The 132,794-nt window shown below is 26.2% G+C and overlaps 10 protein-coding genes across 18 annotated transcripts; 5 read left to right on the top strand and 5 right to left on the bottom strand.

The window, feature by feature from the left end:
* Positions 1-17,515: 17,515 nt before the first annotated feature.
* Positions 17,516-21,971, bottom strand: LOC112601992 (uncharacterized protein C19orf47). The gene is made up of 9 exons (XM_025349901.1): positions 21,770-21,971; positions 21,588-21,686; positions 21,138-21,334; positions 20,972-21,068; positions 20,563-20,891; positions 20,335-20,500; positions 18,997-19,083; positions 18,512-18,564; positions 17,516-17,678 (listed from the first exon to the last, which is right to left on the bottom strand). Exons 2-9 carry the CDS (start codon positions 21,604-21,606, stop codon positions 17,613-17,615), a joined length of 1,014 nt encoding a protein of 337 aa, XP_025205686.1. The 5' UTR covers positions 21,607-21,686; positions 21,770-21,971; the 3' UTR covers positions 17,516-17,612.
* A 1,041-nt stretch (positions 21,972-23,012) lies between these two features.
* LOC112601991 (CREB/ATF bZIP transcription factor-like) lies at positions 23,013-25,086 on the top strand. Of its 2 annotated transcripts, XM_025349900.1 has the most exons (5): positions 23,020-23,264; positions 23,352-23,745; positions 23,854-23,957; positions 24,669-24,780; positions 24,948-25,086. In XM_025349900.1, exons 2-4 carry the CDS (start codon positions 23,379-23,381, stop codon positions 24,723-24,725), a joined length of 528 nt encoding a protein of 175 aa, XP_025205685.1. In that variant the 5' UTR covers positions 23,020-23,264; positions 23,352-23,378; the 3' UTR covers positions 24,726-24,780; positions 24,948-25,086. The 2 variants fall into 2 exon arrangements, with proteins under 2 accessions (XP_025205684.1, XP_025205685.1); XM_025349899.1 differs by having other exon boundaries at positions 23,013-23,264; positions 23,352-23,957.
* Positions 25,087-25,856: 770 nt separating this feature from the next.
* LOC112601990 (actin-related protein 8) lies at positions 25,857-29,251 on the bottom strand. Its single transcript, XM_025349898.1, has 11 exons — positions 29,014-29,251; positions 28,758-28,934; positions 28,463-28,675; positions 28,214-28,387; positions 27,547-27,657; positions 27,317-27,455; positions 26,877-27,085; positions 26,664-26,810; positions 26,415-26,592; positions 26,220-26,348; positions 25,857-26,164 (listed from the first exon to the last, which is right to left on the bottom strand). Exons 1-11 carry the CDS (start codon positions 29,041-29,043, stop codon positions 25,992-25,994), a joined length of 1,680 nt encoding a protein of 559 aa, XP_025205683.1. The 5' UTR covers positions 29,044-29,251; the 3' UTR covers positions 25,857-25,991.
* Positions 29,252-29,377: 126 nt separating this feature from the next.
* LOC112601972 (solute carrier family 52, riboflavin transporter, member 3-A) lies at positions 29,378-44,904 on the top strand. Of its 5 annotated transcripts, none has more exons than XM_025349874.1 (4): positions 29,378-29,635; positions 42,156-42,236; positions 42,516-43,542; positions 44,629-44,904. In XM_025349874.1, exons 1-4 carry the CDS (start codon positions 29,613-29,615, stop codon positions 44,821-44,823), a joined length of 1,326 nt encoding a protein of 441 aa, XP_025205659.1. In that variant the 5' UTR covers positions 29,378-29,612; the 3' UTR covers positions 44,824-44,904. The 5 variants fall into 5 exon arrangements, with proteins under 5 accessions (XP_025205659.1, XP_025205660.1, XP_025205658.1 ...); XM_025349875.1 differs by lacking the exon at positions 29,378-29,635 and adding an exon at positions 33,007-33,408; XM_025349873.1 differs by lacking the exon at positions 29,378-29,635 and adding an exon at positions 37,808-38,022.
* LOC112601973 lies at positions 44,874-47,067 on the bottom strand. Its single transcript, XM_025349878.1, has 4 exons — positions 46,858-47,067; positions 46,426-46,644; positions 45,169-45,297; positions 44,874-45,098 (listed from the first exon to the last, which is right to left on the bottom strand). The coding sequence occupies exons 2-4, from the start codon at positions 46,609-46,611 to the stop codon at positions 44,964-44,966; spliced, it is 450 nt and encodes a 149-aa protein (XP_025205663.1). The 5' UTR covers positions 46,612-46,644; positions 46,858-47,067; the 3' UTR covers positions 44,874-44,963.
* Positions 47,068-48,754: 1,687 nt separating this feature from the next.
* On the top strand, positions 48,755-56,738 carry LOC112602033 (early endosome antigen 1-like). Its single transcript, XM_025349950.1, is given in 16 exon segments — positions 48,755-48,929; positions 49,226-49,452; positions 49,740-49,957; positions 50,028-50,187; positions 50,682-50,926; positions 51,068-51,311; positions 51,378-51,512; positions 51,514-51,561; positions 51,659-51,904; positions 51,982-52,047; positions 52,049-52,157; positions 53,961-54,169; positions 54,528-54,743; positions 54,920-55,108; positions 55,777-55,935; positions 56,505-56,738. Coding segments are annotated over 16 exon segments (2,880 nt in total).
* A 21,440-nt stretch (positions 56,739-78,178) lies between these two features.
* On the top strand, positions 78,179-96,649 carry LOC112601978 (protocadherin-like wing polarity protein stan). Of its 3 annotated transcripts, XM_025349886.1 has the most exons (41): positions 78,179-79,036; positions 79,524-79,611; positions 79,681-79,975; positions 80,049-80,332; positions 80,836-81,064; positions 81,458-81,774; positions 82,976-83,142; positions 83,214-83,721; positions 83,915-84,041; positions 84,547-84,735; positions 84,801-85,079; positions 85,144-85,338; positions 85,403-85,574; positions 86,079-86,507; positions 86,575-86,915; positions 86,999-87,173; positions 87,238-87,812; positions 87,878-87,984; positions 88,047-88,217; positions 88,296-88,450; positions 88,541-88,707; positions 88,766-89,035; positions 89,117-89,285; positions 89,371-89,496; positions 89,566-89,711; positions 89,825-90,008; positions 90,088-90,287; positions 90,397-90,606; positions 90,679-90,865; positions 91,132-91,271; positions 91,344-91,701; positions 91,767-91,917; positions 92,424-92,565; positions 92,660-92,875; positions 92,964-93,331; positions 93,395-93,793; positions 93,878-94,233; positions 94,531-94,764; positions 94,854-95,124; positions 95,476-95,485; positions 96,456-96,649. In XM_025349886.1, the coding sequence occupies exons 1-41, from the start codon at positions 78,664-78,666 to the stop codon at positions 96,468-96,470; spliced, it is 9,495 nt and encodes a 3,164-aa protein (XP_025205671.1). In that variant the 5' UTR covers positions 78,179-78,663; the 3' UTR covers positions 96,471-96,649. The 3 variants fall into 3 exon arrangements, with proteins under 3 accessions (XP_025205671.1, XP_025205672.1, XP_025205670.1); XM_025349887.1 differs by lacking the exon at positions 95,476-95,485 and having other exon boundaries at positions 93,881-94,233; XM_025349885.1 differs by lacking the exon at positions 95,476-95,485.
* A 9,888-nt stretch (positions 96,650-106,537) lies between these two features.
* Positions 106,538-116,532, top strand: LOC112602029 (cystathionine gamma-lyase). 2 transcript variants are annotated; one of them, XM_025349944.1, is made up of 7 exons: positions 106,538-106,658; positions 110,997-111,166; positions 111,629-111,916; positions 114,155-114,289; positions 114,720-114,855; positions 115,845-116,172; positions 116,318-116,468. In XM_025349944.1, the coding sequence occupies exons 2-7, from the start codon at positions 111,002-111,004 to the stop codon at positions 116,466-116,468; spliced, it is 1,203 nt and encodes a 400-aa protein (XP_025205729.1). In that variant the 5' UTR covers positions 106,538-106,658; positions 110,997-111,001. The 2 variants fall into 2 exon arrangements, with proteins under 2 accessions (XP_025205729.1, XP_025205730.1); XM_025349945.1 differs by lacking the exon at positions 106,538-106,658 and having other exon boundaries at positions 111,002-111,166; positions 116,318-116,532.
* A 49-nt stretch (positions 116,533-116,581) lies between these two features.
* On the bottom strand, positions 116,582-125,176 carry LOC112602027 (putative cystathionine gamma-lyase 2). Its single transcript, XM_025349943.1, has 6 exons — positions 124,666-125,176; positions 122,267-122,554; positions 120,233-120,367; positions 119,661-119,796; positions 118,865-119,192; positions 116,582-116,777 (listed from the first exon to the last, which is right to left on the bottom strand). The coding sequence occupies exons 1-6, from the start codon at positions 124,828-124,830 to the stop codon at positions 116,618-116,620; spliced, it is 1,212 nt and encodes a 403-aa protein (XP_025205728.1). The 5' UTR covers positions 124,831-125,176; the 3' UTR covers positions 116,582-116,617.
* A 926-nt stretch (positions 125,177-126,102) lies between these two features.
* Positions 126,103-131,618, bottom strand: LOC112602026 (V-type proton ATPase subunit H). The gene is made up of 10 exons (XM_025349942.1): positions 131,419-131,618; positions 131,241-131,322; positions 130,977-131,160; positions 130,646-130,864; positions 129,698-129,903; positions 129,546-129,630; positions 129,156-129,334; positions 128,851-129,078; positions 128,646-128,759; positions 126,103-126,344 (listed from the first exon to the last, which is right to left on the bottom strand). Exons 1-10 carry the CDS (start codon positions 131,474-131,476, stop codon positions 126,266-126,268), a joined length of 1,434 nt encoding a protein of 477 aa, XP_025205727.1. The 5' UTR covers positions 131,477-131,618; the 3' UTR covers positions 126,103-126,265.
* Between the last annotated feature and the right edge of the window lie 1,176 nt (positions 131,619-132,794).

Here is a 132,794-nt window from a genome sequence, read left to right as displayed (position 1 = left end):
TGCAATAAATAATCATTTTACAAAAAATATCGATAGTTATATGGCTATTCAAACTCTTAAAGGTTATTAGAGATAATTTTTTTTTTTTTTAATTTCAAACTTAAACGCATGATTAAGTACGACTGTACCATGTACGAGAATGATATAAAAGATGGTGGTCATCTTGAAAAAAAACATTTTTTTTTAGTGTTAATTGGCATTTTGTATACTTAATTTTAATATATTAATTCATTTTTAATTTCAAAATTCACCCATTTTTAGTATCTCGATTTATACATGAGCATATTAATATGACTAAAAGCTAATTAAAAATTAAGCTATTATTAAAAGTTCTGGTATGCACGCCTGAAGGCTGAAATTAAAGTTTGCAGTATTCAACTTATATTTTAACTATTTAAATCATTTAAATACAAAACATATTATTTTCATTTCAAGAAAATGGTCCATTAACAATGATTTAACTATACAACGCCTATTGTAGCATATATTAAATAATACCTCCAAAAGCAGTTTAAAATAAATAAGTACTTGACCACTTAGGTATTTACTTGACAATCACATATTCGTAAACTATAATAGCGTAATAAGTAGTCCTACCTTCTACATAATATTTTATGTTTATTACTTTTTTTATATTTTTATTTCTATAGCTAGCTGCTAGCTTATCACCGTTTATTTAAATATTTGTATTACGATGTGATATACATACATAACACATTAACACACATATACTTTGATTTATGACTCATAGAAATATAAAATCCTCAGTGATTTTCTTATATATTTCTATACGACTATACCGATGTAATATATATTTTATAATATGATAGTAATAATGACTAAAACCAATATAATAACATTAAATATGTTTTTTTCCATACTATTATTATTATTCATGTTACGTAAACATCAGATATATAATAGGTAGTATTATAAAAATTATAGTTTATTTTTCCTGTAGGTATTAAGTAAATATAGATTTGATGTAACGATGGCATCCAACTTGTCGATGTTTTTGTTTTGAAATGTGTCATACAATATACAGATGTCATGTAATCACACATTTTATGATTGAGGTAAGAACTAAGAAGCAAGAATTCAACTTTGTTTCTATTTAGTTGAGTTGGTTTCATATTTTTCAAAGGTGGTGTTTTGTTTTAATATATATATTATCTGATAGATAAAAGAATAGACCATTCTTTAATTAATGCTACTAGGTATAATATTTATATTTTAGTGAGAGTGAAAAATACTGAAAAAAAAAGATCATAATATATTCACATTTATTTATTTATTTCAATTCTTTACAATTTTCAAATGTATAGTATACATTTAATTTTAAATTTTGTAGAAAAGATTATTGTTAAATTTAAATAATTGGTTTTCTCTAAAAGTAAAATTATTATTCCTTATTTGAATATGATTAAGTATAACGTATAAAGTCTCTACTATAAATATATAATAAATTATATGCATTTTATATTGACGTATTGTTATAACAAACATGCCAGTAGTTTCTGCATTTCTATTAATCCAAGTTTACCAGTTGTTGTATAGCTACTATGAATAATGTGTTTTCTGTATACACAATATTATATGCATTGCTCCATTAATTCTCATAATGCAGTTTCTATTAATATAACATTTAAAATAAATAATTTATCATTGGTTTCAAATTACATAATATAAGTAAAATTCTTAAAATTAATGATATGTTAAATTGCTGAAATATCAGAGATCAATATGAAATTAACCCAATTTTATTAATTTGTGATCACTGATTAGAAATAAAATAAAAATTTTTATGCACTTATATTTTTTAGACAATTTATGGCAATTCTCCGTAAATATTTTGTTTTTAATTTAATTAGAAAGCGAAATAGATGTTAGAAAGTATACATTCAAAATTTTTTTTAGATAATTTTAAAACGAAATTGATATAGTTAATAGCAATATTATAAAGTTTACTAATTATTAATTAAAATTTTCGTGAACTTAGTAAATAGGTATGCTGGTATGCATGTAAAATAAGTATATAATATTTACCTTGATTATTTTTAAATTATTTATATTTGATTTGTGTGAGTCAAGATTCTTGATAATTCAACTTAAATTGCGAATCCCCAGCAATTTTTCTTTCGAATTATCAATTCTTTTATTTATTATTCAATAATATGATTTATACATCTTTAATCATCATTTTTTTAATTTTTGTTCCCTGAATTTTCAATTATATTTATATATATGTGTGTGTGTTTGTATCACTTGACTTATTTTTTTAAAAAATGTTTCTGGATGTCATTTACGTGCGTTTCAAAAATGTCGGACTGCAATTTATAAAGTATATTACTGTGACCATTTTTAAATGTTCATACATTTCTTACATACCCTGAAAAAGACATATCAACAACCTATAGTTATAGTATCACTACATTTTTAAAATTTTGTTTTCAATATTTCATTCAGTTCATGATACCCAGATACCATAACAGTAAAATAAATGTATAAATAACTTATAAAAATACAAACACTACAAAGTAAAAACTGTACTTATGTTAACTATATTTAATATAGAATTAACTACGAAAATATAACTGATTTGTTTAATTTTATAAATAATGTATACAATTGGGTAACTAGTTTAGAGCTTAAAAAACATTTTAAAAGCTGATACGTGATATCGGTATACTTGTTGTTAGCTAATTTATAAGTTAAAAGTTATTTAATTAAACAAAAATACAACTAATCTTATGGTATAAATCTTATAATAAATAATAAAATTTAATAATATCTATTATATTGTAGTAGAAAATTCCTAAACTCTTTTAAAATTATAAGGAAAACCTAAAAAAAAAAAAATTATGGGTTCATTTAGATACGTCATTAGTTATTTATTATAGGAAAATTTACGTAAAATTAATTTTTGACAACATTTGTATGTTCTTTTTTTGTAGTTTAAAAATGAGTAATACCTATTAAGACGTGAACTATTATAATTTTCTAGACATGATATAGTTTTAAAATATTTTTGTTCTTTTTATGCTACGAGTATTGAAAGAAATCTGAATTTTTTATATATTATGGTAAGTAACAATATTTTTCGTAAAAAAGCTTTAAAATAATATATAGTACCTTATAAGTTGTATTTTTAACAATCAAGAAAATTTTGTATGTTGTGAGTAGGTACTCGTGGATAAAGTAAAAATATTTATAGAAAAAAAAGTTCAAGTATTAGTAACATTTGTCAAAATCATGAAAGTTTGCAAATTGTTTGTAATTTAAATTGCATAGAAATTTTAATTTCTATTGTTAAAGCTTGAAAATTTAATACGATGTTCTTCATAAGTTGGTCCTGGAATATCCTGTTTAAACATCAGAAATATTTAAGCATGATTTTCTTTTATAATTATACATTAATAAATTTAAAATTACAATTTTGACAACATTTATTTTTTTTAAACAAAAAATATACATTCTTAGTGATTTTAGTTATTAAATTGTAATTGAGAAAATATTAATCGTACTAATTTCGTAAAGACTAAACACTTTTCATCATTACATAAATTATTATTTTTACACAATAAAATTCACACCATTTCATGAAAATACGTCTGTAAAGATTTTAAAATGTAAAAAATTATCAATGATACAGTATTACAGACTACAGTTATATTATAAAGATAAATAATATAATAAATATAATATATTTGATATAGTAAGTACAATATACCATACCAATAAGAGAAAAATAAATTACTAATACTACTAACAGTAATACAAATAAGTTATAAAATAATAAGTGATAGGTACCTATAACTAATAACCCATTAGAAATTGACATGCCGTCTCCGCTCAAAATCGTTTTTCGTATTTAATGATTTATCATTAAATCCATATGTGATAGAACATAACAATTTTAATAAAGATAATTATTTATTTTTATTAAAATATTCAACATTTTAACTTTTATGTGTTGCATAAAAAAAACAATTATTTTTCCCTTTTTACCATTAAAAAAAAAAAATATGTTAAGATATATTTAATCTTTAAAAATATTTTATAGTGGTTCATAACTTATATATATATAAAAAAATTAATATTAAGAAAATAAGAATGTTGGCAACCAACAGTAAGTGTACATAGTATTTATTACTTAATATACCTAGTCATATATGACTATAATACGTATAGTGTTTATTTATTGTACCTTGTATAATATGTTTCATTACTATTGTGTGACCTTACTATATTATACTGAATTGCCGGAAATTTCCTCTTTCTCAACATTATAAAACTTTTAATTGATTTATAAAACTGTCATAAAATCAATAATGAAATTATATAAATTATAGAGTTTATCTATATTGCAATTTACTTTTACCCTTTAAAACTAATTTTGCAAAAAAAAAAAAAAAAATCCCTTTTGCAATAAAAACAACATAGCTTATGGAATCTGTCCAGAATTTAAGGAAAAAAGCTTTTAATAATTTCTTTAAATATTTGATGCATAATTTAGTTAAAATGTTAAATTTAAAGAATTTGAGTAAATTATAAGTAACTATAGAAGTTGCAATCAAAAGTTTTTATCACTAATTTTACATTAAAACCAAAAACTATAAATTATAGCAAGCTATAATTTTTTAATATATTAAACATTATCATTTATACATTATTTCAGTGGAATCAATAATAAAATAATTAAATCAGTTTAGCAATAGATAATTAATAACAAAAATATATTAATGAAGGTAACTATATTTTAATTAAATTTTATTTATTTCTACTCAAAAAATCTAATTTTATGAAATATAAATACATGTGTTACAGTTAATGTATTTAAAAACATCTTTATTAATATTCGTAGGCACGTTATGTTTGTTTAAAGATGTTGTATAACGTGTAACCTAAACGTATTTTAATATACATATTTAAACATAAAACTTTATTACAAGATACAAGAATATTATATTTATATAATTTATTTTCAATGACATATTAATAAATAACTTGAAGTATACAGATGCCAAAATTTAAAACTATTTATAATAAATATAATTTAAACATAAACTATAAAAAACTAAGAAAAATATAATATGACAATCAAGCTAATGGTGTTATTTCATATTTTCAATATGACAATAAATGTACTATTTTTTTTTTACCACCTGGTCATTTATATAATAAAATCAAAATATTAAAATTATACACAACGATACAAATATATTAATTTTTTCGCTCCAAAATAATACCATAGAATAATAAAAAATACACCCCGTGGTTAACACCTTTATTTTATTTATTCGTATCAAATCAGAGTTATTTGTTTAGAAATGTCTGTAGATACTACGTATTGGTTTATTTAGTTTCTCACATTAATAAATCACTTGAATCCGTTCAATATAATAATATGCAAAATACATAATAAATTATTAAAATACATATAACAAAAGACAATATAGCCTATAGGTAATAAATCAATTATCATGTATTTAACAGTACTTACTTAGTAGTACTATGTCAATACATTTTATACATATATACCTGCTGGCTATTGTCTAATATCGATATTAATTTAAAATTGATAATATCGTGTTCATATTAATTATATTTGATCTATAACTATTACAATTATTCATAAAAAAGAACAGACAAGTTAAGTTATAATTATCTAGTGGTGTTGAAGTGTTAAATCAACATATTATTATTATATATATATATAAATACACCTTCTAATATATTATTATATTTATATATATATATTATAGCTCAACAGTGAAACAATTCAAATAAATAATTAAATGCATTTTATAAGAGTCTTTGAAACTCCAAGTTTTTTAAAAGGATGTCATTTAAGTAAAACCAAACCAAATTGATAGAAAGTTATATTGTCAACCGTTGCTTATACAAATTAAAATATTTCCCAGTAATATTTTTTATAAAAATAATTAATCATATCTATCGTGTATAAATTGAAATGGCTCCCTCATTTAATATCATTTTAATAATAAAATAAAACAATACTAATAAAATATAAAATTCAAATAATTATTATCTGACAATAAGTAGATGCTTGGTGTGTATATTATGAATCTCTTAATCAAATTTAAGTCCGGTTTCCACTATAGTACTATATCGTGTCGTGTAGAATTGAATGACTTGAATCTTGAATGTATTCAATTTGTAAGTAATATATTAGTGTGTTACTGGTTTTGTTACCTAGTACATATTATTAAATATATATATTTATTTAAAATTTTTAAATGCAATTTATTTATGCATACATTTTAATGTGTACAATTTTTAGAATTAGTTTTTTTTTTTTTTTTTTAATATGACTTTATTTTTAAAATATTACAATCTATACAGGTGCATAATAAAAATTAGTTTTAAAAAAAATAATATTAGTTTAACATGTCTTAAATTTGTGTATTATGATCATATATCGTTTGTGCATTCTTATTGTTCATTTTGTCCTATTTCAGTAAGATAGCTGTGTATCATTTGATTTTTTAAGTTAGGCATCGTTTTACCTAACGTTAAATTACTATACATTATTTAAGCATTAGTTCATTTAACAATAAAATTAGAAGAAATTAAGAGTACCCAGAAACACAAGTTATTTACTAATTTAAGACTAAACATTTGGCGCTCGTAATATTCATTTTTCAAAATTATTTAGGTATTTATATTTAAAAATATAAATGTAAATTACGACAAGATTAAAAAACTAAACTGTGGACTTGGCTCATAAGTAGAAAATTGGCAACTACGATTAATCCATAGATTATATTATCACAATGTATATATTATATTAAATTATAATAATTATGAGTATTATTAAAAATTTAATTGAACAAGTCAATTAATTAAAAATGTATTTTTAATTTTATAAAAATGTATTATTATTATTATTATTATCTTGCTTTTTGTATTTTGTGCACTATAACAATTTTTAAATTTTTAAATTCAATCAGAATTTTGTTTTATAAGTTCATTGATCTTTTATTTTAATATGTGATTTACAAATTATACAATGACCAATGGTTTAAAATATAAAAATAATATAGCCGTACAGTTCTCTGTGAACAATAATATTTATTTAATCCATTAATTGCATTTATTTTATTAATTGTAAGAACAGTGGATCTCCCTACAAATTAGCATACAAGGCAATAACTATGATAGACAATAATGAGTTAAAGTATCCATAGTTATGTCTTACCCATTTTATTTTATCATGATAGCATTATTGGCATTCTTGGTTAAACTTATAAATTTATAGATTATTGAGGAATTATTTACATATTTGTAAAAATATGTAATTATTAATGAATGTTAAACTTTATTTTTAAAAATAAAATACCAAATTTATCAGATTTTATATATTGTATTCATACTATTCAATACACAACTATATTACATAGTTTCAATAGGTGTATAATAGCCATTAGAACACACATTTTGGAACCTTGGAGGGTTACCTATACTAATTTCAAGTTTTTATATAATATATATCTTTATTTGATAACGGTTTTTATAAGAGCCTATTGAAGCACTTCCAGTACTTCTAATTTATCATTGTTCAGAAAGTCTTATAAAACTTCAATTTACCAATGATATTTTCTATGATTTTGAAACCGAGAAAGTATTATCAAAATTAGTTGAGTAACAAATAATTTTCCTACAACTGTAACGTTTATATTTGTTATGGTTATTATTTTTTGTGTGGCAAAACAAAATATGATACTATGTATGAAAACCCACGTCTCACACTACAATATTTTTTAAACATACACCTACATATATGGACAACTGTAATAGGTACTTGGTATATGTAATAATGCAATAATATGAATGAACTAGTTTCTACACCACTACTTCCTTTCACTTTTAATTTAGAGTAGTGTTATAATCTTGAAGAAGTTATGAATGATCGCCTGTCCTGAGTGCACGTTTTATAGGATTGTTGATTATACTTTATTTCAATTTTGCAAATAATAATAATAATAATAATATAATGAAAATTGCCGTTAGAACATTGTCGTTATTTCTCATTGTCGTGATACTTAAGTTAACTGAATCTACTATGTACATGAAACATGGTCAATATTTGGAACCAGGTATTTTTTAAATATTATTATTAGACAAATAATAGGTTATTAAAATTACTTAATTTTCTTTCTTAGTTCTTACATCATTTTACTAAATTAAAATGTGAAAATTTCTTTTTGTTATGTTTTAATAATGTATTTTCAACAATAGAATAGGTATAGATGAAAGATAACATTAGTTTACCTATATGACTATTGACTATTGACTATTGACTATGTATTTAATTATTTATTCATTAATTAAATAAATAGTAAACTATTGCTAATATTTCCATGAACAATTAGTAAATTAAAACTACAATTTTATTAATTTTGTCTGATAATTTTAATTGTATAATTACTACAGTTTTGGAGCCAATATCATCAACAGTTGAATCTATTCCCATATACAAACTATCTCGTGGATTTGAGACTGGTTCGGTCAAAGAATACATCGATAAAACTACATTGTTGACAGGTAATTGATATAGTTTATAGAATTAAATTAAGTCTATTTTTATAACGCGTGTTGATTATTATGGTTTTTAATATTTAGCAAAAAATATCAATAAGCTAAAAGAAGATGAACCACAGAATGAAGAAAATGCTAAAATCAAATCTCTGATCAATTAATTAAAATTTATTTATACATATTATTATAAATTGTTGTTGATTTTTTTATTCAATTTTAATGTATACTAATGAATACTGTTCTATATGATATCTTTAAATAATTTCGTATTATTTTAATTAGTTGTTACAACAATGTAATTTAAATATAATAAATCACTACTTAAATACCTACTAATTTTTGTTTTTAGCAAACTTAACGAAACAATCATAAAATAAATATCAAGGAAAAAAAATGTATAGTACTTACTCATATATTATAATTTGTCTTATATCTATATATATACATACTTACTAAATCAATAACTTATCTATTTATTTTCTTGCAAAGATATTCAATGATGATTCAACAATTTTCGTTTCCAAGTATACTTTTTAGTTTTTACTCGACAGGTTATAACAGCCAAAAGTTGTTCAGTTACCTACTGGGTACTGACTACTCGAATATCAAAATTAAAATTTTTTTCATTACAATTACAAGAAAATAAAAAGAGATTAAGCTTGGTATAGGTAACTATATAAGTTAATAACAAATAAATATGCCTAATATAATATATTTTATGAATGAAAAAATCAATAATGATGTATCCAAACTTGTTTGATTATAGCGTCCACCTTAACATAAAAACAGAATATATGTAGGTACACGATATCTATTTTAAAGATTTCAAAATGCAACGTTTTAATAGTAAGTTTATTCACTATAAATTTAATTTTAAAAAAAAAAACAAAATATAATTATCGTTACATCAAAAAAATAACTTGCCAAATTATTGGGTACTCCATGTTATATAGATACATTATCATATAGCTGGACATTGGTAAACGATACCAAGTCTCAGTAAAGTTTAAATAAATAATAAGTAGGATACCTACCTACTAAAATGCAAAAAGCATTTAAATGGTTAAAAGAAGATATTCGTATATGTATGTAATATTATTCGAAAAAAAAATATTTACAACCAAATTTTATAAGTTATAACACGCCAATGTCTGTAGAATTTGGCATCATACGATGTTATTTATATTATTATATACTTATATACATATATAGGGCTATTCGTTATTTGAAATAATTAGTCCAATGCCTTACACTGACTGGCCTCCCGAGTCACCGGACCTTACGACTTGCACGATATGAATAAAATTCTTTTTGGATATATGTCAAAGATACAGCATGTATAAAACACTATACTGTCACCAACCATAATATAAAAAAGCTAAATAACCGAGTCAATTACTACGGATACGCTGGAGCAAGTGCGAGATCATTTATTTTACTATACACAGGTTCATACATATGTATTATCAGTGACGTATTTAGGATATTTTCAAGGAGGGGGATATACGTTGGCAAACTTATTTCTCTGAATGGTTTTTTTTTTTTTTGGGGGGGGGGGGGGGGGTGTTCACTTACCATCACCATTATTTCTCAAAAATATTAAGAGTGGATATTATCGGTAAGTAGGTAAAGTGAATATACACATATATTTATAGTGGTTTTCCTAAAACAAAAAATAGTGATAAATTAAACCTATGATATAATATAATATCCCTATAGCTTATAGGTATTAAACCTTTCAGGCTCAGAATTAAACATTGTGAAACAGTGGATTACAATAATATATGAATTAGAGATTAATTTGAAAATAATAAATATTACCTCATTGACGCGAATTTTTTTATTTGAAAAATAAGTAAATAATTTGTTCTTTTGTTTTGAAGATTTATTATTCATAATCATTTTTTTTTAAATCAATGAAGAAAACCAAAACATACACTACTGTCTAACTCGTCTGAGTATTGTGGCTACAGTGGTCATTGATCAATAATTATTGAGTAGTGAATTCTGACACATTTACACATAAACATATTTCCAGCATTGAAAATAAAGTAATGCAATAATAAATGATTAAAATAACTAGTAATTTTTGGATTATTATCTGTATCTGTTACCTACTAGAATTTGGAACTTTAATCAAAAATGTATGTTTATATTTGTATTAATTATAGTTTAAATATAACATGAACATAGAATTATGTACTATGTATCGTATGGGTTACTGAATATTGAATAATGTTTATTATTTACAGTAATCCTACGATGTACAAAACAATTAAAATAGCAACCGAACGTAATTATTAGAAGCGTGGTTATTGCCAGATGAATTTTATTGTTGACAATAATGACAATATTTTCCGATACGAAACGTTTTATTTTTCAATCATATTTACCGAGAATAGAACTGACCACCGTTCATCTATATTCACGTTACCGCAATCGGCCCAAGGCGGTCGAGCGGAGTGTCGGATATGTAGGGTTGTGGGCGCGCTAAGACCGTGACCGGCTGGTGGTGTCGGCGCTACTGCGGCCGACTACCAGAGCGACCCGTGCGATGACATGCACTTGGATGGCGGCGGCGAACAATGACGGAGATTCGATCGAATGCTAGTGCACTTGCAATAGAGTGCTACGGTTGCAACGTGAGGCGGCCGGCCGTTGGAGCTCGGCCGAAGAGATTTTACCGATTCCGGGGCGAAAACTCAGTGAACCACCGCAATGGTTCGAGTCCTATGTAGGTACCTACGTCGTTTTCGCCCGGGAGCCCCGCCGGTCGAATTCGAACTGCCGGCCGCCAATGCGTCCAAAAACGCTGCGACCGGTTGCAAGACGTGCTTACGATCGAACGCGGCGACAATGTGCTACACGGTTTCACGGACATCCGTTCCTCCATCGCTTACCTACCCGAATCTGCACCACTGCTATCATAGCCGGTTGGACGGTCTCGATAAAAAAAAGTCGTCCTGCACCGCAACCGATGTTCGCCACAACACCCCCGCCTGAAAGACGCGACCGCGAAAAACGTGATATAAATATACATACCGCCTTCACGATCGTGCGCTTTCAGTCTCCTTCCCTTTTAATCCCTATTTTGGTCGCGCGGTGACGTACAACCACAACATATGGCCCTGACGACCCTTCGGAGGGCCGACAAGAACCGGCGTCTTTTTTTGTTGCGGTTGTGTAGACAGCACCGTTACGTCGGTTCTCACGAAAATAACGGACATCTCCAGCTTATTCTCTTCGATCGTGGATTCAAGTACCATCGTTGTTTCGACACCTGCAGAGTCACCGCAGTCAATATCTGCCATTGGAGTTTCGACCGGTGCGCTGCAATCGATTCGTTCACAGTCGATGACCTCCATTGTCGACGACTGTGTAGAAGGTTATTTGTAAATTTCATGTTTGAAATTTTCACGAAATGTTTATATTATCATTTTAAATTCATGGTATAATTTTTAAAATATTTTGACTCTTTTTAAGCTATTTATAAATTAAATGCATGAGATAAATACTAATAAAAAAATATTCACTAGGTCGAAAAATTCATTAAAATTTAATCCAAGATCCCACATAAGTTTTTCTTAAATCTATATAAAAATATTAAAAACATTTAAGCACAATTCAAAATTGCAAAAACTTTTAAACTATTTTATTGTTAAATTATTAAAAATTCATAAAAAATTTATAAAATACCGTATTAAATAAAAATCAATTGGGGGAGGTTGTACAACACCCAAAACCCCCCGAGGACACACCAAATCTATCCATAATTATACTTTACTCTCCCTCTTTATTTTTCGAAATGTGTTACCTACTATGACGTGGAATTTTGTTATACCTAATATTATACTGTTATATAATGTCTCAGTAGCGTATTTTCAATAAAGCTTACTTTGAAACAAGAAATAGAGAGATAAAATTAATAATACAGGCATTATTATTTAATAATTGAAAAAAAAATGTCACAATTTTAGTAAAATTAATTTTTAGTTTAATTAGGTACATCTATTAGAATATCATTATAATAATTTGTCAAATAAAATAATTAATTATAATGCCATCTTTTAATTTACATTTTTCTTCATTTCAAATTTTAAATTTAAAAAGGTCTAATAGCTCTACTATTATAATATTTTTATAATTTTTGTGGATTGTGGACAATATTTTTATAATTTGTTTATCGAAAACTCCGTACACACATATTAGTTAGATATTTTCTTATAATTTGTAAATAATACTTTAATTAAAAACTTCTACGATACGTTGATACATAGATACGTGTTTTTTTTTGTTCTGTGGGTGGGTTGAACCTGAAACCTCCCCCCCCCCGTAAATATGCCACTGTATAGTTGATACTAGAATTTAAATTTTATATTATTTTATTATATGTACATATTAATTATTAGATACCGTTCTAAACATAAAAATACATAATAAATTACCAATTATCATTACATAAAAGTCATCTTTAATAATGTAGGATATGTATATTATCGTTCCAGTTATGCAACTTCCATATTAAGAGGATACAATATCCTCGCATGTCAGCCCACCATTTTTTTTTCAGCTCTCTTTGACACTCTGACCTACGCGTAACATTATATATTTTTATTCTGTAGAATATCATCCTTGTATTAACTTAACTTTAGTTTAGAGTGAATTGATCTATTATCCAGCATAAAATTAAGAACAATATATATTCTGTATTCTTACGCGTTGGCTTATTTGTAATATTTTAATCAATGGTTCAATTTTTTTAAATTAAAAAATACTATAAATGTCAATTGTGTACACTGTACATCAAATTTACTAACAAATAAACAATATATAAATTTACGATAAGTTAAGTCAATAATTCATCGACGATAAGATAATATTTCGGCATATAAATTATCTATTCTGTGATATTAAATGCACACATTGTACTGCTATCGTTAAATTTATATTCGACTGCAACCATGACAATAAATACCTACATACAATAATATTGCGTTTTATATTCAAAATACATTGATTAAGAAAAAAAATCGATTTTTTTTAGAAAACATTAAAATATGTTTAACATGCGAAATATAAATTTTCAATATTCAATTTTTAAACTTACCCGCGTACCTAAAGTTCATATTTCTGCTTGGTCTGCTAAAAATTGAAAGCATATAGAACAATATGCAACTCCTACAACTTCTGAGCCCTAGTGATGAATTTAAAAATCGTTCTTGTGTCATATTATGCTAATCTTTAGCTAATTTTTTTTTCGTTGCGTTTATTCGTTTATTCGTAAAATGAATAAACTAGTATATTAGTGCCTACATCATTTATTAAGTTATTTTGGAGATGCTAATAAAAGATTTGAAGGCGTTAAGTCTCCTAGCCATCAACGCCTAGTTACATTTACGAGTATGTTAAATTTTTTTAACTTTAAGATTAATAGTAGGGCTACTATAATATACTAAAACTATTGGTATACAAGGTTATAGCTCTGCTAAACGAAAAGTTGCCAAGTTGGGCGTGGGTCAAAGAGAAAAAACAAATATTGAACTGACATCCTCTTAAGCAGCTATAGCAGCTTTTAACACTAATCAAACAAGCCATTCAATCATTTGGCTGACATTTTACATCGACTTTATAACTGTTTATCCAACGAGCGAAAATTTACGAGAGTACTGCCCTCGGCATTGCGTGATGTAACTTTACTTACATAAGTAATAAAAATAATAATACGAATTTCCGTGCATCCATCCAAACAGTAGGTATATATTATTACGTGGAATAGATATACCTACTGGGTGATATTTTTAACGTAAGATAGGTACTTACTTTAAAAACTTTAGATGTATTTGGAAATATTTTTTTTACATAACTTTTAGTCGCTAAAAAACTATATTTCATCATAATTTTTATTTTTATTTTTTTTTTTTTTTTTTTTTAAGACGACATTATGCATTTTATATTCCTTATTTTTCCGAAATAAAATAATTTTTGAAGTACTTTCAATAAAAATTGAATTTGGATGAGTAGTACACAAGTATTTGAACCTTTGATAAGCGAAGTTGAGCGAAAGAATATCCTGAGAAATTTATATTTAACACTACACTTTAAATAGTCTGCACTTATAAGTTATAGCTAATAAACTAAATTTTCGACATTTTATACATAGATTTACATAGATCATAGATCATAGATCAAAATAAAATCTAAATAATATTTTACTACGGATTAGGAAATTAAAAATGTAGGTATATACGTCTTATTGTCAATTAAAAGAGTAAAAACTTGAAAAATTATAACAATAAAAAATATAATTTTTTTTGTAACAACTTAAAATTATGCAAAAGAAATATTTTTAAAAATGTTAGAGCTCTTTGAAATAATAAGTATATTACATTAAATAGATCACTCCATATAATAATGATGACAGCCTGCGGTGAATTTCAGTTACCGCCTATTAGGGTGTATCTTGCTAATGTAATGAAAACTGCACCTAGAACATGTAAAGGGGAGTTTGACACTTCAGTTCCAAACTTGAAATTATATTTATGGCTGAATTCCATCTGATAATATGACTAATAGAGTCTGATAAAATAAATAGGTAGTTGCGATATTAGATTTTTCTATTATGTATTGTCTTATTTACGTAATTTATTACCAGCAATATGAAATTTTAAAATAAGTCGGCGTAAAATAATATTCTGAATTCTGATACTATTATATAAAAAATATAAGCCACTAGTATAATGATTATAGTCGATCGACTACGGTACACAATATTAGACAATAATAATAACGGGTGGGTCGGTAAAATTCAATAAATTGCAATAAAATACATGTTGTGTATCTATATAGATTAGTTATTAATAATTATATACATTTTTGATACTTTAACAAAAATTGTTTAACGTTTTGTGTACTAACAGTTCTAAATTTGTAAAATGGAAAAGAAAATATTTTTATTTTTTGTAGGTACCTACTCAATTACCCACGTTATTTTTTAGCCTAAATTAAGTTTACCATTTGGATTCATGGGATTCAACTGTAATACATCCATTATATAAAGAGACGTATAATTATACATCAGAATTTGTGTAGAAATATTTATCTACGGATATCATTGATTACTTGTTCTAATGTTAATGTTCTATGGAATGTTTTTTTTTTATGATTGACAGAAGTGACACGGTTCAGAAGAGTGGGAGATAATAAATTTAATGAGTAATGCCAATAACTTTTTAAAATAATATGAGCAATTTTGAAAAATACCGAGTTTTTAATTTTTACCTTCTAAAGTATCAAATAGATCCAATCTAATATAAACCCTATGTTAACTTTCAAAATATGATCCATCTATCATTTCCTTTTCCCAGTAGACCGAAAAAAATGCATCATTAATCATGTAGGTATTTACTATTTACCTACAATCTATTTAATTCAAGTCTATCTAGCATTAATTTTGTAAAGACTCTAAATTCTATAGGTACCTATAGGCTATAGCACATCACGAAACGATGACGAACGAATAACAAGAGAGTGTGAGAGCGAGAGAGAAAATTAAAAAAAAAAATAATATTAGAATAGTTGGTGTTCAGAATATTTTACTAACTATTAACGGCCAATCTATATCTTGTTGGGCTAAACTCGTGTTGAAGGTTTACGATTATCGTGAACTCGACCCTCGTTTATTTTGACACATAACACTCATCTGCTATAACGAAATTACATTTATTTATTGAAACACCGACAGACGGTCATTATGTTGAACTAAAATAAACATTTTTAATGGGTTTTATTTATTTATATACGTGCCAAGTTTTTGGATTTCAACTGATTATTCTAACGGATTGATAAAAACTCACATAGACATTTACATAAAATTTTTAGATGAATAAAAATAAATGCATAGGTTTACAAATCTATAACATTAATATCTAATAACAAAAGATTTTCACCATAAGTAGTATTTTAACTAATTGCCAGTGAAGTTTTAAAATAAAAAAATATTAACAGTAAGAATTAGCTCTTGTTGAAAGACATTTCTTCAATATCTTGTCTTAATTACAAATGATATAGAGTATTAAATATATTAATGAATAAATTAAATAAAAATATTTTAAATTAACTGGCTTTCATGTATTCTAATGAAATATTTAGCAACAAACAAGAAAATTTAAATCTTTAATTTGAGTTAGTCAGTCTTTGGAAAATTATAAAGAATCTGAAACACGATAAGATTGAACAGTCAAATAAACATTAACTAAACAAAACATAACTAAATAATGTAAATACCAACATTTAAAAAAATGTTCCTGTTATAACAATAAATATTTTCAGAAACAATTAAATTGATTTAAAATTAAATATTACCTACTTTGTTCAACCAGTTACGTATAATCATTAATATTATTAAGTCATCATTAAAACAATTCAATTAATTTAAATCCTTTGTTTTTAGAAGAAAAAAAAATATTTTTATAATTGTATACCAATTATTTTTAAAATGATAAAACTTATGTTATACAAGAAAAACAATAATAAATAATAAAAATAAAATACATTGAAAAATTATATTTCAAATTAATACATTTATTTGTTACTTGATGTCAGAACATGCCTAAATTGTCTAAACATAAAATTCACAATAATGTTAAACAAATTGTAATCAGAAACATAAATTACACATGCTAGCTCTTCAAATCATTATACAAAAAAATAAATAGAGTTGTTTTCATATTATAAGTAGTGATTACAATAATCCAGTGGTTTGATTACATTATTCAGACATTCAAGACACTTTTAAAAATACTTAATGAAACAAGCTAATTTATTGGAAAAATAAAAAAAATATAATATAATATACCTAGTTATTGTATGTGCTTATTTTATTCAATAGAAATAATAATAATTAATACACATCATAAGTCATTATAATATTAAAAATAAAAAAATCCAATATCAGACATTTAAAAAAATTTGTATTTGTTAATATTGATGACAGAAAAAAAATTATATGCATAACACTTTTTAATTTGAAAGATTAATCTTCAATCTATGTATCACTCTAAATCTGAGCTTCTAAAATGTGAATGGTTTAACAGACTCAACTTTTTAACATTTAGTACCTGAAAAATATTAGTAATATCAAATTTAGTTTTAATTAAAAATTAAGTAGTAATTAATTTAGTATAAAGTAATTTTTCAAATGATATTTATAGATACTCTTTTTTTTTTTATTAATGCTCGAAATAAATGTTGAGTCAGAATGTTTCTATTAAATTGTATTTAAAAATTATAGTATTGAAACTTTAAATGATAAGTAAGAAGATAAAAAATACGAAAATAAGTATTTAACTTTATTTAACTACAACAGTAAATACTGTATTCACAAAAAGTTAACCATAAGTAAAATAAATTATATATCCTATGGAAATGTGTATGAATTTTAAAAAAATATTCTTTTATTTTCAAAAAAATTAACTTTATACTTCTATACTTGTGATAACATGAATAAAATAAATACATTTTATCAAAACATGAATAGAAACTATAATTCACATATAATAAAAATTATAAGATAAAATTTATGTTGAAAAACTAACAATGTGATTGAAGGGCTTAGTAAAAAATGGTTAATGATACATTAGAACTAAAATCTTGTTAAAAAAACAGACAGAGGACTATGAAAATTGTACATGAAGAATAATTAAGAAAACAAAAATAAAAACATATGAATAGAGTGAGGAAAATATTTTTAGTTAAAACTGAAAAATATACATTTTATCATTATTTTTAAAAATAATAGTTTAAACATAATATCTGATTTGTAAAATCTATTTATTTCCAATAAATTAAATGTTTAATACATTTCAATAAATTTACATCTTAAATAAATGTATTAATCTTAAAGTTAAAATAATGATAAATTTATAAAATTTAATAGACATTATTAATTTACCTTTGGATTAACATAAATTGGTCTTCCACCTGAGTTAGCATTTCTTATAAGAGCTAGAAAATAAAATAATAACAATTATTTATGGATTATTTTTAAAGATACTTAATATAATTACATTAAACATGTCTTATGAATGAATCTTTAATGGCTAAATATTTTGACCCAAAGGTTTATGGAGGAATTATATTTAAAATTATTTGGTCATTTATAATGAATAAATATATTCTATTACAATCATATTTTTGGTATAAAATTCACATGTTATTTTTGTAATAGAAAAAAATTGGTTTCACGATTGTATTATTAGTTAATAATTTCTATTAATACTTTAACTTATATCATAAATATTTAAAATAGTATCGTTAAAAATTTACAAGTTGATGTGTAAAATCAATGGGTCACTAAAACACATTTTCTACATTTATTTCTCAATTTTGAATAAGGCTACTAACGAGTTACATTGATAAAAATAAGTGAACTCTTACCGCTTTTGGAAACAAGACCTGGGCTTTTTTTTTCACGGTCACAAGAAGCGCCAATACGCTCAAACACAGACTTTGAAGAATTAAGACCTAAAAATCAAAAAAATTTTATTATTTTAGTGAATTAGTATGAAATTTTAAACTTAAAAATAATCATAAACATTAATTTCTATTTTTATTAGTATTTTCAGTAGTTCAAAATAATAGCCCAATAAATATTTTTTCTATTCACATTACTATTCAAATTTACACAGCATAAAATGCAATGGTTAATATTATTTAAAAAACTCTCAACTTAAATTTTAGTAACATAATTATACAAATTTTAATATTATTGACTGAATTCTAAAAAAAAAAAAGAATATAATTATACGTTGTGAAGGTTATTGAATAACGATCTATTTAAATTTGAAATCAATGATAAAATTATGTATACAAAAAAATACACTAATCCTGTATTTCTAAAAATATTTTAAAATAAATTTATTGTTTATTAGTAATACATTAGATTAAACTATTTTTTTTGCTCAGTGCTTTTATACGAGTAATACAGGTTGAAAGACAAACAACTTTTTTTTTAAACCATTAATTATAAAACTATTACATTTATTCCTACTCAGAAACTTAAATTAAAAATAAACTTTTAATCAGTATTAATTAAGTTTTAATATTTTAAATTTAATTTAATTATGAATATTAATGAGAAATTATACAAAAAATTGATTAAATGTTTAGAAGAAAAAACAAAAATACTATAAATAATACTTAAAAATTTCAAAGAAAATTATAACACGTTGTTTGGAAAAATTAATACTTCTAAATTTTCTTTTATAGTCCACCATTCTTAAAAATATAATGATTTTAAATTTTTAAGTAATAATTAATGATAGCTCTAATGCGTAATACATAGCATAGATAGTTCTCTAAACAAATAACAAGACAATAAAATTAACAAAACTGAATATGTTATATCCATAGACCTTATACTCTGAGTATAAGGTCTATGGTTATATCTAAAGGCTCATGATTCATGATTGTAAATAGTAATTTGACAAATGTATACATACAAAAAAAAGTATTGAAATGTATGTTTTTAATAAAAGTGTATATTAATAATTTAACGATAAATTTATAACTATATAAATTAACTTATTATGTAAATTTATAACTATATAAATTAACTTATTATGTAAATTTCTAAAAAATAGTGGTTAATGGTCCAAAATAATTTGTAACAAATATTTAAACATAAACCTTTATACTGCTCTAGCTATGAAAAATTAAACATATAATTTTTTGTAGTTATTTCTTTACAAAAATATTTCAATATATAATTCATACTTGTTTCTTCCAGTTTTATTCTTTTTGTGAAAGCACTAGATTCTTCTGTTGGAATGCTAGGTCCATAATATGCATCACTAATTGCTCCTTTAATAGTACGTTTAAATGTTGCATTAGCAGTGGGTTCACTGGCTTGCTTAATTCCAAGACGTTTAAACACTGAAGACTAATGAAACAAATTAAATTATAATTTAATTTGAAATATAATTTCATAAATAAATTGATTACTTTTCTTGAGTCAGTGGATAAATTCACATTATCAAAGTTTGGAGTTGTACTGCTTACATCACCTACACCCAAACGGTCAAAAACTGAGCTCTTAGTTTTCAATTCAGATGGTCGAGGGGATTCATCATCACTCTCTATAACTGGTTTAGTTTTAATTGTAGTTTTAGGCTTAGGAACTACTTTTCTAGTGACAACTTTAGTTGAATTGTTTGATAGTTGTGAAGGAATCTTTTTCTTCACTATTTTTAATAATGCTTCTTCGTCTTCTTCACTTTCACTTGAGACTTTGATCTTCTTTGTAACTAACTTTTTTACTTTATTGGTAACTAAATAAATAATGAATAAAAAAATAAATAAGACTTAGAAGTTTTTCAAGTATTTTGTTTAACTTTAATTTATACTTGCCTATTTTTTTTTTTTTGAGATGAAATTTCATTGGGTTCATTCTGAATTTTTTTAGTTATTAAACTTTCTGCTATATTAGTATTACAACTATCATAAAAGCCCTTCAAACATATATTCAAAATTAAATATTTCTTCACAAAATAAATAACAATCAAAAAAATAACAATTACCTCTCTATATACATCTTTAGCATGTTTAAGAATTGCAATTATGTCACCAATAACCGTTATACCCATTTCCTTAAGAATATCTTTGTCTAGATCCATTAACATATTAGACTGAATTCTATTTTCATAAAAAATACTGGCATAATTAGATGATGCAAATGAAGGAATACCAGCATCTGTGAAAAACTTAATCCACCAATCTAAAAAATGATAATTACAATTTTAAAAAAGGTATAAATTTAATCTGAATTGCATATCAATTAATTTTTGATTGAATTATATTGAACCTAGAATTATTATAAAGAGAAATTTTTATTTGGAAAAATGGTTTCACTAAAGGTATTCTAACTTGTTAGACAGAAATGACACAATATGTGATGTCAATATCTTTTTAGTTTATTAACCTTTAAACATTAAAAAAAAGCATAGCCACCAATCGCACCGAGAACTCACCTTTGCTAAAAGTAGACATAACTTGGTTTTTAAATTGATTATCAGTTATCAATATTGGAGAGCGAATGTTATAGAACTATTAAAATTCAAATTGTACACCTATAACAAGACATTAGTTACACATTGATACTTAAAACTCAGAGTAGAAAAATTAATCTTTATTTAATTATATCGCTATTTACCATATACAATGCTCTTAAGTATTAGTGCCTTAAGACCAAACGAGTAGACAATACTGCAGTAGCCACAATAAGGCTACAACAGGAAGGACACAGGGCAATCGTAAGCATGTATAGTACACGATATTATAGTAAACTGCAGACAGCACACAAATATATGAACACTACAATATATATCTGTGAAACAGCAGTCAGCACCACAGCAGCCTAATGATTACGTACTTACGTCTGTTTATAATCACCATACAGTGCTAACACATGACAACACAAAATAACTGTGATTGGCGGCTAAACATCAATTAATTTATTCAAATTTCAAATAATAAATTAAAAGTTATAGTACAATAATATTACTATTATTACTTGAGTTATCACCGTTTAATAAAAATATAATATATAGAATATAGATAGATAAGTAATGACTAATGGTACAGGTAATATATAACATTTGGTAGATATACTGTGGTATTATTACATTACATTTAGTTGAACGTCTCAAACTCATCGCTTATAACGAGAATAATTTGAAAATAACTGACACATGTAAGGTACAAACACTATTATTTATTTTTTATTGTTACTTCTCATTACATTAATTTAAAATATATTTATTCGATTTGTGTCGTGAAATGTAATTATTAATTACTTATAATAAAGTCACTATGGTCCTCGATTAAGTTTAATCTGTGATATAAATATTGTACTTTTGTCACTTATCAGACTTAAAGAAAATTATTCTATGCTATGGATTTTTTTACTGTGTTATTCAATTGTTTTAACATTTAGAATATGGAAGTTGAAAATAGAGTAAATCTTAAACTTAGTATAAGGTCTCTGAAATAGTTAAAATTAAAAATATATATAAAATTGGTTACACTGTATATAGTAACTAACAGATATTATAATATACTCTAGCTGTATTAACCGCAAAGTTAGTATTATCATTTATCTATTTTATTCTGTGGTATAAGGTCTATGGGTATTACCGTGTAATTTCATAATAAAGTCTCAAAAATAAATAAATTAAATAGTGTAGTATGTATATAATCATACTAATTGATAAATCAATAAATCATTGTTAAAATTAGAAATATTCATATTTTTTATTATATTATATATTTATATATTATTCAGTATTCTTCAAATTACTATTATCTCAAATATATTTAGCCATGACTAAATAGTCTTTTATCTTTAGTGATATATTTCCAACCTCCAAGACTGAAGTACTCTATGACTTACTGTTAACAATATATTTACTTTTTATTTTTTAATAATGATATCATTTAATGAAGCTTAATCAGTTAACACAGGGCATTCATGTTTGTTTTTTTATAGTACACAGCAATGAAAGTGTCAATTTAATGTTATTGTATGTTGACACTAGCCATTTTGGACATTCGACCTTTTGTATTTATACGTCGGTTTAATTATACTACGACCACGTACTGTAGATCGATTTGGGCTTTCTAGTCGCGAACTCGATCCAACAGCTGCAGTAAGTACTCTTCAAATTAAAATACAAATTGCGTATGACGATAATCCGCCGAAAGCACACCTACACAACTGTCCATTATTATTAAAGCGACCTAGTACGGGTGGGTGATCCATCATGGTACGATCATGCAGCTCATCCGACGACACATCGTCGGCCAAGTACGAGTTCTCAGATTCGGATTCCGATCACAAGCGGCGTGGCAGAAGTAGTCGTCCCCGCCGTTTACCGACCAGCAACAGCAAGAACGCTGTAGCTGCCCGTATAAACCGCATGAAACAAAAACAGTATGTCAAGGACTTGGAGCAAAAGATGTCGCAGCTTAAACGTGAGATCAGGGGTGTGAAACGGGAGCTGAAAGAACGTGAAGAGAAGTGGGCGAGCAGCCGCCGACAGGTGGCCTATTTGCGTGGTATGATTGCCAACAGTCATCAGATAGGCGGTCTATTGCGTAACATACGCTGGAGAAATATCATCCCACAAGGTAGTAATATTGACAAGACTCTTAACGAATTAAACTCTGATGCGAGTATTGACCACTTTCCTATTACCACGAGCCATAGTCTGTTTGATGGTTATTTTGATTTGTTAGAGGAAAGAGACAGCAATCACCCTCATATGGTGCCTCCTCCAGTTGCACCTCAAGAAGATGAGGGCTGGGCATTGTTAGATGGTATCAACCCTACTACGACTGAGGTAGGTATATGCTTACACGTATCTAATAGAAGAATATCTGTTGAGTTTTGTGATGAATGTTCTACCAGATTTTATGATAACCCTTACGGTTCGCAAATTTAAGATTCCATTATTAAATTTGAGTGAAAATAATATTCATACTAAAATTATTTTAAATACTCGAATCAAGTGTTTCTCATTTTAGTGTATCAATCTGTTTATCTATCTTTTAAGATATCAAAGATATTTCCGTGTTACTTTTGCCCCTAGTTGATTTTAATTTTAGTTCATTATTCTTCACTTTATTTTAATACTGTAATTTTTAATTTGTATGTTGCATATATTTTTCCAATTTTATTATGTCTTAAAATAGTATTGATACAATTAAATATTGCCTAATTTTTTTACAAGTTAAATTTTATTAATTATATGTGAATTAAAAAAAAATATATTTATTTGTAAAACAGTTCATATTTATAATTCAGTTTTTTATTTAGCTAATGTGTACCTAGAAGATAGTATATTTTAACGTAGAAAATTGGTCATGCTTTTAAGATTTTTCTAGCTTATATTTTTTAGATTTTAAAAACATAATTTTGGGAGACTTGTTTAATTTATCTTATCACTGGAATAGGTATAAGATATTTACATAATTAAACAATTGTTTTCCAAAATGTTCTACCAATCAATTATTTCTCGTTATTAGATAATGGTCATTTTGAAAAATTTCAGCTATTCCAAGAAACCGTCCCATCTAAATATGTGTCAGTGTGCACATTGCTACCGTAGAAAGACGGTTGTATGCCTACATATTCATGGTGTAAATGATCTTATTAATTAAAAGGTTGGTATATAAAACATCAATAATGAATGCTTTTTAATTATTCTTAAACTACTCAAGTGCAAAAAACACTTTAAATCTAAATTGAATAATAATGTTCATTTATGCTTTGTGCTACTCTTTGTACATACACCCTTAACAACTGCTATTAATCTATATTGATTTTTTAGAAGCTGTGATCTCACATGTACAATATTACATGCCAAATCTTCAAATTAGGCATAAGGTAAGAAATGTTTTTGATTTTGATTAATTATCAACTTAAAATTACTTTAAAGCATTTAGCGTGACCAATTTTCTTATTAAAGGCAGTGGAAAGTTGGTTAGTTTTAAAAAATACAAAATTACATTATTTAACTGAACACAAATTATAAAGTAATGTATTTCTTATATTTTTCAATGTTATTAATATTTTATTCTTATTTTAATATAATCAACATAGTTGAGTATTATATTTACAAATAAATATCAAATTATTTTGTATTTAATATAACAATGTTGTTTTATTTTCTTAATATGACTTTGTAATGTATCATCAATATTTCAGTTTGTTATTTGATTTTTATTAATGATTCATTCATACCTGTGCAATGTTATTTAGATTTTTTTATAAAATTATTTAAGCAAACAATAATTATTATTATTTTTACAATGTTATAATTTAAGTTGTTTTAATACTAGATTTATATTAATAACTAGACAAACATTAAATGTAATTATATAAATAATATTTTACAAGTTATATTTGCTTATACTACGACCATCCACTACAATTATTTTAAGTAATAAATGTCATAAGTTTAATTTTAATTATTTTTTCAAACTGTGGGCTAAAGATAAAAATATTTTCAAGTAAATAATAAAATAAATATGCAAGAATAGACTTAATTTTAAAAGCTTTATATGGATAGCATCCCAAAAAATGTATAATTAATACTTTATTACTACTTGTAAATAAAAAATAAATAATATAATAAAAATAATAGACATTAATCACTTTTATACAAAAATACATTTAAATATAAATCTATATCCAATAATTGTTTAAAACTTGGAGAGAACAATAATTTAAAATTAATATAATCAATAGTAATGAAAATTGTTTATGTATGACTAGAACAGTTATTTTTGTAAAATATTTTGAACTTCATACAAAAGAAAGTAAAGTTTGTAATCAATGATAAGAATTTAAAAAAAAAATCAACATTAACAGGTCACCAATTAAACATTGCTCTTTCTTTTAAAATTCTAATACTCCATGAAGACCATTCTTTACCACTTATCCAAAGTTCATTAGATGATTCTAAACCAGCAAGTATTGCGGCACCCTTCCACGTAACAATTTGTGGGTCCAAATCTTTTGGTGAACTTATAATTTCAATATGCCCTAAAATAACATCTCAATAAGCAAATTGTACTTTCATGATTAATTTATAACAAACCTCCATAATATACTTGTTGTGCATTTAATGATATTTTGCTTTTTAACCAAGCACATGCCCCATCAAATTTAAGTCCACCTCCTACCACTAAAATACTGCTATACATTTTCCGTTTGATTTCATCTGTATCTAATTATAAATTCAATGTCACTTATTATACATTTTTAGTTCATAAACTGTCAACAATAAACTTACTTAAACGCTCAATACTTTGTACAATTACTTTATCAAGACTTTGTGGTCTTCCTGTTTCAATGTCAAAATAATTTCCTGCAGTTTCAATTTGATCAACACATATTTCTTCTTCAGTGTTATGCACAGTACTGTTTTCAGTTTGTGTTTCAGTTTCCATTTCACGACCAGTGCCACGTCTCTAAAAAGAAATAAAAGTTGAACAATCATAAAATTTTAATAATGTACTTAAACATTTTTTTAGATAATTACACTAGTTTCTCTTAAAAACTCTTCATCATAAGGATCTTCAGGTAGTGATTTTGATGTTTCTTGAATTACATAATGATTGTTGTCTATGATACCTAACAACATTGGATTGAACATGCCTAAAACTGCTATCATGGCTTCATCACCTACCTAAGTGTAACATAAATTAAAAAAGTAAATTTATTTCATATCTTGAGATTTACTTATTCTTAATACCTGTATTGTGTATTGTACTTGTCGCTTAGATGGTTTCATTACAGTTACTGTCTTTTGTACAGCACCACATTTATCCAAATTTAAATGACAAAACTCTTCTTTCAATTGATTTAGTAATATAGCATCATAATAATTAGTCATAGGATTACATTCATGGTATGGAAAACTACATTTCTTAAGTAACCAATGAAATGTTTGAGTAATATTCCCTAAAAAAATAAACATCAACTCTAATGTTAAAAATGAAGAACCTTAAAAATAATTAACTTTAAAATACCATACATATTTTAGAAGGATTATAATAATTTATATGAAATAGCATATATTATAAAAAATATTAATATACTTTTTAATAATAAAAAAAAAATTTAAGTTAGAGATTTTTATAATACAACATTAAATACTTAGTGTTAATTATACAAACATATTTAAAAAATTACCTCCTCCGTAGCGCAATCTAATCCGTGTACTTATTTGAGATATACCATCTTCTACACAGCTTACTGATGTTTTCCTGTGACCAACATCTACCACACATGCATAACCCAAACCAGCACCATAAGTAGCTGCGACATGGTCCTAAATTGAAGTTATAATTAAAACAAACAATATTAATGAAGAATAATAAATACCATACACAAAAATAAGTTTTAAATTTTACTAAAATTACTTGTATAAGAAGACAAGCTTTAAACTTCATACTCAACAATATCATTGACATCATTTCTCTCACATGAACTCTGTTGAATATGTCAGGTATAATTAGAATGACTTTGTAGTTCTAGTAAAAAAAATTGGAATTTCAATTATCAATATATTAAATATTTTGAAATGAACATTAATAATTACTTTTTCCATTTTTGATATTACAATACAAATACATTTAGTGGATATCACATTTTGATAAAAATATTAAATATAAATTGGATAAGTTTCTTTTAAATGCATATTAATTATTTTATATTTCTTATAAACTCAAATCCACAAACTTCTTATTTCTTATTTTTAATGTATAAACCTCAAATAGTTATAAACTAATATGATTAGATAAAAATTATACATAATAACTTATGGTCAAACATGAAAATCACAAATTAGTTGTTCTATAGAAATCTACAAATTATAACAATGGAATTGAGACTAGTATTATTTTTCTTTAAAAAGGTAAATATAGTATTAATAAGTTTAAAATCAGATTCTTAAATTTTAAAAAATTTACCTATTATATTAAAGTATTGTAGTTTCTACTTTATTAGTAAAAATAGTATAGAACTTATTGCTTAAATCTATTAAAAAAATAAAGCAAAAGGTAATATTTTTAATTTATTGCATCTTACATGAAATTCTGAAGTCTTAATATTTAGTAATTTATTTATACAATGTGTCCAAATAGCTTCAAGATCTGCTAAAACAGCTGTTAATGAACCTCCAATTTGGCCGTTAATGTTTAATTCACCATTTAATATTGGAAAGAAAACATTATAATCCAGTTCAGGAGCTAAATTGAAAATCTGAAATGTAGATGGAACTAACTACATAGGTATCCGTGGTTAATTAAATAAATTGGGTGTATGATAAATACTGACTTCTTCTCCATAAACATTACCAACTGCGTATGACTTATTTATTTGTGCCCGAGGTACATTATCCTTATATTTTGGTACAGAATTTCGATTATAAGCAGCTATTTGTTGAGGTGGTGTTGCATACCTCCTGTCACCATTTGACTGTAAACTTGATTGTAACATATGAGATGCTTGTAATCTACTATCTTCCATAGCTGCTAATGTGTCAGAGTTCTAAAAACACAAAACAGATATCTTAAATGTCTAAACAAATAGGTTTTGATTTTATTAAGAATAGAAATAAATATTAACATACTTTAAAAGGAAAATTTGGTAATATTTGGTCCCTTCTATTCGTCATCTCTGAAAGTAAATTAACTCTGGCCAAACCGTGAACAAATTTGAATGGAGTAACATCACTTGCACGGCCAATTCGTAAATACAGAGATCCTGGATGTATAATGATCACTGAATTTAACGATACTTTTTCTAACTAGAAAAAAAATCAGAAGTATTAACACTTTGTAAAAAAAAACTGATAAAATATATTAAAAGGATATGATCATAATTACCTCCGAATTATTTTCATTTATAATCGGCATGATTTTAAATTTATAATGATTGATACTTTTGTCGTTTAAATCTACTCAGTTTTCTCAATGAAGCTTTAACAATTTGTAATTATTTTCAACACGAATTTAATAAAGGTGACTTATATTACACTATAATTAAAACGTTCTTCTATTGTGAAAAATAAATACTGTTGTGCGATTTAACTAGTAAATAGTGTCTATTTGTGCGTTAATTTGATGTTTTCAAACAAAAATGAAATTGATAAAAAAATGATAAGGAGCGGTGAATAAAAAACTATATTCAATGATAATAGTTATTGATAAAAAAAAAAAAAAACATAAATACTAATCTGTAAGGCTCGCCGCTCGATTTTTCTGTAGATTAATCAGAAATTTATGGATAAATTAATTTTTATTTTTTTTATCATACGATCTATAAAAAATAATTTTCTTCAGTAAGTGTAAATTGTGTATATCGGTGTTGGGTTGATTGTGGATAGGTAAATCAACGTGGGCTAATTCAGTTAATTGGCTTATTCAGCTAGTAAGTACCTAGTAGGTTACGGCACCATTTGCGTTTTAAGTACCTTACAGCCTACATGGTCATCAGAAATATTAAAAGGTAAGAGAGTTAATATCTCAGTACTCAGTTATTACTAGCAGATTGTGATATTTTTGTAAATTAATATGAAATCTTAATCATAATTCATAAAAAATTCGAGTTACTTTTTGAACTAGAAATAAAGATACATATCATTATAGTGTTAGTGTATATGTAGTCTACATAATGTAGATAGTATAGTTAAGATGTGAACTTTTAATGATTTGGTGAGGATTTCGTTGTTTAATAATAATTAATGATAGCAATTAAATTAAAGTTAGACTTGGAATAAATAATAATAATAATTATTATTACTTAACCGTAATAATTGAACATTAATAGTAATTTGATGGATGTAGTCATATAGGAATAGATCTTCTTGCAATCTCATTTCAAGCAAAGGGGAAGCGCCGAAGCACCATTGACTCGAATCGAATAATTTGGTTTTACGTATAAACTCATAAGTCATAACTCATAAGCATTCTATATTCTGCTTACGTATTTACGTAGGTACCAATAGTTTATGTAGAACTGGTGAAATGAGAGATTAATTTTAATATATAATCATATTTATCGAGTTGTGAGCTTAGTAGATTAGAATGATTAGATAAATCACAGAAACTATAATAAACTGCTTACGTTACCATTATCTGCATTTAACATTTAACAATAGAATAAAAACTTGGAAAAATATTATGTTGCCAAACGGGCCTGAATTTAACTGTTATTATAAATAAATATAGGTAGTGATAACTGATAAACCAATATAGGTATTTAGTATGTTCGAGTATTTTAATCAATATTAGCCTAGTTGTAGTCTATACATACGTAAACTGCAGTATACAGTATACTAACTACTAAGTAAATATAAAATTTATTGAACGAAAAAATACATGGATTAAATTGTTTATAAGACATGATTAAATTTGAATTATTAGAAAATATAGAAATTATTCAAAATAAGTTTTGTATTTTTATTTATAGATCATGTAAAAATATGTATATTATAAGTGCTGTCACTTATAGTAAGAAATTGGTAACATATTTATCTATTGTTTAATTTGTTTAAAGATTGTAAATTATTTTTTCTATTATTTTAAGAAAAAAGAAAAAATATCATAATATAGAAACATAAACAGTCTTCTAAAGAAATTAGACTTATTTTAGTTTATAAAATATTTTGTTGGAATTTTGTAAAAAATGTTAAAATGGAGAAACCATATAAACTCGTAAATGATAATAAAAAGTTTGGTTCATTATAAATGTACGTATGATAAACAACTTAACAAGACACGATTTAATCTCTGAAATTTATAGAACAAAATGCTTATTTAATACTAAAAATGACGAATTATTAATTTATGATTACGTTATTTACGTTAAAAATAGGTACACGGTTATTAATATTTAAAAATAAATAATTGTATTATAGTTACCTAATATCAGTAATATCTATATGTTCTGTATAATAATAAAATCAGTTATGAATTAATAAATATATAACATATTCATATAAGAAGGAACCTTATGTAATTGTCAAGCTATAATAGTTTATACTAGCGGCTTTTATAATAAAAAAAAAAAAAAGAAGGAACTTATTAAACTTATGAATTATTATTCTTAGTATAAAAAGTTAAATAATTCAAAAACTACTTTTTGAATTTTTATTTTAATACGTAAACATTTTTAGAAAAAATACCTGCTAAATAACTTATACTAAAATCTCAGGTACTCATTTGATTAACAGAAGTTAATATCCGGTATCCCTACAGAATAGTTTTTGAGTAATACAAAAAAAGACATTAATTGTAAAATATGGTTATTGAAAATAGCAGTTGAGCATAACTTGGTGAATTGCCCTGTACACCGATTGTATTTGAACAATGAACATATGGTTCAGAATTGGAACGCGATTGTTGCACAGTCGTGTTATAAAGGTTAATAAGTCAAGAGCTTGTGTATTTATAATATACAATAACATGCGGATTCTGTAACCATTGACACAAATAATGGTAGGGGTAAATAATCCGAGTATGTTAATAGCGATAACAGAGATGAAAATAAAAATATCATAATTTACGTAGCTGGTAGAAAGTAGAAACCTTTTACAGCCGAACATCTTTTAAAATATTTATATTGTTTTTATGATAAATAATATATTATTTTAATTTATAGTACAGTCATCAAGGTGCATAAACTATAAATACACTTTGATTATCGGTCAGTACACGCACACTTAGGTATGTTTGATGGCACTATCACAAAAAATCATGTTCTAGTCTTGTCATATCATCAATGACACGTGCTTAGTTTTGTTAATCGAATTATATCAAATTATTCGTCATTCATAATAAGACATCCATAACACTCGTACAGAACGTTCGCCAGTATGCTCACAGTCTGCATACATACTGTATAAGTATAACTGTCTAAATTAGTGAGTCTTCAGTCTGTGAGATTTTAACTTTTGAAAAGTTTATAAATGTTCCTACCGAGAGGCCAAAAACCGCACGTTTCCACAACTTGTTGATGACCATGGTCGTTTTACAGCACCATCATAAAAAGTATTTTATTACTTTTTTAGTATTTCAAATATTTTTCATATTCTTCTAGAAAATAAAATACTTTTTTTTTAGTTTTACCGTTGTATTTTAATAACCGATATTTTCATAATTTACTGTTTTAAATTTTATTTCTTACCAAAATTTTCCAATTGCTATTGCTTCCACGTATTTTAAATTTAAACCCATTATCTTTAATATATAAAATTAAATATTTCAAAAACTATTTGTTCGAATTTTTATTTTGGTAGGTACTTCAGTTTTTCAAAAAATTGTCTTATAATTAATTTACAGTAAAAAAAAGAAAGGAAGTCATTTGAAAAAAAGAAGTTTATGTCTTTACAAAAATACAAGTTTAAGTTTTTAAGTTGTACAAAACATCTAAACAATTTGAAAATAATATTATGATCTTTATGTAGGTATATTTAATAACTGTAAAAATCGGGTTTTTCATTAAAGAATAAAAAGAGGACTAGGGCATGTATGGTGAATCACACTGTATATGCCGTAAAATTGATAGATTCAAAATGTTTAGATCAGCACAGCCGAGGAAACAACGTCGTCACCGTGACACGGTACTTACTATCTATATATGACTGCAGCTATGCACCATGCACGTGTGTAACGATATGCGTTCACTGTAAGTTATTTCGTTTCGTTTATCACGGCTTGCACCGGATCGTTCTGAAAATGAAATTCTGTGTGATGGTCGTCGTTGCGGTACACCACTATGGCTCTATTACGTATATAGGTATATTATTATGATAATAGACGTTCGCGGCCGTGGTATACTTTGTACATCGCGTATCAGATCAGTGTATCGCCGCGGTGAAACAGTGATCGGTCGACCGTACGAATCATACGATTTTATTATTACGTGCGGTCCGACATAATTATTATAATAATAATATTATTGTCTACTAATACATACGCGAATACGCTTGTCCGCGATACATAATATAATATTTATTACGTAAGTACTGCAACTTACTGTAGTTGTGGTGCTGGACGAAACTTCATAATTTGTTTTTCGTACTACCGTTATATTCAATTATTATTTTCTACCGTATCAGTTACTACGTACACGCGCGTGTACATATACATTTTTATTTATATACCTACCATAAATAATAGTATATGTACTAGCTAAAAATATAAGTTTACCATTACAACAGAATCATTCAGCTGACCTCCGGCCAAACGACATAGTATTATTTATTACCATATCATGGAGTGAGTACTTATACGTGGAAATAAACGTGTGAACGTTTACGATAATAACAATAATAACAATTAATAATTATATGTTTTATACATCTAACTAATATTATATTAAATGTGCAATTATTGCTACATAGTATACATAGCCATATAGGGATAATCATTAAAATCTTAAGTGCGTTTTTGGTTACCTACCGGCTACCTACCTGTGTTTAGTTTTTTAGAAGCACAAGATTATATGGCTGGCATTAGGTAGGTAATTCAGTGAATAAATGTTTTGCATCGTCACGCAAATTAACACTTTAAATTAAAATATATTATATTATACTTTACTTACATTATAGGCATATAATACCGCGTGTTCACCAATCTAGGAAACACTGATTTTCTGGGTCGAATTAAATTTAAATAGATCAAATTTTTTTTTATAAGCTAGTGCTATATAAATACACATTTACAGATACATTTCAAAATTTTTATCTCTTCGGTGTACGCTTGTGTAATAAAATATGTTTTTTTTTAAATAGCAACACTTATTTTGAACACTAATTCGGATATAGGCCTAATTTTTTTAAGGTAATTTTGATTTATCAACTATATATATAGTTCTAAATAAAAAATTGACTGAATAAAAGCCATTTAAATTTTAATAAATAATTTTTTTTTATGATTCATTAAAGTGCATAAAAATCATTTGTAATTATTTATTATTGGTTACTTTTTGAACATAAATTTTTTTTTTATGGGGACATTTGAAAACAATAATCTACAAAGATTTACAGATTAATCTAACTGACTTAAAAATAAAATCGTGGTTGCGTATAAATCAAATAATGTCAGTATTCAGTAACCAATAAAGGATGTCTATAACGTTTTCAATAAATTATGCATCGAAAATAACGGAACAAACTTTGAACAATTTATTTAATTAATTGTATAGTTAAAAAATAAGTGCTGTAATTGGTATTTATTATTTAATAAATAAATGTATCTAAAGGTATCTTATTTATATAACATGTAAAAAAAAAAAAAAAATACGTAAAAGTATTCAAAAAATTATCAATAATAAATAATTATAAATGGTTTTTTTGCACTTTAATGAATCGTAAAAATATATTATTTATTAAAATTGAAATGGCTTTTATTCAGTCAATTTTTAATTTAGAGTCATAATTGATACATTTAAATACTTATAATGAGTATAAATTTACCGCATAATAATTTAATATAGCCAGAATATTATACACGTTGTTGCGTACCAATATCAGATCCAAGTTCAGGGTATTATTTTAAATGGAAATTACAACTTTTAAGAATAATAATGTGTTTATTACGTATAAATAAAGTTCATGTAACTGTTACAAAAAGTGGCTGAGTGTTGTGAAGTTGCTCAGGTCTTCGTGACTCTGGTACATCTGCCCCTGTTGGTCTCTGGACTCCATTTTATACGAAGAAGTCTCTTGTTATTGTAGTCGACAACCTTCTAATTCATATTAATTCTTGGAATTGTTTTCACACTTGAAAACAACAATCTCTAGGATGTCTTCTGTTCTCAATTGGCAATTCGTGGAAATGCAATAATTTATTTAAACGACCTCCTCTCACGACTGCTATTTTGATTTATTATGATGTTTTTAAAAAATATGAATCTAATATCTCGTATATATTATAATTATTAAGCCACATAATATATATCTATATTACTAGTGCTAATACTCCTAGCAATATTACATATTTTATTATATATACTTATAGTATTAGCATATCTCGTAGCCCATAACAATGTATAAATATATTATATTGTGGCATTAAAAGAAAAATTTATTAACCTTGATGCGAGTTTAATGCATACTATACCTTACCTACAAGATGTTAAAACTACGCGATTCGAGGTCCTCGTTTAAAAAAAAAATAACTATGCGTTTTAAATGACGATGACGATTGTTGGTCACAAATCACAATAGTCTGATGTCTGATATGTGGCAGTGGTCTACAAACTACAATTAGTACAATTGCTTACACGTGTGCAATTCTATTAAGCTACAATTAATATATATATATATATTTAATTTACATAGTTACTTATGGTAGGGAAACCGGACAGCATAAAAAATGTGATAATATTATCAGAAACTGTGCTTGTTATCAATCATTTGCAGCTCAGTCCATAGATAATATAAGAATTATCTTTGGTTCAGTCGAATCAGTCGCGTACCTGCGTTGTACACTATTGTGATTCCGTATTTAAGTCATTCTTCGTATCCGATAATAATCATTCATGTATAATTGATAAATGTAAAATGTTATATTAGTAATTTGAGTAATTATTAGTGTTAATTGTTTTTATATACGCCAGCTGCTGTATTACAGGCAACTGTATTATGTTATATAATTGAAACGCAGACGGCCGTACCTTTATATCCTATATTGATTTTATTGTTATTGAAATATAATATATAATAATTAATATTATGTTATGTAATCAATTAATATGCATATATAACCAACTTTAATACGTACATTATAATACAGGCAGTAAGCATATAAACGAAGAAAAAGAGCGACATATAATTGTAGGTACTACCGAGTACCGGTTGATAACAAGTTGGCGGATTTTTATCAAAATGTATGTAAAAATTATGCTTGCACAAACCAATATCACTAAATAAATATAATAAATAAATGATCAAACTTAGTTATGCTGATTTGGCTATAAAAAACCTTTAATTATGTTATAAAAATTTATAGATATAGAAAAAAAGTATATCAATCTATTATTTCTTTTGTTTATCAACAAAATTTAATCTTACCTTATTTAATATTTATTATTTTATACTTATTCATGCATTTGCTTAATTATTTTTACTAGACTTGTAGTTTCAACAGTTTAACCGTCTGCGTATTAAATAAGTTATGTATTGATTGTTGTTTATTTTATGCTATAGAATTATAAAATGTAAACGTTATTTTTAAAGTTCATGGACAAATATTGATTTGATAGTGATGGAAATAAAAAAAAATTGAATAATTAGAACTTGGTACATCATTTCTATTGATAATAGTTTAAAATTGTAAATTTAAATATTCTTAAAATAAAAAAAATACACAGTTATGTCAAAAACCTTGGTTATATCAATGGTATTTATAAGGGGTAGTAAATTTTTCTAACGTGACGTGCCAAAAATTGCATGAATTTTGTATTTTTTGTTTCATTGCGTGTCATTAAATTTTAAAAATATTATATAAGTATATAAATAAGAAAAAAAAAAATAGTAATTTAAATATATTTATTTTATATTAGTTAATAAATAAGATATTAAATATAAGTAATACTAATAAGTAGTACCTATTTAACATTATATTTTAGTATTTATTAATCTTTAAAGTGTAATAATTTTCTAGAATAGCATTCCATTTTTTTTAAATCTTATTCCCTGTATTTTCGATCAAACTGCCTACTGCTCCATCATACTTAATTTTTCCAAATTCGTTTCTTAGTAAGACAAATTTTTATTTCTATGTAATATTTGATTAAAAATCTACAAGTTGTATTTCAAAATCATCCAAATAACCATACCATAATCTTCAGTCCATGAATTTTAAATTTTCTGTTATTACAATCACTACATTTTTTAAATTTTTATTCAGACATACATAATATTAAATAATGTGCTAATGAAAAAATTACGATTACAAGTTCATGAAATTTGCACTTATAAACCGACTGATACAAATTTACTGATGGTACATACGGGCATACGGCTTCTTTAATAACAATCAATAACGATTGTCGATTATTTAGTTTTATCTAATAATAGTTAAATTATAAAATATATTTTAGAATTTGTATAGCCTAAATTTTAACTTATAGAGTTTACAACTTATATACGACTGTTGTAAATAATACTAAGCTCTGATAGTGAAATGTTCACCAGTCTGTCACTTTAAACTCAACAAGTATAGGTACTCTAAATATATTCGGTTTTCACAGAGGTATATTTTAACTTTAACAAGTTACCAATAAACTATTTGTTGTACCTAACAATTATCATAGTGATCCGTTGGATTTTTTTCGAGATGTCTCTATACTAATGCAGCACAAAGAATCGTAGTGGTAATCTATCTGTACAACAGTATACCTTATAATATGTATTTTTACAATAATACAATTTACATTACTCAATCATCGGTTAAGGTAGAACAAATAGCTAATACAGAAAATATATACACGATACCAAATAGCTTAAACCACCTACTCGGTGAACAATTTTACTTTTACAAAAATTGTAGTCCTACCTACCTAATATGTTGTATTTCGATGTAATGAATAACTATTGCATGGTGGGGGTCATTAGGATATATAGTATACAGGTCTCGAAGAAGAACCTGCGCGCACCCATTTAGTAAGCATAGTAACCGCGGTTCGAATCGGTTGAATATATTATTACTTATATCTCGGTGGATATAGTCACGAAAGAAAGTGTACAAGTTTAATAAAAATTGCATTTTGTCGTTGGTGTTTTTTTTTCATTTATTATTGTTGTCAAGAGAATACAACTCGAGCATATTATGTAATAATCAAATTAATCAGAGAATTAATTAAATGGTTCAATTTTGTTTGACTGCGTGAGTGTTTTATTCATTCATACGTTGTTTAAAAAATCCTTTTTAAGTTAGATTGTTTAAGATAGACATTAATTACATATATAAACATTTTTTTTTTGCGTTTTAAATGTTTTAATATAAGGGAAAAATTAAACGAATATAGTAAATTATTGTGTACCTACAATATCACTGTTACACGTACTATTGCAACTGGCAATTGCCAATAGTATAGTTATAAATTTTTGTACATACGCTATAGAAATGCGAAAATATTAAATTGTAAATCTCTTGATTATCGCGAGTTAAATAAATTATTCTTAGTTTTTAATTTGCATGTATATTCCAGTTTTGAGTGCACAGTAATAATTATCATACTAGGTACATAAAGAGACACGCCCTACCTGCCTGCAATAACTGTGAGTTGAAAAACCGGTAATTATAAATCATCATATCAGTTCATTTCATACGATTAACACTAGAGCTTGACCGTTTATCTTAAATTTTAAAGATATATTATTTACGCCATAATAGATAGTGTAATAAATTATTTATCTTTATAGTTTCTATGCGACAATATACTTCATTAAATTCATATTTCATATAATAAAAATGTTAAAATAATAGTTATTTTTATTTTTTATAGAATTATTGAACTTCAATTATTGAAGTCTAATTAAGGAGCTGGTAATAAATCATAATAACTGATTTAGTGAAATCCAATAGTAATTTTCAGTAAATAAATCAAAATTCATTTTTTAGAAACACAATAAAACAAGCCTAATTTACCTAATGTTGGTTGACAATATATTTTTAGAGTTGCCATATTATATTTTGTTTGCAGTTTTTATATAATTATTAATCTGTATTGGAAAAATTTTAAAAACTTTACCTATCCTCTAGTTATCACATACTATTTTAATGTAACTGAAATATCTAGATACAGTGACACCGAACCTATACATGAACTAAAGCGATCGCTTCATATAATAAAGAGGGTGGGTGGTTTTATTTGTATATGTGTTTTTGTTTTTACATTACATAATGACTATGCTAAATAATTAAATAAATAACTAAATTTATTAGTTATTAGAGGTAAACAACATCCTCAGTGGTAGGTGGCTGGGTGTGTATTTTGATTTTGCTTAACTTACATTTATATAATTCGGTTATAACTGTCTAGGTATACTTCAGCTGAAGCATACTACACTGCCAAACAATATCAGTATAGTCATAGTGACTCAGCATTTCACTAAACATGCTTTTGTAAGATAAAAACTAACTCAACGTTACAAATTGGAATGATTAACTGGTTAAATGATCATTTGGGTAGAAAATAGCAATAATAGTTGATAAATGATAACAAAAATTTCCACAGAGAACGGAAAAACAATGATCGCATTCGTCAACAATTTGTCGTTATTTAGTTGGAAACTAAATATACATGTATATATAGTGTTACAATTCAATAAGTTTTTTTTTTACTTCGGGACAGGCGGGACAGCCGATCACGTAATTTAAACATCTTTTAGTCAGTAATGCATTCGCTATACCTAGTCATTCTGATTTACTGTCAGACAACAACTGTCTACTACGTGTCTACATGAGTATAACTAAACTATTAAATATTTACATATCTATGTTTTATGAGATAATTATAGTACAATTTATTATTACTTATTTGTAGTTTTAGAAGGGTACTGTGTCGTTCTATTAGGTTAAATATAATATATCGAGCTGTAGTATACTGCAAAATATATTTATGATAGGTACTATATCCGGCAAAGTGTATATGACTAATTAAAACGATTAGCATAGCTATTGTGATTGATCAGTGATCACCTGTACGGCTACATTTTATTATTCCGTGAGAAATTTAATATGTTTCAAAATCACAAAGACTACTACTCATATCGAACGTTGTAAAATATCATACAGTTTACAGTAGGTAATAAAAAAAAAAAAACAAATAATTAGTTCTTTTAATTGCTATTGTGTGTGTCTTGTATAATGCGAAATTAATATTCTATATACACGAAGTTACAATTAACCATTAAACTGTATATATAGCATAATGTATTATTGATTATAATTTAATTCTATACTATATTCGTTGTATCTATAATATTAATGATGTAAATCAGAAGGTAAACTATGCATTTTATTATTGAAATAAACAAAAAAAAAAAAAAATGTTGAGAAATTAATTTATACCTAATAGTTCATATATTGTATTTATGTTACGGATAAGTAAGAAGTTGGATATTGTGTAATGTGCAGTACAGTGCTCAATTTTCGAGGGCAAAATTGAAATAAGTTTACATTGTCAGGGCGCTGTATCACATTGTGTCTACATGCAGTGCTCAATTATAGATTTGGCCAAGTGGTTTAATTATTAAAAATTAAATAAAACATCTTACTGGGTACTTTAATGGGTATGAAAAAAAACTTGAAATAAATGTTTCAAATATTTTTACCAACATATAATTTTTAAATTTATTATCCACTGAATTATTTTTAGGAACTTACTATGAAGAATTAATATAATTATCTGAAGGTTGTTTGACATGAATAAAATAAATATTATTTACTATTAAATTATAGTTATTTTATTATTTATTATTATATACACCATTATTATGGCACTTTGAGTAACAAAGAGTCGACTAGAATTTTTGCGTTTACGCCAATTGGTCTTAAATAATGTTTTGCAAGTACCTTTGGCTACCTAAATTTGAAAATTTTCTTATTACTTCTCCAAGAAAAATTTGTGCTGATGGTACTTTATTAATCTAGATAAACATCTCTTTGTATATCGTGATTAGTTTTGACTGTCCTAATGCACATACAATCGTTTCTAAATTGGATAGGTATTTTGTAAGTTGTGGTATAAAACGAATAAAATGTGTAGGTAATAGGTATAGAAAATTGTTATGTATAAATTCTATTCGTTATAAATATGTGCGTAGCGAACTGTATTTAATTCATTTTGCCCATTTTAATTTGGGCAATGTACACTTTACTCGGATACTATTACACAATAATCAGTCAACGTAGGAAAAAATCATTTTTTTTAGTGCTCAAAATGTTTGGTCGTTGTGAATAGAATTATACGGAGAGCAATGTTTCATAAATTTGGGTATTTTTGAATACTTGTGCGTTTTCAAAACTCCGAGGTAATTTTCAAGATCAAACAAATTCCCAATTTCATTCACTCTAATCTCAACATCCCCAGAAAATGGATTAGATATAATTACTTAACTAGCTTAAATATTTTAAAGTCATTGAATCTTCTTTTAAATTTAAATCGTAAATGTTGAATTTAAAAAAATATATTTATACAATAATTATTTATTGTTTTTTTTGAGAGAGAAAAATATATCTTTTTAATGCCTATCTCTGATGCGGTTTATGATTTTCACTTCAAGTTCCATAACATTGTTTATATTTATAGTTAAAACACGTCATAGTACTTTTTGATGAATTATTCAATGATATTAAAAAATAAATAAGGAAACGAATGATCATTTTTGCATAACGCAAAAAATCCTTTTTTATTTACATAAAATTCTAGGGCTTTATTAATTGTAATACTATCTAATTTCTCAATAGGGATTTCTTCTTCTTCAACAAATTGTTTAAATATTTCATTAATATCTTCTCCTCTATAGTTCTTCCGAATAACGATAATTCATCCTTAACAGAAAAAATCATCAAAACATATTCTGATGAAAATAAAAATATGGCTCCTCCAGTAAGAGTAATAATATGACATATTAGTGTTACTGGATTATTGAATCGAATAATGGCACCTAAAATTTCATTTTTGTTTTTGAAGTCTGTAAATAGTGAGTCAGAAGCTTCTTTAAATGCACCTTTTATTTATTCATCATAAAAAAATGATTTTTGATAGTTGAGTTTACTACGACAATAATAAATGATTCCGTCTGTTAAGATTGACTCCTATAATGGTAAACTAAATTTTTATTACAATCGACCTATTTTCTTATTAAGATCGACTCTTGCTCTGTACACAACAATAAATCATGTTAGAAAAGATAATAAATTTTAAGTATCAAATTTCTATATACATTAGATGACATTAATTATTTGTTTTTGAATTACTTATTTGTAATTTTGTATATTTGTTTTTATAGAGTTGATGAAAATACGCATTTAAGACATAAACGAATGAAAGTGTATACCTTGGAAACTAATTCTATCGTCGAGAGAAAATGGTAAGTTTTTGTTTTGAGATTGTAACTATATATATATATTTTTTTAATAAATTAAAAATTACAATGATAAATAACATTTCAAATATTAAGTCGCTTATATCAAACCTTTAATAAAACTAGACCGACTAGACATCGAGTCCTTCAACAAAAAAAAAAATTCCTATAATAATAATAATACTTATATATAATATATATGATAAAAATGTATTCTTAAAAATCTTAACATACTCAAACATGTAAACAAGTGTGTAATGGTAGTTTTTGTTTGCCAATCTACAGGTTTCTGGACCTGTTAACGTGTATGTTCGGCGTGGGTGCTTGGATACTGGTCAACAGCCTGTACACGCAACTACCGTTGCTCGTGCAAAGCGCGCCTGAAGGGTGGAATTTGCCATCATACTTGTCGATTGTCATACAAACCGGAAATGTGGGTCCGCTGCTGTACAGCGTCTGGCGCCGGAGATATGGAAACCAATACGACAGGTCGCTGACGATCGCCGTGCTTATTTTCGGCGTGACGTCCGTGCTTCTAATGGCTAGGTTTTACGACGTGACGGGAGTTGTGTTCGGTCAACCACACAGTGTCGTGCTCTGTGCGCTCACATTCACCATGGCACTGGTCGGGTGCACTAGTTCCGTCCTGTTCATACCGTCGTTGGCCCAGTACCCGGACATATACCTGGTAACGTATATGGTCGGTGAGGGCATTAGTGGTTTTGTGCCGAGCTTGGTCGCCATCGTTCAGGGCGTGGGCACCACCACTTGTCAAACGGTTGAGCTGCCAGATGGGCGGATATCCAAGGTGAAGTCGACAACAGATGCACTCTTTTCGAGCGGGCCGTTTTTCGTCGGTATTGGCTTGATAATGTGCGCGAGCACCGTGTCTTATCTGTGCCTGGAATACTTGCCGACCTGTAAGAAAGAAAAACTTCGGATACCATCGGAGGATAACCAAGTACACCAGAACATCGGCGTCGGCAGCACCGATAACCGCAGCCGCAGTTTGAGCGTGTCTTTATTGATCGTGCAGGCCGCGATAGTGTTCTTTGCCAACGGACTGTTGCCCAGCATTCAATCGTTCTCGTGCCTGCCATACGGCTACATGGCGTATCATTTCGCGACTAACCTGTCAAATATCGCAAATCCTGTGGCTTGCTTCATCGCTTATTACACGAATCGAACGTCTAAAACCGTAATATACACGCTATGCAGCATTTGCTTAGTGTCCACAATATATATACTGATGACCGCCTTTACTAGTCCGTCAGCTCCATTGAGCAATTCGACCACTGGAGTAGTCTTGATCGTGAGTAAAATATCAGAACGTATGTAGTTTACAATAGTGGTTTTTAACCTGTTTACAAGCGGAGTATCACATACACATTTTTAAAATGCCCATGTCTCTAATACACGATCAAATAACCCATTTTTTTATTTTGCTTATCAAAAAATATAGGAACTACTATTTAGGAAAACATAAGCATTTAATTCACATATGAACAATTTATTACTTTTGTACTATTTTAGTTATTGATCATAGCTTGTGTTATTTTGAATGAACGAAGATGTTAATATCAAGTTCCTGCACGTTGGTAATTTTAAGTCGTAAATCGTTTTCCAAGTTAAAATTACTATTATCTATACTTATTTTTGAACATATTAAAAACTTTGGTTATACGTAACACTAGTATATTAGAATGTTAATAATTTCTTTTATAAACCCCTATGAGCTTTTCGAGTACCATAGGTTAAGAGTGGTTGGTCTATAACAGGGGTCGTCAACCCGTCTTTCTAGGAATATAGGTCTATTGCAAATAAAAATGAATTTTACCATTATTGGTCGATTGCGTAATCAAATAATTGCTATAATGTATTCTATAAATACATATATTGAATTTACTATCATTGACAAATCTAGACCTAGATGTCAATCCCCAGAGGACAAAGACTTGAAATTTCTATTGTAGCTCACTTAATTGAAGAGGATGGTGACCCCGAGTCTTCAATATACTGCTGAGCAATTTAAATGTTTACATTAATATTCTGAGTTAATTTTTGTTTTTTGAAAAAAAAAAAATGGTTTAATAATATAGTCTAAAGTATTTAAATATACATATGTTATATAATATACACACATAATATTTATAAACATAACAACTGTTTTTAAGTTGTATTTGATTATATTTTTTAATTAAGCAGAATACATTTTTAAATATGTCGATACATAAACATTAAGTATTAAACAAAGTTTCTTTTAAATTTGCATTTAGTTTAGATGAACAACTAAATGATACGCTTTTAGTCAGAATTTACATAAAACATTGAATATTACAATAAAATATGTTTTTCTTAAACTATTTAAAAAGTCTAATTTTGTTTTATGATATTCTAGATTTTTATGTGGGCCTTATTCTTTGGATGTGCTTCTTATGTCAAATTATCAATAGCTGCAGTATTAAGAAATGAAGGTAACAGAGGACTATATCTTTATGGTTGCATCACTCAAATTGGATCAACAGCGGGAGCATTGATTGGATTTTACTTAATTAATATTGTTCAATTGTTAAAATCATATGAACCTTGTTAGGGGGTTTAGTTAAATAATATAATTATAAATGTTCCTTTAAACGATTAATAATTGTATTGAACTAAAGTATATTTTTTATTAAATGTACAATATACTTAATAAATTAAATAATATTAAAGAATACATTTGTAAAAGACTAATTAATCATGAGATGCTGAAGTAAGATGATACAAATTATTTGATATTCTAGACATCGATAACAATATTTGTGGTATATTCAATTCAAATTCTCTTTCTTCAGTAGAATGATCAGAATCGTTGGTTTCCAAAATATTCTATATTATATATCATAATTTTTAATGTTACGATTACGCATTATATATTTTTAAAATTAAAAATACTTACAATATTTGCTGAAGCATTTGGTGTATTAGCATTTTGATTTATTTCATTTGACGAGTCATCAGTGGTACTTGAACCAGCATTATGAATATCCTCCATATTTTCACCTAAATGACCAAGGAAAACACTTGCCTGAAATTAAGTCAAATGCAATGTTAATAACAATGATTTCTAATAAAAGTTGTTAACTTTACAATCTACAGGGTGGGCGACACTTAACTGTCTTGACTGGTCATAGTCTATCTGAAATAGCTAGATACCACTGGTTTATATCCTGCCTATCTGCGGATTTCGCCTCAAGATATAAAAATATTACACCAAATATCTCTAAAAACTTGGTTCAATAATTCACGTCTACATCGGTTATGCATAAGACATCATCTTCTACCTGGTCATTGATTCAAACTGGGACTAAACAAGTCTTCATTCTGTACACTACATTTAAATAAATGTGTCTGTGACCTATCTTATATTTAATTTGACTGCCCTATCCTATGGGCCAAACACTAAATTTTAAGTAATGTGCTTAAAACTCTTAATATCCCTTTTAATATCTACTTCATACTCAATACAAAATTTACAATAGCTAATAAAACTGTAATTTAAATTCTTTGTTAAAAATGTAATTATTGGGCTATCATAGTTAATACTAGTAGTTAAATAAAAAAAAAAATTTCTATAGACGTGGAAAGGCCTTTTAGTCGCAACAAAAACATATTGCGCCCCAATCAACGTCAATTTACATTAGAAAACTTAAAAAAAGTACATGGTTGCTCATTATTTTATAAACCACGAGGATTCTAGTAATGAGTAAATAGTAAATAGTAATATACTAATATATAATTATAATTACAATAATTTTTTTTTAAATATCTTATATTTTTAGTTATATATTTGGATAAAAATAAATACACATATATGTACAGATTTTTGAGTTTTAAATAAATATAAATTCGTACTCTAACAATACATTTTTAAAAATTCAAGATTCATTTTCCAAATTTATTATCCCATTTAAAATATATTATGATAGACGTAAAAATAATATGCCAAGACATAAGTGTCTTTGTTTAGTATTAATAGAATATATCAAAATAAACTACAAACAAATATATACTTGCTTATTGACATTATGCATTAAGTCAACAACAAAAACTGAATGAATCGTAACTGTGAAAAACGCATACCTACTAGGAATTATACGAGTTTTGGATGGTGTCCAAATGCAGTGTTATGTTGTAACATATATAGAGCTATTACCGATTCTCCTTCATCATTAGATGGTAATAAGTTGTACGGATAGTTCCACAGGTCACCACGCGGCGTGATTTCTATGAAGTCATCATCATCTCCCAACTCGTCCATTGTTAGGTCGATAGTGTCCAGTATGTGTATTGGATACACAAACTTGTCACAATTGTCATCGTTGTCTCGTATCATACACATGATCGCTGTGTACCTGCACTAGTGACCTGAAAACTGTAATATTTTATCAAGTATAAAATTTTGTACAACACTATTATATTTATTTATTAAGCAGGTATCGTTTTTTAACCACAGACACATATAGTATAAACTGCAAGTTGTACAACAGGTAGGATTAAACGCAATTTAATAATTAGTTATTGACATGTCTATAAGATTAATATTGGTGTAAAAACAAGCAATATAGTAGTCTCGGTTTTTTCTTACCAGTGAATTGGGTTAAAGATTGTACGTCTAAGTTTTGTCGGTTTCAATCGTTAACTTCAATTAATTATAATTTATTGGTACGTGTAATATTATATTAATTATTAAACACTGATTAAGCTTTCAGTAACTTGTAAACAGATAAATTCGTTACGTATTGGCATTATTCATTAAGCAATTGTTCTTTGCTAGTTTGCTACTTATTAACGAAAATAAAACACCAAGTCTTTATCAATTTAATTCACAAGCTGTTCAACAGTGTGCCATATACGTTAAAAATATATATTGTAAACTATCATCAAATTATTCGGATTTTACCATTCGAATACCGAGGTACCCGCTTTATGTTTTAGAACAGTGCTACTACCGGCAGTCCGGCACTATCCAAAATCAGATTATTTCAACTACTCACTACTCAGTATTTTTTTCTATGTATCAGGCGTTGGCTACAATAATGGGCTCTTATATTAGTTGTATTATAGACTATAGTCATGCCCTTATAGATTTTTTGTAGTTGCAGTATCGGCTATTGCCTAACTCACAAGTCACAAGACGGCCAAGACTTAAGTGGCCATGCTATATTTTTGAATTAAAAAAATTCTCAGTTAGTTTGATATAGAAAATTAATTGTCATTTTAAATTCTAAGCAAAGCCTCGGAAGAATGTATATGCTATATAATAATTTGGAACATAATATATGCTGATATTTTCAATGTTAATGATGGTTTCTGATTGAAAGTTTGAAATACCTAGTCAGAATTTAAGAAAGTCATAAATAGAAAAATCTAAGTAAGTATACCTACTTTAAAACATGAATGATTATTTTTTAATCAAATCGATTTTGTTTTATTATGTACCTGTTGACCAAGAATGGGTAAATAATTTTTTGAAAACTTAATAATTATAAATATAAAACGACAATATAAACATTTGGTGAAATTTCATGTAGGTATTTACTGCAGTTTTTCGTTTATAAGTTATATCAAAAACCAAAATCGATTTTGTTAAAAATTAAATTTGCGTAAAAATTCCCACTTTTTAATTTTTTATTTGTTTTTCCTGATTATTAAAATAAACACTGAGAATTTTTAAGTTTGACCTCTTTAAAATACAAACTAGCTTCGATTTAATATTCAAATAAATCACCCTCTTTTTTGAAAACTTAAGCATTTTATTGGCAGCTTATCATGTACTCATTCACACATTAAAAAAAAAAGTTATGATAATTTCAATGCATTCATCGCTCCGTTTAGAATCTAAAATTATATTTCAACATATTATTTCAGTAATTTATATAAAATATATAACAATATATGAAGTACACTTAGTACACGAGGTCTAAACTCTATGAACCCCCTCCGTCCATAAATTTGTTAGAGTACATAAATATTAATAATATTATATAGATACTAATATTATGAATAATTTCGTATTTGTATTGCATACATTTTACATAGGTACAGGTAAATTTGTTGTATTACATCTTTGTATTTTATCTTTCAAACTTTGAAAATCAATTATAATTACTTATTATATTATAATATACTAGCTGAATTACCCGACTTTGCCCGTGTATAGTTTGTACTTTCTCAAAATGACTGTAATGACGATTAAAATTATATTGTGAATAATAAATCACTCGAAGGAGTATTTGGTACAACTCAGTGAAAAAAAAATTGGAAAAATGTTAATTAGTGTCGTCACAAAATAGGAACATAAAAAAGAGCTGTTCTTTTATAAATATAAGGATTTGTGTAACTATAGTACCTAAAGTTACTTTCCATGATAACAAACAATGTTTTCAAAATCATATATTTATATAAATATGCGACAATTGATCTTCATATTTATATAGATAATATATTGTCGTATTAACTCATAATTTAGTTCAAAAAACATAATGTCAGAATACGTAGAAGTTATGAATGAATTGGAGAATGATATGTTAACAGACGAAAAAGAAACATTAGAAAATCATAGCACACATTTCATGTCTATTGAAGATCCTAATCTGGATCCCAAATCTACATCTCATGAATATAAACAAGAAATTAATAGCAGTTTTTATTTGAACGGTGACTATAAAAAATGTCCATTTATATACTGTACGTCTGTATAGTATTTTAAGTTATGATTTTAAAATAAGAAGTGTAATCAACAATATTGTTAAACTGCAGAAATTCACTATTCTATATTGTAAAAATTTCTAAAGAGATTTAAATAGTAATAATAATAATGATAAAAGAATTTCAATAATTTTTATTTTTCATGAGCTTATGCTATATTATTATTATAACCATTATAGGTTATCATTTATAGCTAAAATTGTTGGAAAAGAAACATATTGGAAATTATTTTGTACATGTTTTAGAAACAGAAACAGAAGTATATAAAAACTGTTCTGATAGTATTATTTCTCTTGAACAGTTTAAAAATGTAAATAGTGGATCTATGACTTCTCAGTCCACAAATAATACATTAAAAAACCAACAAATCGTACTTACATCGGATAATCCTTTGATGGCAAAAATTCAAAATATACTAAAATTACAACTGTTGAAACAAAAGGAAAATATAAAAAAAGGAATATTAACTCTTGTAAGAATAATATATACGTTTTACTCATACCTAGAACTTGGCAATTCAATCACGTAAAAAAAAACATTAAAGAATAATTCTTTACACTTTACATTTTTTGTAAAAATAAACATGACAATTTAAAAGAAAAAACTTCTAAAATAATTTCTCAATATTCATATTTCCAACATATCTACACACAAAAATTTTTAAACAATTAGTTTATGTTTTCAAATCCTAAATTCTGATGATAATAAATCAACAATTTCATTTTATTGTTTTGAATTTAATTCAAGTTAATGTTTTAGTGTGGGGTAATTAAAATCAAAGAGAAAGAAAAGTCATCGGCCATTGATCTGATAAAAAGTGCAAACTGTCGAGTTGCAGCACAACAAAAACTATTGAGCGACTTCCATCGAATGAAAGGGCAATTGGAAACAGCAAAACAAAAGTTAAAAATAAATATTGAACAAAAAATGCAATGCAACAAAGAAATTTTCGCAAAAATTGCAGACGAAGAAAAAAAAATGTATGCTTCAAAAGAAATATCTTAATTCGTATTTAGGTACAAATGTACAATTGATTTAAGTTTAATTAGTTTCGGTTTTAAAAAGACAAATAGAATGCAGTCGTGGATTTTTAAACGAACTTAATAAATATGAAAAAGAACAGGAAATCACATTTAATAAGTGTAATCAAACAAAATCTCAGGCAAAACAATATAAGAAAAAATTACTAAATAACCAGCAAAAACAGGTGATGTTTATTTATTCTACTTCTAAAAAAAAAAACTGTAAATTTTCAATTTAAACTTATTCCGTATGATTTATGTTATAATTGTTAAATAGAATAATATATTTTACAGTATAAATACATAATTAAATAGGAGGAACATAAATACTAACATATAACTTACATAAAATTAAATAATAAAAATCGAAAAAACCTAAATAATAATTTTAATTTTACTAAGATCGCTCATTGAAATTCAAAAATTTTAAATATCTCTATATTTTCGCGTAAAACTAAAGAACTAATTTTCTAACCTATTATTATGTATAATAAATAGATATTAATTCAGAGGGGAAATTACTCAGTCTAGTGACGAAATATCTAAGTATATATCATTAATAATATAAAGCTTGTATAAACTTAGTATATATTAAATACTTGTATAAATTATGAAATTATGTAATATATAACATTTATAAACTTATTTTTTTAAATCTATTATAATAAATAATATTTAGGATTTGTTATTATTGTCTCTAACTCAAGAAAATCTGCGGTTGGAAGATCGTATTAAACAATTAGGTGAACAAGCAGAGGCAAAATTTAATGAAAACGAAGTACTGAGACAAAAAGTTATGGATAATTCAATAAGTCTCGATGCTATTAATAAAGATAATGTGAAGTACACATTGTTATGGAATGACATTATAATAAGTATTCAACAATGTGAAAAATCTTCTCAGAAAAAAATTAAAGACTTAGAGTAATAACTACTATAGTATATAATAAATAATAATATATATTAATTATATAAATACCTAGAAAGATTTATTATTTAATAAATTAATTGACTAATACTGTTAGCTATGCATAATATAATATTCAAATTATCTCTATTTTTTAGAGAAGAGAAAAATAAGTATCATATATTATTGACTGAATACTACAGTTACAAACGCAGTTCACAAAACGAATGTCACAAATACGATGAACTAATGTACTACTTAAATAAATGTACACAAAACCAAAATAATTTACAAAATGGGTTTAATACATGTTTAGAAAACTTTAATCATTTGAGAGATAAGTATTTTAATATCTTAAAAATGACGGAAATTCAAAATCAAAACTTAAAGGAAGTGATATTTGTATGTATTTCGTAATATCAAATACTTAAGATTTTGAACACAAATAAAATTAAAGTCTTATTATAGGAACAACAATCTGTTCAAAATGAATTAAATAAATTATTGTATTTAAAAAACAACATATCAAACCAAAAATTAATACATGAAGATAACATTTTAGAGGAATATAAGAATGAATCAATTACTGATTGTTATTGTCAAAAAAATGAATAGCAGTATTTTAGATCTTAAAAAAAAAAATAACGAGAACGTAATAAGACAATTATATTATGTTAAATATAATGTTTCTTCTTAAAGATAATAATACGTAATCATAAAGTATTAAATATTATAATTTATAAAAATAGGAATCATTATTAGTTAAGATTGAGAACGATGTTTGTCTAGATCAAATAAAACTAAAACAATATCGTACTACAACTTATAATTTAAAAAAACAAATAAAAGAACTCGACAAAAATCTGGATCAACACGATTTGTACATTACGTCATTGGACTCTAAACTTAAGAAACTAAACACAGATATACAAATTATATCAAATACGATTGAATCGGAGAATAAAGAATTAGAATCTTTGAAAAAAAAACAAGAAGCAAGTCAACAATAATAAATAATTAAATAAATATTTTTACATGATTTACATTCGATTTAAAATTGATTTCACTTCAGGTTGGCGATGATATGACTCCGCAAATGCAAATTGATCATGTTAGAAGTCAAATTAATGATGTAGTAAAAAAAAACTAATGTCATTAAACAATATTGTATTCAAAATCAAAATCAAAATGTAAAATTATTAGATGAAAAAAATAAACAAATCGTTGAACTTAATAAAATGCGTGAATGTAAGTATTTATTTATTATTATTTAAATCAGGGGTCGGCAACCTTTTTAACCACACAGGCCATTTTTTTTTCAATTGTTCATCAAGGGCAACATTAAAAAAAAAAAAATTACATATTATGATATAATACTTATAATTGTATTGCTATTATGAAACGGTTAGATTAGATTTTATTTATAAAGGAAAAAGAATTATATAATATTGAAAATTATATGAAAAATGTTATTGAACAAAAGTAAAACACAAAAATTAACCACCTTTGTGCGGGCCATCAAAAATTGCTTTGCGGGCCGCGGATTGCCGACCCCTGATTTAAATAAATAAATGTTAAATTGCGATGTGATAAAAAATTTGATTCAATTAAATAATAAAAGTAGATTCATTTATTGCTAAAATACACAAATGAAACACATTTTTACATATTTAATGAATATATTATATTTCTAAATCTTTTATATAGGTAATATTATTTGTTATTTTAAAAATAACTATTAAAATTAACAGAGTGGGGTACATGTCTTCGAATGTCATGTGTTCGAAGGTCATGTTTTCGAATAACAAGTGTTAGAAAAGCCATTTGTTTGAATAGATATATGTTCGAAAAGTCGTATGAACGAAGTAATAAATTAAATATCATTAGTTGTATCATGAATTCATGAGAACACATGAATTATTGGGACTAGCCTATTTGCGTTACCGAGGAGACACCACGTGGATGTTGGCTAGATTATATCCCAAAAATTGTGTTTTTTTATTACGTTAAGGTATAATATATTAGATTAATTTAAAAAAATATAAATATTATTGGTTTACCAGCTAAGGTAGCACGGGTAATTGTTCAACGTCTAATCTGGTGACTCCGATATAGATGAATATCATCGCACCATGGGGGGCCGTGTACAAAATTTTTTTTTTTTTTTTTTATTAATTTTTAAAATATTAGATAGTTATTTTTAATTAGAATAAATAATTTTCGTACATACGACTTTTCGAACATATATCTATTCGAGCAAATGACTTTTCTAACACTTGTCATTCAAAAATATGACCTTCAAATACATGACCCGCTCCGAATTAACAATGTTACACAAACATTTTTTTTGCAATAATGGTGTATAAAAAATACAAAATAATATACTTTATTGTAAAAAAAATAAATTCAATAAACATAAATAATATTAATCAAATCAATTATTAACTATTTATAGTTTTTTTAAATTAATTTCTGAAAGATCCTACATATCGATATTTTCATATTTGTTTATGAATCGAATAATATCTTCATCAACAAACAAACTAGTCAAAGCATCTAAATATTGTTGGCTTATCGAAGATCTAAGTTTGGTTTTTAAAATGTCCAGTTTTTAAAATTAATACTTTACATGATATATGTTAAAAAAACTAGACTTAAAAACGAACTGTTGTTTTTACAAAAAAAAAGTTGACATTTCTTAAAGAGCTAAAACACATAAGTGATTTCCATTTTTCCATTTGGCATTTTAATGACATCCAATATTGAAAAATGTTAAGGACCTTCAGAATGCGGAAATAGTTGAGTATATGGGTAGGCAAGATTAACACTTGAGTTGTATATACTTGAATTTTAATAATTAATAATTTCTTTATAGTCATTATTTGAGACAATTAATAACTTATTTTTATACAAAAATATAAGAAAAAAAAACTGTATAATGATAATCTTAATCTATATTATATGCATTATGTACTTACGAGTATGTTATAAAAATATACAATTAAATCATTACACAGATGATTTTTAAAATAAATTTATGATATGTTTTAGATGATATACAAAATATTATAAAGAGTAGAAAACTTGATCACGAAATTGTTTCTTTATCTAAAGAAGTTGATCAATATAAACGAACACTTACAAATATGAGAAATAAAATTGTGATATATAATGAAGTTTTTGGTAAAAATAAAGGGGAAAGTAATAAACTTTTGAACGAAAATGAATGGATACAAAGTTCTGCTTTAGTTGAACTAAAGGTATTTATCCCATTATTACCATTATGTGAAAACTAGAGTATTATTATAAATTAATATTATATTTTAGCATTATTAATTAATTATTACTATTTATAATACGTATTTAGAATTTTATTTATAAACACGTAGGTACGCACACGTATATATATATATTATATAATTATACATATTTATTTTATAAATATATATTATTATATAATTTGAAAAATTTCGTTTTAGTTAATTGTTAATTGAATTAAATAAATCAAAAATTGTAAGCTCAATACCAATATATTTCATTAGTTTAATATGTTTTATTTTAAATACACACATTTTGTTACAACAACTAATTATGAAAACAATCAAAAATATTTTAAAGGAAAATGAAAAACAGTGTTTGGAGTATATGGACCATTTGAAATTTTTGAAAAATGAAGTAAATGAAATGAAAAAAACATTTATTGAAAAACAACGAGAAAGTAAATCATGGGATGTTAAAGTCCAGTCGCTGGTTGATATTAAAACAGAACTTAAGAATAAACAAGGCATTTTTGGTGATATTGAAGCTTCACAAAAGGAAATACATAAAATGCAGGTATCTTACTGTCATACAAGCTAAATAATAATTCCACGTAGTAATATTAGTAATTAGTATATAACATTTTAATTAAATAATGATATTAATTAAGAATTTTATTTATTTATGTATAATAGACATTAAATAATAATTTGTTGAAAAAAATTGATAAATTTTTTTTATTATGATTGCAGATAATAGAAAGTAGATTGAAAAAAGTGTTGGGCAAAATAATGATGGATTTGGAAAAATGTATATCTAAACGAGATACGATTTACACTACATTTGCAGCAAAAAATACTCGTTCAAATGGTAAAAATGATAAACAAAAATTGTTGAAGATTCTCGATGACAAGCGAATAATGATAAGAAAAATTAAGACTGTAACTCTACTTATTATTATTTTATATTTATAATTTAAATATTTATATTATATTTATCGTATGTCTATTTTTCATCTGCCTCTCGTAACGACGGTCTCGTTATTTAGAATAGATCACTGTTGCGTAATAGAAGTATTAAATTTAAATTCAATCGTAAATCATTGTAGGTATACAAAAAAAAAAACGATTTTGAGTCGACACGGTCTATCAAACTTCATCATATTACACTTAAATAATAAATGAGTAGTTATCTACTTCTCTCCCTTTTTTTAGTTTCCAGGTGATTTTGTAAACGTAAAGTACTGAGCATTTTTAATTTTGACTTCCCAAAAGTAACAACAAGATTCATTTTATATTTCTCACGAGAAAAAATATCAAAGTTAAAAATTTAAGCATCATTTTCTATAAAAAGTATATAAAAGAGATACAAAAAGAGATACGAAAAGAATACATTCATAATAAAATCAATACATTCATTAAAGCCGTTCATAAAAAACATTTTACATTTACTTTTGTATTTTTTGTATTTTATACTATGATATTATACTTTTTACTCATATTAATAATTTATTTAAATATATAAATTATGGATAATAAATATTGCTTGACAAAAACAAACTTATCAATAAAAAAATAAATTAATTCATATTTTAAAATTTACTTTACAGAAATGTAAAAAAATAGACAAAGACATTAGTAATAGACAAAATTATAAAATGGAATTGGAGTGTAAGCTTGCACATTTAAGAGATAGATTTATCGACATTGAACAAAATATGAATGATTTAACAAAAATTATTGAAGATATGAATGCTTTAAAACTCAAAGTTTGTATATTACTAGGCGCCAGCAAAATAGCCATTTGTAGTAATTCTAAGATTAGTCATCGAGTAGTGTAAAGACAAAGTTACATTGAGTTGTATTTTTTATTTACTATACGCATCATAGGCACAAATAGCTAATACATATGTATTTTCTAAAAATGATTTATACTTTGTACTAAGTAATAAAATTTTGAATTTGGGGAATTTACGAATAATAATCTCTACTCTCCGCCCCTATTTACGCCAATAATTAAAATCAATGTAATTATATTAATATGTGTTTTAAAAGAGAATTATTTTACGGGTAAATAACATAGAATATTATAGTTATATGACTTATATGTATATGTATAGTATATATTTCAGTGATACAACCCCAAACACTCCCAGTTTTTTTTCTCCTTAACCATTAAACCGCTCAACCTAATCCAGCTTATATATTTAGTTAAGAAAATACTTGTAATTTATTGTACGTGCAATTTTTTTGTTTGTATTATACCTAATTGGTGATGTGGATTAAAAATGATTTTTGATTACCTATTCAATAACAGCCATGTATCTATTTTTTCTAGAATTTTTATAAATTAAACTACAAGCAAAATCTTGTTAAATTCTTTGACGATATAAAAAAAGAAAAATACCGTTTGCTGATAAAAAGTGAATCCAAAATGAACGAAGCAATTAAAGCCCAGAGTTTGAAGAATTCCAATTTAATAACTGTTGTGGAATGTTTAAAAAAGGATTTTCTATACTTGAATGTTGAGTTAACACGTTTATTATTAACTCTTAAGTCTATTGATGATTAAATAACCATAAAACAAATAATATATATATAAAATGTGTGCGTAACATGTTTATATAATAGTAATTTATTATGTATTTACGTTCCACATTACATAGAAAATTAATATTATAGTGTTACCAAAGTATATAGATTACGCGTCCATCATGATAGGAAATTGTCAAAGCGTTTTCCCGAGGAAATAGCGTTACACGGTCTAATGACTAATAGTTTAATAAGTAATAACTCTATTCTTTGGTGTACTTCTGTGCTAGACTCGTCAAAAGTCATATGAAAATCAGTAGTAATAGTAGCAACAAGTACGAACATAAGCCCTTTATAAATAAATTTTAAGATTGAACAGCACGTATTACTGTATTAGTTTTGGTAAGTTTTAAGTACGTATTATAAAGGATGTCTCAAAAATAACGTCAGGCTTAAAACTGCTATAGATCCAATTTATTTATGTAGAAATAACAAAAAAAACATATTATTCTCTTTAGAAGAGATTGAGGTTTAAACATAAAAAATAATATCTTGAATATGCCCCCCCCCCCCCCTATTAGCCCTACACGCGATCACTCGATCTATGAAATTCCTTATCACTCAATTACATATTGCTCCATCAAGTTCGCAGAGAACACGTTGAATTTCTTCTTTAAGTTCCATAAAATTGCGTGGCTTATACTGGTAAACTCGTGACTAGAGTATCCACATAGAAAAAAATCACATGGTGTTAAATCGCAAGATTGAAATGGGTAAGATATATATCGCTAATTATGGTGATGTTCATAATAAACAAATTTTTTATACTGCCTACTTGATTTTATTACCTATAACCTTGTAGGTACCATCATGAAAATAAATTGAAAATCAAATTCTATACTAATAGTTAGGGTTAGGTTAGGAAACTGCATATAATACAATGTTCTAATACTATATAATGATTTGTCAATAATTTTTTATTTTATTATTATTTTACTTTATTCTGATTTAAATAAATTTTATTTTTTCTTATTTAATATATTTATTTTATATATAATTAATTTTATATCATACTATTAAATATAATATGTACCGTAATTGTGGGTGAATAGAAACAGGTTTACACCTTTCAGGTGTTATATTTCTGGATCTAAAATATGTACAATGTTGTGAATTACATAAAAATTTGGGTCTCACCGTGTACTACATGATAGAATTTTCAACGGTTATCCAACTATAAAATTTGATTTTATAATTTTTTTTAAGTACGCTGTTTCTATTCACCCGCAGGTGTGGGTGAAAAAAAACAGCTGCTTAGTTTTCATAGAATTTGTTATTCAACTGTATTGAGGTTGAATAGAAACATAATTTTGAATTTTTAAAAAAAAAAAGCGTTCAAATAACTTACTTATAGCCTTTATTTTATGATAAACAACAATTTAAACATATTTTATTTTAACAACAGTATTTTTTTTATTTAACAAATAAAATAATAAATTCAGTCTTTGAATTTAATAGTCTTTTTAAGTTTCTTATATTAACTAATTTAATTATATAATATATATAGCCGCGTGGATCTGGCTTATATACTTTTGGCATGTTTCTATTCACCCGGAAAACAAAATGTTTTGATTAAAAAAATTATAAAAAATCAGCAAGTCATTAAACAGGATTGATACTTACGTTAATTAATTCTCCACAACCACGCTGAAAAGTGAAAAAAAAAAATTGGAGTTATCACAATTCGTTTATGAGAACCATGATAACAAAGTTGATACACATTTTTTGGAGGTAAAATAATTTTTACTCTTATCAATTTTCTTATCGACAATTATTATGGAGGTAAAAATGTATCAATTGAATTCGATTCTTTATAACATAACCAATGTAATACATCAACGACTTATAAAAAGAGTTATACTTAGACCGTAGTTATTGGTCAATGAAACTTATTTCGAAATTTTGTTTCTATTCACCAATCGGTTTCTATTCACCCACAATTACGGTATTAAAACTATATATCTATGATACACTGAAAAAATAAGCTTATGACTGATGTGAAATAATCTAACTTTAACGTCGTGTGGTTATAATTTTAAGATTTTAGTTTGTTATAACTACGAAGTACATAACTTTTTATTCGATTTACTTTAATTATTTATTATTTTTTTATAGTTTAAAAGCTTAAAAATCTTATACAAATTTCTTCATAAGGTGTTTTTACAGTAATTTATTTTAAAATATTAAAAAATATCTACTGAGTAATATTTATGAGCTTTTACACATTTTGTCGTTGAAGGATAGTTAATTTTTTTGTATAAAATATACAAAAATAATAAATACAATGAAAACTATAAAGAACCCATTAATCTAGAATTATATATTAATCAATGGTATTACTTTTAATATTATCTAAAATGTGTATTTACTAGTTGTGAAGCGCGATCTCACGTAGAACATTGTACAAGAAGATTATTGGTACTAATAAAATACATACAGATCGCGCTACAATGTCAGTAATCGGCGAAACACTTGATCATACTACAGATAAATTAAACATTTTATTATATTAAAGTTAAGTACTCAATAAACATAATTAATAATTCACTTATATTGTATAAGTTAACCTTTGTCCAGAACGCTAAAATAAAAGAAAAAAATTTCAAATCTATAAATTTAAAGATTTTAGACAGGGCAGTAACACAATTTCAATTTTTTGATAGAGATGCCAAAATTTAAGTAAAAAAATGTTTTTTGTTGCCTGACCACATTTTCTTCATTTTAAAATTTCCAATCATCACAATAGACATTTGAAATTTAAACAAAGAAAAATTACCATTTCACAAATTTGTTTTTGGCATTAGTTATTATACTATACAGAGATAGTTCTCGCTTTTTTAGGTTTAATCAGGTATACTGATAAATCAATTTATACAAAAACATATTATTACATACATATACATTCATATACATGAAAACAGACACTTAAAAATATCATATAACTAGTAAAAAACGAAAAGTAAATATTTGTATTCAATGATAAATTTGTACTAAAAATGTAATTTATTCGCTTTTTGTTCAATAAGTTACTTCTTCAATAATGTATTAATAATACATTATTACATTTAATATGTATGTAATATAATTACATTAATAATGTATATTATATTTAAAGTAGGAAACTCTATTTTACAAATAGTTTATACATTGTTTAATCAATGGTTTATACTGAAAAAATCTATAAAATAATGTTATTTGTTTATAAAAGTACATTTTTTTTTAAATCGTTGGTGAATAAATTTAAATATATTGAAATATTATTTAAGTAAAGAGTTATTTTTATAATTTTTTTTATGGTTAAAATAAATTTAATTATAAATAGTAAATGTTGAATCTAACTTTTTAACTTTTAGTGCATTTTTTAATACACGAGTATTGATTGCAGTGCATCTGCATAATAATTGATTTTTCAATACATTAAATTCACAGCTCTGATTATAACTAGACGCCTTAGGTATATCCATATAAATATAAACCAAACTTATTAAATCTAGTACTATATTTTTCAAGGTATGTGAAAAATGCTAAATTTACATCAAAAGTTTTTAGAGATCAACCAATGTCTTCAATAGTTTGTTATGTTCATTAAACAAAGAATGTATTACGTCACAAAGAAGTGCTTCACTTTAAATATCCTTCGTTCGATCTAAAATACTATCAAAACTACTTACTGGATGTTATGGGATTTGTATTGATTTGTATTTCATGTAATAATTGTTATAATTACGTAGAGTAACGCGTAAGTAAAGTTAAAATAGGAGTAGGATGATTTAGAATCTTCCTACTTATATTAATTAAAATTTCCTATCTATTATTTGTATTCTACAAAATATTAGGATTTTTATGTGAATATATTGTCAACGTTATCGTATGTTTGGAAAGTTTTAAAAAAAAAAAATGAAGTTGTTCACATTATTGATCAAAAAAAATCACGTACAATTCACATGTAAAACATTTTAATGGCAATAATATAATAAATTAAAAAATATTTTATTACTTACTTATAACGTATACCTATAAGTTTTAAGTAAAAATAGTTAGTACTAATAAGTATTTTTTATAAAATATGAGTATATATACAGACTGACCTGCCGTTCCCGCTTAGAATAACGTAAAGTGACTTCCTCAGGTTTTATTTTTTTTTTGGTAGTTCAGTACCTACGCGCTATTTACATGTTTTTACGTTTGTAAAATTATTTAGGCTCGGAGAACTCAACAATTTTAAATAGGTAATTAAAATGTAAAGACGCTCAAGCACTATACATTTTCATTTAACCATTTTAAACTCTACTTGAATGTTTAAGTGCTCAAGTCAAAGCTCCAATAACTTAATTCAACATTTATATGACCTTGGAATATTTCCTAAGTTTTTTTTAAACATGTATGTGTAATAAATTATAATTATAATTGAATTAGATTATTAGAACTTCCGTTTTGTTAATCGTGAGAACAAAAAAAAAAAAAAAAAAAAAAATTAAAAAAAAATACAATAAAAAATATATAGGTACCTATTCAAATAAGCCAACTATTAATATATAATTCAGTATTTAAAATGTAAATACACATTCCTATAAAATTACTTGTTTGTAATAGAAAATTGAATAAAATATTTATTATGAATCACTAACAAATCAATAGAACTCTAGCTAGAAAATTATCGAATAAGTAAATAAATACAATATTTATTACTTTTATAATATTATATACATAGCTTTAAATTATATTCAAATAGATAATATCTATAATCCCTTTTACATAATACAATAATATAAACGCATATTATTTATTAGTAAATTATTGAAAATTTCTAATTTGATTATCATAAAAATATTTAATAAATCATTTTAAAGTAATAGGAAATCATTTTTGTTGCGATAAAATATTAAGATGATGTTACATCCATGTATATGGTCTTCGTCTTACATATATACAGTATAGCAAAATAGTGTTCAGCAGAATCTATTTTATATTGTTAGTTTTAATATTAGAGTAAATTTACCTTTTATAAAACTTAAAGGTAAGAATATTACCTAGGCTAACAATTAGGCTTTTATTAATATTTTAATTTTAAAGTAAGTTATGAGCATTTTAAAGTTTTAATATTTTACATAGTTGTAATTCACTTTAAAATTATAATATCAATGAAAGCTTTTGTGGTAGGATAGCGTAGATAATATTATTACCTTTACATTTTAATAATAGGTAAATTTATCCTAATATTAAAGCTAATAATATAAAATGGATTCTGTTGAACACAAATTTGCTATATTGTATGTATGTAAGATGGAGATATCACATGCAGGTGTGGCGTTCTCAACAAAAATCATTAAAGACAAACACCTACGTTGAGTAGAATTTCTAATATATTGAGCTGTGTTAAATTTTAAGTGATTTTTTTATCAATTTATTTATTGATCACTTAAATTAATGTTCTATAATATAATATAAACAGTTTTAAACTATTTTATTAAAGTTCTTAAAATTATCAATGTGCATGAACATTTACTCGTATATGGAGTACAGATTATGAGAGATTTTATTACCTAAATAGGTATTTAAAGTTTTACATATTAAAAACATTATCTTTAAATTATACAATGTTTCGACGGTCGTTATAAGGTAAAGTAAAATAAAATAAAGTTTATAATTAGTTTGATATTATATAGCTAATAGCTATAATAGGTAATGTACCTACTTTTAATGAATTATGAGGGTTTATGTCGAATTTTTCGGTAACATCACATCACACATTTATGATATCGATTTGTAAAGAGTGTGTAAAATGTAATTTAAAAACGTAGACTAACTGCAGGCTGTAGAACTTGACTTCAAAATTACACGTGGCTGATATTATAAATATAAGATATGGATAAGATATGGATATCTATTAAACACGACAGTTTATCTACGGTCGTAAATTAAGCTATAGCTTGGCAATAGCTATAATGCGTATGTAGGACTGTAGGAAGTAGCTTAATATTATAATATTATATTAAATAGGTACATAGTGATTCACCGAGCATGAGCATCACCATTTTTTCTCTTGTTAATGAATTTGTTCAAATTGATGACTCTAGTAAATTTTGAATATACTCTAGACCAAATTTTCAAAATATTTCATTTTTATTTTGTGCTACTTAAGTGAAAAATTCTTAATATGTAGTTAAAAAAAAAAAAATAGTATAATAAAATAATAAATATATGTAATATTTAATCTAATATATATTATACTTGTGCCATTTTACAAATTATAAATATTAAAAGATTAACATTTTAAAATTTCCAATAGCCCCCAATCTTTTAAACTTATTTTAGCAAATCTATTATCTTCAGTACCTATGTATCTATATAAAGTTAAATAACTTAAAAACTACACATTCGAATTATTAAGAATTTGAATGTATGGACTTCAAAAATATTTAAAAATTCCAATTCAAGATTTTATATAACTGAATTATTAAAGAAAAGAGGATGGGCATGCTTTGTGATACACTCTATTTATTATTTTTTTATAAAGTAACTTTGGTCGACAGTTAACACACATATACGGGAAGAAAAACATTAATTTTAGTTTTGTATGTCGACTGTCGACATGATGTAATATAATTATAATATTGTAAATAACTTTGCGTGTACCTACAAAAAATATATAATAATAGTAATAACCACAAATACTGAGATGCAATCAGTTACCCGTAACTAATCACTATTTTGTATACTATACCTATAAAACAGTTAACAGCAAACTGTAGCGTATAGCATAATATCATACAATGTATCATCGTACAATAACGGACATCCGTATCGGATACGCAAGTGGAAGATTCGACATCAGTAGTCAGTACTATAAATAATAATAACATAATATACTGTGTATATACTATTATAGTTAGAGGACTATAAAATATCTGTACCACCGCGGAATGTGCTAAACGCGAGACGAAAAACATTTAAAAAAAATTTGAAACGAAATCACGTGCAGCTATATGACGAAAAAGAAACATAATGGAGACATAAAAAAAAAAACAACAACAAAATGACTATTATCGATAGAACATAATAATATTAGCTACTTGCCAATAATAATATTAAATTAAATAAACATTACTTCAACGCACTAGATGATTATTCTTATTATAATATTATACAATTTTAATATAAAGACGTTCGACGATATTACGACGAGACTCGCGGTAATCTCTGTGTTCCTATCTACTTATGTAGGTATTATTATTATAGATGTATAGTATACACATATAAATTAATATAATGGTCACCGTAAAAGAAGAATAACCGTTAAAGAACGTGCCAGGCCCATGATGCTGGATAATGCGTGGCAGTCGACTACTCAACTGCTGCTGTATTATTATTACGTTCTGTATCAGGTTATACGAGAATTTTACTCAGTGATAATATATACCTATATTATGCATAATATAATATACAAAACTAACGACATGCTGGGTGACAATAAAAAGAATAATTTAAATAACTTTACCTTTATGACTATATATACGTAGTTAACTAGTTAGGTGTTGAAAAACCCGAAACATTATAATATGTGCACGACTGCTGTCTTGGTTAAGTATGTCCCAACTAGTGGATTTTTTATCAACTGCGCTACTATACTTGTTAATGATTTTGAGATGTTTTGTCCCTATCGTTTATTTATCCTAAAAAATATTAAGATACGATACATGGTTCGCGGAAGTAATTTTATTAGCCACGTAGGACATTTGTTCTCCAGTTTTTAAAATCGTTTCTTATTATTTTTTCAGCAACATTTAAATAATAAGAAAATAATATCGATTTTGAAAATTCGCTGTATAGTTGTAAGTGTCGAGTTATTAATGAGTAATTCATTATTGTAATTTTCTATTTTAAAATTTGAATGCGATGATTACTCTTTGCATACGACGAATGATTCTGAACGAAAACAGTCTATTAGTCTATATATTATATTTTATGATATATTTATAATACTAATATAGTAATTTATTTTACTACTAGTAATACAGAAAGATGGATATCATACTGAATAAATTGGCATAATTAATCTAAATGTTTTGAAAATATCATTGTATATACTAAAATAAAATAATAATACACCTGAAAATTTCTAGTCCCCATGAAAAATATTTTTGTATTACAACAAAATAATTAAAAAAATTGTTCTTCGTTTTAATACATAATTTTATCAACATTTATATTTCAAACGATTAAAAAAAATAATGCCAATATATTTTGTAATTACTATAAAAACTTAAATAGCGCCTTATGATAAGTTTTTTGAACATACGTTATGAATCTATACTTTTGTAGAAAAAAAACTAATAAAAATAAAAAATATAAAATGTCTATAAATTACATAAAAATAGTTAAAATGTTTTGAAAATTATAGCATAATATTGTATAGAATATACTAATTTAAAAATTTGGTGAAAATTTTAAGCATATATAATTATTTTTTCTTGAATTAGAACAAAATAAGAAAATAAATTTTATTATAAACTGGTTTTATGTAAAAATAACAGTTTCTCCATTTTTTTTTTTTTTTTTTGTTTTCCTCATTGTCTTGAAAAGTACTTTTTTATTATAAAATTTGTGTCAATAACAATTAATTCTACAGAAAAATTAGTTACTTATTTAACATTGAATTATTCGTTATTAAAGTTACTAGTGTTTATTTACATTGTTTACTTTTACTTAAAAATATAATTTATTCAATTATTTGATTTTCATATTAATATTGTATCATTATTCGATAGTATAATCATCAGTTCATATAATTTTATTATATCTGAATAACCAAATAACTGAATGCATTTTATTTTAAAGTAAACACGATTTATATAATTTTATTTTAAAGATAGAAACTTACCTACAATTTAAATATTTTATTACCAATATAATAAATACATACATAAATGCATGACCTATAAAATATACGAATACTACTAGACTTTTAGATTGTTTAATATGTTAACCTGTATATTTTCCAACTAAATTTTAAGTTGGTTAAAAATTTAAAACGTTATACATCATACATAGTAAACCATCAAAATTTGTTAATTCTGGATAACAGGACTTCTACTCTTCCTGAAGCTGACATATCTATCTAATATTTTGTATGGATGCCACATTATAATATGTATTTTATGGTATTTAAATATTTATTATAGAAGTATGGAATAGATATTATAAGATTCAGATACAAAATAAAACACAAAGACATACTTACTACACTAAATACTACTGTTGAATATTTTACTCTCAATTTATTGGTATATCATATAATATTTACCATTGTTTTTTAAATGAGCGAATAAAATGTTAAAACTTCCGCGTAGAATATAGATGTAGACACAGTTTAACTGATAATTAAATACACAATTTAATATAAATATTATCAGCCGAGTATAAGAGAAAATCACGGAGATCGTGAAAGGCAATAATTCTATATCTTATAAGCACAGATCTCGCAATATTCTCATTGACGCGCGCTACTTTTCGAAGGTATTGTAATTCGTATGCAAAGTGAACTGGTTTAAAGACAAAAAATATTATAAAGAAAAATAATTTCAGTCCTTTTTTTGTTTTAGGCACGTTACGCGTTTTTGATGAAGTCTACGACAATATTTTGAATAATGTCGATATTTAGCTGTTTTAAGTGTACATTTATAATAATATTACGATATACTTAAAAACATGTGCAATTCAAAAAACAATGATGGTATAAAAAATATTTTATTTTATTTTTGTGTTCGGTTATAACTTTTAAATATTATTATTATGTATAACAATACAATACCCACATGCGGGCCGTGGAATTACGTATCGAAAAACGATCAAATGGCACCTCGTAGTGTATATATTTTATTATGTACCTACATAGATTGCCTATAGGTATTATTATAACGTATATACATGACCATAAGAAGTATATAGTATAGGTATTTGGTGTGGCTGCGCGTGTTTGTGATCTGAGAATTTTCTATCAATTACTTAATAATAGCCCCGGCGGACGGCTACAACAGTATATAATACCTACGGTTTAATTTGAATCCGTACGAAACCGGTTCTGGAAGTCTGCAGCACTCGACGGCGTAGAGAATCTTAGACTTGCAGGTAAATAGCTCTGTATTTTAATAATATGAGGAGATACATACTGCAGTGCACGCACGCCATCATAACCCGAGCATTTCAAAACCTACCGGACGATTTCTCGACGATTCTGTTTCGATCACGCGTCCAAAACACCGCTATAATATATATTATGATATATATATATACAGATTGATACACCAAGAATGTTCACTCCCCCTCCATTTTTATCCTTAATTAATGCATTTATTCTAATTCTGATTTTCGGAATTATTCGATACACTTTAATATCATATATGCGTACACTTATAGTCTATAAATTATTATTCCATTTTAAAAACTTTCTGTGGTGATATAAACTTCTTTTTTGAAATGAGAACAACTAACCAGATGATTTTTTGATGATTATAATTTTTAATGCATCTAAATCGAAATTCTAGTGAATTTTTGAGTTTAATTAAACTTTATGTATTTATGAAAACTGTTATTACTTAATACTTTCTTAGTACTTCTTACTTCTATTGATATAATGGTTTTACATTAAAAAAATAAAATAAACGTAAGAGTCATCATATCTACTTAAATTTAATAGTTTATAATTTTAATAAATCAATATTATTTTGAAAACAATCATTCGAATTTTGATTTAACATAAATATATTGTATCAATATTTTCAAAAACATCATCTTTGTATTAATTTACAATTAAATTAATAGAAACACCGTTCTCATTTAAAAAAAAAAAAAAAAAGAGGTTCATTATTTGTACTGCGTAGGGTACTTTAAGGTGCATAAACTAGATTTTAGATGTCTATACAAGAATACGATAAAAAAAATAAATACTCTAAGTTTCAATAAATACAATATAAAAAGAAAAAGGGAGTGGCATGCTTGGTGTATCATTCTATTTAAATTAAACATAAATAATTAAATCTATAAATAGAAGGGAAATTAAATATAATACATCTTTTTTTTTTAGATTTAACCGACAAACAGTGAAATACATTTGTTGTAAATTAATAATTGTAATTTTAATTTTATGTCTCATCATCAGTCATCATAAAATCATAGTTTCAAATTATATATAATACTGATCAACTATATGTATCCGATACCTATTTGTTAGAAGAAAACAATGATGGTTTTCTTAGCAAGTACATTAATTTGTATTTTAAAAATTTTAAATCATCATTTTAAAGATTTTAATCGCTTATAAGCAGGTAAATAATAATCAACTTCTAGTTTTACGTAATGAAGTCTTGTTGTTTTTTTTTGTTTCCTTGTGGCTCACTTTATAGGGTTATAAAGGTGTTTTATCAGATTGTGTATCAGAAATTAGACACAAATACATAAGTGAGGTATTAAATATTAAAAAAAAATAGTAATAATTATCGCTATTTTTTCGGTTTAAAAATTAGATTTTACTTAGCTGTATTTATAAGAATAATTAAATTATATACTATAGAAACTTAAAGATTATATCGATTGTTTATTTTATAATTCAATAAAGTTGATATAGGCAATTTTTAATCGCTTTTGATCTCATGATATTTTATTCGAATTTTATAAAACAACATTTTCATCTATTTATAAGTTATATTATAAATAGTGATGTTTAATTGTTTTAATTTTAATTTTTTATAGATTAGTTAATTTTGAATATTTAAAACTTGAACATATCTGATACAATTATACAAACTATATAATACTCAAAGTTAGAAAAATAACATATAATTCGTTTAAAACTTTGTTTTTTTTTTGCTTTAAATGTTTTTTTTTTTCGTATGTAATTTATAACATTTTTTTTTTTTTAATTTATAAAAATGCTTTATTTTAAGAGTAATATAAAAGTAACGTCATATTTGTATTACCTACAATCTAAACCACTCGTTCTTAACCTTTTTTTTTTTGTATGACGACACCTTTATTTAGATCCATGAAAATGGCGTCTCACTAACCCAGGCAGCCCATAGATACAATATAAAAAAGATATTTCTTTTTTTGTTCATCAATTGTTTAAACATGTTGTATAATTTTATAATTTTATATTAGTATACTTCACATGACACGTTTGGACTTATGGGGCGACACACCGATTGAGAACCACGGGTCTATTCTATACTATGGTTGTATATATCGTAATCAACAAACAAAATGTATATTTAAAAATTACCTACAATACAATTTTCTGTTCTTTTTTTTTGAAACGTTTATGCATAAATTATTTTAAACAAAACCACTAGTTTAAAGCATTTTTAACACTTGCTTAAAACATATTCTAACCCTGATAATACTATAGACAATGCTGCATTATTAATAATAGAGGTGGCTCTTTAGACGTGAAAATATGTTATGAACTCTTAAAAACATTATTATGATCACTGTGATTGATAGTAAGCACTAAACAGCAATAGTAATAATAATTACTCGTTAATTATTACTACATACAGTATGCACTTAAAATTTATTTTCACGGTGGTCTATTAATTGGTTAACACCGTTCATTAACAAAATCCCCGGAAGTATGACTCAATAAATATTGCACGAATCTGTCTTCATAGATGTGTCTTTTTTCAGGAGGGTCCGAAGACGTAAGTATAATACACCGGAAGCGTGATTGTAAAAGGGGATATGATATTTTCATGTTGCTTAAGGTTAATCGATAGACAAATGGGTTTCCTTTCCCCCATTTGCCATTAATCATGGCACCCCAAGTACTAAAAATGATTAGATGAAGAGGGATAGTGTATGATAGAAACTGCAAAATATAGCAAGTTTTACAAAATACAATACTTGCTATGAACTGCAAGCTGCGGCTAAATGCTGATATATCGTTATAATTACATACAATTTAATAATTTTATTATACCTTACATAGATGATAATGTTAGATAACGAACAATTAACCATTATTCATATAATACCTATAGTTAGTAACATTGATGAATGATGATTATCATTTTAAAATACATTCTTAAACATATTTTCAGAATATGTATACAATGTGTCGATGTATCAATGTATCATACATGCTTCTATATTATTTACGTGTATAAAATTATATTCATCGTGTACCAAATATTAGCCGACAAATATTAATATAATGTTGATTTTTAGTAAGTATTTAATTATAAAATTATAAGTTTAACTTGATAAAGCTGTCTCATCTAACCTTTTTGAGATTTTTTTTTTTAATTAATACAAAGTTAATAATATTTTAATATATTGGATATCTCAATACGAATAGTCATTTATCTATTTGGTATCTACTATTTTATATTGAAAGCAAAACAGAGTAAAAAAAGTATATATACTATAAAATTGATTAAATAAATGAATTTTTTTAAAAAATTAAAAAAATTTTTTTTTTGTTACATGAAATATTACTGCAGAATTTAAAAAAATATGTGTAAATTAATATTATTATATAATATTATAATAGAAATAGAATAGTTAAATAACCTACAGAGAAAAACAGATAACATTAAAAACAAATGCATAAACATTTCTACATTGGTGCCATAATTATTTAATACTACAATTAGTCAGTCACTATTATATGAGCCAAGACTCAGGAAGAACAATCAAAAACACAATATATAATAAAAATACACAAATTTGCATTTAATAAATAATCATAAACAATATTATATAGGTAAAATCTTTGAAAATTTATCTTCAAAACTATGGGTTTTACCTACTTATAATTTATAGTATGGTTCTTTTAGCTAAATATTGTTCATAAGACAATTTCAGTTCTCATGATCGGCTCGTGTTGTAATACTATCTACGTATATCCGCGGTAGATCAAATTCCATATACGGTTCATTATGTCTTTGATGTGCGACGATAGAACATGAAAGGATGTAGACATAACAAAATATATGGATAACTAAATGAAGACCACATGCTGCGTGACAATTTATAAACTGAGGTGTAATTTATTTTCCTCAGTTTATCCTGCCCCTGAGATCCTTTTTATAATTATCTAAACTCAAGACCAAATATATATTATTCTTTAAGTACCTATAGCGCACCAAAAATATGTGCAACTCTATCGTTGAGACTTTATTGTTAAATGCATAAAAAACAATGAAAAAAAAATAAATATTTCTTTTAAACTAAAGCATAATTTAATATTATGGTCACAATAATCTACGCATTTTAAAATAATCGTAAAATATATTTGTAATTATTATGTGTATACATCGCGGAGTTGTGCTGAATATTTTTAACGTACTTGTTTTTATAAAATAATAGTTTAAATTTTTATTTTGTATCATTGTTTGTTGCAACATAATAATATAATATAATACCTACGGCCATAGGTACGTGTTCTGTTTTGTTAATATGGCTGTACACGGTTAAACGAGACGTTTTATGGTAAAGTCCACGCCGCTATTGCTAGCCAGATACACAATCCAGTGGTATACTACTATACTAGTATCTGTTGTGGTGATTATTATTTTCACGTAATTCTTTGAAGTGATTTATACATAATATTATATAACCTTAAAATGACACTTTTTATTATATTGTATGGCACGAAATTATTTTTACAATTGATACATTATTATATTGTACATATCTAGTTAACGACGTAGGAATCTACCTATATATTAATTAAAAAGTTTCATAACCACTCAGCAGCTAATGCCTAATAGTATAATGTTCGTTCAGTAAACACGTATTATTACATTTTAAATTATTAATTAGTTATTAGTTATTACTTACTCATTAATTATTGCACACATGTCACAACTCACAAATGGATCTTATAAGTTAAAGTACTAAGATGTTGGATAACTGATAAGTAGTTAGATAGTAATAAACAATAAGTAATAACTAATAACTAATAAGTAATTTATTTATTTTACAGCAGCCAATATTGCCTATAAGCATCTGCAACCTAGTTCTATTACACATACTTTTATATCTTACTTTGATCCTTCCAAAACTTTTATTTTGACGGTTGGTAAGTGAAAAAAAATTGATCACATTCTTTACATCTATATTCTATAATCTATAATCAAATAATGATTTTATTTTTAAAACGATTCATGTGAAACAAATTCTGTTATATTAAAATAAAAAAAAAAATCATAAGATAACAATCTTTTAACTCTGGTAATTTTTCAAGTGTAATGATCCTTGGATATATATTTATAATGTGTATATTTATTACTAAAAAATCACAATAAAGATAAATACCGTCACGGCCGAGTTGATTCAATGTTGTGCACGCGCGTATATATTACTTCAGCTGTATCAATGTTTGTTTTACAAATAATACATAAATATTCTTTTGAACCTATAGGTAGGAGGCAGGAGCTACTATATATTTTTTTAAATCCATGAATGAAATTATAAACACGGTACTTACATAAATGCATAATTTAAATTCTATACAGAATATATATATATATATGTTTTATCTTCTATTGATCAGTTATGTACCTTGTATTCAGATGTATATTGATAATTGATAAAGATGCATCATAATCCTCCAACAACGTATTCTTCATAATCATTTTTAATTGACAACTTGAAAAAAAAATCAATACTTGTGAATCGTTTCATTTGTATTTCAATTCATATTTGTCTGGTAATTTTCTATCTCCATTCAAATTTATATAGGCACCCTAAAAAATTTCGTATCGAACTGTACATACAAATTCCAAGTTATGATAAACAAAATAAATTAAGTAAAATCTTTTATACCAAAAATAATAAAGATAATATAGATTTTATAAAAACTAAAAAATAAATACCTTAATTTTTTTTTAAACTTTTGTTTTTATGATTATAAAAATTACATTATTATATTATTAATATTATTTTTATTATTTACTATAATTTGTATGATGATTTATTTTTATTAAAATTAAAATGTATATTAAATTTCTAAAGTAGAACCCGGAAGAGTATCATCAGGAGAGTTTATAAATCGTTAAAATCGGGAAAGTTTATAATCGCTCCGATAGTACCTATACAACTTTTGAACTTATTAAATTATTAGTAATACAGTATTGATAAAATGATATATAATGATTATAAAAATTACAAAACATATTGGCCCAGGTTACTATGTTGAGAAAGAGATAAAGCGTCCAAAACCGTGTTTCACCCGTGACTTATATTAACAATTCGTGGATTTCAGAATTTAACCATACCTACCTAGTACCTATAATTATATATATATATACATATATATATGCATATCCAGTCGATTAATTCATTTGGTTCTATAATAAGTATTTTGTACATTATATTATTAGATTTAATATTTCATTTTTCTGACATAATCCGAAATTGGAATGTGCAATGAATTAAAAAAATAAAAATACTATGCAACGTGACATTTATATACTTTACGACGCTTACCAGTTTTTTTTCGCACTCCATCATATAATACACTAATGCCATTAATTCACTAATACTAAATTATAATACACACACACACACACACACACACATATATATATATACTATAATAACAACCAAATTATTTATTCGTATAAATCGCACTGAATATTTTTTTACAAGCTGGCGTAAACGCGTAGTACTTTCATAAATGGGTATTTAATATTTATAATATTCATTATTAAACGAATAACTTATCGAAATAATATATATTTGTATATTATATAGAATAATAATAAACGAACAGCGCGATCCGTCTGGGTTACCTACTATATAAAATACGCAGTCAATATCATACTTTAAAACTTACATAGATATTTGGATTTACTCGAAAAATAAACATGATTTAACACCAATATAAAAAAATATTTACATACCTACTTATAAGCAGCCATATACTGAGCACGGGCCATAAATACGTTAGTCCATTTATCAAACTTGAAAAAACAATCGAAAATTTAAAATTTCGAGTTTTAGTAAGTTATCAATTAATTATAGTAGTATGCTAGCATATTAGTATAATTACTACTAAATAGCAAACAAATTATAATAAATGTAACTTCTCAATAAATATAATATGCTCAATAATAATATACAATTGATATAATTTTTTTTTTTCAAACCATCATATTTTTTAAATATCTATGTTATTGTAACGTTGTACATTGTCGTCTTGAACGTGGCACAGAATCTAGATCTTAAATGTTGATTTCCGAGTTCAGACTACAATATATTTTTTATTATTTTTTTAATGACTCTTTTGTTATACCTATATAATTTGTTACATCTGCAGTGTATACTTTGTAGAATTGTAATGTTCATTTTAGACAAAAAATAACTCTGTTACATATTAGCTACGGGATGAACACGATATATTATGATAGATAAGGCTGGTTGTATACAGAGCGAATCACCAAGCTTACTCATCACCTTTTTTCTTAAATTGTTCAGTTATTCAAAATCTGGTTTTTGGAATTTTCAATTATATTTTAAGACTAAATTTTAAGATTTTTGAGATTTATTTTACTATTTAAGAAGTGTTCTGTGGATAACGGTAATTTATTGTAAATTATTTAGCGGATAATTTTTCAGGTATCAAATAATCAAAATGAGAACGGTTATTTTTTTTTTTTTTGAATTATTAACTTTGCGTACTGAGGGTAATAGGTTCATAATTAGAAGATATAAGTTGAGCTGCGCTGTCTTGAACATTTCAGTAATTAATATTAATCTATCCACATTTATAATTTGTAAAAATGGCTAACTTGGACTGACGACTGTCCTAGTATAATAAATAAGTAGGTACGTACAAAATCCGATATATTAAATCTATTTTGTTATTGTTAGTCCATTTTTTAAGGACAGCCCATAAATATTTCAATAACTGAAAAATTAATCTTTTGAATTAAGTATAGTTATATCAAAATACTAAAAACAGCTATCCACTAAATTATTTACAGTAAAAAAAGGGGAATCTTATTATTGAAACACAAAAATTTGTTTCATTCAATAGACATTTCTTAAGCAGCACAAAAAACATCAACAAATTAAAACACGGTTTTTAGTAGAATATTCGAAAAAATCAGAATTTAAATAAATCAATTATTACATGAATAAATTTAGGTGTAAGTGCATGATCATAGTGAATCATTCTGTATAATATTATACACCATATTATATACCTTCTAGCATAATATTATGCACATAGACAGAAACGCGGTCGACGGCCGCGAGTAAAAGTCGTCCGTCCTGCGGGGGAGTACCAGCTTTGTATACCTTCTATACTTATATGTACCTGTCTGTGCGGTATGAGCAGAACAAGCGAGATGCGATACTGTCGGTTTGTGGTGACGGTGACACGCGTGCTCATAGTCGGAAGCGCGTGGCCCAACGCTTTCCTTTTGCCGCGCGCACCAAATATCGATCGACCAACGTAGGTACCTACTCATGTAGTCATGTAAGTTTATATAATATGCATATACACAATGCACACATACAAGTATAGTCGGTTAATAACATACACGCGTGAACATTTAATGCATATTATAGGTATGCAAAAATTTAAAATTATATAAAATATATTTAAATGTATTTATGTCTATAACTATAGGTATATATTATATTTTTAACTATTAATTTAGGTACTATGATCCGTACGTATCTAGAATTTTTGCGCTCTTGTAAATACTCAGACTTGTGTGACATTGCTCACACTTCATGTTCCTTTTTATATAATATATTAGTTATTTTTTCTATTTCACGTATTACTTATATTTATCTTCAATGTAGTTTCTAGACATTATTAATTTTAAATGTATTTAACTAATCATTAAAAGCCTACTACTTATACATGTATAATATACAACTTTATTTAGATTTTAAATAATATATATTACACAATATATTTCATGTAAATATTGTTTTCTCAATTAATTAATCGTAATAACACTCATAACATTTTTTCAATTAAATAAAAAAAAATAAAAAATATTTGTATTTATACTTTTAAGTATTATTGTTGTATATTCGTGCATTATTCTTGCTACTATAATTATTCTATTCGTGTTCTGCGTGTTACCCTTCTCTGTCCCTTAAACACTCCGACTTTCAAATATAAGCACATTATTTAAGTTTATACATAATATACGTATCATATAATGATTAAAACGTATGGAATAAAAGTGCAAACAACGTGTGTTGACTTCATTGTTAAATTTTTTTGTTAATAAACTACGAAGTGAGACGACGAAATATGGTTTATAGAATAAATAGATGTATTATAATTTATATTGTAATATAATACATGATGTTTAGTATATTGTATAATATATAGTATACCTACAGTTATACCTATTGGTTATTAGTTATTAAATATAATAAACCAACAGTATAGACCGCGTTGTCACCTGTGACGGGTAGTCAGTAATAATTTTCAGGAGTAAATAAATACGTAATGGTAATAAGATATAGGTAGATACAGTAACTGCAGTATAACCCGCTTATAATATAATCGTCATTTTATTAATATACTTGGTGCGGTGTGAAATGAAAACTTAAAATATACTCTTTTAAGCAAGATATTAAAAATTTTAAAGAAGTATCTAGTGAACGATTTCTTTATCATTCCATATGTATTATACATACATTTATTATACAGATTGTAAATTGTCTTGTTTTATATTTTTTTTTTTTTTTTAAGTATATAGTCGTTCTATTGTACGCTAGTTGTCAAGTGTAGGTAACTATAGTACTTAGCCATTGGGTATTACACTATAATTGATTTGTTAAATTTAAATTTAAATTCAATGATAAATCATTGCATGTAATAAATAAACAATTCTGATTAAAAAACGGTTTTAACTTTTTGGTAACTAAGGTTACAAAACAATTATTTTAATAATAATATAAATTAAAAATAATAATCTCATTACAATTTTAACAAATGGTCATGTTTTAGTTTTCGCCGATTACCTAAAAAAAATTCCAAGGATGTTTAATTTTGATCTCTTAAAAGTACGAACTAGATCCAATTCGCCATAAAAAAAAAAAAACCGTCAAAGTTGGCAATCAGAGCATTTTTCTAATAGAAAAAGTATTTTTAAACATAAAAAAATATTATTGTAAAATCAATATTTTCTAAGCTCTAAAATCTAAAGTATATAGAAGTAGATATAATATTATACTGCAGTTTTATAGTTCTGACGCCTTAAAGTATATAAAAAAAAATATTGCATACTTTAAAAATTAAAATGCATATTTTTAGTTCATTTTTTACATATTTTATCAATTTTAATTTATATTTTATTGTTTTATAGCTGTTGAGCGCTGATGGGCCTCTGTATGAGTAAATATCCTTGGTCGGAATTTTATAACTAAGAATAAATGTTAAAAACATACATACAAGACATATGCGACGAAAATATAAAAAAAACCAGTTCTATGCGCTGTATAGCATTAGCTATTAATGACAAAAACATGCAAAATATATTTTCAAACTATAATAACAGCGCATTACTAACAGCGAATAACTATGTGATAAAATCTAATTTGTATATCACAGTATTTATGAATAAAATCGACCGATATAAGGGAAATCATTAATTTTCCAACTCCAATAGATTATTATTTATTTATCTTCCTAGAAAAATTCTGTTTCGGTTTGGTATGTGTGTATTGTTTCAAAGCGTCGTAACTACAGTAAAACTTGAGTAATTAAAAAAATTATATATATAATCGATTGCAGGTGACTACGAATACTATAACTCATAAGAGTCAAGAATCCAAAAAAATATAATATTATATTATTACTCATTTTACCGTTTAGTATTATAAATAGCAACACAGGTAGGTTTAATAGGTGTATTGCGTGCACGACGGACATTAAATTGTTCACAAACGACAACACCGAATTTTGACGGCGTTAAGCTTTTATACCGTTTTCTAGATTTGCTACAGACAATCCATTTTTTTTAGAAAATTAGATAATAATACCATGTGACAGACCAACAGAGAAGCTAATAATAATTAGTCGTCAAACGTGAACGTAAAATATAAATAGGTAAATACCGAACGGTCTAAATATAAATAACTATAATAATATTATACATATTTTATATTTTGTAATTTATTATTATTGTATAGGCAAGGCACTTGCAAAGTCATCGGCAGCGTTTAAATAAATATAATAATAATTATTATGAAATTCAGTCGAACACATTTGGAACCCCTGGCCCGCCGATTGATTACTAGTTTCAACCGGTGCGTGGGCGAGGGATGTTCGGGGAACGGGTGGACGGCGGTACTGCGGTTGTAGTAGTAGTAGTAGTAGTAGTAGTAGTAGTAGTAGTAATAGTAGTAGTGTTACTATCGTAAAACTCCAGTTGGTAACGTTCTACGCCGTCGGTCATTGGCGCGTCTGTGGCACACGAGTGGAGCGTCCCGGCATCGTCGTCGGTCGGTCGGTGTGTGTTCAGTTAGTTGTTCTCGACTTCTCGTTCGTTTCGTACGGGTGAAGGGGAAATAATTTAATAGTGTTCATGGCTAATGCGTTCGTTTTTGAGATCCGAAACACAATGGCGTCCTGTAAACGATAGTTTATAATTTCGTGAGTGATTATTCTTTTTTAAAAATATGTCCAGTTACGTTTTGTGGAAAAAGAAATATTAAAGTACGCGCGCTTGTGTACAGTTCGTGCGAAGTTTTCTCGTCGTCAGTTATCCGATTGGAGAAATAAAAGATTTTATTCTGCTACAAGTCACCAGCTACTTATAAAATCTTTCAGACGACCGAACGGATCGGTTGTCTTTCTACCGTCTGACTATGGAGCTGACTTATCCAAACGCAAGTATACCGTACTGTCTGATTCCTCGAATTACGCGATGCTAGTCGTGAAGCACAACCATGTCGCGGTGTGCTTGCTGCTGCTGCTGCAGGTCTGGTCCGCGTTCGGATACCTGCTGGTGGTATCCGACACGGACTCACCAGGGCTGGTGCTGTTTGATGGCGGCACACCGTTCTATGATCGGCCAGCGAGGCGATATTCGCTAAACTCGGAAAAAAGTGGCGACTTTGTCTCTAAACTGCTGCGTGTCGACCACTATACTGGATCAGTTATACTCGAACGGCCTTTGGAATGTGACGGCTTCAAATATCCAGATGTATTTACATTCTACGTGGACTCGACTTCTAATGACACGTTGGAGTATATGTCAGTACCATTAAGAATGGTCATTAATGGTTGTGAAAAAAACAGTAAGTCCTATTTTATTCTATTTACCTAAGATTGTTACATTTGTTTAATTTAATAATCTGTAATGAAATTTTGACAAATTTGTCTAAAAATATATTCTTGAAAGTCTAATGTATTATCAAGAAAATATCATTGACAAGAATACTGATTGTTATTTGTGAATATTATGAATATAGGTACCTATTTAAAAATTGAATTTGTTCCTTTACCACATTGTTATTATCAATGTAAAATAAGTATGTGCAAATTGACTATACTAATTTAATCTATTTGTATGAATCAAGTTTGCATTATTTCGTAGATACCTCTTTATTAACTATATTATTGGTAGATGTTAAATTTGGAACCTATACATTTTTATTCCAAGTAATGCACTTAAACACAACTGTGGTCCTGTGTTTGTTTTAAATTTAATTAACTATCAATATCTTAATATAATTTGTGTATTTAAAATTAATTTATTCATCATCATTATATATTTTCTTTTAGAAATAGACTCACTATTAAACACTCGTATTGAACTAGCCAAAAAATGGTCTAGCAAAACATTAGTCTCAGTGGTTTTATCAGTGTTAAAGTAAGTAAACAGTTTAAACTTATTAAAAATTAACCTATTATTATTTTAAACTAAATTTATAACCAATAGTCTTAAATTTGGCACTGGTGTTTCAATGGATGAAGTAAATAAAAAATGTTGGAGACAAAGTGAATTTGTTGCACCTCTTGGATCGTCTGTGATCCCGCAAAGTGTCTATAATGACTGCAAAATACGGTATTTGGATATAAGTGACAATAGATTTAATGTGGAGTCTAAAAGTGGTGATCTTGTGGTAGCTGAAAACTTTTGTTCAACCCTTGATCCAATGTCTATCATTGTCATGATATCTTATGAGTGTGACGTGAATAGTGAAATTGTATCTCCTTCAGAACATTATATTAAAGTAATTTTTTTAATTATTACAAAATATTATTGTTTTTTTTTTTTTTTTTTTATATTAAATTACCAATTTCTAGATGATTTTGTGGCACAAACGTAGTTTAACTGAAACTGGACGAGTACGAAGAGAAGTAGAAATGGCTGATAGTGGGCTTCAATTTGAAAGAAGTCTATATGTTGCTAGTGTAGCTGAAGAACTTCCATCTGGTACAATTGTTTGTAGTGTACATGCAAGAAGTATGCCTCCAAATAATAATCCAATTGAGTACCAGATGAGTCCAATTATTGATACTAGATCACATGCAATGTTTACCATTGACTCTAATTCTGGTTTAGTCACGACATTGGTATCATTAGATAGGTATGTAATCAGTTGTTTTTAGAAAAAATAGACATAACTGTTTTATATTTAACTGTGGTAGTTATGTATACTCGACCACTCTTTTTATTTATAATACTGTATAATTCATAATATCATTTATTTAAATTTACCATAAAAATCTATTTAAAATGCTCTAATTTAATTTTTAGAAGTAAATGTAATATAATTACAGTTATAATCAAATAAGTTGTTTTTTGGGTTACTATCTATAAAAAATTAATATTTAATTACTTAAATGATTAAAGTTTATAAAAACTAACATTTAAATAAAACTTATTTTTGTGTTAAATTAGAGATTTTACATTCATATTAAATGTTTTGAAACTAATCTCTTGTTAGTACATTACTTAAATATATACATAATAAATTTATATACATACTTTAATCTAATTCTGAATTCAGATTTTTTAATAAAAAAATTATGTTTGGTAAAAAGCTAGTCTAGTATGCCTAGTAATAGCATTATATTTGAATTATTTCAGAGAATTCATGGACGTTCATTATTTACGAGTAATTGCTATAGATACATCGTCTCATCCATCTACAGCAACTACAACTCTCCAAGTAAATGTTGTGGATGCCAATGATCACTCACCTGTTTTTGAATCTGCTTCTGGCATGTATGAAGCTTCTGTTAGGGAATCTGTTTCTGTTGGAACTACAATTATTACTATACGAGCAACAGATTTAGACATAGGATTAAATTCTCAAGTATGGCTTAGTAATTATTTATTTATAAGACTAAACATAGTCTGCTACATAAAATCTAGCCTCTGACTGTCATGAACTAAAGGGCCATTTTGTGTAAATGGTTATCAAAATGGTTAAAATAATTGTCGAGCTTTTAATTGAAATCCTTAATAGTTGATAATTTTACAAAAATTTTAATTAAGAGATCTTATCAAGTATTTAAAAAACAATATTGGTAATAAATATTAGCCAACAAAACTTTATACTGTATTTTTTAAATTTTCTATAACTGTACGGTTGCAGAGTAACTGATTTAATTTGAGAGCCCATTACTAACAGATGCATGTGGGTCAGGAGCCAGTTTTTGTGTTGTGGACTTAAGTAAATATTTGTTAACATTTCATTCTTTTTTAGATTGAATATTCTATTGAAAGTATATCAGGTGGTGGTATAAACTCTAGTGCAGATGAAACTTTTGGAATTGATCTTCGCAGTGGTGTGGTTAGTGTAAGGCGAAATTTAGATCGAGAAGTATGTGAAGTTTATACAGTCATGGTTAAAGCAAGTGATCAAGCAGCACCTCCATCACCTAGACGTTCGGCAATCGCTTCATTAGTTGTGAAAGTATTGGATGATAATGATAACTATCCACAATTTTCTGAACGAGCTTATACGGCTAATGTTCCTGAAGACTTAAATCCTAACCAAAGACCAGTTATCTCTACAATTAAGTAAGTTTCAGTTTAATACAATATACTTACAAATAACAATATTCTAGTTTTTTTTATTTTTAATACATGAATTATTAGTATCTCCGTGATTGCTTATGAATTATATTTAGTTGTTCAATGTACAGAGTGTGGCACTAAAAAGGTAAATTTTCAAAGATAAATTATAAAATAAAAAAACGAGTAAAAATGAATTACTATATATTATGATAAATTACATAACTTGCCATTTATTTTTTAAAAACTCTTTCCTCGAAATGATGGCCATCTCTTTTCAAGCACTCTTCTAGCCTACTTCGTATATTTTCTACTACACATATTACTTCTAAAGGTAAACTGGCAATTCCTTCTTTAATTTTGTTTTATAGTTCATCAATATTCTGAGGTTTCTGAGCATAGGCTCCACTTTTTAAATATTTTAATAGCTTTAATTGATGATACAGAATCATGGTGTTTAAGATTAAAATAAAGACAAAATGAACACTGTGTGGCTATATAACTGCCATTATTTTTATAAAACAATTTCATTGCAAAAGCACGTTGTTCCATATTAACTTAATGGTATTTTGTCTTTAAATTTTGAATTAATAATATTTAGTGACAATTCTTATCTTAATTACTACTGATAAGATCTATTTTAAAATCTGTTATTTTAGTGCCCTATTCTATTACCTTATTTTTTTTGTTTTAGTTAAAATTGTTTCTTCCCAAATATGTTGATTTTATTTAAAACATTATTGAATGATTATAAAAATATTAAATAATATGACTATTTATTGTTATAACAAAAATACAAATTATATTTTTAATTTTGAAATAAAACACAATCAATTAACCTATTTAAAGATATTAAGAATTATTAGTACATTTATGACTTAATGGATATTTACTCTTTGTTGGCCATTTTGTCATTATTATGTATTAAAATGAATTGTTTAAAAATGATAATGCTATAAATATGTGTTTGAGTTAAAAAAATATAGCATAATCCGAGACTAACTGTTTACTAACAAAAGTAAATTATATGAAATTCAGTTTAATCTTAATTGATGTTTTTTTTTGTTTCTTATAAAATGTAATTTTTTACAAATTTTTGAAGTAAATATAGCCTTGTGGTTTTATAAATGTTAAAATTTGATTATTATCAATAAAATATGTTTCTTAAGCTTTCATTTTATTAATTAAGATTACATTATGATTGTAGAGCTACTGATGCTGATCAAGGTTTAAATGCAGTTGTGAGATATGCTATTATTGGTGGTAATACGCAAGGACAATTTTCTATCGATAGTCAAAATGGAGAAGTTTCATTAGTAAAATCTTTGGACTATGAAGCAATGCGAAGTTACCGACTTATGATTAGAGCTCAAGGTATACACTTAATCAATTAAATGGAATAATAGTTTTAAATTTATTTAATGATTAACTATTTGTTTTTACAGATGGTGGGAATCCAAGTCGTTCTAATACTACTCAATTATTGGTGAATGTAAAAGATGTCAATGATAATCCTCCTAGATTTTACACTTCACTTTTTCAAGAATCTGTATTAGAAAATGTTGCTGTTGGATATAGTATTGTAAGAGTGCAAGCATATGATGCAGATGAAGGAGAGAATGCTGCTTTAAAATATCGTATTTTTCCAAGAGACTTTGAGGGTACTCTAGCCGAAAACTTACCAATTACCGTCGATGAAAAGAGTGGTTGGGTGTACACTACTCACTTATTAGATCGAGAAACTAATCCTAAATACCAGTTTCAAGTTGTGGCTGAAGATGGAGGTGATCCACCTAAATCAGCCACGGCTAGTGTTGTGGTTACTATTCAAGATGTTAATGACAATGAACCGACTTTTAATCCAAAACAATATGATGTTGTAATTAGTGAAGATTCTCCTCCAGGCACACCACTTACAACAGTTATAGCTACTGATCCAGATGAAAATCCAAGGTATACATATTGATGTTAAAAGTATTTATTATTAATTATTATGTTGATTAGTAGTTGACAACTGTGCTATTATTATGACCGTATTGATGCATAGTTCAGTACATCTTTACGGTTTAATTACTAGTCACGTAATCACTCATTTTGTTTTGTTTTATACTAACAATTTTTGTATTTTTTTATTATATTTTTGAAGACTTCATTATGAAATAGTCAGTGGAAACTTGAGAGGAAGATTTGCGATTGCTACTCATAGTGGTAAAGGTTTAGTAACTATTGCTCAACCATTAGATTATAAACAAGAAAAACGTTTTATTCTATCGGTAAGTGTTTAATAGGATAAGTTTAACCAATTAATTATAAATCTTGGAAAGTAAATAATATTTTTTAACTAAGTTAAGTTGATAAGAATACATTTTATAAGTTTGAAGTTAATGGTTATTTAATTTTTTTTTTACTTCGGCAAGTTAAAAGTTCTATGAAAACTTATAATTAACTTATTAATTTATATTAATTTTTTTTTAATACTTTTAAATTTTAAAATAATTAAAAACTAATAACTTACTATTTATGTTATTTTATTAGTATTTATTTTTATAAGCATATATTATTATTTATTATTATTATTAAAATACACCACGTGGCATATACAAAGTATATTAATGTATTAAACAATTCTAGATAATATAAAAAACGAAGAAATTAAATTAAATTTAATATAATAATTTAATCAATATTTTTGATTTGAATAGAAATATTCAAAATATTACTTATACAGTAATATGTATAATATAATATTGTAATGACATTATGTTGTAATTATAATAGGTAACAGCAACAGATTCAGGTGGCTTATCTGATACTGCTACAATATATGTAAATGTTACTGATGCTAATAATTTTGCTCCAATCTTTGACAATGCACCATATACTGCTAGTATTTATGAAGATGCTCCAGTTGGTTCTACAGTTCTTGTTGTTTCTGCTTCTGATGGTGATGTTGGTCAAAATGCTCTAGTAAGTAAAACTAATAGTTGAAAAAAATTTGAATTTTTTATTTTTACTTACTTTTCTTTTTTTAGATCACATATTCTTTAGCAAGTGGTTATGGTGATGCTTCTGAGTTTACTATTAATGCTCAAAGTGGTGCTATTGTCACAACTAAAGCATTAGACCGTGAAGTACAAAGTGGATATTTACTTACAGTTACTGCTAGAGATGGTGGTAATCCACCACTTTCAGATACTACTGATGTAGAAATTTCAATTACTGATATCAATGATAATGCTCCACAATTTTTCAATGCGTCATATTTTGGATCTGTTTCTGAAGATGCTCTTACTGGCACTAGTATCCTTCAAGTACAATTATTTCTTAATGTTATGTCCCTTATATTTTGTTTTTAAATGCATTGTGATTATATAGGTAAGTGCATCTGATGCAGATTCAGGTTTAAATGGCCGCATAAAATATGCCTTAGATGACGGTGTAGAAGCTTTTGTTATTGACCCTACTTCTGGTATTTTAAGAACTGCAGCTTCTTTAGATAGAGAGAGCATTCCTCAGTATAATATTCATGTATTTGCCATTGATAAAGGTTCACCATCCCTCTCTACAGCCGTAAGTACCAAGTAGATATATTATTAATTATGAAACTGTTGTTCAAAATTAAAACATTTTATAGGTTCCTGTAACCATACGTATTGAAGATGTAAATGATTCACCACCGGTTTTCGAATCTGACAAATTAGTCATGTACATTCCTGAAAATTCACCAATTGGTTCTACTGTTGGAGAACTGTACGCTAAAGACCCAGATGAAGGACCAAATGCAATTGTTCAATATTCTATTATTGGTAACTTAAAAATATATTTCTAATTATGCCACTACTATGATTCCTCATAATATGACCATAATATTATAAACATAAAACTAAAACATTTGCTCATTTATTAAATTACTAAATAAAAAATTAATATACTTACTTAATAATAATAAAAATAATATAATATAATGAGTAAGCTTAGAGATAATCTTTAAGATGTCTGAGGTTTACTTTTTAAGAGTTAGTACGGAATTGGGAATTATTTTTAACTTTGGATCAAGATTTCAGGGTGATATGAAATTTTTATTAAATTATTTTTAAATATGCAATAAACAAACAAATATTAAATTTATAAATAATATATCTGTGAAATTAATTCTATGTTTGATAAAACACTTTGTAATTTCATAAATTATAAAAAATAAAAATTATTAATATAGCATGAATCATTATCTCCTATATCTGTTTTCAAATAGGTTTTTATTCTTAAAATAAAAAAAAATATATGAATCATAATATAATTTTGTTTTGTAGGTGGAGATGATGCTAGCAGTTTTTCTTTACTAAGAAGACCTGGACTTGATAAGGCTGAATTATTAACTTCTGTTGAGCTAGACTATGAATCAAATAAGAAAAAATTTGAATTAGTAGTAAGAGCATCATCACCTCCATTACATTCTGATGCTCCTTTGACAATATACTTGACTGATGTAAATGACAATGCTCCAAGACTTTCTGATTTTCAAGTTATTTTTAATAACTTTAAAGATTTCTTTCCAACTGGGGCATTTGGTCAAGTTCCTGCATTTGATGCTGATGTATCAGACAAGCTTATTTATCGAATAATATCTGGAAATAATGCTAATCTAGTACAATTAAATGAATCAACTGGTATGCTAACCTTGTCTCCACAGCTAAACACCAACGTACCTAAAATTGCTTCAATGGAAATATCAGTTACTGGTAAATTATTTTTACTAGATTTTAGTTTTATTTGTATTTAACTTATTTTAGTATTATTGCTTTATAGATGGAATGAATGAAATTAAAGCTACTATGACCCTAATAGTGCGACTGGTTACTGATGAAATGCTTTTTAACTCAGTAACCGTTCGATTAGCTGATATGACCAAAGAAGCTTTTTTATCTCCTCTGTTAGAATTCTTTACATCTGGTCTAGCGGCTATCATTCCATGCCCAAAAGAAAATATATATGTATTCAGTGTACAAGATGATACAGATGTTGATGGACGAGTGCTCAACGTTAGCTTTTCAGCAAAACAACCAGATGGTATTTTTTATTCTCCTCAATTTCTTCAAGAACGTGTTTATTTAAATCGAGGAATACTTACACGTTTATCAACTGTACAGGTAATAATTTTTAACTTTTTATTTTTAGAAACTATTGATTTCAAGTAAAAAGATAAAACAATAATAATTAAATACAATTTTAGATTTTACCATTTGAAGATAATTTATGTGTTCGAGAACCTTGTTTGAATTTTGAACTTTGCTTAACAGTTTTAAAGTTTGCCAATGCTTCATCTTTTATTAGCAGTGATACCGTTTTGTTTAGGCCAATTTATCCAGTTACTACATTTGCTTGTCAATGTCCACATGGTTTCACAGGTAATACTATATTCTCAATTTTTTTTTCATCTTCTGCAAATTATAATTTTTTTATTTACTTTAGGGAGTCAAAAATATTATATGTGTGATACTGAAGTGGATTTATGTTATTCTAATCCTTGTAAGAATGGAGGTCAATGTAAAAGCAAAGAAAGTGGATATTCTTGTATCTGCCCACATCGTTTTACTGGTGATAACTGTGAAATAAACTTGAATCATGATGAATGCAAACCAGGAATATGTCATTCAGGAGCCACTTGTACTCCATTAAAGAGCGGTGGATTTTTATGTGATGATTGTTCTCCAGCTGGTACTTTTGAACACTATGATGAAGTTTGCAGACTTCGTTCTAGAAGTTTTCCAAAATCTTCGTTCTTGACTTTTCCGTCATTAAAACAAAGAAATCGATTACATATTTCTTTAAAGTTTTCTACATTAGAAGAATCTGGATTGTTATTATACAATGGTCGATATAACGAACGCCATGATTTTATTGCCTTAGAACTTATTGAAGGAGGCCGTGGGATGCAGTTTTCATTCTCTCTAGGATCTGAAGTCACTTATGTAATAGCTTATCCACCTACTAGTGTAGTAAACGATGGTTTTTGGCATTCTGTTACAGTTTCTTATATCAATCGAGTAAGTAATAATATTAAAAATTTGAAATATGTATTTTAATAACTAACACAATATTTATTTTTAAGAGTGCTACTCTAAGCTTAGATGACTGTGATGTACCATTGACTATAAAATATGGGTCAAAACTTGGATATTCTTGTGCTAACATTTCTACTCAAATGCTAGAAAAAAGGTGATGATGTTCAGTATTATTGAAATTTAATAATAATATTTTATATTATTGTTTATCTTTAGGTGTGAAATATTAACAGAGAGTTGTCATCGTTTTTTGGATCTTACTGGTCCGCTTCAAATTGGTGGATTGCCCATGTTACCAGACTCTACTAGTTTTCAAGTGAAAAGTAAAGACTTCACAGGATGTATTGCTGACATTTATATTGATTACAAACTTCTTGATTTGAATAGGTTTATACTAAATTTATTTAAAAATACTTTAAATGCTATTCATATTATATGATGGCTTAAAATTGTTTATGTTTTTAGTTTTGTAGCCGATAATGGTACCATTATTGGATGCCCAGAGCGCAAATCATTGTGTGTTGATAATCCTTGTAAAAATGGTGGCAGTTGTACAGATCATTGGGGTACATATAAATGTGACTGTCCTAAATTATGGGGAGGGAAAGATTGTAGTCATCGTAAGTAAAATATTTTTATTTAGTTGCAATAACAATTTTAATTTTTTTTTAATATGTATTAATATTAATGTGAAATTATTATTGGTTTAGCCATACAAGCTCTTTGGCGTTTTTCGGGAGATGGTATTGTAGCATTCAATCCATTATTGCGTACTATTCAATTTCCATGGTATACTTCATTATCGTTGAAAACTAAGAAACCTAATTCTCCTGTTATTTCTGTGAATATAGGACAGAATACTACTGCTCGTGTTTATGTTAGTAGTTTGCATTTTATTTTTAGTAAATATTTTAATTATTTTTATGCATTTTTAGTTGGAAAGTGGTTTCATTGTCTATGTGGTTGATGGCCAAAAAGCTGTATTTAGCAGTGTACAAATCAACGATGGTGAATGGCATAATTTAGAAATAATATGGCAGAATACAGGCGGTGTTAGATTTGTTTTGGATCATGGAATTCGTTCGGTTGTAAAAACACTTAATGCCAAACTACAAGGGCAATTTGTTGGAAAAATCCAATTGGGAAACTTCAATGAAGATTTAACTGATGTTGATGAAAATATGGGTTTTAAAGGCTGTATTAAAGTAAACGAAAATATATTTTTATTTTTTTTAGTATTATAATAATATTTATCAATAAAATAATTTCTGTATTGTAAAATTTAGGATGTTCGTATCGGTCATAGTGGAGGAACTACTGTATTGGAAATACCTGAACTTATGGTACGTGTAAGTGAAAATTGTGAACAAGATAATCCTTGCAGTGGTAATAAGTGTCCTAAACATAGTGATTGTATACCTTCATGGCAAAATCATACATGTAGATGTCATACAGGTATTTATTGTGAAAACTGATAATATCTTATGATCAAAATTGGCTGTATATTGGGTTTTAAATATGTCACAATAACTGTTTTTAGGATTTGTAGGAACAGCTTGTGAAAGTGTGTGTGATACAAACCCTTGCGAAAACAATGCTCTGTGTGTTGAAGATCGAAAAAGCTTACGTGGTTATCATTGTCAATGTAATTCAACTTTGTTTACTGGTATGTGATCATAAAAAACATGGGTATTTTTACTATTTATAGAACTTAATTTATGACATTATTTTTTAGGTGATTACTGTGAGCACGAACTAAAAGAGTCTTGCCCTGTTAGTTGGTGGGGACATCATCGAGGAGTTTGTGGTCCTTGTAACTGTATGGTGGATAATGGTTATAACCCTCATTGTAACAAAACCACTGGGCAATGTTATTGCAAAGTAAAGTTTTTTTTAAATAGTTAATTTTATTCCTATAATTCATACTATTATATTTAGTGTGATTGTAATATTAGGAATATATTTTTTAACTATAAACTATGATATAATTTTAGGACAATCATTATACTCCTCATGGTTCTGATAAATGTCTCGAGTGTGGTTGCTACAATGTTGGCTCTTTTGACCGATCTTGTGATCAAACTACTGGGCAATGTAAGTGTCGTTCTGGTGTTATAGGTCGTAGATGTGACCAATGTCCAAATTCCTATGCTGAAGTCACATTAAATGGATGTGAAGGTAATTATGAGTTTATTATTAAATTCTTAATACATAATGTAATAGTAAACTAAAACAGTCTTACTATCTATTTTTCTAGTTATCTATGATGGTTGTCCAAAGAGTATAGCAGGTAATATATGGTGGCCTAGGGCTAAATGGGGTGAGCGTGTAACTGAAAACTGCCCAATTGGTTCTCAAGGCAAAGCCACGCGCTTATGTCAAAACACTTTAGATGGTTGGGAATTTCCTGACATATTCAATTGTACTTCTAATTCATTTGTCGATCTTCAGAGACTCGTGAGTATTTTGTTAATGAGCAAGTTTTAGATTCAATTTTATATGCTTAGCATTTTGTTAATGTGTCTTCATAACATATTTAAAATTAATGATCTTTATTTACCTTTAGTTGAATGGATTAGAAACCAAATCTATTAAGGTAACTACATTTGTTGCCGTAAATGGAGCTAAGAGTCTTCATAAAGCAGTCAACAATACTCAATTCTTACATGGTTCTGATGTTCTCATTGGTCAACAACTTTTACAACATTTATTATCTCATGAAGGATCTTTATCGGGGTTAAATTTGACTCATAGTCAAGATAAAGATTATATATTGGTTTGTGCTGTTTCTAGTTTTCAAATTATATTTTTAGATTTTTCAATTTTATTAATCAACATTTTATTTTAGAATTTAATTATGGCATCCAGTCGTCTGTTAGACTTGAGCGAAATTGATCATTGGGAACGCATAAATAGTTTAACATCACAGGGACCATTTAATTTAATGAACACAATAAATAATTATATGGCTACTTTGTCAACAACTCAACATGATACTTATACAGATCCATTTGAAGTAGTTACTCCAAATATTGGTATGTATTTTTATTTAATATTTTAATTCTTCTTCAATATTTTATTGGCCCTAAATTTTATTTGATATATAATATTATTTACCAACTATACAGTTTTAAATTTGATTATTTTATCACATAATTTGTTTTTAAAATGGTAAATAATGGTGCACTAAATAAATACAATTAGTAAAGGTGGATAGTGTATTTATCTAGTACTAGTAAAATTTTCATAATTATTAGCTAGAATTTTAAGTTCAACATTAATATATTTGGTATTTTTACAGTTATTGGCTTAGATGTAATTTCAGCTGAGAGTCTATTTGGGTTTGAACCTGAACACGAACGACCAGATTTATCTACTTCTGCAATGACAGAAGAAAAAGTAAATTTACCTGACTCGTCTTTACTTCAACCAGCTATACAAGTATGTTCTTACTATTTTTTTTATTTTATTATATTTTAATCATTTTCAATTTAAATTTTTGTTTCTATTCAGGTTTTAAGTTTAAAACCGGGTTCAGAAATATTAGGTTTAAAAAATATGGGGAGCCCTGTTGTTGTTTTGCCAAAATACAACAACTATCTTTTGGATTCTTCAAAGTTTGATAAACATACTCAAATAATGGTACCCATCGATTTATTGGGTATTGAGCCAATAAAACACGGAATGACTACTACAAAGGGACAACTTTCTAAAAATGCAGCAGTTGTTGGTTATGCTCAATATCGTACACTTGGAACATTATTACCGTTACGTTATGATGATACTGTTTTAAAGAGATATTCTGTAGATCTTCAAGTGGGTTCACCAGTTATGTCATTTGTTGCAACTCTGAATCACAACAATCCAAAAAGTAAATGTTTATATTTAAAAATAATAATTTAGTTGTATTAATGTTTAAAATTCAAATTTAATTAGGAACACAACGACATGTAAATGGTAAAGAAATTTCTGAATTATCTGACATGGTGCCTTTAGACTCACCAATTCGTATCAAGATTTGGATCAATAAAAATCCAGTTACATTGAGATCCAATCCTCAATGTGTACGGTGGTCTACATCTAGAATGTAAGTTCAGTAAACTTTATGTATATACTATTTCTCAAGTCTCACAAAATAGTTTTAATAAATACTGATATATAATATATTATAGTCTATAAATAATGAATAACTATAAATTGCTATGTATCAAAAATTAAAATTTACTGCATTATGGTTATTAAATATATCATGATTTAAGATGTATCTTAATTAATGCTTAGTATATATATATATATATATATATATATAAAGTTAAAAATATGTATTATAAGGATAAAGGTTACCCTAAAAAATAAATGAATGGTTTAAATTGCATTTATATTTTCACTTTTTAATAATTACTCAAGATTATTACTAAAGATACTCACTCTACACATTAAGTAATGTAATTTATTACTTTTAAAAATTTACATTACCCATCCATTTATCAAATTTTTAAAATTTAATATTTCACTTGAATTAATATTTTCAAAAACAATAAATATCAAATACAGTTTAAATTATGAGATTATATGTTATTATTTTTAACATAGACCAAGTGGTGAATGGACTCGAGCTGGCTGTCATACAGAGTTACCAGAAGACAATTGGTGGAAAAAAGATCCTATTTACATAAATTGTACATGCAACCAGCTTTCAACGTATGCTGTTCTCACAGATGTAGTTGATGAACATGTAAATAATTTTTCTTTTAAATATAGATACCTAATATTCAGTATAACTTTTTATCTAATCACTGATTTTTTTTATTTTTTTTTTTTTTATTCAGTACATTGTTGAATATTCAAATTTAGAACTATTCTTGATTTTTATATCATTTGGATTAGCAATTATTGCTCTCGTTGTGACATGCGTATTATTAGTTGCTGTACGTGCAGGAACCAATACGAGTTCTATTTATTCACATTTTGCCTTGTGTTTATTGCTTACTCAATGTGTATATCTAGCTGCTACTCAAACTCGAGGAACTCTTTATACTTTTGAGGTATATTTTATTTTATAACATAATATTTTATATATTTATGACAATGTATTTACAATTAATAATCTAATAAAACATTTTCTGTTTTTAGATATGGTGTAAATTTTGTTCTATAACTTTACATTATTTGTGGTTAGCAACCATTGGTTGGTCTTTGGTAGCTGCACTTCACCTATATCGAATGTTAACTGAGTTAAGAGATGTTAATCATGGCCAAATGGGTTTCTATCATAGTATCGGTTATGTTTTGCCAGCCATTATAGTCAGTTTATCTGTTGGAGTGCGTATCAATCAGTATGGGAATTACTACTTTTGTTGGCTGTCTGTTTATGAATCTATTATCTGGAGTTTAATTGGTCCTACTTGTCTTGCTGTAGCCATTACTGTAATTGTTTTACTCCTGTGTATCAGAGCAGCATTTACTTTAAAAGATCATGTGCTTGGTTATGGAAATTTAAGGTATTAATTTATTTTAAATATAAATATGCCAATTATACACACTAATAATTAAATACATTTTAGAAGTGTTTTGGTTGTGCAAGTGATCTGTGTACCTATACTAGTTGGCGTTTGGTTGTTAGAAGTGGTCGTAGCATCAGAACGTGATACAAGACTTACATACACATTATGTGCTGCTGTTTGTAGTCAAGGTTGGCTTGTACTAGCAGGTTTATGCTATTCTAATGCAAAACTTCGATGTAGAATACATCATTGTGTATTACGACTCTTTGGCAAAGAAATACCAGAAAAAAATGAACCAGACTCTGGAATTGGTGCTGTATCACCTCCGACTATTAGATCATCATTGTCATATCGTAACACAGGAGTTCCGAATACGGATGGAATAAGAAGACCAATTGGCATATCTATGTCTAGTACTACTTCACGGTCAACAACAAAGACTAGTAGTAGCCCCTATAGGTAGTATAATAATTTTTTACTAATATAATTCAGTATAAATAATCAAACTATGAAAAATAAACTTAATGAATTTTTTTCCTTCAGAAGTGATGCTCAATTAAGGAACACATCAACAACAACAAGTAATTATGACCATTCAACATCCGACTTGCCATCTAGTTTTCATCGAACACAACACACATCAGATTCAGATTCTGAAGGTTCAGGTGAAGGGAGAAGTTTAGACTTGGCTTCTTCCCATAGCAGTGATGAGGATGATTCTTCTCGTCATAGAGGTCGTAGAAGTAATATGTCTTCAAATCGACCACCTCCTTTCTTACCAAATATAAATGAAGCTCCTGGATTACCTCCTTCACTGAACGTGATTACTAATTCACAATTGTTTCCTAATTTGAAACCTTTATATGCTCCACGGTGGACAAGTCAACAATATCCAACAGGTAAAAACTATGAAATATTAAAATTTAAAACAATATATTTTTATTAAAGTATAAAGTTGTAGCTGTAAATTGTTTGAAGTTGGGTAATAGCTCTTATAGTCTAATAGCTGAATAAATTTTTAGCTGATTATTAATTCATAGAATTTTTAGTATTACAAATTTAGATACTAAATATATTAATTAGTATATTATGTATTTTAAATTTTTTACTTATTTAAATAATATAAATTTCTTTTATACTAATTTACATGTTACAAATCAATTATACAAAATATCAAAATATTTATTAATGTTTAGTTCAAGAAGAAGACCATGTTGTTAGACAACATCGTTGGACAGGATCAACAATGTCTGATCAAGACAATTCAGTGATAAATAATCGAATGTCTCTTGAACCACCGCTGTTAAATAATGAACACTTTGGTTATCACCACAAAAGTTCAACATTCAATTCTCTGAATAAAACAGAATCTGATTGTGATGTAGATGATAAAGCAAGTCTTGGTGACAAATACTTATTTCCTTATACCGGTATTATTTTAAAATATATATTTTACATTTGTACTTAGTAGTAAGTGAAAATAACTCATTATCTGTGTATTTGTATTACTTTGTTGTAGCCGAAGAAGACCATTGTCACTCACCCTATAGAGATTTGTATGGTGATAATCGCAGAGGAAGTGATCTTTATGGTATTTCTATGCCGCCGCCTATGGTAAACCGGGGAAGTGAGAATGGATCGTTACATAGTGTAGATAATAGGTTTGTAACAACTCGGGCTTACAGTCAACCGGTATCACCATCCACTCAAGCTTCCACTTCTACTCTTAATTTACAATCAAGACACGGCTATACAAATGAATATGGTATACAGGAAATACTAGAATCTGAGTAAGTTTTAAGCTCAATCTAAGTAATTTTTAGTTTTTATTATTATTGTAATGCATTGTTGTTAATTTGGTGTAGTTATATCTCAAAAGTAATAATTAACTCACACACAAAAAAAATGATATTTTATTTACAAAGTATAAATTATATTTGATTGTTTTATAAACGACACTTTTGACTACACCAATTTATATAAATTATCAACTATTAACTAATAATATAATTATGTTTATTGCTCATCTTAACAAATACACAGCTCAGCTAATTTAGCCTTAATAATATTAACATAATGATTGATTTATAATGGGTTATTTTCTTCTTTTGCATCGCTGCTATGGTGTTTGGAATGTACAGTGAAGAAGAGGTAAGTGTTCAAATTTAATATTTTACTGATTGCATTTTTACTTATGTCATAAACTTTATAAATTTTTACAGTACTAAAAAAATGATAGAATATTAATAATTTCAAAATTATATTAATTGTGTTAATTTTAGTTAACCAATTATTGTAAATTTGTTTTCCTACTCAAATTTTTAAATGAATTTTTTTAACTGATCATATCAGCTATTATTGATCAAATGTAATTTATCTAATATTAATAAAATATATTTATTAAATATTGTTTAACTATAATACATTTTCACGGTATTACATTGGCTACTATTTTACTTTACAATTATCTTGGAAAATTTTGGTAAATATTTAATACAGCTTAATATATACCAAATCTAATTTTTGAGAATTACATTATGTATAAATATTTGAATGAGTAATTGCCTATATTAATTAATAACAATATCATATATTGGAGACTTATAAAAACCAGGTATATCGTTTAGCAATCTAAAAAACAAACGATAGATGTATTTATTTAATCTTAACAACTGGCTCACGCAATACATGACTATGTTTCAGCATGTAAATTGAAATATCAAGTATTCAGCAAATTAATATGAATATAAAAGAACTAATTCCACTCAATAATAATTATTCACTCTTATTAATCGTTCAAAAAAAAAATAAAAAATACTTGACCTTTAATCACATGTAAATTTTTTAACTAATAAATTATATTTTTTGGTATAACAAGATAATTCATCTTTTCATTATTGATATTAATAAAAAAAACAGTAATAAATTAATTATAAAAAATATTAATAAATAAGACAATAGAAAATCAAAACTTGTATTTTTAATCTAATTTTTTAAATGATTTAAATCCATAACCCTGTTGTGGGTCAAATAAAATCTATTAAATTATATTACTATGTATAAAATATTTATTAATTTTAAAATTATACTAAATTTGTGTTTTTATTTTTTTCAAATTCAGGAAGGATTCGAGTGAAACTCCAGTGTAACGCGACTTGATATTCAGTACAAATTCAACTAATTGTGGTATCATTCTTTTTTTCCTTTTAAACTAACATTTAACCTTGTGCAATAAGTGTACATTTCCAGTAATTTATCATATTTATTTTAATTCCTTCTTTTTTTACTCCACACACATTTTTATATATATATATATTGTATATATATGTATATATTTATGTAAATATGTATGAACATTTTATGGTCTCAATTATTTTTTATTAAGATTATTTTTAATTAAGTATGTTACTCATGTCTCATATTATGTATATTGACTAGGGTTTCCGATTGTTGTTGTCATGTTCTCAATCACACGAAATCGAAAAATTCGGTTTATAAATAGAATATTATGTAACTATATATGACATATAATTATGCATTTTATAATAAACTCTTGCGAGCCCTAGTTTGACGTAGCCCACGAATCAATCAGCCACGCTTCCACTGCCATGGACCTTGTACAGACATACGATATATCATATCACATTATAATGAACACATATCTTTATAAACATTCCAATCAACGTAACGCTGAATGTGATTATTTTATTTTATTAGTTATATTTATATATATTTCCCTTTTAGTGCCATACTGTCCGAGTTGGTCCAATCATTTGTGATACGTAGGCCTAAGTTTTATATTAAATTTCTACGAAAATACATTTATAAAATGTAAATTATCGCATTCTTTTAATCATCATCAATCATATTTATATTTAAATGTTATATAGATCATTGTGTTTGATCTTGTAACATCATGCTCAATATTAACAAATAGTTCCAACTACGTTTTACAGTGTTCAATAGAGCGTTTATGTATATGATATAGGTATATACAGTGGCGCCGAATCTATACATGAACTGAATTGTGATAGCTTCATATATATGTTAAAATCCTCAGTGATTGGTGGGTGGGTGTGCAAATATTTTGATTTTGCTTCACTTAAATTTATATAACTCGGCGCTACTGAGTAGGGTAGGTATACATGATATTAGATTGCTCGATCTTTTTACAAATCAAATACAAAATTTGTGATCAATTTGTTTTTAATAACTGACATTCCAAAAGAGTTGTGATTTTGGTTTTATATAGACTTATTGTGTAATAATATTTATATATGTATGTAAATAAAATAAATTATAAATTTTTTTTTTTTCATTCACGTGTGTGTTAAAATTTAAATTATATTTTTTCCATAATAATTATTGTTGTTTTTTTGTATTTGTATGCCTACACCTTTCATATGCGCATAAAAGCCCTTAAATTCAGGTCTTGATGCTCATATTTTCTGTACTTTTTGATATCACTGCTAAATTATACATTTTATATTCTATGCGAAGTGATGTATGTATTTATTTTACAATGATGCGTGCTTTATTTTTGAATGTACACGATAAGTGGTTGATAAAATGCTTCAATTTTCACTATGAAGGTGGTTTGATGGTAAGAAAAATATTATAGGTTAGCAACTATTGTATTAATGCTTTTCCAATTTTATCGTTAAATACCTAAATTAGGTTATACCTAATCTTATTACTCATAATTTGACTGTAGAAAATGCATTTTACCTATGTAATACGTGCTCATGCTCTGATTTAGTACATAAGAATACAAGCAGAGTGGAAGGCTCATTTCATGAAATAGTAAAATACTTCCCGAAAAATTCCTTTAGAACAGTACTATATAGACGCATCTATGCTTCATACACTCCTCCTAGTGGTGTATGTAATGGCGGCAAGGTTGCCGTATACTAACTGAATTTTAATGATTCACAAATATAATATGACCGGTATACTTATTAAAATTTTCTATAACTCCGTGGACCTTCGGACTCCCAAAGGGTCCATGGACCCCCGGTTAAGAACCTATACATTATAGTAATTACTAATTAATTATGCGTTAATAGTTAATACTATGTGTAGGTACCTTACATATTGCATTATCTACGTCAAGTTATTAGGGATGGACAAATCAAAATTATTATAGAGAACCATTTTTAAAAAAATTAAAAATCTTATGGATCAGAGCATAAAAAGCAAAACAAAACAAAAAAAAAGTCAATCAAAATACACACTTTAATAAGCATTTATTTTGTTAATATGTAATGTGAATTTTTAACTTGTATGAAAAAAATTGTATGATGTAATTTGAAAATGTAGCCGCATGTATTTAAACGAAAACTTTTTTGTGAACACTCGTAAAAACAAAAATATGGTATATACTTACGGATTTGCATTTGAATTTAGAATTGTTAAACTTGGAAATTATACTTTAAATAGTAGCTACCCGTGCCTCTTATTTTAGGTAGAGAGGTAATCAAATAAAAATGAAAAGGACATTAAAAAAATTAATTAAATAATTGTAATTATTATACAATATAGTAAATATTTAAATATTTTTATTTTAATGTAAAATATTTTAGCACTTTAAATTGTTTACAGTAAACATAACATAAAGTTGATAATATTATCTATAACGATACCTACGGTTGTAACGACGTGTAGGGTAGAACAATAATAGTTTCAAGTTTCTGACAAAATTCTCTAAATTTGTATTCACAATATGACTGCTGTTTATACAACAACAGTACTGTCTAACACGACTTCAACTTAAAATCGGCATCTATGTACCATGTACGTTTAAGTATCAAGTGCATAGTGCCATAGTAGGTACTTATATGCATGTAAAACAAATAACAACCGTAAAATTGTTATATTAACTATAAAAAATGTTTAAAAAATTTGTGGTTGTAAATAGTGATTATGGATACATAATACAGACAGAGCGCTTAATTAAAATTCTTTAAATAATAATTACGTAATATGTTTGTTTAAATTAATCAATTATTCGGTTATATTAAAAAAAATCAATTTTGGGTTTAACGATTTCTGATTTTAATAGATTATAACAATGTACATAAGTTTAACAGTCATCTTGCCGTCATTATCGATGATAAATTATGATGCATTGATACCTACTGACTATAAATAAGAACAAAACGTCTTTTTTTATCAAATATCATAATTTAATTTTTTAGTAAAAAGACGATGATTTATTCTAAATTTATAGCCTTAAACTTAATACATTTTCAAAGATGTAGTTACCAAAAAATAGTACATATACCTACTGACGAAATAAATTGTGAAAAATACATTTAAATTTATTTATATTTTTTTGTCCTGTATTATACTATTATGGACGAGATTACAAACGCGACTACTATATTATTCTGAAATATGTGGTCATATTATGACAATTATTATGATGACAATTTTGAAAATAACTTTTTTTGTTTGCCTACTAATAATCATTTGGCCAATTCCACGTCTATTAATCAACTGCGATTATACTTGAACAGTACGATAAAGAACTTTGCAGTTTAAATAATTGGCCTATGGTTAGAGCGACATTTAGAGTATAACTGGAATGGTATCTAGTGCATCGGTCGAAAGATTAAGTACAGGAGGGATCACAAGATTGTTAAAAGACAGGTAAAATTTTTTGAAAATCTTGTTTTTCTAAAACAAAATAATGAAATAATGACCTGAGGACTATATACGAATTTAATATATTTGAGTTTTAAAATTAAAATATTTGCCATGAATTATATTATTATCTTATTAAACATTATTTTTAATTTCGTTCTTATTTTATATTTTAAATGTGTGATATGTTAAATTAATAATTATTATATTGTTATTTTATAGTCACTATTACTACCTAGCATAAAAGCATTATTTTTTATTAATTGTTATTAAAATAAATAATTTAATAATAATATAATGTATTTTCTATTATTAGCAATTTCTATTTTTTAACACATTTTATCTAGCAACTTTTCATTCTTGATAATAACATGAATTAATTTTTAGTTTATATATAATGTATAACTAGTTAAACTATGAACTAAAATTTGAACTAGTTCACAGACTATATTTAAAGTGTATTTTGATTAAACGCTTCATATGATTAACTTCTGTACACAATAATATAGTAGCTATATACTTTGCAGCATTACTACAATAATGGTATACAACATATAATATATATATACAATATAAACTTAATTTTAAAAATAGAATAAATTCTCGATAAGCTGCAAGTAATGTAAATTCACAATATTTATTTTTACTTTTTTAGTTATTAATTGTTTTTTATACTTGCACACTTCAAGTCAATAGAGATTTCTGTTTAAGTTAGATTGCAAGTGCATACTTACGAGAATTGTGAATATAAAATCATAATTATTACTAATTAGTCGTTAAAAGATACAATAGATAATAGATTTATTCAATCTTTAACGAGTTGGTAATATTATAGATAGCTTATGCAATAACTTGCTTTATTTCGACTATAAGATTCTCTTTCAATATGTAATGTACCTATCATATAGTTGCACGTTTCATTAAGCCTTGTGTAAAGCTTACTTTGCTAACTTATATTTTAATGTTATCCTATAGTTATAAACCTAGCACTTGAGAAGTAGTTTTAACTTTCAAGTACACTTCAAATATCACGTCATATTCAATAAATAATATTTAAAATTTTAATTTTATTATTATGTCAAAGTTAATGAAATAAATTATTATTGTTTAATTCTGATTGTTTTTTTTTTTTTTTTTGGCTTTGCCCTTTTAACTCTGGCTATATTTGTAACTATATATAATATGCACTTAATGATTTTACAACTATAATCCTCTCTGTATAAAATCGAGCAAAAACGTGTATTCACTACAACAATTAAAAAAAAGAATAATATTGGCAGTACCTACTTATGTTTTTTTTTTTAAATTTATTTATAATGGAATTTTATGATTTTTTTGTTCGATGTCCATGGGATAAATTCATTATGTACCTATGTTAATTAATTAATAACATTGCATCAATGAACGCACAGCTTAAGTGATTCGATACCAACTGTTTTCGTCTTAGTCAAATACATGTGGAACATAGAAATTTAAACGTGTTCTTTGAGAAATATACCAATAAATCTTATGAAATGATAATAAATCTAAAAATAGATTAAATTTTTTTTTTTTTTAAGGTAAATAAGTGGGTATTGCTCTACTGTACGTCAAGTGTTAAATAGGTCACTATTATAAATGTATTAAATTCTAATTTAATGATATAACATTGTATACGAAAAACATTACTTAGCGGAAACATTCTATCAGCTCGTTCAAATTACTATTAGTACTTTTTCCCGATCATAAAAATGTTTAAATTTTATCTTTCCTAAGTATAGACTATATCCAATTTGATATCCAAATCCATCTTTATTTATGAAAACCGAAACATTTTATCGACAACTCATCGTATACTCATCCACAAAAAAAAAAAAAATCAGAATCAAAAAAATGTAGGAAATTCAATCTTAGATTTCTAATCGCTTCCCTAAATTTGGTGCATTTACGTTTGGTAAAAAACACTTCTAAATGTATACACTCTCTATGAGTTAGACAAGGATAGAAACGAACTAGAATTCTCTAAGCGATTGTGTGATTAAATTTAAAACTTTGATTTTTGTTTATTATTTGTTAATATTTAGTATGAATTACAATACGATTATTAGTATACAGTAGTATTGTACATTTTAGTGTATACATTAAATTTTAGCTAAGCTACCTATAATAAGTATTAAGTAGGTAATTAATGATACGTCTTTGTTAGTCGTTTATATGTAATCTGTGTGAATTCTATTGATTATTTGATCTCAAATATAATATAATGATTAATAATATGTAAATACACCTAGTAAAGACCCTTAAATATATGTGCATAGTTCATACATAAGTGCCTACATTCCATAAATCACGTAATAGACTTATAATATTCTACGCGTAATAAATTAATTTTTTCGAGTGTGTTTTTTTTTGAGAGTATGAAAAGTAATTTATGATAAAATTCTAATTTGATTACAACAATTTAAAAAAAAGGGGTGATAATAGGTAATCGCACATCTGTACATCGCGTGTCGTGTGTATATTTTGTTATTGAGTTGGTACTGCAAAGGATGTGTTAAGAATGAATTCATTGATAAATCTGAACAAAAACAGTCTAACTTTTTGGTAACCAATAAGGTTATCAAACAATTATTTTAATAATAATATTCATATTTTTAAAACGTTTCGTATATTTTTCTTCCAATTATTTTATAAAGTTCTAATAATTTTTAATTTTTAATTCTCAAAGTAGGTACTTACAAGATTCAACTTGCTACCAGAATCTCCATCAAAGTTGATGATCAGAGTAATTTTTTACTAGAAAAAATGTTTCTAGGCACAGTAATAAAAGTACATATCATTATTGTAAAATAAATAAATTCATTACTCTTTACAGGTTCTAAAATTTAAAAAATGATTTTTCTAGGAATTAATTTTTGGAAACCATCAAAATGGCCATTTTAATACTATACTACGCTTATTTTGCAGTTATTAAAAAAAAAAAAAAAATACTGCAACTAACTAAAAATCAATCAGGTTATCATTGCTTAAATTTTTGAATTCATTAAAATAAATGATGACGTTAAAAAATACAAATAAGTAATAATGTTTATGGGGTACATATTTTTTTTAATTTTAATTACAATAAATCGTATTAAATCTGTTTTTTAAAATATAATAACATATTATTAAGATAATAATTAATATATTGTACTATAAACATTAAACATTATTATCATCTTTTATTTTAATTTTGTATGTTATAATAAGTTGATATAGTTTCATAGTTATTATTTTATAAAATAGAAATGATATCATATTATTATCACATAACACATCTAGTTCGTTAAAATTCTGATAAATATTTTATGAAATAAAATCGAAAGAATAGATTGATTGTATAAAATAATGGTACTATATATTTTTAAAAGCAATTATATAATTTTAAACTAAATAGTTTTAATATAATTAAATATAGATAATATAATAATTTAATATTTATAAAGTAAATATTTTAATATGCTTCTCAAGTTCACTAAAATATTTATTAAATATTTTAGGATTTTGTATGTCGTAACTATGATATTATTCATAGAGCTAAATTTAGTTGAACGCACAAACTATATAAATATTACAATAAATATAGTGCATAATATATTGTACATGGTTTGTAAATTATAGTTTTAAGTATTTATTGATTTTGATATGATAATAAGTGGAGACTGAAGAAAAGATAAATAAAGAATATAGTTATAAATTCCTTATGAATATAAATAATGATATAAAAATCACTGATGTGAGTGTAAGAAAAAGGGGTGGTGGAACCTATATATAGTTGGGAGCGAAGGGCGAAGAGAAAGAAGTATAAGAAAAAGAAGATAACTAATGTAGAATTTGAGATTCATCGACATTGATTAATTTTAACAATAGTTCAATTTAGTTTTTCTTCTTATAATTTTAATTTATTATTGTACATAATCTATATATTATTCCAAACGCGTTAGTGTTATTTTTTTTAAGTAAATGTTTATTTTAGTTACTTCGATAGCTGGTAGGTATACATTTTAAGTATAAATGAAAATTTCGCATCTATTATGTAATAAATAATCCGATTAATGTGTTTTTATTTTTCATAGAATTAGAGTCAACAATTATGTTTACTAAATTTTGACATTTTATTGATTGTTGGTAGATATTCCTACACCTGTAAAACACGTAAATAAGTAAATTAAATCTTGAAATTGAGTATTCATAACATTATATTACTCATATTTTCAGCGTAAATGTGTAAACCAACAATGTATACAAATTAAATTGTAGACCTACAATTTTTTCCACTGGCCGTTGACCTTAATTGTCTATAATTCTGAATATATTAACCTCGTTGATCACAATAATCTAAGTCAATAACACATATTATGATGTATTGGTAAGTGTGATGCTATGCTACTTTGGTAAACTCTATTTACAATTTAACCTGTAAATTGTAATCGTATTGGCACCAACACAAGTGTAGTTGTATAGTATAACTAATGTCTAATATAAAAAGTCCACAGTTGGATAGATACTTACCATAGGATAATATAATATTATTGATTGTGCTTTTATTATACATATCGTATGTGTATAACTAATCTGCACTATTTAATATAGACGTGCTCACAAGTGGGGGAACAGTGGTATCGTATCCCACCCTAGCTTTAGTTTTATTTCTATTATTTTTTTTTTCATCAACCCAGAAATAAAAATAAAAATTCATGTTTTCAATATTTTTTCCTGTGTGATTTTTACAATTAAATTGTTCAAATCTCACTTTACAACTGAAATATCGTAAAAAATGTCAATTTACAAAAATATATAATGGTTTAAACTTTAAGCTCGATATTAATATTTACTCTATTACACTCAAGAATTGGTTCGGATGAATGCATATTTCCTATGTCGTGTATGGGTTACAGAGAGATACCAGTTGGTATATAGAGCGCTGACATCTTCTTAAATTAATCAATAACAATAAATTATGTGACGAAGTAGTATAAGTAGATATTTATTTTTGTGATTTACGCAAATATATATGTTACTGATATAGATGGAAAGGAAATAATTTTTTTTAAACTGTATTTTAAATTAAAATTATAATAATAATATTAAATAGAAAAACTGTAATAAAATATTTTAATATTCAACGTTACAATTATAACTATAACTAGCATTTGCAGCAAATTAAGAAAACGATTTTTTTTTTAAATTTCAATGGGATTTGAACAGACAAAAAGTGTTAAAAGACACTTTGTACGGTCACATATAGAAAAAATAAAACCGCAGACAGTTTGTACTATTTCAAGGAATAAAAATATACCTACATATTTTATATATTTTATTTTTACACATTTAAATAGGTAGGTTGGTACAGGTAATTCTATAATTTTACTGTAAATTTCCAATAGAAATAAATTAAAGTTATTAATATTAAAAGATGATAATATATAGATATTATATAATATAGGTCCTTCTAAGAATTGTAGTTTTTAAAAGTGTTGAGTTAGTGTAAATAATTATGAGTTACTTATGTATAAACTTAAAAATTCAATTATTGTTTTCCTAGTTTTATTTTCCTATTTTGTGAATTTTTTCTGAAATAAAGTTTTGAACGATTTAATGCTCATCTCAATTTGTAAATTATATTTTCTGGTTTATTTATACCGAACAAAGTGTCCGCGATCAATTATTGAAAAAATTATTTTCATCTTACCGAGTGTTCGTAGTATATAAATCAAACAATAGATAGTATAAAGTATCCGTTTACCATCAAATAGCCAAACACTTATACCTTCCCCGCACAAAAAAAAACTGACCACGCCACTAAACAAGTGAGTTTATAATTTATACCCATATTATTTGTAAAAACAAACCATTAGGTATCTCTGCGAAGTTACTTAAACGCACAGAACTTCCATTAGTTAATTTCTGTCTTATAATTTAATTGATTTATAATTTCTGATTTTCTATGATTATTTTAAATGTTAGGTCTACCAAAAAAACGATTCATTGTTTCAAACCGTTATGCGTCAACAATCGTTTCTTGACAACAGATCTGATACATGGCCAAATAGATATGTTGGTATAGCGCTATAGCCGTATAAACGCTACACATTTACATGGGTAACATATTAATTAAAAAGGTAGTTTAATTTCAATTATACGATGTTTTGATTCAGAGTCGTTAAATGATTGGGACTCGATTTTTTTCCAAACGAACAAGTTTACAAATACCTAATTGAATATTATTTAATTATACCATCGCTCTCCAGTCCTCTTCCCCCCCCCCCCCCCCCCCCCCCCCCCCACACACACACACACACCACGGACCCATCACAATTCACTAATATGTTTCACCTTTAATGCTCTTTCGCTCTTTCAGTACCTACGTAGCTAAACTATGTAGATACGTTCATTATTATCATTATCTTTATCATTTAATATTTTGAGTATAGAGCCACACACACACATACGAACGCATTCGGCGGAAAAAGGTTTGGTTTGCGCATGCGCGTCGTCACAGTCGACAAACCGAATAAAATACGAATACCGGATCACACAACACCAGTGTACCACCAGTGTAGAAACCGTTTGCCGGGAGCTGAGTCTTACTAAAATTGAACGCAGTTTGCCAAGCCACGTGCTCGTCGCCCAACCACTAAAAACACCGCAACATAATATTGTAAGTATTTCTTTCACAAGCAATTTGTGTTACAATTGTTACATTACACCTTAATAAAATAATTAATACCTTTACGTCATAGTATTTTATTCTAAATATTACGTTATTTTAATATTTATATTTGTATAGGTATTAGAATAGGAACATAAATTTTTAGAAAAATTATTTATATATAGGATTTGTCGAATGTCGAATAAACAATAATTAATATATTGTTGTAATAGTTAATTTATTTTTTCTATTATACATTTTGAAAAAAAAAATATGAATCTAGTAAAAACAATTTAAAGAAAATATTAATTTGAAAAATACATATGCATTTTAGATGTAAAAGTAATTATTTTAAAAAGTTTACTAACTCATTATAGGTAATAATACAAAATGGAAATTAAAAATTTGACTGAATATTTAATATTTTATTATTTCAGTTAGAATCAAACTGTTAACAAATATTTGAAATATTCAAATATTCTGAATAATCTGAATGCTGAATCTTTGTTTTTATTTTTGTTACAAAATATAAAACGGAAACAAATTTAAATTTAATTTGAACTTTGTCATGGTATACTTATAGAACTTTAACTCATAAAAATTTAAAATCCCAAGTAAGAAGATAACTTATTTACTAAATGCATTTCCGGTAAAAAAGTTTTTTTTTAATTGTAACTTTCATCGTATTCTAGACGGCTAGTTATTTTTATCGTTTGCTTATAGAAGTTACGAACAATTTTAAGATCTCGTAAACACATACAATGGTAACAAAAGTATCACAATAATTACAAAAAACATGATCAATAACAAATTCATAAATTAAAAATTTAACTAAAATAATTATACTTTTTTTATTTATAATTGGAATATAAAAAAAAAAAAGGAAAAATAGGTCTTTTGACAAAATCAATTTTTTTTTTTTTTATATACGTCATCATTAAACAGCTAAGCATGTTTTACTACTTGTTTTTTGCGAATATTTTCATACTTAAAAGTCATTTTTTCATTATGTTTTGTAAAAATAGATTGCTAAATCGTCTGTTTAACGTAATTGAAGTCTATTTACTATATTTTTGTATTTATAAATTATTTAGTTGACGACGTATCCAAATAATGGTGTTTTTGTTTAATAATGACTAAAGAAATCATGTAACTTATTAATCTAAATAAATCAAATTGAATTTTTCGATTTTTGAATTTCAGTTGTTCTAGTTTTTATTTTTATTTCTTTTTTTTTTTTTTTTTATCAAAAAACACAATCATTGAATCGTTGCACTGGTCACACATTTCCGTGATAATAGTTAACTGTATAGTGTACAGTATATCATACTATTATTGATATTAAATATTTAAGATTTAAATATATTATAGAATATGGATAGTGGATACGCTTGTCCTATTCATTGTACAAACGTCTGTTAGATCATAACGTAACAGAGATAGAACAGTAGGTAGTTAAAAACTCAAGCCAATAATCACTGATAATAATATAAATTTATGAGTTTACCTTATTGTATCTGTAGTATTCTGCTGTGTGCTGGGATCACGTCACGATTCTAATATTGAATTACATATATAAACTTGAATATTAAAAGCTTAATGTATGGAATAAATAGACACATATTTATATCAAATTCCAAATTAAAATCGTTTTTTTGTGTACCTATTTATTGTGTATTGAGGCTGCTGAATAATTCTCTAAGCCGGATATTATTTAAAATTCGCACGTCTAAATACTTATGCGGGTATCATATTATATTATATAGATACGTCATAAAAATATTTTTTTCAATTCTATAATTTACTTTTCAAAATATTTTTTATACATATTAAATTAATTATTGCGTATTTAATAAATATTATAATTATATCGTAGTAAATTATCAAGAATTTTTTTTTGTAGAAATAATATTAATAAAAATAATTATGATAGATGTATGTATAATGTTTTTATATACATATTTATTAAGACTATTACAATCTCTTTATAGTTGATAGGTATAGGTGATAATTAAGTATTCAATAATAAAAGTGTTAATATAAAATACATAGCTACTTATATTATAATGATTAAATTATTGAAATCTATTTATTGAGTAAATGTTGCCTGTAAACTTGTTTCATTGATGTAGTACCTTATTCTTACGGATGAAAAAACAAACACGAACAAATTATTTTAAAATTTAATTAGGTATAAATATTAATTTGATAACATTATAATATATATATACCATAGCAGTATAGCACTTCAATACACATATAATTTAATAATATTATCACTATCTAATATGTTATCAATATTCAAAATATTTATTACCTAAATTATTGAAAAATATGTAAGAAAAAACATACGCACCTCCATTACCGACATCATATGAAGTTCCTTCTGGTTTCTATATATCTACATAATAATGGATTATATCCACTAATATATATGTATTAAACCTATATAGGTACACTAAAGGAAATCAATAATTAATGTTACATATTTGTCTAATCAAATTCAGTACGCTGAAATTCATATTACTAAAATGGGGAAAAAACGTATAAATAACACGTGATCTACGCATACGATTGTTGAATTCCATATAAAATAAATAAAAGGGCTATTAGCTATTAATCATCTGAAATGATAAACTATTTAGTATAGGTAACTGTTCGTTGTATAATAGGTGTGGAATATGTATTTCTTAACTGAGTAGGTCACTTAACAGATTTATTGAATTTCAATTAAATGATAAATCATTGCATAGGTACACAAGATTTTTCTGAACGGAGTCAGTTAACTCTGTTGTATGTAAGCCTAAATTACTAAAAATATTTTATTATATTACTATTATACAAGTTGAATTAGTTTTTCCGAATAAATCAAATATATGTTATTACAAATTATTATAATAGTGAATATTTATATCTTACATTATTATTATTCACTTTTGAGTCAATTCCGACTTATCATAGAACGATGTAAATAGTTTTATGGTATAAATAAGTAATAGCTTAAAATTAATTTATTAGGTATTTTGAAAATGTAATTGTGTATATATAGTAAAAATATGAGAATATATATATAAAAAAATTACAATTTTAAGTCCCCGAAAATGGTGGATTTCAAATACAACACAACAGCTATAATCATTATTTTTATTAAATACTTAATCAATTTTGTGAAATTTGAATTTTAAAAGCTTATAAAAAAAATCGCCTTTGTATTTTAATAATCTTAAAAACTATAAGGACAACTTACACGGATTTTTTGTTATATTTTTCAGCTTTTTGAACAAACATAATATTAATTATTGTAAAATAATTTTAAAATTTTTATTGATTTGTATTTTTAAATTACAATAATTTAACAAAATCTACCTAGTCAAAAACTGGATTTGCATAAAAGTTTCAGTTTTTTCATAGTTTTTTTTTCTCCTAGTTATTCTTAAATATTAGAATTATTTACTAAGTCCAATTTGCTACCAGAAAATAAAATTGAAATTGAAAATCAGAACTTTTTTACTGTTCCTAATTCTAAAAGTGACGTCAGATACAAAAATGTAAACTAAACGAGTAAAAAATAAAAAATATATACGTATACTAAATAAAAATATATGGATTTCGAGATGAGTAAAATCTATGAAACATAATAGAATGAATTGTAATTTAGTGTTTATACAAGTTATATATCTATTTAGCACTCGATTATTCTTGTTTATTTATACTCGTTTAATCACATAAGTATGTAATACTATTATTATATAAGTAGCTAATGTGAACAATTCTTATTTAAACTATACAAGTGTTAAATTAATTTCAAGTAGATTTAAAAAAAAATAACATTACTCAGGTTAAATAATGGGTTAAAAAATAGTATACAGATACAACAGTATCCAAATTTTAATTTAATTTTATAAACTATTTTCAAAAACAAGCTCTATAGACTATTACAATATTGCAATACAGCAATATTAATAGTTTCCTTTATACATCGTTAGCTACGTAGCAAAACCTCATTTGTCGAAATTGAACAATTTTATAAAAGTAATTTCTTAAAAGTTTTTGAATTTCAACTCGCGAAATTTTGCCACGAAGCTGATGATATAGGTATAGGTACTGTTTATTCTTGATATCGAGGTGAAAATAAATATATTCTATGATTAAAACAGCAATTTTTTTTAGGTTTAGAAGAATTTTTGTATGTATTGTACGAGTAAAATATTAAATATTATGTTTTAATATTCACAAAAATATATTTTCTATAGAAAAATATTGTAATTTTTCCCAAATTTTAACACATTATTTGTAATGTGGTTTTGAACGTGTTAATTTAATAACTATTTTTTAAAAATATTTTAGTAAAAATGGCAGATTCAAATTACCCATCATGCCAGAAGAAGATTGATAAAAATTTCGGAACCAAAGCCATACACGTGGGCCAAAATCCGGACCAGTGGTCTTTTAAAGACGTCGTTCCTCCGATTTCATTGACCACGACCTACAAACAGTACGGTCCAAATGATCACGCTGTAAGTTTTTATTTCGATCTTAACAAATATAGTCCGTTACAGACCTATAGAGATTGGAGGGTCTTAAGTTTAACGATACATAATAAAATTGCATTTTCACCACAAAACCTACAAAACTGATATAGTGAAATTATTCAATAAACCAGTTTCAGAATGCAACACTGCAGAGACGATTTACTCATACAATATTATAAGTACACATAAATCATTATCCTTATACATTTATACAATTTTAGCAAACATAAACAAATACAAACACGTACGTACAAGTTGTTCAAGTTTCCATCTCTCTTTTGTGCACATATATTGCAGTAATATAATATATTGATCAATATTATTCAAATATTGGTTATAAATGTTATAATAGTCAATAGATTTTTGTATTTAAACTTATCAGCAGTAAGAATTTTAAACATTGTTCGCGTGAAATTATAATATTTTTATTTTTCCCTTTGCACGTAGGGATTTGAGTACAGTAGATGCGGCAACCCGATCAGAAATGTTTTGCAGAACTGCATAGCTTCGCTGGACAATGGCAAACACTGTCTGACCTATGCGTCTGGCTTGGCTGCCACTACAGCCATTGTACAACTGTTGCAGTCCGGAGACCATATATTGTGCGGCGACGATATGTACGGCGGCACGAATCGGTACTTTTCGAAAATTGCGTCTAGATTCAATGTGAAATTCACTATGACTAACATGACAAACAACGAAAACATAGCGAAATTGATTTTGCCCGAGACCAAGGTGAGATCAGGTTTTATAAATTACTAATTATAAATATTGACGCAAATAAGGGGGACTTAATCCCTCAATTCAAAATTAAGCATTTATAGTACTAATTATAGGTATATCATTTTTATAAAATATTATTAGGCGGGAAGTTTAAATCATTCCACTCCCCAAAAAAATGTAGTTATTTGTGTCTATAAATATCAGCACCTAATCTAATAGAAGTGCGTATATACCTATCATCGATAGCATATTCGAAGTAATCGCCGCTACACTAAATAACTTTTTTCACCTGTACGATATTACATCGTACAATTGCTATATCTATAAAAAAGTGTAATATAGATTTAATATTTATAAAATATATAATACTGCAGTTATACCTAATACATATAAATAACTAAATAAGGTTAAGTAATTTTTATAAAACCATCTTGAATAATAGATAACCTTACTAGATAAGGCTATACTTGATAGCGTATTGATTGTAAAAAATGATTAATTCAAGCCATTAAGCTAAGCCATGTTCTAAAAACAAATAGTTTCTATGTTCAAAGTTATAAGCACTGATTGTGCTATAAATTATATTTATACATACGTTATTATATATATAGAACCTAACCTATCGCTTAATTTGTCTTGAAAATGTATCGTATGATTTAAATACATTCGATACATGCTTATACTTACAGACAGTACAGACTATGGTACATACCTTTTTCATTCCAATCTTATAACCACCACGTGGTAGACCTTGGATCGACCTATTGAAGTTCAAAGGTTTTTACATCTTCTCATGATTTTCACGTTTACTTTTGTACATCTGTACACAATATAATACGCACAGACGTATTATATATATATGTCAGTAATACGAATTAATGTATGTGCATGAAAACCAACACAAAATTTCTAATGATTTAATCATAAATCGTCGATAATATGTCATTCGACATTTACAATATTTACATGTTTTCCTTTTTTAGTACGATTTGCACTACGATAGTATAAGTTACAACAGTGTAATAGACTAATAATAGACCATAGATGAGTAGATAAAAACCTTTGATCACACTTTTCAAGTCGTAGATATATACTTTTAATCCAATTCATTCATTACTCATATTCATTTATTTTTTATGAATGTGGAAAAAATCTATCCATCGTCGTTTGGAAAGACGTAACTTAAATATATGTAGATAATTGCAATATGAATTCGATGAATTCAAACAATAATTTTGTTTACGCGTTCATCATAAAGTCACCATAAAAAGGGTGTAACAAAAAAATAATTTTAATAATTTTAGATAGAACCCTAGTCAAAAGACGTGTTCATTTGTAAAAAAAATATTTCATCTAAACAACAGCAGCACTAAATGCATAAATTAAAATGTCATTGGAGCATAATATGTTAGAATTATGTGAATACGTGATTAAGTTTGTCTGAATTACATTTAATACATTTAATAAAAAAAAATAAAAATATAATCAACCTTATGATTAAACTAAACTACTATTGTTAATTAATAAAAGATTTGTGATAATCGTACAAAACTATACTATAATAATTTAGTTTATTGAATTTTACTTAAAACGTTGATGAATTGATAATAGTTCATGTGTTACACATTATCAGATAATAATAATGAAAAATTATCTCTGAATTTGATTTTAATTATGCATTTTATTAAAAAAAAAAAAACTATGATAGAAATATTTTGATAAATGAAACGAAATGATATTAGAGTTAACTTTTAAAATAATCGATTTGTACTATATTCATATATTAGCCTAGCTATTATACATAATAATTAATATAGTATTATTTTGAAATAATATAATATATTCTTGTTGATGCAGGCGCGAGAGCACAGAATAGATTAAATGCAGTCTATTCTGCATTGGTGAGGGTGTATACATAGTTTATCTATAATTATTTTTACCTCATGTCCGATGAAGTGATTATTAAGTGGATTTAAAAATAGTAAATTAATCGAGTACAATCTTTGTAAATAATTTTATGAATGAACTAATTTTGCATTTAATACACAGGTCATAATTGAAGAAATAATGATTACAATAATATTATGGTAATGATACATGAACGTATAAAAAAAAAAATATGCATGTACTTGACATTTAATTCGTTTTTTAATGTTTATTTATAAGTGTTTTTATTTTACTTGTATTTATATTATACAGGTGTATTATTTTTAAACTTTAAAAAAAAATTTAAATCATGTATGTGTATAGCTGGTATGGATGGAGAGCCCTACAAACCCATGCATGAGAGTTGCTGACTTGGAATCGATTTCGACAATTGTTCATAATATACGAAAAGACATCATCGTAGTAGTCGACAACACGTTCCAGACTCCTTATTTCCAAGTAAATAAGTAAACGTAACATTTAATCACTTGTTTAATAATTTTAATACATGTTTCTGTAAATAATTAATCTATTACCTAAAAATTATTTTCATATTACGTACCTATTCTATAGTGCATTAAATATACCTGTTTTTTTTTTTAAAATCTACATGGTATCAATAAAATAACAAACATTTTTTCGTAGGAATTAAAAGCGTACAAATAATTTTTTTTTTTTCTAATGTTAGTATTTTTTATAAATATCGAAAGTATTGATTTATATAAAGTTTTGTATATTATTATTATTTGATCGTGTTTACAACCTTATATAATTCGTACAAAATCATTGTTTTTATCATATATTTACCTTTTAAAGTATTTTTTTAATAATAACAAACATAGTAGATTAGATTTAATCGTTAACATTTTGTTTTGTTATTTGTACACAGAGACCGCTTGAATTGGGTGCAGATGTCGTGCTTTACTCACTAAGTAAATACATGAACGGTCATTCGGACGTCATAATGGGCGCACTTGTCTTAAACGATACAGAATTATTCGATCGTCTAGCCTACATTCAGAATTGTAAGTACTCGTAAAAGATAATTTTTGTAAATATTATGATTTAGTTTAATCTGTAATTTATAATATACAGAGTGATTCATTAAACAGATTACCCCAAATTTTCCTTTAAAATCCAATTTTTGTATTTTTGAATATACTTTAAGACTATACTTTCAGATTCTTGAAATTTATTTAAATATAAACAATGAATAAATTTAATTATATATGATTATAATTTGTTTGGATCTATATAAAATTAACAATAGTGTACATATGAGGGAGTTGTGTTTATCCCCCCCTCCATGACGATGATATTTCATTTATGCATTTATCAGCGTAATAGTAGGTCTTTTACGACATTTGAAAAATTAAAAGAATTTGAATAATTCGTTTTCAGTTAGGTTCTCAAAAGTTAGTAATACTATACCTTACTAATTAACTTTTAAATCTTTACAACCATGATTTAATACCTGTTTCATATATGACTCAAAAGCAAACATTTAAGTATTGTCTTAATAGAAATCATACAATAAATGTGCTCAATAACTCTTTAAAACACAAAAGTCTAGTATCTATCGAATCATCGTAGCTGCACACCCGTATTTCGATTAACAAAATACTCTATACGAACTTCTTGCGCTCACTGTCGTTCCTGCCGTCTTAATAAATACAGTTTTATTTTTATCGGCACATTTCCTTCATTGGTTATACCCACATAACATTAAGATAATGAGCGATTGACAATATTTTTTTATAATTTATGTTTGTAATCTATTTATTATATTTCATATTATTAAACATATTATATACTATTCGTTGATATAAATGATAACTGTATTTAATTATATATAAAAAACGTATAAATTATATATTTTAATAAAACATCTATAAAAATATTCCTCGAAATAACCTTCCCCCCTTAACATTGGAAATGTCTGTCTCCCTACTGTTAATTAACAGTTGTATTTTTTTAAATATTTATTTTTAATTTCGTTTGCCGTTTCTTGCAGCTTGCGGTATTATGTCGTCGCCTTTCGACTGTTACCTTGTCAACCGCGGCCTGAAAACCCTGCACGTGCGTATGAAGGAGCACATGAAAAATGGTTTAGCTGTGGCCAAGTTCTTGGAACAGCATCCGCTCGTTGAACAAGTGCTGCATCCAGGTTTGCCGTCGCACCCCCAACACAAGGTGGCTTTAAAACAGGCCAGTGGTTTCAGCGGCATGTTGTCGTTTTACATCAAAGGCGGTATCGACGAAGCCACTAGATTTTTACAGGCCATCAAAGTGTTTTGCTTAGCCGAAAGTCTCGGTGGATTCGAAAGTCTGGCCGACCATCCGTAAGTATACCTATTAAACTAAACCAGAGGTGAACTCAGGTATATTCTATGGAGTAAAAGGCTAGGGTTGATAAAATATTTTATTATGGGTATACTTGGGAGATACATTTCAGTTCTTAAAAATTATGATAAATTATTTTTTCAGAGCACTTATGACTCATGCTTCAGTTCCTCCAGAAGAACGAGCAGTGTTAAATATTTCGGACAATTTAATCCGTTTGTCTGTTGGACTAGAATCGGAAGAAGATTTAATCGCTGATCTCGAACAAGCACTAAAAGCGTCTGTTAAAAAATAATCGTGTTTTAATTAAAATTGTATTTTATTTATGTAAAATTACATTAATGTTAATCGGTTAATACACACACACATATATATATATAATAATTATTTTTTATATTATATTATAATATAATAAATTATTTATCAAGAATTTTATTTTATTCGTTAAGATTTATCCACGGCTCCACTTTTAATAATTGCTTGTTCTAAGTCGTCGATCAAGTCCTGGTAGTATTCCAAACCAATGGACAGTCGAATAAGATTATCGTGAATGCCCGTGGATTGCCTTTCTTCGTCCGTGAGCGAAGTGTGCGTCATTTTACAACTATATACGACAAAAAAATCAAAAACATTAATTATTTCCGTATTTGTACTGCACAATAAAATGAAATCATTTTTTCAGTATTTTTGTGGTTTCTTTGAGAATTGTCCATTCGCATATACATCGCAAACGTGTATGAAATTAAAAACTTCATTGGACCGAATGGCCGACTACATATACGTAAATTATAATATATTATGGCTGCAGATCAATATTACTTATTCGGCCCAGTAGGCACGATTAATATAAATATATACTTTATATTTTTATCGAACAACATCTAAACATAAATTTAACGGTAGCTATATGACTTATGGTTTATTATGATCTAATATAATATTGACTCTGATGAGCTTACAATAAATTCATTAAATCACTATACATTTTACGCGAAATGATTTGATAAGTATACGTATTATGCAGTGACACAGATAACAAAACTTAAGAGAAATAAATTCTGTGATAATTTCATCCCTTACAGATACAATTCTTTTAATGGAATACTTAAAAAACGCTATACTGTTTCATTTTCATCTTGAAAATAGAATTACGTAAAAGATTAAAACAGTTAATTAGTTAATACATCAAATAGAACAATGTCCATAATTTTTACAAATAATTTACTTATAACATAAGTAGGGTTAGGATGTTTATGACTTTAAAAATACTAAAAAATGCATGCAAATATGCACAATAAATATCAAAATATGCCCTTAAAAAAAATTAAATGTCTTTTTAAAATTAGTTTATTAGGTACTAATCAAAAATCTATTCCTAATCAATTTACAATACTATTTTTATAACTGTAGACTTAAATACAAATACATACTAATATGAGATTTTTGAAATTAAAAATATAGGCATCACCACACTATCGCGATCATCATTCATAAACATGATTATATTGATTAATAAACGTAGAGTTATAGTCAAGATAAATAAGTAATAAAGATAAGTTAATTAATATAAAATACAAGTTTTTCTCGTTTTCGTTAGTTATGAAACCAACAATGCCTATAGGTACATATTGATGTTTATATTATATTTATATAAGTTTATATTGTTTATAAATAAGTATTTATAAGTTATGAGGAACAATTTTTTATTTTAATTGAAATTTTCAGGTGGTCCACATGAACACGATGGTTTGAGATAAATTGAATTATTTTTAATTATACAATTTTCCACAAAAAGTTTTTTTATAATTTTTGTTTTTTTTATGCATATTTTTACATCTTTTGAAATTTAGCAGTATATATTTTAAAGCCTATTTTGCCTGTTTGTTTGTATTTTACAACTTTTTTAATGCATGAAATTCATAGACCTAGATTAATATGTGTTTTTATTAAAATTTATCATAATATGTCGGAAAAATCGAGTTGTCGGCTAATCAATTCGCAACGAAAAAGGCTGTGGTGCAATGTGCATGACCTCAATAATTGCTATACCGAATTCTAATATTATATTATAACTTATGTTTTGATCTCTAAACTGATAGAATTTTTAGTACAATTACACATAATTGTGTAATAATATTTATTTAAATTTTATATCAATATACATCGACACTCGCATTGTACCACGGCCAAACAAACCAATTTATTTCGGGGAATATTCGGTTCTGTTCACAATAGGGCTGTTCAAATTAAAGTCAACGGGGTAGCAAACTTCAAAATAACGACATTAAGTACAATCATTATATTATTATAAATAGTATACATATAGCACGCAGAGTGATCCATTTAACTGAACACAACAATTTCAAAATAATATTCTCAAAGTATATTTATTATATGACCTATAGGTATTTATTGGATGATCTATTTAAAATAAGACACTCGTTATTTCAAAACATTATTATTTTTGAAGATATATTTTTTACGTAATTTTAAGTCATTAAAAAAAAAAATCGAAATTTTATGAAATTAATGTTTTTTCAGTATTTTTTAACGTTATAGTGTTTTTCTAGAGTAAAATATGCTTAAAATAAATCCAAGAATTGTTGTTTTCTATAACAACGAGTGTTCCGTGTTATATGTATTTCGGAATAACCCAGCAATGTGTAAATTATCCATGGCGTAGGTACTCACGGTAGAGCAGCCAGGCTTTCGTAGCAACCCAGACTGCACGTGATGCAGAACAACTTCAGCGATTCCAACAGCTTTGTGCTAACTTTGATTCCGCCATTGATGTAGAACGACACTATGCCGTTGTGACCGGTAAACTGTTTTTTGATGATTTCGTGTTGTTGATGGCTGGGTAGGCCCATGTAGTTAACTTTGAGCACTTTCGGATGCGACTCCAAGTACAACGCCACCGCCGTGGCATTCTTCATGTGCTGTTCCATGCGCACGTGCAGCGTCTTCAACCCGCGGTTGACCATGTAACAGTCGAACGACGACGGTATGTTTCCGCACGCTGCGGCGAGAAAACAGATCGATGATTTATTTTTTTTTTTTGCAAGTACATCGGTATAATCAAGGCTAAGAATGTAATGCACTAAAAACTCAAAATAATGCACCTAACAAATGCATTTCATTTTTATTAGAAAATACGTTTTAATAAATTTTAAAATAAAATTACAGGACCGCGCAATTCAAGTTTTCTACGTGGACTTTTAATGTAAAAAAAGAATTATTCTCGTTTAATTTTTCGTCGCCGCTTGTAATCTTGATTTTTACGTTGTAAGGATCCGTTCGAAAAATTACGATTAATAATATTTGATCAGGTGAAAAATCTTGTCAGCACGTTACAAAGTTATTTTTTAACTTTATAATATTTAACAATTTTAATTTTAAAGAGTTTTTCTTACACAAATATCCACACTAATTACACAGTATTATATTATATAAGATGTATAAATAGTATTTATATAAAATCACTTACTGTACTGATAAACGTATAATTTATCATACAAATCCTTGTTATTGGTAACCAGTGCCCCCATAACTATATCTGAATGTCCGTTCATGTATTTACTCAACGAATACATAATTACATCAACGCCTAACTCCAACGGTCTCTGTGTATAGTATTAAAAGAGAACAAAAACAATTCAAATTATTTTTATGATTTAAAAATTCAAAGTAGGTATAATATTTTAAAATTTTAACAGTCTGCTCATTCCTGGTGTATACAATAATCTTGTATTTATTTTAATATAACAAAATAAATAAACAATAAGTACCTTCTATAGTATATAAGTAATAAAAAATATTCTATTATATTTGTCGTTTGATTAAAATTGTAGAATATTCCTCCCCGTGTATTAAAACTAATAGACTTAATTAGAGGTTCTCTACAAAATATAATCGTTAGACTATAAATTCGTTGGAAGATCACAAATTTAACCGGTTACAGGTATATCGGTACCTAATAGTAATGGGCCACAAGAAAATTTTCCTAAAATATCTATGTATTTGCGATTATGGTATTAAATAATAATCCAGTATAAGTACCTGAAAATAGGGGGTCACAAATGAATTGTCAACAGCCACTATAATATCTGCTCGAGTGTTGTGAACGGCTTCGGATACTTTCTGTACGTCCAGCACGTTCATTAAAGGATTTGATAGACTCTCGAACCAAACGAGCTAAAATAAAATGCAATAATATAATATTATGTAATAACATATTCATAGGTGCGAAGAAAATTAAAACAATTAATAACAAATAATTTGATAGTATGTTGATGCGTGAACATGAATATATTTATAAACATACAATATAAGTACTGCGAAGCTATTATGATATTTATGGTTTTAAAAAAATACATATAAAGTATGAACTTAAAAAAGTGTTTTTTTTTTAAATGTATAGGTTCCAATCAACAATTTCATTTAGAACAAGTTAATTAAACGCCAGAGAACTATATTTTATTTGAACATTATCGCATTGTATATGTATATATATATATATATTTAAATGGTCATTTTAAATTATATTTTAAACCTACTATTCAATGACTCTGAATACTTATAATATTTATAAATATAGGTATATAATTATTATCTAGAATAATAGTTAATGTATAATTATATAAACGATTTATTTTTTACTTATGGGATTATAATGAAATGTAAGGAATAAGCTGTAGCTGTAGATAAATAAAAATAAATTAATCTACATAGATGTGTTAGTATAATAATAATAATTGTATCGAAATAATTGATTTAGATATATTTACCAACACCAAAAATATTATATAATAATATATTCAGTATGTCAATTTTTCATTGATATGGCTATTGTGTTAAAGCACCAGTGATAAGAAATGGACTATAATTAAAAAAATATACTAGCTGCCTAACCTACCTAACCTAACCTATCGTGTCCCTATTGAGGAATTTATAATAAATTATATTGATTAATAAAATTGCTATACTATTTAATCAGAGTCACAAATAAGTGGATTTAATGGTTAAAATCTTCGCGAAAAATTTCATTCTGAATTCAAAATAGGTAATAAACAAATCTGATTCAATATAAAATATTACTTTATATAATATTATTGTCTCAGACGTTAGAGTGTAAAAATTCATACAACTGTTTTTTTTCATTTTTTTTTTTTTTTTGTATAATTGTGTGCAAATGAGTTAGGAATTTTATTAAATTTGATATAATACTTTATAATATCATAAATTTATACATGCACAAAATGCTTAAAAATGTTGAGTATAAAGCAAGATTCTTATTTTTTTCTTTATAAATTATTGTTTAAGAATGCATATATTTATTTATTGTTGTAGGCGCCTATAAGGCTCAAGTAAAGTATAGGTAAATTTACACTAATAGAACTTAATTATATATAAAGTGGTAATTATTATAACACATAATCCATTATATTATAATATTAAATAGTATTAATAATAATTTAATTAATAACAAGAATTGAATAATATAACAAACTTTAAAGTTGAACAGATTTTAACAAAATATAAATGACATTTTCCTTATCAAATGTAAACCTTGTGTATGGAACAATTCAAAGTTTTTTAATTCTTTTAAAAAAATTCTTAGTTAAAATTCTTTTAATTTTAATATTTCTAGCAATATGATCCGAGGAATTATTATAGCCATTAGAGGTACGAAGAAATGGAATTGATAACGTAAAACAGTACTATGAATTATATTGAGAAACATTAAAATTTAAAAAATTTAATAAAACTAAACTTAGTATGATTTTATATAAAATTTTACTTGGTATTTTTAATAATACTCATTACACTGTACAAGATCTGTATGCACGCCATAATCAATTAAAAATAATATCTTAAATTTAAAATATTTTACGCTGAAGCAATGTTTTTAATTTTTAATTTATAAATCTTATGTATATTCACAACTTGCAGGGCATTTTATATTGAATTTTGTGAAATTGTAATTCATCAATAAGGTTTCTCGGTGCATTTTTCGGGATTTACATTGCACTTTTAAAGATTTGTTTAAACATCAAATTCCCGGCTCTATTTATATATCATAGGCGCTCTCACCTTCGTGTTGGGTCTTATATTTGTGATGATGGTCGCCGTATCGGAAAAGTCGACAAAGTCGAACAAGATGCCCGCCGGGTTGGCCACTTTGTTCAGCAACCGGTGTGTGCCACCGTACACATCGGAGCTGCACAACACATGATCTCCGGGTGCCAACAAATTCACTATAGACGAGATGGCCGCCATCCCGGAGCTGTAAGCCAACGCGTACTTGGCGTGATCTAGTGCTATTAGACATTTTTCCAAGACCGAACGGGTGGGATTGCCGCATCTCGAGTACTCGTAACTCTATACAAAATCAATAAGCTAATTATCGATAATTATTATACGATTGAATTATTTGAATAATTGGAAGAACATTACGTATTTATAAATGCAATTTCGGCGTGAAACTGTCAATGCCATCCGGATACACTAAAGTACCTATATATACCTACATCGATCATAGATAAAAGTAATTAGGTATCTATAATACGTGTTTATAGAAGGAAGTGCAAGAGCATTTTTAAATTAGGCAATTTTCGTCATATAATCATTTTAATATTCTATTTTTTGTCTTTATAGTTTAAAAATATAAATAATATTGAAGATATAAACGTATTTTGTATTTTGATAACTGTGCACTATTATGAGTTAAAAAATGTGCTTATAATAATGTTATGTAATTTATAAACTAATATGCGATCAATTATTCAATTATTTTTATTGTTATAACCACTGTTACAGCATTCAACGAGGAACTACCGTGTTAAGAGAATAGTTAAAAATAGTTTTTTTGATGACGAAAATTAATGCTCTTGAATATAAGACGTAAATTCGTAGTCATTTTCGTACAAAAATAAGATAACGTATTTTTCTACTGTTCTTTTTCTTAAAAAAAAAGTAACATTTTCTCTATATTATCGAAATAAGAAATTGTCACTCTATTTATTAATAACCTATCACTTTTTGGCCAAGAATATATTTCTATCTACTTTTTTGTACAGATAGACAACAAATATGAAATAAATTTAAATTTAAAATAATTTTGATTAAATATTAATTTTTATGATAATTTAAAACTATAATTACTTCAAATTAAAATATAACATTTAAACTATAATCATTTTTTTATTATCTATATATAAGTATTAAATAATAAAATATACGAATAAAAATTAAATTATAAAATTTATTTCATAATTTCATACATATCTTAACCAAATACAAAATAAAATAAATAATTTTAGTACAAAATAAGTAAATAAATTATAATTATAATATTTGAAGAAAATAGACATGATTATAGCCCAAAAATTCAGGTGGGAAATAATTGAAAGTACCATTCTTTTTTTGGACGAAAACAATATTTAATTTCTTCAGTAAAATGATCCCACCCATGTATATAAATATATAGATAAGATAAGTATTAAAATATCGAATTTTTGAAATTAAAAATTTTAAATTATATTCAAAATTATCCGAACACCGTCATAAAGTATACATAAAGCAAAACGATTAAATAGCAAGTTAACGGGACATTGGTCCACTCAATAATTCCCAAACTCTCAAAAAATTAAACATATCAGCATGTTGTGAAATATTTTACAAAATTATTTTTATTTATAGATAGCTTTCTCGAAATAGGACGGATTTTAATTTATAAATTTATATTTTGGATTATTTTATTTATCGCCTGTTTTCACGAAAATAAAAAAATCGTTTAAAATGTTATTAAAACAAATAAACAAGTAGATAGGTACATGAAATGTTCACAATAATTAATAAATATATATTAGGCGGTGATCATATTATAAGTTATAACTGTACACTGTACAGTGTCTCATAGAAATAATTAACTGTTCGGCTAAAAAATATTGTAAATAATTAAATCACTTATTTAAAGGAAAAAAAACTAAATCCATGTCTATTATTAATCTTTGATGAATAATATGTTAATTTCATACAATTTTAAGGTAAATCGCGTACCATATCACTATTCGCATATAATGATACATATTACATAGTATCTAATAGGTATAAAATATATAGATAAACATAATTTATTCGGAAATTCGGAATAATACTTACAGTATTGATGAGAAAATGTTAAAAAAAAAACTCATAATTTAAATCAGTAGGATATTATTTTTATAGTTAAAACATCTTGATCTTCATTCCATTTGATCTATATTTTACAATTTGTTACCTATATAACCGTATCCAAATCATAATTTTTTTTTTTATATATTTATGAACTATTAACCATAATATACTATTTATAACACGTTATGGCCGTTATGCCTAAATTTTATTTATGTACCCACCTAAACACGATATATACACGATGCGTTATTTGACTTATAATACACGGCATAATTAATTATAATTTATAGTAACGTAACATAATAATATTTTACTTCGATTACTCCCGGCGACGGCGAATTAAATATGGTGCTCATCGCAATCGGCGGCACGACATCTTTGTAAGTCCACTCTGAGGGGTTGTGTCCAGCGTGCACGAGTTTGGTCCCGAAATTCGGATCTTTGCGGTTATTTTTCGTCGCGGAGCCGTCGTCGCACATTTTTATTTTTTATTTTTGACAAACACGTAGAACGAAGATCTCGAAAAATAGGTACCTTACAAGGTATAAATGCACACCTACCTGCTATTGATCGTCAACCGTTGTGAATACACCAAAATTGATTAGTACAATACCGAAACTACAATTGTTTCTTGTGCACCAACAAACCTACTGTGACCGATGACACGTAGAGCATTGATTGATCGTGACAAATTACAACAGCATAACTTCGTGTACAATATGATTATCTCCTATACACTCAACGCCCATAATATCAACCAATTTAGTTACAATTAATCGGATGGGGTAATTATTTTACTCGTCCGACCATCCCGCAACGTTTGAAAACTATTTACATTGTAACGCTGTACGGTCATAATTTTATAATCTATTTTATATGCGCATTCGTATTTTACTAAACAATATAATTTATTTTAAATTTGGTATAATATGTATATACAATTTATATATTATTATGTCTATTGAAATATTTTTTAGACTGTTATTGTTATTATATTATTAGTCAGTAATGGTTAATTAACTATTTTGCGAGGACATATTTTTAATTACTTATGAATGCATGAAAAAGACAAGACAATTTAAAAAATTAAGAAACCCAATACAAAAGCATAGGTAAGTACATGAGATTTCATTTTAAAGCACAGATTACCTACTCTTAAGGATATTCAACAAAGATAAACAGTTGTTACCAGCTATATACTGAAAAATTATTATACAGTCATTAACTATTCATGATATTTTAAATTACTGAACATTGCAAATATATTATATTACGGTTTAACAATAATTATTAAAAATAATTTAGATGACCTTAACAACCAATAACTCTATCATTGTTTAAACTAGTGATTACAGATACAATAATTATTATTATGTACTATAACACTTTAAAATACATTTATATCAGTATTATCACAATTATTGTTATGTTAATATTTATATTAAATTAATGATCTATGTATTTATCTATAATCTACATTTATCATATTTAAATAAAAAAAGATACTGCATACACGATACACATATAGTATAATATAAATGATAAAATGAAAAACTAAAAGGGAATGAACAAAAATAGTGTTTAATAAATTCACTTTTTGAATTATATTGAAATGATCAAATTCATAACATTTCTTAGGTATATATCTATGATTAACAACTAAATAATTAATTAATGGTATAGTTAAAATATGAAAAAAAAAAAACAATAAATCACGAAATACCACATTGAAACAATGAAAATACATAGATAATAATATTAGAAGAAATATATTTTAACTTCAATAAGAAGTTTTATACATTAATCTTTTCAACCTAGTGTTGTATTTATGGTGAATCTACAAAATAAAAACTTTAACATCTGTACATTATAAATTTGAATTTTGTTTAATTTATTTTTACGTAAAAGTTACTTTTAAGCTTTTCCAGTAAGGGCAGTAGTTCTATCTGTACTGGTACCTTGTTCTTTTTCTAACTGACGACCAAGGTACTCCCTAAAATAAATAAAACAATACAAATTATTATTCAATAATAATATATTAATTCACAAAGATTTAGATTAGTTTTATTTATTTTTTAAAACTAATATTTAGTATAAAAAATAAATCTTTTTAGTCAGGAAAATATTAGTATAAAGTGTGACCATACATAAAAAAATGTAAATTTTCATAATAACTTAATACATAAGAAATACAATGTACAAAAATAATAGTCAATAAATATATTATTAAACATATTAATCACTAACTTAAACTCAGGTATTTATTGACATTTTGATTTTTATATTTATTAAATCCATAAACTAATCCAACTTAAATTTAAAGTAGGTATCCACAGTCAAAGTTGAATGTTGATAATTAAATTGTATAACAATATATAATTAATGGGTTTAGGACAATTGGTTCAATTTGTTTTTTTCTGTGACATTGAAAGTTTTTTTATTATTTTAATTTTAGTATCCCAATTTAAATTCTTTGTGGCTGGTAGTATTATAACACTCTATTATTATTACTGACATACTAAAGTTATATAAATAGTGAAAACTATTTAGCATCTACAGTATACAGTCAACAAGTTGAATAATCGAAATAATTTGAAACTGAAGTACCTAATACTGAAAAATATACATTATGGTATATTTCAAAACAGTTCACTAAAAAATAATGATTCTAAATTATAATTTATATAACCAATTAATTTTTTTATCTCATTCTATTTCAAAATGTACCTAAAATGCTGATACATATGATTGATAGTGATAGTAAGTAATCTTGATGTAAATTTGATAAATGTAGTATATTACAAAAAAGATATCTTCAATGAAATGTACTTAATAATGAAAATAAGTTGACCAAGGATCAATTTTTTGAATAAAAAATTACGACAGGGAACCAATTGTCTGTATGTCACATTTTTCTACAAAACCAATTATCTATTTAACATTTACCATAATAAACAACATATTGTTATATTTTGTTAAAATTTCAGTCAAATGAACATACAGTTGATGATTCTGCTTCTGACTATTAAAAACTTGACATTTTAGATAACATTCATATATCAACAGCATACATTTTTTTAATCTTTTATATTGAATCATAAAATAAATCCAACTGATAAATATAATATATATTTTACGGGCTGAGCTCTTTTTATAAACATCCAAATTAATTTAATTCACAGAAAATACGTGTATGATAGATACAATCAGTAAACAAAAATATAAAGTAATATTAGAAAAATACAAAGAGAATAAAAATAAAAACCTCAGCAATAACCATTAAATGATGTTAAGTGTGGGTCTACATTGGTGTTAGACATTAATCGCCTTAATGGTTCGTTCATTAAGTAATTAGCAGTAGAATGTGGGACATAAAGTGGATTAGTCAATAGGATTGAACGGCCAGGTACCTTTAAAGAAATTGAAGAAACTAGGTCAGGTGAATCAATTTGGCTATTCAATAACCCTACGAGAAATCTAAGACCCGAATCATGTCTACGTTGAGCTAAAGAAGATAAGTCAAGAGTATTAATAGCCAGTGAATAATTACGTGGTAGACAATGAATTTTTAATTTATAGCTGACAAAGTTCAAAAACTTACATTGAACATATTCAAGCTATCTTGAATGGTTAGCTGTATGGGAATCCTAGACAACACAACCATATTCAAGTACTGGACAGACTAGGATACGATATAAAGCTTTAATAGAAATATGAAGTTTAAAGTCTTTAGCTAAGCGCATAACAAAATCTAGAGTTTTAGATGCCTTATAGCATACATGTTCAATGATTAAGCTAGGACAAAGATAAAAACTCAATTTAAAGCCAAGGTCAATAACAAAACCACTAAATCACTCAGACAATACAAAATAATAAAAGAGATTAAATTCTTTCAAAAGCAAAGACCTAACGTTTAGAAGGATTGAGGGATAATCCCAATGAATTCAACCATGAAGCAAAAGAAACGAAGTCAACGAGGAAAAAGATCACCTCTTTGGCTCAAGTTTTATATTGAATAAAAGTAAAATTATTTGTTTTTAAATATTGCACCAACAGCTGTTTCTATTTAATGTGAAATTGTCTCGTGATGGGCAGAATCACCGATTACATATTAGTTTGGCCAATTAATTTCACAATTATTATAAATACATTTTTCAAGAAACAAAGTATTTAGTTTATATAAATTATTGAATATGGCTCTGGATACTTGAAATTAATTCTATTCATAGGATGTTATCATGTAATTAATGAAGAAAACTAAAATATTAAATAAGTTTGTAATTTATAAACTTACCAATTGTGCACCATGAGTTTTTGCACAGCTAAAAGTGCTTCATAACGCACATTTGCATCATCATGTGATAACAGTTGCATAACAAGTTGTTTTCCACCAAGCTGTTCAATTATACTATAAACCATTAAATAAGACATGATAATATTAAATATTAATTGATTATAATGCAAGTTAAATACATGAATACATGATATGTTATACTTACTGTTTTCCACGTGGATAATGTCTTACATATTCACCAACATCAAAACTAGCAACACTCAAAACAAGTGGGTCTCTGTTAGTTTCCAATAAGTGCACCAAAATACGTAAAAGTTCATAATTTCTTTCATTTAAACGGGATGCATTTTCTCGCCAGAATTGTGCTGATCTGTGTACAGGACTCCATTCCAATCGGCCAGATTTTACTTCAGTTGCATACTCATCAAAGGAACTGTAAAATAATAATTTTTAAAACTAAATTGATGAATTGCAATACATTATATAAAATTTAAATTCTTCTGACTATACCTAAGATCTTGCACAGATGCTTGTAGACGTTCATTTAAAAACTGTATATCCTCAACAATATCTTCATCATCAAATTTTCTTTGTTCAAAAATACTCAGTTGTTTTAAAACTTTACTCTGGACCATAGCGATGCAATGATCTTTGGAAGTAGTATTATCTTCTGGTTTCTCAATTAAATTCTAAAATTTGATTAATCATTGAAAAAATGTTTGATACATCACTGTCTAATAAGAAAATAAGCTAATTCTGCACATCCTTACTCAGCACCTTGCTATCGAGACTAAATCTATATGAGTAAGGTTTTATGTGGAATTACGCAGAAGAACCGATTTTTTTCGGATCATTAGTATGTTCTCTCACTAGACTAATATTTAAAGAATTATAATTTACCCGGAATACAGCGAGAATGATCCGCGTAACCTTTTCTTTAACAGAATCGCTTAGAATATCAGCCAAAATGGGAATAACATTAAATCTATGTAAAAAAAAACAAACATAAATTAGTCAATAATTACATAAAATGTTATCTATTAGAATCTGACTTATTCATTCGTTCAGCCAAGCGTGGATTAAATGTCATAACCCACACACAAAATATCAATTGATATTGAATTTGGAAGTTGACACGTCCTGATAATATACTCAAAAGAGTAGATATACCATCAACTGAAATAAATGCAGTTCTATATTCATCGCGGCGAAGTAGCATTTGCAAGCAGCGAGCAACTGACTGCATATATTCATTATTCTAAAATCAAAAATCAATATTTTAAAATTAATACATCATAATAACACATTCACTGGAGATGAAATCAAATGGTATCATGTACCTTTTAGATAGCATACAAATGAATTATTAAATTTTTTAACTTCTCCTATTATATAAATATATGGAAGTCATATAATATTGAAGCTATAATCTTTCAATTTCTATACATTTTTTTTAGAACCACAATTTTTTCAGTATCACAGCAAGTATATTTAAATATATGTGGCTAATATTATGTTAAGCAATAATTTTAAGCTAAATTGTTAATTGTGATAAAATATACAGAAAAAAATATAAATTGATTCTAAATATTTTTGGTACAAGTCTAGTTTAGTCATCATTATGATATGCATAGAAGAATATTTGATTGAATTTTAGGGGAGCTTAAACCTTTCTTTGTATTGTTGCAAAATAGATATCTATTTAATACTTTAAAAAATTGTTCAATAATTTTAGGAGAGGGGCTAAACACTACCCCATCTTCCCCTATGATTATGTGTGTCCTATATATGTAGGTATATAAATATGTTTATAAATTTCTATTTTACAATCTTTATATCTAAAATATTTTAACTTAGTTTGCCATAAATATATAAATGCAAGTGCTTATACAATAAATACAAATTAATTAACAAATACAAACGTCCTAATCTTAATAATTGGACACATAATATAAAAGCTAGATTAATTGCTTCATATTTATTTTTAAGTATTGCCTTACAGCAGATAGCAGTTGCTCTTTAATCCAGTTCAAGTAAAACTGAAGATCAGTTTGATTGATAAGATCAGTTGAATAACAAGCAAACTTTGCTATAATTCGAGCAGACATATTATTGATAAACCCATCAGCAGCATTCAATAGGTTCAAAAAATTGCCGCACACTGGTTCATTTTTCTTAAGAGCATATTCATGAAATATTTCCACACGTGATCGGTCTTCCTATGAGAAAATTTTTGAAAAAACATTTAATTTGACTCTATTTTTAATTGCAATGAATTCTTGTTGAAGAGTGACTTCAATCACAGAAACTAAGAAGAAAGAAACAACTCACGGTCAACAAATCATCAATCAGTACAAGTACATATTGAATGGTCGATTCTTTAGATATATGTTCCAATAGACTGAAAAAGGCCTTAGCAGACTGTGGACGATTGTCAATTAAAAATTGACCTTTAGCATCAGTCACATCGTAAGCACTGATGAAATCGAATACTTCTTGTGATATCATTTGAGACCTATGACAAAGTTTAAACTTAAATTATTAGGAATACACACAGATGCTATGATGTGGTAATATCAAGTAAAATAACTTTACTGCAAATAAGAAGACCAATTGGGGTTTAGATTTCTTATTTCTGCCGCTTGTTGCTGTAGCACGCTAGTGGCAGCAAACATATCTGTGGAAATACATAAGTCACAATAAATTGTTTAAACGGGTCTTTGTGGTGATTTGTCCGGAGGTACACGCCCTTTTATTCGGAATATTCACTTACCGATATTTTCTTCAGGAAACGCTGGCAAAATATCCTTCATATTTGCTGTTTTCGTCATTTTACAGTTTCTAATGTCCCAAAGGAGAATTTAAATTCGGTAAGTTTGGTAAAAGGAATTGAGAAAAAGATTAACTTTTTAGAATGGACTCAGAAAATAACTACAATACTCTAATGATGATCGTTGTTTAATGTTTATCTGTCTATAAGAAGATTCATATTATTATTCACTGTTAATGAAAGACAGTGTAACCAATATAATATAAAGTAATATCGTATAACAGCTGTTTTTGGAGAGATTATAGATACTACCATATTATCTATATTCGAGACAGAGACATCTTCTATAGAAGTCTCAAGTCTGTAATTAGAATTGATCATGTAAACTGTATAGATTCTATACCTACTATAGAACATGGATTACTTAGTTAATAGTTTAAGGTCTATACCCTATATCTATAGCTTGTAAACTGTACTATTTCAATCGTTTATAAGACAGAACTCTGAACTATGAAATTGACGATGCATTAAAAGTGGTATCAGAAAAAATATTAAAATTCATAAAATTAATTAATAAGCTAAAAAAAAAATTCAGATTGTATAAAACTCGAGACGGAAAAAATATTAAATATACATTATATTAGCAATGAAAAGCATAAATACAAATGAAAACTTACAATATTCGATGTTAAACACTTATGATTGTGATGATATTCGATTTTTAAATGATTGTTGGTTGAAATTAAATTATATAGGCCAGAAAAGAATAATGGGAGTATTAGAAGTTAAAACTGATGTTTTAATTTTCAGATAAATCATTAAAAACTTTTGAATTATTAAAAAAAAAACTTGATAGCCAAATTCACACTTTTGCTAAGGCTATTGAAAATAAAAACTATTAAGAAATATATAATATATAAGAAAATATAAAACCAGATTTCATAAGGCTAACTATTAACGGTCAAAATGATAAATATACCATTATTCTACGCTGCTTGTAAAGCTGATTTAAAGACCATCTAAAATATTTTAAAATATTGAGCAAATCCTAATCTTGGAATGATAGAAGATTGTAATTTATAAGCTATTACAATGTACTGCGGAAAAAAACTGAAGGAGATAAAGATGTCGTAATGTAGGTATAAGGAAGAATATGCAAGTCAGCAGATAGGACTAATAAATTTAGCAGTGCTTATGTTACGGGCAAAGTAAACAATTTGGGCATTTTCTACAATGCCCGGACAGCAGATAAAATGGCCTTCGTATATTGAGCAATATAGATAATATAAAATTTATTAGTAAATTATTTTCAAAATATCAGAGCCAAATTAAGTACTGATTAGGTATTATTTGTACTATTTGTAGATTTGCAAAATGAT

Source organism: Melanaphis sacchari, unplaced genomic scaffold (assembly GCF_002803265.2).
Source record: "Melanaphis sacchari strain LSU unplaced genomic scaffold, SCAv2.0 Contig80_pilon_pilon, whole genome shotgun sequence".
In the NCBI taxonomy this organism is placed as follows: Eukaryota; Metazoa; Arthropoda; class Insecta; order Hemiptera; family Aphididae; genus Melanaphis; species Melanaphis sacchari.
This window is presented reverse-complemented; position numbering and strand designations above follow the sequence as displayed.

What these genes read in the sequence shown, in the direction of transcription:
- LOC112601992 (XM_025349901.1), bottom strand. An exon ending in TTCATCTCAAAAAAAAAAAA is followed by an intron (nt 20,892 to 20,971) that starts ATAGGCAAGTAT and finishes TCATTATTTATT; the next exon opens with TAGTTACCAATAAAGTAAAA. An exon ending in CAATTTATGTTAATCCAAAG is followed by an intron (nt 17,679 to 18,511) that starts GTAAATTAATAA and finishes AATATTTTTCAG; the next exon opens with GTACTAAATGTTAAAAAGTT.
- LOC112601991 (XM_025349899.1), top strand. Translation starts at nt 23,379, where the DNA reads ATGGTACGATCATGCAGCTCATCCGACGACACATCGTCGGCCAAGTAC. An exon ending in TCAACCCTACTACGACTGAG is followed by an intron (nt 23,958 to 24,668) that starts GTAGGTATATGC and finishes GAAAAATTTCAG; the next exon opens with CTATTCCAAGAAACCGTCCC.
- LOC112601990 (XM_025349898.1), bottom strand. Translation starts at nt 29,043, where the DNA reads ATGCCGATTATAAATGAAAATAATTCGGAG. An exon ending in AAGCTTGTCTTCTTATACAA is followed by an intron (nt 27,456 to 27,546) that starts GTAATTTTAGTA and finishes ACTTCAATTTAG; the next exon opens with GACCATGTCGCAGCTACTTA. An exon ending in ACAAAGTATTGAGCGTTTAA is followed by an intron (nt 26,349 to 26,414) that starts GTAAGTTTATTG and finishes ATTTATAATTAG; the next exon opens with ATACAGATGAAATCAAACGG.
- LOC112601972 (XM_025349874.1), top strand. Translation starts at nt 29,613, where the DNA reads ATGGTCATCAGAAATATTAAAAG. An exon ending in GTCATCAGAAATATTAAAAG is followed by an intron (nt 29,636 to 42,155) that starts GTAAGAGAGTTA and finishes TTGTTTTTATAG; the next exon opens with AGTTGATGAAAATACGCATT. An exon ending in CCACTGGAGTAGTCTTGATC is followed by an intron (nt 43,543 to 44,628) that starts GTGAGTAAAATA and finishes ATGATATTCTAG; the next exon opens with ATTTTTATGTGGGCCTTATT.
- LOC112601973 (XM_025349878.1), bottom strand. Translation starts at nt 46,611, where the DNA reads ATGTGTATGATACGAGACAACGATGACAATTGTGACAAGTTTGTGTAT. An exon ending in CTAATGATGAAGGAGAATCG is followed by an intron (nt 45,298 to 46,425) that starts GTAATAGCTCTA and finishes ACTTAATTTCAG; the next exon opens with GCAAGTGTTTTCCTTGGTCA. An exon ending in CAAATGCTTCAGCAAATATT is followed by an intron (nt 45,099 to 45,168) that starts GTAAGTATTTTT and finishes TATATAATATAG; the next exon opens with AATATTTTGGAAACCAACGA.
- LOC112601978 (XM_025349885.1), top strand. Translation starts at nt 78,664, where the DNA reads ATGCTAGTCGTGAAGCACAACCATGTCGCGGTGTGCTTGCTGCTGCTG. An exon ending in AAACTTCTTGATTTGAATAG is followed by an intron (nt 88,218 to 88,295) that starts GTTTATACTAAA and finishes TTATGTTTTTAG; the next exon opens with TTTTGTAGCCGATAATGGTA. An exon ending in TACATGTAGATGTCATACAG is followed by an intron (nt 89,286 to 89,370) that starts GTATTTATTGTG and finishes AACTGTTTTTAG; the next exon opens with GATTTGTAGGAACAGCTTGT.
- LOC112602029 (XM_025349945.1), top strand. Translation starts at nt 111,002, where the DNA reads ATGGCAGATTCAAATTACCCATCATGCCAGAAGAAGATTGATAAAAAT. An exon ending in ACGGTCCAAATGATCACGCT is followed by an intron (nt 111,167 to 111,628) that starts GTAAGTTTTTAT and finishes CTTTGCACGTAG; the next exon opens with GGATTTGAGTACAGTAGATG. An exon ending in TCCAGACTCCTTATTTCCAA is followed by an intron (nt 114,290 to 114,719) that starts GTAAATAAGTAA and finishes ATTTGTACACAG; the next exon opens with AGACCGCTTGAATTGGGTGC.
- LOC112602027 (XM_025349943.1), bottom strand. Translation starts at nt 124,830, where the DNA reads ATGTGCGACGACGGCTCCGCGACGAAAAATAACCGCAAAGATCCGAAT. An exon ending in TTGTGACCCCCTATTTTCAG is followed by an intron (nt 119,797 to 120,232) that starts GTACTTATACTG and finishes TACTATACACAG; the next exon opens with AGACCGTTGGAGTTAGGCGT. An exon ending in GAAAGCCTGGCTGCTCTACC is followed by an intron (nt 116,778 to 118,864) that starts GTGAGTACCTAC and finishes TGTCGTATATAG; the next exon opens with TTGTAAAATGACGCACACTT.
- LOC112602026 (XM_025349942.1), bottom strand. Translation starts at nt 131,476, where the DNA reads ATGACGAAAACAGCAAATATGAAGGATATTTTGCCAGCGTTTCCTGAA. An exon ending in GCATCTGTGCAAGATCTTAG is followed by an intron (nt 129,079 to 129,155) that starts GTATAGTCAGAA and finishes ATTATTTTACAG; the next exon opens with TTCCTTTGATGAGTATGCAA. An exon ending in CATTATCCACGTGGAAAACA is followed by an intron (nt 128,760 to 128,850) that starts GTAAGTATAACA and finishes AATGGTTTATAG; the next exon opens with TATAATTGAACAGCTTGGTG.